We start from the raw sequence: 135,113 nt of genomic DNA on the forward strand, positions 1-135,113 counted from the left end.
GGTTTTGAATGCAGGAGGTGCTCAGGGCCGTTCACTCACATCCATGATCTAACAGCTGCTGACATTTAGCAGCGAACATCACAGCTTACAGCGTTCGCACAGATGTAAACACACTCAAGCAAGCATTCACACGTAGACAAACACTCAAATCTCACACAGCCGAGTTCTTTCAACCACATCACACGCTGAGCCCACGATAGAACCACAGCGAGACTGTGGCGGAGCAACACACACTCACGCTACGCTTCTCTGAGGTTTGGACGAGAACCTGAGCTCCAGCCTAACCCAGTCAGCCGGTTCTGACCGCGCTGCAGCAGCAGCAGATGGGAAACAGCAGCGCTCTGCTGTTTGGGCTCCAAGGTGAGACTGAAACCCTGGGAAGGCTGATGAAAGGTATTCCTGTTTGTTGCAGCTCCAACATGTAACTTTTCCAAATCAATCACTGATTTTGAATGTACCCCTGTAGAAAGTCCCCTTTCTAGAAGCTCTATTCAACTATTATTTGCCTCTGGCCTAATGAGACCTTTGCAGTCATCATATTTGCCCTGATGTGACGCCAAAGGGGCCACTGAGTGACTGCTCAAATACCAGTGAGTGACAGTGAGTCATGCTGCACTTTACTAAACCTTATGTGTTTATTTATGTTTCACTGTGTTAGAAAGAGCTCACGGGGAAAAAGCTGATTATGAGCATTAGTACGAGCATGAGTCGAGACTGCAGCTGGACCTCATAGGTCAAACGATGATGAACAGATAGAAACAGGTTTAGTTATTGTGCGGCACTACGTCTCACTTTCTGTTGAGGAGTCGGACAAACACAACACACAGCTGTTTTAACTCCCTTTCTGACTTATCAGCATACATGCTTTCACACCACATACAACAATCAGAATGGTACAGAGACCCACAATACCAGGCCGTCCAAATGTTTGGTCGATCAACAGCTTTTGCACAAGCTGCACAAAACAGGCAAACACAGCAGAGTCCAGGTTAGGAGTTAAAGCACACTTAGCCTGAAACCTGCAACATATGGATTGCAGGATGTAAACTCTGTCAGATTCCCAGTTTTTGTATCTTCCCTGTTACTTTTTTGTATAATGATGTCACATTTCCTGTTTTTCATACCAAAATATATTTGGTTAAACAAATTAGAAAGGATTGCAGCACAACAGCCTTTGTAGTTTTCCCAGGTGCTTGTTTTTAGGCATGTTAGTATCATGGCTCGATGTCAAGCTCCGCCAGTCGGTTAGTTTACCACTGACTTTTCCTCTAGCACCACCTTGAGGATCATATTTGTGGCTTACTGTGTTTTAAAAACTTTGGCTTAAAATAAAAAGGAGTAAATTAATGACACCAGCCTCAGCTGTAGTTTGTGTTTAGTGCTAATTAGCAAATTTCTGCATAATAATAATAATAATAATAATTATGACCAAACTAAGATGGTAAACATTTTACCTGCGAAACATTTGCATGTTTGCATTGTCATCATGAGCCTGTTGGCCTGCTGACATTAGCGTTTAGCTCAGATATACAGCCTCACAAAGCAGCTGGCGTAGCTGTGGACTTTTCATTTCGTTTTGGCCTCTGTCCCAGACAGACTCTGTGAACACCACTGGACTTAACAGTGATGAATTGTGACATTTTGCTGCATACTGTTCACCGTGGCCGTGGCCTGTGTGTGAAAGTCAGATCAGTGACGGAAACACAACAAGAATGAGACTGAACATGCAAACAAAACCTGTTCAAAATCTTAATGAACATCAGAATTTTCTTTTTTTTCTTATTCATTTTTTGCAGATTGCCTGAGTTTTCCATCTGTTTTCAAGTGCTAGTTGACTCAGCCGCATGTTAGATGACAGCTCGTCAAGCTGAGTGACAGGCGTGGGGGTGCTTTAACATGTGGACACATGCACAGGATGCATAAACACGCTAAACACACATTCTCTCTCTCACACACGCACACACACATGCACACTTGTATGCTCCTCACCTCTATTACTCCTCACCTTCTGGTCCCTGCAGGACAGCTGGACGTGAGCCTTCATCTTCATCTAGTAAACATACACTCTCACTGTCAGGATAACATGCTTTCCAAAATCCATGCTGAGCCTGAACGAATACACACGGCCTCACAAACAAACACCCCACAGACAGCCATACAAGTGCACACACATGCGACCCCCACAGAGGAAGTGAGATTAGCTTTTTGCTGCTACTGTAATTCAGTTATCCCCCGCTGCCGGAGGCCAAATGGCGGGCAGGGAGTGGGATGCTGCTGTGTCCGTACTTTGTGTGGCTGGCGGTTTGCTTATCCCTCCCATACACAGGTGAATGCCTTTTTTGCCTGCCTGTCTACTCTACACCTCATCCCCCCATTGTCTTCACACAACCTCAGGACACCACGGGTGCCCCCTCACTGCTAAGCTGCCATCTTAAATCCACCATTGTGAGGGGTAATTTGTGACATGGTTTCCCCTCAGGAATTTCACCATCGGCGTGGTGTGTTCGCTCATGCCACCTCTTCTTACAAACAAGCATCACAAATGCCAAAGCATAAGTACATTGGCAGCGGGGAGCCTTTTTGAACCAAGATGGTGGCGGCGATGCTGCGACAAAGCCCACCAACGGCTCACAATAAAGTAGTGGATCCAGCGAGTGCTTGACGTGCCAGAGCCCACGTCATTAAGCAGCAAACTCGCATGTAAATGTTCACATACCATCCACGTAGTGAGTCATGAACACACATATGCGTTCGTGCACACAGTGGGAGGCAGCTTTCTGGCGCAGGTTAGCCACAATCCAGGGCTTTTCCTCCCTCCATCGCAGACCCCTTGCCAGGCCAGGCTTGGAAAGAGGTCACATTCTCCAAGGTGTGTCTAAACAGAGATGACATGTGGATGTGCTGGCACGAGATGCTGCTCTCGGCTCCCTACCACCGCATCTCACCGCCGTGCCAGAAAAGCAGCAGCGGTTGTTTTCTTTCCCTTCTTTTTTTTCTTCTATTTTTCTTCTCTTTCCACGTCGAACCCCAGCCCTCTGCCAGAGAAAACAGAATCATTGTTTGTTTTAATGGTTGTTCCATTCCTCAGGTTTACCCTGACTTAAAAATACCAATACAGTAGAGAACGGGTTTGACAACTGGAATGATGCTTGTGTTAATTTGGGTGCGCTATTGCTTCTATCGCCTGAGGAGTTCTCTCTGTCATTTTTCATTAAACACTTTTTCGACTGACTGACATGTTTGTGGAAATTTATCCCCATGACTTATTCCCTTCATAACATGACAGCGTAGTATTTACAGTATATAATGTATCATCAGATCTTTCTCAGGGAAAACAGCTAATTACACACTGACGGACAGTTATAATAACAAACGCGTAAATTCATAAACTGCGTCAAGGAAACACACAAACTGCTGTGGTTTCCTTTAAAAAAAAAACAACAACAACAACAAAGATTTATAAATTAACTGTATGGGTGGATGCTGATACTGGCCAGATTCCTGATTCCTGCAGGCTGTATGATTTACCAGTGACACGTTCATGTGAAACAAGATGTCTCCATTTAGACTGACTCACAACACAGGATGAGCAGCACACATTAAAGATCCCCTCAAGACATGTTTTAAGACGTATAAATATACTCCGCTTTCAATAATAATTTTCCTGGTTTTTCCCGGTTTTGGTATGTGCGTGTGTACATGCACATACCAGTGTTGTTACATTTCCAAACTATGTTGATATAAGTTACATACTGGATCGCAACTGGCTTCCAAACAAGTTTCCAAACGTTACTGTTTAGCAGGTGAATGCGAAAACAGTCTTCTTCTGTCAAACATCCAGTGAAGTAAGAAAAAGCAAAACATCTTTTAAAGACGTTTTTTTTTTATTTTCTGATTGAAGCTGATGGATTTTATAGCTTCATTAATCCACTTTATTTTTGCCTCTTGTTGCCGTGTGAACAAGCTGTGAACACAACTTCACCTTGAAAGTTGATACCGTGAATATCAAAGAAAACAGCTGCGAATGACTATTGTTTATATATTCAACAGGCAAAAAGCAATATTATACATCTGGAGTTGTGTTTAACACTTAATGTGCTCAATAATCACTAGTTCATCTAGTGATGTGATGTTAAAAGTGGCCATGACTGTTTTCCATTAACAATCTGTGAAATGACAAATGGAAATGACGTGGCAACATCAAAGGGGTCGCTCATAGTGAGAAACCTACAGCACCAAACAGCAGACAGACACGGTTAGTGACGAGCTGATGAACACAGTGGAGCATCAAGCAGCAGCTACAGAGCCAGAACTTTCTCTCAGACATGGGTTGAGACCAAAACTGAGCTAAAAGAGAAGGAACTTAACACTTACATTCACCAGGTGACCAACAAGCCTCCATATAAGTGATAACATTGCTCCAGAACTACTGAATGAATAAATACACAACTGTTATTTAACTGGGTTTACTTTTCACAGCTTTAACGGTGAACAGATCCTCTCCTGCTCTCTAGGTAAATGTAATCCTGCAATTTTTCATGTCATGTTTCATGTAATTTTTTTTACATGAAACATGACAAGGACCTCAACCTGTCCTAAATTTCAGAAGATAAAAGGGTGTAATCCTTAATTTCAGGGAACAAATGACCTGATTTTCTCTTTAGAACTTTAAATGCCATTAAAATGAGTAATATCTTAATTTTTTGTGTCTGGGTCCAGCACTGCTCCTGTGCCTTCCCAGCTGATAAGCTTTTTAAAGCTGACAGCGCAGGATCACAGCTATCTGGTAAATGGAAATGTGATGAAAGCTACCCACACTCAGCGGATTGCTTTGGCTTGCATCACTTTGCATCCTTGGCGGAATTAGTGCTTACTAGGTTGTAATAAAACAACCGTGAGCAGCTACACTGAGTTCAGGGTGAAGACGGCATAGTGCAAATCTCTGAGGACTCTTCAGTCCTAAGCCCACAGGTATGTTTCTCAGGTCCTGGCCAAGGCCTGAGTGGGTGTCGTGTTCGTCGCAGAGCTCCTCAGATCCAGACCTGTCCTGGTTTTAATTTACTGCATCCCTGGAAGAGAGCGAGGAACATCACCTGCATCTGGTTTACTCTGACAAATCAAATCCAGTTGTGGTGGGAGGGAACCGAGTTAACCAAAATAGGGACTTCAACCTTTTTTTTCTTTTTTTTTTTTGGATGGTAGGAGTTTACAGGTTTTAAATATATGTTTATGTGTTCTGGCCCTCAGGTTGTGAGGATAAATCACAGCAGTGATCAGGCTGGGAGAAGGCCACAGATACAGGAAGCAGGCAGAGCCCAACAAGCAGAACAGAGATGAAGTGTGGTCGAGATGAGGTCACTGAGGACAGCAGGGGAGTGGACAGGATCAAGTTTAAGTAAGAGTCACTGGATATGTTTCACAGAACTGCAGTGGGTGCAGGAAGTGAAAGATGAGATGTCATTTGATGACTGTATTGTCAATACTGTGGATGTAGTTTTTATAGACAGTCAATATGGTAACAATGAGTAGTGCAAGATTTTCACTGTAATCAGAACAGCATGGAATAAATAGTGTATTCAAGAGTATTCAGGGATATGAAGACTTTATTTGACAAGCTACAGTGTATGTAAATATCAAAATCAGTAAAATAATTGTTCTTACAGACGAATTGACACTTCCACCTCCAGAGCCATTTGGTGAAACATAAAACTGATCAAGACTATGAAAAGTTCTCTATTTTTTCAGGCTGAGAGTTTAAATAAATTGGATTTTATGTCTTAACTGTTTTAGATTATATTTAGCTTTTAACGACAACTCTGAACACCACAGAAATTGGATTCAGTGTTCTCTTTTTCCTTTGCTGCCAGTTCTCAACACAAAAAGTTTGATTCCCCAGTTTAAAGCTTTGGAGGACGAGTGTAGGTCACACATTTTATCAGTCCAATCAGTCTGTCAGACACTGCTGATCCTCCTCTGCTCTCTGACTAAACTCATTTATCCAGTGACTATTGAAGGTAAGTCCTTATTAGCCTATTTTATTAACTGCTAATTATGCTTCAGACAGCAGCCAGCTGTTTGCACACAGCAGCTCTCCCTCCAGTCAGCATCAGGGTGTGTTTATGTGTGTGTCTGTTTGTTTGTGTGTGTGGGTAGGGGAGGGGTTAAATGAGCTTGTTTGTCACCGGAGGGTGAACTGAGCCATAACAGTCATGTGAATGTACTGTCGAGGGCCCGAGAGTTTTCAGCTTGTCTCCTCATCACTCTTTACGCTCAGAGTGAGCAGGACAGCACACCTCCCAACTGGAGCTGAGCTAAAGAGAAAAGCAGTGTTTTTGTTTCCCCAGCTTTGGGTTTTGGAGAGCACAACAGCGAGAGAGCAAGTCCTGAGGCTGAGTCACTCTCTCCTCTTGGTTACGCCGCTTTGTGTTTTTGTTTGGATCCCTGTGCATCTCAAATTATACACCTGACCCTCCCTCTTTCCCCTGCAAACGCACACCAACGTTTGATGTGAAGCTCATTTATGTTCTGACCGGTGCATGTTTTCTGCATGACACAGGCAACCTCTTCCTGCTTCGCAAATCCAAAAATCCACCTCTGGCTCACTGTTCTAGCAGAAAATAACTTCTACAGTGAACTGGTGAACGGAAAACAACCACAAGCATCTCGTACGTCAGTGCAACTGCGCTGCAATTTTAGTGAACTGCTCCACTTCTCTAAATCCTCCACCACCACGCAGCATGTGGTCTGCAGAGGAGCAGCCAGGTCTGCTCTCATCATCACCCACCTGGTTAGTAGCGCCCTCCCCCACCCCCCAACAAAGCACCCACCAGTCTGCTCTCCACAGCAGGATGCCGGGGCTGGGCCACAGGATGGAGAGGTGGAGGGGAGGATGGATGGAGGAGCAGGAGGAGGGAGGGGAGTGTGTTTGTTGGTGTTGATTAGAGGATCAGAGCCTCTAATGATGCCAGGTGGCAGTGGGAGGGCAGTCTCTTGACTCTGGTCCAGAGGCTTCGATTTGGAGGTGTGGTGCACACTTGGAAGTGCACACAACAGACACACACACACACACACACAGAGCTACACATGGTATGGGAGCTCCGCTGAAAGCCTAATATACTTTAGATTGATTCAGTGATTGGCAGATTCTTCAAGCAGCAGTTACCCTTCTTCAAACTGGATGGAGGGAATAGACTGCTGCTTCAAACTTTCATCCAAATTACAGAGGAAACACTCATTTTAACCAAGATGTAGCAGCTGTGAAGCAAACACAAGATGCTAAAACTGAGAAATTCTAACATGTGTAAACTGTCCAAATACTTATGGCCTGGACTGCGCTTAGTTCTTGAGAGTAGCTACTCACAGGCAGAAGAAGTCAACCCTGGTTGTTAACTGAAAGAATCAGCACTACAACGTATTTGAAATAGTCATTTTAAAGTCCAACATTTGCTGATTCCAGCTTCTCAGATGTCAGGATTTGCAGCTTATTTCTGTTTTATATTAATGCAAACCAAATATCTTTGGGTTTGGACAATTGGTTGGACAAAACAAGCTATGAAGACACCGTTTTCTCTATTTTCTGACATCTTGTAGACTCCATGACTGGTTCATTTCAAAAAAAAAAAAGTTCACTCTTAATTCTTAATCTTACGAAGTAGTTTGACAACACAATCCTAACTCAGTGTCAACCACAAGCTTTGCTTTATGGTCTTCAGTAACTGACGGTTTTTTTTTTTTGGTAATGCTTTATTTTACAAGGCTGTAATTTCCAGACAATTTTCAGAGAAGTTTTAAGGAAAACACTATATGGTATGATTTTAATTACAGGAAAAACAGAGCCACTCTTTCAGTTATTTACTGCCAGAATAACCATGAAGCACAGCAGGTCGACTGAACATGCAAAAATACAGAATTTGCCTAAAGGAGAGCATAAAATTCAACAAGAAGAATAAAGTTTCCAACAATAAATGAATCATGAACAAATATTTACTTTAAAGTCTGACTAATAATAGATTTTTGGGGCCGATGTTAATGCCAATATACATATACATACATAGTTATATATAAGATATATAGGAATATATATAAGAGTTTATTGTTTATTAACTTTCTGGCAATGTATTTCATAAACTAGTTTGAAGACAACGCTTGACTTTGCTCAGCTGTGATGGTTCCTTACTACATGTGCAGCATGTGCTAATACTGGCTGATAAAATCAGCCAGCTGATATTTGGATCAAGCTGTAATTTACTTGGGTTCTTTCAAAGAATGTCTCTTATAATTAGCAACAGTTTATACAGTTCTTTCTAGGAAAATTCCTTGGAAAATAAGGAAATTATCAGGATATTACAGACCCATAAAATAAATCAGGTTTTCTTTCTTTCTTAACTGTTTTTATTTGGGAGTTTCATCCATCAACATTTCAGATGCTGTGCTCTTAAGCCACCTGTTTTCTAAGTATTTCTTTATGAACCTCACAGGTTTTTTTTTTAGTGGCTTTTTGTATTTTCACTGGTGGACACAAAGTTTGAAAACTCCTCAGTTGATCTATTTGTTCAAAGTGATCATGCAAAAATGTTCATACACACTCAGACGGAGCTAGTTTTGACATTTATATGTAGGGGAAAAAAGGCTGTAAGTGGACCTTGAGTTAAGATTATTTTGTCAAAAAACAATCATTAGAAGCAGGCCTACCCTCATTTTATTACCTACTTTTTATCGTTCCATCTAAAAGTCAAAGTGGCTGCAGAGTAAGAAAGTTAATTCCATCATAAACCTGTGGAATGAAGCCTAAACTTCTGCAGAGCTCATACTGTAAGTGTGTGGTCCCCCTTTTTTCTCCAGCTGAGGAGCTTCAGGTGGCAAAGAGCCTCCAGTCAACTTTAAAAGTGACCGTCCAGGTCTAAGATGGACTGCGAACAGGAAAGACACAGCGAGCGAGGGGACCTGAGGCACGTGGCTCCGCTCCACATTATATAAATCCACACCACTTTTACGGGCTCCATCAGGATAGAGATCTAAATCTGGGTTAACAAGCATAGCTTACCACTAAAAGCCCAGGGCACCAGAAAAGAGAGAGAAAAAGTTTTCTTTCTGAAATTCATTTCCCATAAATCATCTCGGCCCAGAGTCTTTGAAGTGGCTTTCTGAGACTTTGGACAGGAAGTGCTGGGCTTAGAGCTTTTTTCCAACCTGTGAGGAGAGGATTCAGGAGAGGAGAGGAGGAGTAAGGAAAGGAGGAAAGAAGAGGAGAAGAACCAGCAGAGGAGAGGATTCAGGAGAGGAGAGGAGAAGAGAAGAGGAGTAAGGAAAGGAGGAAAGAAGAGGAGAGAAACCAGGAGAGGAGAGCAGGGGAAGAAGAGGAGATGAATCAGGAGAAGAAAGGCAAGGAGTCAGGAGAGAAAAGGGGAATAGAGGAGAAGAGAAGAGAGGAGAGGAGGAAAGAAGAGGGGAGGAATCAGGTGAGGAGAGAAGAGGAATCAGGAGAGGAGCAGAGAAAAGAGGAGGAGAGGAATCAGGTGAGGAGAGGAGGGGAGGGGAGGGGAGGAACCCATGGCTCTATTGTGATGCAGAGTGCAAGTGATAATCCACACATAAATAGAAACTCTGAACAAAAACGAAACACAGCACACAGAAGAATGTGTGCTAAGCCTTATTTGGACTCTCATTGTTTGCTGCTTGTCATCTTCTGTGGATTGAGGAGAGGAGGGGAGGAGGAGAGGGGAGGAGTGCCGTTGGGCAGGCATGCCGCCAAATGCAAATATTGTGGAATAAATGGTGCTAAAGCTCAACTGTGCCACTTCGCACCTAAGCCTGTGTTGAATTAACACTGTTATCATAAACAAAACATTATGTTAGTGTGGAAGTGGGCTGAGCGTCAGCAGATGGTTAAGAGCATTAGGGAGATACCTGCCAAAGGGCGCTTTTCACCCCCTGTTTGGGCTATTAGAATTCACAGGCGAGTCGTGGCTGCAAAAGCGACCGTGGCATATGGCCCAGTAAATATTGACTGATATTTTAATTACCCCTTGCATAATCTAATAATTAATCACAAACATTACAGTTTCACCTTTTCCCCCCCTGCGCTGCTACAAAGGTGCAGAGCTTCAGAGCGTCTCTCTGTGGAGGCTCAGGACGAAGAGCTGCCACATACTAATCAGGGAAGTGATCTTTCTGTCCAACTTCCATTTATTTTTAATGGCACAGTAGAAGAAGAATCCAGACAGTTTACTGCAAAAGGTACAATACTACAATAACATACTCCAAGACAAATGAAGGGATGGGTTAGAAGTCATCAGGCAAAATGCCCTTTTTTTTAAGGACTTCTATCATTACATGTATAATTTCATTGTTATTACAAGTTAATGTGGAAACAGGATGCTCATGTTGCACCTGGCTGAGGTTGAACACTTCTTAAGTCACATTACATTTTATTATGTGATTCTTTCTTGGCGCTGAAGGGATCTTTATAAAGTTTAAAAAAAAAAAAAACCCTGTTGATGTCATTACAGTTGTCTCAGCTTCATCATGGAGACTAAACACACAAAACTGAAATCCTGTGTTACAAAGTGGGAGTGACAGTTTAACAGACATGGACAATTAGGGAGGATCAGACAGTGATGGGGTTACTAGGGACTAGGGAAGTCTTGGCTTCTGTTGCATCAATTCCTTTCATTAAAGTACCAGTGTGTAGTATTTAGAAGGATCAATTGGCAGAAGTGGAACATAATAATCATAATAATGATTTATGTTTTATATTTTAGCTTATCATCAACTGAAACTAAGAATTGTTTTGTTTTCTTTAGCTTAGAAAAAGTCCTTCACGTGTTCACATGGAGCAGGTCCTCCAGGAGCCTCTGTGTTTGTGAAATGGACAAACCAAACTCTGGCTGTAGAGGGAGTCTTTTTTTTTTAACGTTACCTAAAAGCACAGTAGGTTCTCCTACATGCTTGTAAAGGGAGGGGTGAGGGGACAGGGATTTGCTTTGTTGCAATCTGCAACTTTATTGCCACTAAATCCTACACACTGATCCTTTAATCAGTGTCGCAATCACGTCCCCCCGACTTTATGGACATGCAACACTAAATCTCTGGAGTACCCCTTTAAAGGTGGAGTTTTTGACTGATCGTAGCACTAGCTACAGCAGCATGATTCACACCTTATCATCAGCTATTCCACTGATCGACAGTTGGTGGCAGTAATGCGCCAACAAGCAAGAACGGCAGTGAGGAAGAAGACTGCTGGCAAGCAAACGTGGACGTAAACAACGAAGGACTTCAAATAATTCAAAAATCTTTACGAAGAAGTAAAAACATTCAACACCTTTGTTCGACCTCAAGGACACAGTGCGTCTTAGTGAGAAACACTAAACATCACAGGCTCCTTTAAGTTATTAATACTTCCTCATATTTTAGAATCTGATGATCACTTCCTGTTATTTTGGATATGATGAACAAAGTAACTAGTGACTGAGAGTCAGTGACCTCTGATATGTTATTTTGGACTTAACTTTCAGAGGCATGTTAGAAAAGCAGCTTGGATCATTAAAACGGAATCAACTTCAAAACACACCTGGTCTGCTGATTACAGTCCAGTCAAAGCATTCAGGTCATCAGATGGTGGTTTTCTAACTGCACCTTGAATAAGATCCAGATCGCCTGAGGGCGGGTTTAATTACTTTGGTCCTGGAACAAAGTGGCTGATAACCTAAACTCTTCCACAACTGTGTCCACAATCAAAAGCAAACTGTAAACTTTTCTGTTTCCTCAGGCTTAAGATCAGTTACGCGGTGTTTATGTCTGTGGGAGCCAGTGGAAGACGAGCTCCTTGTGACTTCTATAGTCTACCGGTTTTATTAAATGTGCTGGTGAGCCCTGAAATTAACTGCAGGAGTGTTTTACTGAGCTTAATATGACACATAAAAGTTTACAAGGGGATTATTTAAATTATTTGAACCAAGTAATGAAAATCCACATCTCACAGGAAATTGATGGCAAAGTGGAAATATTTTTACAGAAGGAAAAGTGCCTTTGAAAACAGTAGCTGCAGATTTTTTTCTTTTTAAATGTACTTTTCAATGCTGCTATAAGACGGTGATACATCACTGTGTGGATTTAAATCCAGTTAAAATACAAGGAATAAGTTTCAGTCAAGCAAATGCAAACAGTTATGTTCTGTTTTTTTTTCCTTTTCATGGCTGACCTCTACCCTCCATTCCATTCTTTCAGTGCTCTCACTACATCTGCTATATATAGGAATATGTGTGTGAACAGATTGTACTGCACAGGTGTGTGTGTGTGTGTGTGATGGTGTTTTGCATTCATGTCTTTGCATCCTGTAAAGGGATTGTATCAAAAGAAAAGCTGGTTGGAGTTCAGCACAGAAACTGGGCTCAGAGTCAAAAACGGGCTAAGAGTGTGCACAGCAGCGTACTGTACATCCCACTGTCTTCCTGGAGACAGAGAGTGGAGGGAGGGAGGGGGGGGGGGGGGGGGGGGGGGTAGTTGGAGCATGTTGCACTGAGTGGGTGTGGAGGAGTGGGTGGGGGCAGATACGCACCGTGTCGCACATCAAACTCCTCGCAGGCCAGAGGAGTTCAGAGGAGGCATGTGTAACAGAATAATCCAGCACAAGCCTCTGCATCCAACAACTTAGCATGCAAGAGAGGGCGAGCAGATGAAAAACAGCGAGAACCACGCAGCTCCTTGCCAATCTTTTTGGAAAAGGCACCAGCTTCTTCTTCTTCTCTCTCTAGCGTTGCTGTTTCGGGGCAGGCTGTCAGTAAGGTTGTTAAAATATTGAGCAACACTCTAGCAACAGTTGGATGGACGGAAACCTGCTGTGTATATTGTTCTACTGTGATTGCATGAAATTCCCCTCTAATTGCTCTTGTTCCTCAACACAGGCCAACGGCTGATATTGAGAACATCTGAGAGCTTTCAGTACAAGTGTGTGTGTGTGTGTGTAAAGTTGGAGGACAGCCTGGAAAATGAGGCCATGCGGTTTAACAGGTTGCATGGTCGATTGTAGCTTTCACCTGTGTGTGTATGCGACTGCACATCGGTAATTGAGCTTTTAACAGAATCCATAAATCTGCCATGTGGGGAGCATGACAGATGTAGGTTGTTACTGCACATCAAAACCCAAAGGGACAAGTGGTGGTGATCACAGCCACTCACAGAGGTGGTAACAAGAGTGTAACGTCAACACACAGGGACTTTTTCATTACAATTAGCAGCTTCAGAACAGGATTCCATGGCCTCATGTGTAAAGTCACAGGGACTTTACACAGCACACAGTGTTTTTAGTGATCAAGCATCTTTGGGTTTGCGAGGGATCAACTGTCTGGACCAGTACTTTCCAAACCTTCTACTCCCCTCCCTGAACATACAGTGTAAACTACTGAACTTATGCCAACTGCTCACAAACCTAGCAACAAAAAGTTATAAAAAGAAGTAGCACAAAAAGGAAATACTCTTAACGTACTCAAGTCAAGTACCTCAACTTTATACTTCATTAAATGCTCTTAGTTACGTCACCTTTTTTTAAATGTTGAATATGGAAGCCATCAGAGCAATTTAGTCTCTTTATTGCTCCTTTTTTTTTTTTTACAGGCAACATTTTAAAGTAGGAAAATCACAGATGTAATTAATAAAATCAGCTGAGTTCCATTTAGCTGCCTCAGTTTCAGGGTCCTGGTAAAGGGCATGTGGGTTCACTGTCACGCCATCATGGTTTACAAGGACACCTGAATAGAACCTGAATAGCTGCTGTTTCCTGCCATTAATCCATCTTTTATTGTGCTCCGTGTTCTTCCTTCCTGATCAGGTGCATGCTGCTTCGACTCTCTGCTCCCTGTAACTAACATCAGCATGACCCCTAAAAAGAGGCAGTTTCTGCTTGTAGCTGCTGTATTTACTGGCTTTAAACAAAGAGGGAGATAAACACATCACTGACTGAGGTAATTACAGAGGTAAAATCACTTTGTATTTCATAAGAAAAAAGCAAAGAAAACGAAGAAAGTCTGAAAAATAATTATGTGCACCACTATTAATCCTCATCAGCAGACAATTCAACAGTGAAAAACAGAATAAAACCTTGTGTCAGTTTGTCTGAAGAATACTGCAAACACAGTGTGTTCAGTGTTACTGACAGAAGACATAAGAGTGATCTCATATGACTTCAATATAACTGACCATGAATGTTACTGATCTGAGTTTCTGCAACAGTCATGTCTTCTGTCCGCAGAAATAAGTCCTATACTGCCCTCTACAGGGTGATTAAAGAAGTATTCACATCACGGACACTGATGGCACGCAGAATTTCATGCTGTGAATTTAAAAAAATAAAATAAAACAAGATATTTTCAGATATTCATCTTTCAGGGTTTATTTCTCTAATAGTTCTTTATATCACAAAGAAAGTCTTCAAAATGCAGACTATGATCTGTATATAAACTGTACACAAAGCAAGGCACTATACACTGTAGGACTTAAAAATCAAATACATTTCATCATCACTCAGTCATCGCTCCTTTATTCTACCTGACACAATGACACTAAACGCATCCAAATAAAGCTGCATCATGTGATCTGTAAATGGCAAACGGTGAACTGTACAGCAAGACAGAGCTTCTGTGATAATCCAGGATTTACCAACATATGACACAAACCTCCTCAACATTCATTCATTTTACAGTTTATTTCATTATTTTAGTTCAGTAAATATTCATGAGGGTTTGAAAAAAAATCCTATTTGATATAAATATAAATTATTTGTAATGCACATACATACAAGAATAGCAGAGAGTCTAATGTGGAGTGAGTCGAACAGGCTGACCGGCCTGCTCCTGCTCTGATGAATGGCTGCATTGCTGACAGTGTAAGGGCACTGACTGTCCTGTGTATTGTACATATGTACAAACATTAATTGTCAATTTAAACAAGCACTATTATTAACGCATTCACTCCGAGGCGCATCTGCCTACGTTTGTCTCCCACTCACACAACCAAACCACCAACACAAAAAGCAGATGAGAAGGAAATCTGCTGCACGAGAAGCTGGCACACCTCTCGCCGGCCGAGTTTCTCTTCCACAACTTTTTTTTAACTCCCCTCGTCCGACCTCGACCCTCCGTTACCAGGTTAACTCAGGAGAGGCTGCCCCTGAGCCTCCGTTGTGTCCGGGTGTAAACAAAAGAGGTGACAAAGCAACATCTTGGTGGCTTTTATTTCATGTCTTTAGTTCTGTTTTGACTGTTAAAAAAGTCCTTTGGCTTTCTTCAAGTTCACCTGTTTCCAGACGGGCAAACCCCCATAATCCTCTCTGGTCATCTCCAGGGCTTTCTGTGGGACCAGTCACGCACACAATCAGCACGAAGCACAAAAAACTGTACCAGCAGTCACATGGTAGTTTCAAAATCTCAAACCAACAAATCCTGCGGCTGGCATGGTGAGGAATGTGTAACCTCTGCGAACACACTCATGCATCAATGAGATTAAAAACACACGCCGTTTTTCTATTTCGGTAAAATCTGGTCTGTTTCAAGGCTGATGTACACCTCCAGTATTTCCAGGATTCAGTGCAGCGTCCACACCAACTTGTAGTTTGTGAGTGAACAACATGCTGAACAAATGCGAGAGCTTAGATGTTTAATCAGAGAGGAAAATGGATTATGAGAGATAGAGCAGAATAAGTGAGAATGCTGCGCAACGAGACCCGGTCATCCATGCTCAACACAGACTCAACTCACCTTTCTATAAGCACCTACACCCTGGAGGGTGGAATGAATAAAACACATGAGTTCACAAAGAGACAAGAGGATGGAGCAAAGCCGACAGGGCATGATGAAGGACAAATGCAGACGATTGGAGACGCAAAAGAAAAAGAGAAGAATGAACGAAGCCAGAAATCTGAACCGACTGAATGATCAACAAACAGCCACAGAAAAGTCGAACATGTACCAAAAAAACGTAATATCTGTCTGTTAAAAACACATCAGTGAGCCACACAGTCACACTGTGTGACATGTTCCTTCATTACACATGAACACACACACACACTGTAGTTTATATTGACTCAGTCTCACAAACATATACTGTCCTGATGCTGGAAATACTCATTCGAATATCATGTTTATTGTTGATTACTCTGCTGCTTAAAAAAAGTGATTATTTAGAATTTTGAAAATGACATTTTATTTTCAAGAACCATTTTTCAAGATTTACACCTCTAGTAAGAACCAATGAGCTTGCAGCTGAGAGCCACAGACGGTGTTGGAAGACCAGAAAGTGTTGAGACACGAACTAACACGTTTTTGGTTTTTGCCTTTTCATGGGATTTGGCTAGAAGTATATTTATCATTTTTTTATGTTGAGTGATCTGATGCATCTTTGGTCAAAATCTTTCCAACTTATACCAACATGGTTCCTTTAGGTTCTGTGGAGCCAGAAACTGGAATAAGCTACTGATGCACATCATTAAAACAATGAGAAACAATTAAAATCAAAGTAATTTTAAAAAACCCCCAAAAACCTCAGATCAAGGGGAAAGGGAAATCTAGACGTTGGAACCATACAAGTTAAAATTTTCTGTAATTTTAAATTGATTTATTTAAATGAATTTATTTTGGATGTTTTTTTGGTTGTGAGTGATCTGACCACGGTCTGTGGTCTACGTGTTCGTACCTCAAAGTCCTCATCAGACAGGTAGACCTCCAGACGAAGAGGGTCGACTCCCTCGGGCAGCGGCCGGGCCAGAAGGTCTGACAGGGGATACGTGGTTTTACAGAGCCTGGCCAACACATCCTCCACCAGGATAATCTGGTTACACACCTCTGCCTCCTGAGAGCGCACACAAAATAGTGTATGCATAATTTCAATGCACAATGAACCCAGAGAGTCAGATATTAAATAACAAATTTAATTAGGAAAATCAATAAGGCTTACACATGGACTCAGCTGTGTTTTTTTTTTTAACAGTAAGTACACTGATGGCTACACTGTGAGCTGGACCGTCTCATATCAGATAATGTAGCTGGGAGTAATCAAATCAACTGATTTGATCCACTCACCCTCTCAGTGATCTCAGCGATGTCCTCTCGGTGCTCCCAGCTGGGGAACATGTTGGTGAAGGTGAGCGGCTCCAGACCAGCGTGGATCAGATAAGCTTTGGGAGGCTTCTTCTCATTCTTTTCTGGGGAAATAAATTAAGAACAGGTCAAACAGGTCTCAGACTGGTGTGGCTGCTGCTGAGCTCGGTGCTTCCATTAAAGACCTAACATGAACTGGTTGTAGAGGGAACGGATAAACAAAGCCTGTGACTTGTATCTGTCTAGAACTAATAAGTATGAAGTGGAATACCTTTACAGTACTGCAGCACAGTCTCCATGGCACACTTCCTGTCAGAGTCCCAGCGGATTCGGGCTGAACCGGTACTTTCGCTGTCCTGGGGCCACCAGCCCTGCCACAGGTAAACCTCATGGTGGTTGTCCACCAGGAACAGGGCTGAACACAGGAGTTATGGTGTGAGATAATGCTACAGCTAAAACCTTTTTCACTTTCATAAGTTATAGTTCTCATGTTAGTCACCTCATCTTGTCTCACTCAATAAATAAATATATACAAGATGTATAGATACATACAAATGAATATATTTTACATTAAGGTCCATTATTTATCCTTTAAAGGATAAACTGGCCCATTTATCAAAACGCTGGGACTTGTATTCCATGTATGTGTGTGTATGTGTGTGTACCTGGCTGGGAAGCTGCATAAAGGTCCTCCTGTAGGAAGGGCATAGAGTTGACCTGCTTGGGGTCTCTGGCTGGGTAGAGGAACTCCACAGCTGCAAAATCCCCTGAACTGCTGCTCAACTGGTAGAGACGAGGTGTGAAATTAAACCTGCCTGGGTCTGAGAGTCAAAGGCCCGAAGATATGACACACAAACAAGGACATCAGTAAATACCACCATTCACAGCCTGCATGTGTTTACCTTAAAAAAAGGTAAGAGTGAGGTTTTATGCTCTCACCTTGCAGCATGCAGTCGTACGCTTTCCTGTCCCTCCTCCCGAGGGCTTCCCAGAATCCCGTGGGCTCTGCTCCCTCATCACATTCCCGGATGGTCACCTTGCTGCTGCTGTGGAGGCCTGTTTCCAGAGGACAACTGCACAAAGACAAAGGTGTCACAGTGACTGATGATAATGTGAATAAAAAGCAAATCAGAATTATAGAAGTTTTCAAAGTTGCTCAACAGACAATGGTTCAGACCTCAAGATTTCCTTTCTGTGATCTGTTGGGAGTTTAAATCAAGTTAAGTTTCCACTCACTGTTCTTTGATCTTGTTGGCGGCGGTGCATGCCACGTCCCGTGTGTGTGCCTGAGACTTGCAGCCGTGCCACAGGTAGATGAGGGCCTGGCTGACGCTCAGCAGCACCATGGAGACTCTGGAGCGCAGGCTGCTGCAGTGACAGGCCACCTCCAGCAAGTGGCCCTCCACCTCCACCTCTCCCCGCACACAATACAGACGCCAGTCGTCTGGGGAAAAACAGGAGCAATGTGTGGAGGGGACGGAGATGGACACAGTAGTTAAAGAATATGTTTTACATTTTAGGCATCTAGCTGAAGCTTTGTTGTGTTCACAGTAACTATAAGAGAAGAAAACTTCAGACAAAAGCGGAACAACATCTGCTCAGTTATTTGGAGGTGTGGGGAAATACAGAGCACCTGAAAGTCTCAGTGTGGGTGCTTATCCCTCTGGATGTTTTCTATTCCTGACATCCAGTTCTTCTCTAAGCTACGATTGTTGTTCTCAGATATTACATGACTGTTACACAGGCAACATCGCTATGAACATAAGTCTAAGAAGCCATTGTGAGTCTCCTTTATTTAGACCTGTCAGAGATTTAGTATCTGAGTATAATTCAGAAAATAAAGATCAGTAAGCACAGTGTTTATTGCTCTGCATGCAGAATAATGATGAAAAAGCAGCAGAGACCAAATGGTGTGTTTGTTTTTCTGGAGTACTGACAGCGCTGAAGTGATAATCTGGTCTTACTCTGTGAGCTTTCCTCCTCCTCTTCTCTCTTCCCTGAGTGGACAACCATCCCTCCTTTGAAGCACTGCAGGAAACATGGAGGTTCTTTACCCTGCTGGACTAGAACCTGGAGGAAGACGAGGTGAAGCAGGAAGAGTCAGGTTATCTGCCCACAACGGGCTAAACGCAAGGAAACACACAGACGCACAAAGAAAACAGACTTTGTGAACAGTACCTGTGCTCCTCGTTCTTCGTCCAGCTCCACCGTCATCAGTGCCGACGTTCCTTTCTCGCTGACGGTGGAGTTGCGGCCCTGCCAGAAGAAGTAGCAGCACTTCTCCTTCCCAGCCCCCGTCGTCTTCAGCTGCTCGGGATTCTGTCTCTTCCCAACTGATGGTAAGGTAAGGTTGTTAGAAACATATGTAGTAAGTCCAATATCCCTTGGTTAGAATAATGATTAGACTTTGGCCTGTAGTGCCACATTAAAACTATTCTAATCCTATCATAACTAGTCTGCTCAATTTCTGGTAAAAAAGCTTGAACCACATCTGTCGACATCTGGCTGGAGGAGGACTGGTTACTCGGACATTCTTGGATGTATTCAGAGTGAGTCAGAGGTGTTTCAGAGGGATGTCATGTGCAGTTGGACTGAATTAGATCTACAGTAAAACACACACCCAGTCTAGGATCATCTAGTGCTGTTGTTACTGTAAATGATCTTATTATTAGTGGTGTAGTGGCTTGTTCTACTAGTTTTACTGCGTCTAGTCTACACCGAGTAACATTTTCAAACTGAAGACTAATCTCTAGGTTTGAGATCTCCAAAGAATTTAAAACGCTGCCTGACTGAACAACCGGTGAGTCGAGCCGAGTTTAAAAGGTTGAAAGTGAGAGAAAATATCCCAATAATACAGTAGAGAGTCAATACTAACCAGCAGTGCTGACCATGTACTTCCATTTTACCACGTAGGTGTCACCTTCGTGGAACTGGCCGATGCTCTGGCGCGGCAGGCGGCTGTAGTCGAACTCCAGGATGTGCCAAACCTCCACCGCTAGAGTGCTGATCTCGTAGCTCCGCCACTCCTCTGCCTCCACCAGGCCGTAGCCCCGCCCCACATTAAACCCATCCAGTTTGGTGCAGACAGGCGTCTGATGGACAGGCAGCATCAGGGCAGCATCGTATGCACGAGGCTGATCTGAGGTGTACTGCTCCTGGGGTGAAGATAGGAGGGTTGAAGATATTCTGACGCTGTGTCCAATCCTCTATGTGACATTTAAGACAGGATTAGGACTTTTATGCGAAGTACTTTTGAATACCTTCTGATCAGCGATGTGGTCGTTGGTGTTTTTTGTGGGACTGGGTGTTTTCCTGGAGTCACTCCAGTCCAGGAACTTCTCTTTGAACAGAGTGGTTTCATTGTGTTGAGTCAGTCTGCCGAACACTGCCCAGTCAGGTCGGCCCTGGCCTTTCCTGCGTCAATCACACAAACCAGTGTCACCAACAGCAGTAGCACAGCAGCCTACTTGTTATGTGATATTTCAACACTAGATATAAATACACAGACTAAACACTGAGTGCGTGCTTCCATACTTGGGTATGAGTGGATTGCACTCTCCCGGGTCGAGCGGGTTGATGTCACAGTTTGTGTAGTCGAAGGTGCCGTTCCACAGGTGCTTGGCCAGCTGGAAGGCCACCTTCCTCTGTGCCAGCGTCACTTCCTTCCCGTGCCATATGTACATCTCACTGCCAAAGTCAAACACCAAAACCTGCACAGGAAACAGACAGATGTTTTATACAAGATAGCAGCAGCAGCATCTGTCGCCGTCTGCCTCTGTGTCTGTTTGCTTCCACATTTTATGTTGTCTAACCTCCTTGGGGTTGAGCAAAGAACAGCGAGGCATCTTGGCCCAAAAATCATCATCGGGGACGAGTTTGTCATCCATCAGGCGGTAAATACAGTTTGTCTCCACAATGGCACCTTCATACAACTCGTCTTCATCTGGCGTTCCTGCAGCTACAAGGAACAAGAAAAGGCCGTCACTGCATTTCAGCGCCTCAGAGACGGTTTGTTTTCTCCAGATTCAATCCATGTCAGGTACAAGTCCTTACACTGATAACTTGACTGCCCGCCCAGAATCTTCCAGAACTCCTTGGAACTGTGGCTGTTTGTGTTGACGCCCTCCTCGATGACCTGGACGTAGTTAGCACGACAACCCAGATCCTTTTTGCTCTGGATGAAGTTGGCCAACTCCGAAGCCTGAAAGAACAAAAGTGGAAAACTGTTTATTACATATTGTGGATGACTTCCTGTTTCACGAAACTCCCAAAAAATAAAAACCACAGGAGTTCTGTTCTTTTTAATAAATTAGAGAAATGGTTAAAATACTCTTTATACTTGGCAAAAAAACAAAAGGAACAGGATCTAAGTGATTTTTAAACTCAAACACAAAGAAAATTCTGTTTAAACTTTGCCATTTTGTCAGCCTGAAGATTGAGGTCAGCCCAATCAAAGGTCACCAGTCAAGTCTGGGCTTTGAACAATAAGCCTTGTTTGTGTCAGCTTCCGACAACAACCCCACCGACACACACAGACACACACAGACTGTCCTCACACACTCCTTCCTTTGCTGTGCCACTGCAGCTTCCTCCCTCGGCTGTGTTTACATCCTGCACGTGAAGCCTGCCCCACACAACAACAACATCCTCACTCCACCTGTGCTGTTATGACTGAAACTAAAAGTGCTGCCAAACAAGCTCGTTCTCTGAGGTTTCGTGTTATTTTGTGTCACTCAGACTCACCTTGTTCCTCTCAATGACGTTGGCAAACTCTCCAGTCCAGATGAAGCAGTGGTGCGGCGTGAGGAGCAGGAAACAGTCGCCGCTGTTCAGGGAGGACGCTCTGGGCTCCACCAGCCTGGTCTGGACGTGCCTCCGGCCTGGTTTAACGCACACACACAGACAGGTGGCACATCAGCGACAGCTCTGATTATCCCTTAGGGCTGTAAGGGCAACTATGTGCCAGCCATCACTATTTGACCCTGTACATGTATGTACATGCATCTGCTTTGTCAAGTACACACCTATCCCACCCTGATATACACACCTATCTGTATTAAAATCCTCAATTTACAACTAACACATGTAGCCAAGACAACAAAACAACAGTATAAATACAAATGCGGGGTTGTCGGGGGGGCCTTGGTGGTTCAGGATCACTCAGGCTCATTAGAAACGACTGGGAGCGACTCCGTCAAGCTGGAACAGTTGACCTCCTAATAAAGTGGTACCCCCCCCCGTGTAGTGGATTTGCTCTGGATTACCCACAGTGGGGTTTGGAGGAGAGGATCAGCCCAGGATAGCCTGAGGTGACCCGAGGGGGGAATGATTTAGAGCCACAGCTGTCGCCAACAGACTTGTGGAGGAGGTGCAAAGACACCGAAATAGACCAACTCTCGTCTCCCATTTTAGATATCCTCTGGAAAGGACACCCTTGAAGCAGCATCCTCCACAAGCCCCGAGTAAAACTGTAGCTATCTGTTTTTCCATATTCTTGAGCAACTGAATGGAAACTCTGGTTGACACTGGCTGAATTTTTTTTTGTATCTCCATAAAACAAGCAATACTCCACTTTTTTGCTTGGTTTGTTTGGCTATGCAGTAAAACAGCTGAATCCTTAGGCCTGACTACGTGAAGACAGCATGTTAGTGTCTGTATTGCCTGTTGACATCTGGCTGGAGTCCCTGCTGTAAACCAGTGGTTCCCAACCAGTGGGTTGCGGTCTGTAAGCCGATTGTGGTACATTCTAAATTTCACCTTCTTCTTGAAATGCCTCGTATTCTTTTGAGTTTTAAACCAGGGTTACACTTTGTTTTAGTGTAACCCTGACACAGATGGTAAAGACATCTCGTTGTGAGAGCAGGTGCACCTGTTTGTGTAAGCCAGTCCATTCAACTGACCTTTGACCTGCAGGAGCATGAGCTTCTTGTAAGGCACAGCGCTGTTGTTGGACATCTGTTCGGAGATGCTGACACTGCGCAGGTTGACGTTGCTGAAGTTCTCCTTGCTGGCAAGACCAGCCAGAGCCACCTCAGAGAAACCAGAGTTCTTATTCACTGCATTAGACAGAACAGAAGACAAAGGGGAGTACATGAGACAGAGACAGAGAGAAAGGCCACGACACAAAGCATTAAATCATTATATTTAAAGCTTCTACAGCAGCCAGACACACATGCTCTTTCAGGCATGACAGTGAAGGTCTCTGTGACGGCAGCAAACACTCAGAGACAGTTCAAGTGTTTTTACTGCTGTCAGAGGAGGCGAAGGAGGAAGTTACATGAGTCACTCAAACCACGAGCAGCTCAAAAACAACTCTAAGATTCTGAGGACTGCACAATGACAGGAAACGGACTCCAGTCCCAGATTTGATGTCAGATGTGGGTCAGTTAAAGACCCAAAGGAGCCTGAGTGGGTTAATTCACAGCATGGAGAGGCTATTTATAGGTTGCATCAAATCAGTCACACATAGTTTTGTATCCGAGGTTGAGATGAAGTGGGACTCTTTTTGTTTGGGTGTCAATAGCTTCATACATATTTTCTACCAATGTTATAAAGACAAGACAAAAGCAGGCATTTATTGCAGCAGGTGATTACAGGATGACAACTCATCACGAGAAGCCAGAGATGTTTGTCGCTGAATTTCTGCAGGGTCTTGTGCTTTTCACATGAAACCATTGATACAGTGTCATCAGGAACTGTTACTTGGAGCTTAACTGTGAAATTTAGAACTAATTTTGACAGAGAAACCTGTCACATGTTGCATCCCTGAGCATTTACATCCCATGTGTTCTGCAGCTCCTCATCCATTCTCACTCACTCTTCTCAGCCTTCATCCTCTTGCTCTCCAGCAGGCCCACATTGAGCCTCTGCTCTGTGTACTCATGTCTGATGTCCTCCCTGGCGGCAAGCATCTTCAGAGGGTTCCTGGATGACTGGACGTTACGCGCCGGGCGCACCGCCCGCTTGTGCTGCACCATCTCCGAGGTCAACCTGGGAAGGGGTCAGAGGTGAAGGGTCACTATTAACAGGAAAGAGCATCATACTGATGCCTTTGTCGGGGTTATTACTTAAAATTGACCTCTGGCTGTGAGAGCTTACTTTGGCACCTGGGGGCCGAAGATGGCATCAAAGTCGTCACCTATCTCCACCTTGTTGGTGATGGAGGGGAGCTCCTCCACTTGGCGATAGAACTTAGAGAAAGTTTCATCTTCGAGGGTCATCACCTCCTTCACCTTCTTCTCTGTCACTGTGATGGTGGCTTCTGGCAGCCCAGACACTGGGAAGGGACAAGACATTGTTAGAATTTGCATAACAAGGTGCGCGAAAGCGGCTCAATTAAAATGTGCTTCCTGTAATCACGGGCTGTGCCAGATCAACCAGGACTCTTATGGATTATGACTTAAAGAAAAAAAAATGAATTCAAAATCCTAAATTAAAATCAACAGTACGGTGATAATGTGGCACCATTTTCCTGTTATCCGAACACTGTGATAGGCCTTAGTCCACACACAGTGACCAAGTATGGTGACAAGCAGAGGCACGATGGTCCTGTAGACATCACGCTGGACAACACTGACCTTTACTGTTGAGCCTGCCTAGGAATGACTCCAGATTATCCAGCTTCTTGTCTGACTCCAGGTTCAGATCTGGTATGGCCTTGATCTCTGCACATCCACACACACACACACACACAGACACACACACACACACACACACAGCTGTTAGAGCCATAAATTTACATTGTGTTTCACTTTAGCACAGATCTCTGAACAGGCAGGCACACTGAGGTTCTGTGGCTTTGCCACTTGTCATTGATGCTTTCGTTGTTGTTTCATTAATGACATGATGAACAGCTGCATACATTCACAATGAAGTCAATGTGAACAAAGTCACGAGCGTTTCACAGTTAACAGCCGATGAATCCGACTCCTTCTCCAGTTCAGACTCATGCATATTCATCAGAGTAAACACAGCCCCATGGTTTAAATTCTATTAGGCTTTGTAACCTAATAGAAGTGACACAGCAACATCAGCCACGTTAGTGTTGATGATATTGGTGGTTTTGGTGATAATGATGAACTGTGCATACAGAGCAACACAAAACAAAGTAGGAATACACCTTCAGTATCAGATATGTCCTCCACGTCTTTTGAAAGAGAAGCAGAGGCAGTCAGTTACACAGTGTCCGAATCCTCTCTGACCAAAAACAAATTCAGATCTCTACATTTAACACCAGCGGACAAACTATCAGCTCAGTGGCCCAGAATCAGAAATCATTTAACGCAGGAATCCAACTCAAGTTCAAGACAAGATTTCAGTTAATTGAACCGTAGAATGTGTTTTGGAAAATGTGTGTCTGGTGACAGCTGAGGACGTAACAGAGTCATGTCATTAAGTCTGAATCAGATTGGAGCAGCAGCTGAACTCTCCAGTCTTCAATAAACCAGCTAATTGAACTCAACGACTCTGCCTAATAGCAATGTGACATAACAGGTAACCAGAGGAAACAAGAGCGTAGTGAAAGGCAGAAAACAACAGCAAACAAACAATGTAACGTAGCACAGATGAGTCAGACAGCAGGAAACTGACCTTCTTGTGGTTTGGAGATGGCGAGGCTGCTGTTCTTAGGTTTGGATGGCACTGGAGACTGGAGGGCAGAGGGGGAGGCCAACCCTGGTGAAGGAACACAGACAGGCGTAAGTGTCCAATGACCCAAACAACACGACATGGTTACACTGGTTCTCCTTTTTCTACTGATGAAAAGGATAATGGGATAGTTCTGTTTACACCAACTCCTGAGGAAAATATCTGTCTCTTTTCTTTTGTTACATGCTCAACTATGTTCACCAGCTTTTTTTAGGCAGAACTCGCTGCCTGCTGCAGCCACAAGAGACTGACGCTTGATTAAAACAGCAATGTTGTGAGCTGAGACACAATAAAACGCTCCACAGAGCTGAGGAGCACTAAAAAATGGAGTCATAACTCTCTGTGGGTTTGTCACGATGAGTGAACCCTTACACATTACAGTAATTTGAACTCTTGTTAATAATAAAAACTCGATTAGAGCAGCTTTTCAACACCACACAAATGAGTAATGATATGAGTAATGGTATTCTTCATATACAGCACCACTGTAAATGAAGTTGTATAAGACCAGTGTTTGTAATGTGGATCCATCCCATAGAATTCTCCATTAGCCATAATCTGGCCAAACCCACTGATTTACCCAAAACACAAATTAAACCTTCCATCTACTGCCCCGCCCTCTGGCCGAGCCCAGAGCTAACAGCGAAGAACTCCGACCATTAAATCTTTTTCTGCCTGAGCAGAGGCCTCAGAGCTGCTGCTCCGGCCTGGTGTGTCTCGGCCTGATGGAGGAGAAAAAGAGAATCATTTTCCCCCAAAGGTGCTAATTGAGAAAAGGGCTTTAGAGGATTCGCAGCAGGAAGCTGAGACTGAACTGTGGACATACCTCTGCGTGGTGTAAAGACTGAATGCATTTCAGTGTGTGTCCATATCCCTCTGAGAGACAGAGAGAGAGAGAGAGAGAGAGAGAGAGAGAGAGAGAGAGAGAGAGAGAGAGAGAGAGAGAGAGAGAGAATTGCAGACAAAGTTTGTGTGTTCAGTTTGTCCTCTAACCTTTCTTCACCATGCGTGCGGCCACAGTGAACTGGGTGGAGTCATTGGCGGCTCCGTGGCCTTTGGTCTTCCAGGCCTCCTCCTGGGCCACTATCAGCTGTTTCCTCTCCTGGATGGACATGTGAGCCTCAATCCCCTGGCACTCGATCTCAGCCTCAGCTATTCTCTAAGAAAAGAGGAGAGAAGTTACTGTCAGTCACAGTGAAACCTTTGGACAGGTTGAAAGTTAAAAGAATAATCCACCCTAGGTTCATTTTCACTGTAAAATAGCCTCAAACTGTGATGTTCAATGCATTCAGTGATCGTGTATATATACGTATGTATGTCCACAGATGACTGGATACTTATTGGAATCATTTGGGCTCTTGAATGTTGAGTTAGATGCAAAATATTAAAGCTGATGTTTCAGATCAATATCTGTAAATATGTAAGTTATCAGGCTCCATTATAGTTGAACTAACAAACAGTTCATCTTACAAAACCACTGGCTGTTTTTAACACAGTGTTAATATGTGGGATTCTCCTTTAACAGCAGGTCACACTCACAAACAGACACCGTAGCCAAGCAAAACATGGATAATAATAATAAAAAACATGAAGCACATATCATTGCCTCACAGTGGAAACAAGTTTTTTACCAGCATCTGAAGCAAAATGATTGATTTGTATTCTCTTCTGCTGGATGCACATGACTGTCAGTGATCAACCTTTAAAAAGAGTCTCGTGAAGTTAAAAGGAACAACATGTTAGTTAATACAGCAAAGACGAAGGATGACAGCAGACAGTTTCCTTTAGTAACCAACTACACTGCGAATCATAGAGGAAAAGGCTGCCCATACACTGAGGGGGTGGGAGTGGGGGTATTATTTTGCGAGGGCACTGTACACAGTATTGACAGGGCTGGGTGAGTCACCTTCCGTCTCCAGGGGTGTCTCTCATCCACCTGCATGGGTCTGGGAGATCTGGTGGCCTTCACAACCAGAGGAGGGGATGAGGAAGGTAAGAAAGGAGAAGTATAACGAGATAAGGATGAAAAAAAATAAAGATAGCAGCTCTGTATATGGTAGAAAAATTAAGCTCTCCACACGCTAGAAGCTGCAGGGGAAGCCATGCTGCCGTCACAGGCGACGTAACGATGCTTTGGGACAGGGATGAATGGGGACAGGGATTTGGTGGCATAAAACAGAGGCAGGGCAGCTGTGAAGGACTGTAGAGCACTACTAATGTCAATGTGCTCTTGCCAAAGTTGCTTTGCCAACACATCTGCAACTTAAGAAGCGGAAAGAATCAACGATCGTGCAGCATTTGTGGTGAAACTCTGCCAATTAACCACAGAGGAATGGCTGAATTTTAAAAAAGTCTTGCTCTGTTGCTCTGGTATTTTACAGATTCTCTCTCAAGGAGTGAGTTAAAATTAAATAATGGGGGTCTGTGATCTGTGTGTGGAGCTCAGATCTTAGTGAAGTAGGCAGGGAGGCAGGGAGGCAAGCTACACAAGCAGAAAGGTCTGGTGTAACTTCGTACCTGGCTGGCTGACTCATCAGGGGAAGAGGTATGGAAAGGAGGCTCAGGAGCAGGAGAGAAAGTAGAGGCAAAGACTGGCTCCTATAGAGGCCACAGATAGAGGAAATACACACAGGACATCATCAGGAGTACAGCGGCTGTAGAGCTGTAGCCAGGTTTTTAGAAATACTGAGGTCATGGATAAAAAAAAAAAATGACCACAGAGGAAACTCAGCCAAGTAAAGAGCTAAAGCTTTCTTAAAGGGTCACTGCACTGATTTTAAGCAGGAAACTCAGTTTACTTGTAATGTTTAATGTTCTATTTAAATATCTATTTCACAAATTCCCCAACTTTATGGAAACACAACACAAAGCACTGACTGAAATACTAGTTGTTTAGTTTTATTTTGCCTAAAAAGTCTAATTTTTAGAAGTTTATAATCAGCTTTTTAAAAAAAATCCAACATGTGTAAAATTTGTATTATTAGAATGCAAACTCTTGTTGAGTTTACATGATCTAAGTAGTAACTACAGCCCTGAGCAGGGGGAGTTTAATTAGATCAATTAGTTAATAATTAATCAGACAAACGCACACCATAATTACAACACCATCACCGTGAATGAGAAGGGAAACATCCACACAAAGCACAACCACCAAGACCATCACATGTACACACACACACACACACGGACACACAAACAACAGTGGTGTATTTATCAAGACAGCGTGTTAGCAGCCAGGAAATTCAGCTAAGGATATAAAGTTTAGATCACTAATCCAATTTAATCCAATTGAAATGCATTTGATAAACACCACCACAGCGTGTGTGTGTTGTGTGTGTGTGCGATTCCGGCCTTGCACGCTGGCCTTACCCATAGTTGGTCGGACACAGCAAACTCATCGATCATCATCAGTGCTTCATCGTCCTACAGACAAGCAACCGCAGGTGAGAAGGGACACGTTTTCTGAAGGTTGCGATTTGTCCGGAAAATAATCACATGATTACAAGTCCCTAAAAATCCTTGGCAAAGATTTTTGATGCACCTTTTGGACTTTCTGAAATGATCCTTTCATTTTCAGACCCTTTAACTTACGCACTTACTTGTGTGGAAGATATCGAGACTCCTGAGGAACTGCTCTCCCGTTTAAACCATGTGGTCGGTCGAAACAATGTGAGTCTTTATTTGCTCTGCTGCTGACTTTTGTTTGATTCTGCTCAGTTCGGTATCTGCCTCATCTCCAGTGTGGCACGTCTTTGATCTACAACAGGAACCTGACTGAATTGTGTCCACTGACTCTGATGAATGGGAGGACGAAAACATGATGAACAACATCAGCTGTCCTTACCCTTGACCTCTACTTAGACGTCTGAACTTGATCAAAGAGACTTTATTTTTCCTGACTTGACTAAAACAACATGTTTTGGAGGAAAAAAAAAAAAAGCAAAGCTCTTCCTGAACTTAAATGAACTGAAAACCTGAAATCAACACATGTACCGACGGAGCTGTCGGGCCGAGCTGAACAAACCCTGATAAGCAGCTGGAAACAAAAACAGTTGTGGAAGGTAGCTGTTGTGAATATGTCTAAACAGAGAGGCACATGTACCGTCCCGCCCCGCCCCTCCCTTCGAAAACACACCGAGGAGGTCAACACAGAAACACACCCAGCATGCAGAGGATGAAATGACGTTTATTATTATTATTATTATTTTTAAAGGTGAAGGACATGCAAGCAGAGACAAAGGCAAACAGAAAAATGAAAGGTTACATGTAACATGCAGTTTGCTGGAAAGAAAGGTTGAAGCCAGGCATGACAAAACACAGAGGGGGCTGATTTACACTGGTCAGTTAGTCAAACAGTGTTTTTAAAGAGTGCAAAGTAAGCAACCTTACTCTAATTTTTCCAGTATTGGTGTAATTTAGGCAAAATTAGGATTTGAAATTCAGATTAATTTAATCATGATCATCTCTACCTGCCCATGGAAAACTGAAGCTGCCACTAATAGAATAAAATAACTCAATCAAATTTAAGCAAAACAGTTATTTGTGTTTGTTGATTCTCATTTGAAGTCTGGCAGTAATTATGCATTTTCAACTGCAATCGTAATTTATTTAGCTTTTTAAAATTTACTATTATTTATTTTTTCTAATGTTAATGTTTTGGTGCTATATGTGAACAAAAAAATGACTGAATTATTTCATTAAATGTTGGCAGCCATTCATTTCTATATCTATGGAATTAAAAACATTATGCACTATGAGACAACGTATAAATGATCCAGATTCTACAGTGTATGTTCTGTTGTCATGACTGTAGTAAATGCAGATGAAGTCTTGAGACAGTTCAAGCACAGAAGCATGAGACAGAAGAGAAGAAAGAGACAAAGATCAAGACACAAACATGGACAATACACAACCTCTCTGTTTAGAGATATCCTAAACTCTTACCACGTGTCTCCGCAGGTTTATTCTGCACAACTGATTATTTAACGGCTGTGAGACTCCTGACCTCTCTTTGACTTCAGAGTTACATGTCAGCAAAAGAAGATCAAAAACAACAAAAACTCTTTAATGAGGAATCCGACTTCAGAGGCTGACACTTGCTGTCGTAATGTGACACTGTGGATCAAATCAAATTACTAAAACTTCACTGACATTTTGCTGCCACTTTATTCGTGCTGCATTCAAGTGTCGTGGGTACGAAGTGCTCCCTGGAGGTGTTTATGTGCCTCAACTTGTGTGATGATGCCATTGTGGGAATTTGAAGCACAGTCTGATTCCTTCTAATGCTCTCTTCCATCCTTTTAACATGCCATGAATGGAAAACACAGCAACACACATGACAGACATAACAGCCTGTCTCAGGCTTGTTTGCTGTGTTCGCTCAGGAGTGAGTGTGCAGGTCAGGTGGTTACCTTCTTCTTGAAGCTCTGCTCCACCTCCCAGAGATGAGCATGATGCTCGCCCGCGGCGGCCTTCACCACCTCCTGCTTCTTATTGATCCTATTCCTCCAGTCCTCCTCACCACTCTTCTTCAACAAGGCAACTCTGCAGGGAGAGGGGACAGAAAATTGACAGAAAAGTTCATTGAAAATTCATTAAAAGGATCTAAAGAAAAAAACAGCTCACGTATTCAGTAGCTTAAGTGTGTGAGACGGACTTCTTTGCAGAGACACTGGACTTGACTCAAAACCTGATTCACATGACTCAAAACCAAAAAAAAAGTGGGTAAAGGCTACCAAAGAGAACTTTATTGATCAAAATATAATTTTTGCGAAACCATTTTAGAAAAGATCAAATTTAAAAGTCTGGGTTTCGTTGGTAAACATTTTAAGCAGAGGTGCTGTTCATCTCTTGATTTGGTATCAGCTACTTAGAGCAGAATATAGGACCTCTACAAACAGACCAGGACAGAGAGATGTTGGTCGGTGTAACTGGAGCTGGGAGAGTTAAAGCAAAAAGAAAATGTTCTGGGTTTCATTCTAGCAAAAGTAAATTTAGGTAGAACAGAGAGGAAAGTGGGCTACGTGGCAAACAGTGATATAAACTCACTATTTGGACTTTTCAATGAGGAGTAGAGGGAAAACTGGGATTACATATAATGCACATGGACGAGAACAAACTGAAGAATACTACAGTGCGACAAGAACACAGGTTCAATTATGTGGCTCTCGTCTCTAAACAGGGAGCAGACGATACCCATCAGGGAGAGGTCAGGGTGCTGGCACTGCTTTCTGTCCCTCTTACAACCACCCCTCTGTGACCCAGTGAGGGGATGTCCTGTTCTGCCCCAGGGGCTTCTCCACAATGGCGAACACAGTATGAAAGTAAGACTGGACAGATGTCAACAGCTGCAACTGGGATACAGATTCTGCCTCCAGTAAAATGCTTTGAAATTGGAAAAGACTCAGGGACAGCCAGACGAAGAAAAGTGAGCGAGATGGGACAGAAGCAGACTGGAGCAGATAGTACCCAACCTTTGACGTCAGTTTATATGTGATTCCATTATGTCATCAATCAATTTAGAGTGTGGTCGCTGCACAGTGTGTTTACCGGTCAAACCAGACGGCTGCGCCTGCTAACACAACGCGACGTAACTGGACTTATGTAATTGTTTCCTTTGTTGGGGAATCAGATACTGAGCTCCAGTGAAAAGTTGTACATGATAATTGTAGATCATATCATAAAAGAATGGTGTGTCACTACCATGAACACACTGTGTGTGTGTCCTGTTACCATAAAAACCTGCTAGAGCACCAAATGTAGATTAATCTGCAGCTGGAAATCCCCAGCTAATACACTATTTCCTCCTGTTTGATTGAGTCTGGCTGTTCTGGGAAAATGAATTAGCCTTTCTTCAAAGAAAAATAAAATAAATATTCATGATTAGATTTTTTTTTTTTTTTTTTTTAATTTACAACTTCAGTAGAAACCATTGTGCCTGGTGCTGGAAGCCACAGACTGGTTAGGGAAGCGAATGAGAAGACAAACCAACACATTGTTGATTTGGGTCTTTCATGGGATTTTTGGACAATAACAAAAACACTGAACATCACCAGCCTTAGCATTCAATCAGCTACAGTACTGACAGACTGATCTGTTGACCTGCAGTGGCAACCTACAATGGGGCGCTTGATTTGTGATATTAAGAAGCGCTTCATCATTGTTATGAGAAGCTCGTGTGGGCATACAGGACTGCCTGCAAATTTCTCATCAAGAAGATCTCAACTTATTTCATTGAATTAGCTTTTATAGCCTCATGCACTAAAGCTGAGCAGCATTCAAGAGCTTCAGTGTGAATGTAAATGTCTGTTCTATCTGTTCCATATCCTGCAAACTGCTGCTGTTTCAGTCCACTCCTCATTTTGGAGAGTGCAGCAGCACCAGTGGCTGGGAAAAAAAAAACACAAAAAAAACTCTAATAACCCACTAACTCACTGTCTTGTCCTCATGATCTCATTTTCTGTCCCCATCTAACCCACATCTGAGCACAGAATGAAAGGGAATCTTCTCCTTCTTCAGTCTCTTTTTATTTTTGGTTGTATTTATTCACCAAATTATCCAAAAGAAGTATGTTCTAAGCCAATATGACCTAAATGGAATTCAGATTAAATGCAAGTTCTGAACCGAATTTGCATTTGCTCTTTCAGTGTCTAACCACTCTAAGCCTGGAATTAATAAACAGCTGACCAGACTCACCTCTCTTTGATGGACATGTGTCTGGCCATCATCATGTCGCTCAGTTCGTCTCCTTGCTCAGGCTGAACCAGGCCGGCTATGTGTCCGCTGCCGTCTGCGAGCGTATCCGCTACTGGAGGCTGACACGCAGTCCTGGGCGAACCAGATGTTGCTCTGGATGTTACCACGGCGGAGTCCAGCAGCTCTGTGAGCACGAGCAGACAAGCGCACACAAAGGAGTGTGAGTGGAATCAATAACTCGACAGCAACTACACAGATGAAGAAGAAAAAAAGAATTTAAACTAGATTCTGGATATTGATTCATTTATCAAACCCTCTAAGGTACACCCCTTTAATTAACACATTACTCAAAAAATTCCATGACTGCAGAGGTTTGTATAAAAGTGCAGTCATTGCTCTCACAGTGCAAACTCAGCAGCACAACCAGCGTGAGAGCGAACATCTTTCACGCTTACCAAGAGGCTTTCATCGGCCGGTGAGAGGCAGCGCAGACACTTTTCACACACCTTTAAACGTCCCTGTCACAGCTGTAATCACATAACCCACGCAGTTTTCTACAAACAGCGGAGCTCTCCTGTCGATGTGCTACTGCCTGATCTTTTGTTTGTGCGTCCATACTGCTCTATCACTCTGTCCCCACTCCACACACAGACAGACAGACAGATCTGTTCATGAAACTGATTTCCGCTCTTTCTGCGAAGTTGTACTCTGAAACTGAGACAATCAGCGCATCTGGTTCAAAGTCACTGCAGCTCAGACAAAAAGGAAGCTTCAAAACCACAAACTGAATATGAAATTTTCACAAAGGAAACACGGTTGAGTGAGAAATGGTTGTTGACTGAATTGGGCTGATTTAGACTCACAATTTGCCCTTTAAATATTCAAAAATCTCTTTACTCCGCTATAAAACATTTTTACCTTTTGTTCTGTTAAACACAGAGCCACCTACCAAAAACCTCCCTGTACACTTGTAAACAAGATTTTTGCAAACTTCTCCTTTTGCACATAGAGCAAAAGTACAGCATTAATGTGAAAGGTATATACACATTACAAACAAATGTAGGATTGCAATGACTTTTGTCAATGACTACATCTGTAGAGAGAAATAAAAAAACAGACTGGTGTTATTTTCTCTGGTGTTAAAAGCCTTGTTTTGCAAAGCATAATTTTGTATAAACTATAGAAAAGTATTGAAATAACATAATATGTAATTTCTCCAAAAGAAAATCAAAGTTTACATTCTGTAAACGAGAGAAAAACAAAGGGAAAAAGAGACAAACCTCAAAAACAACAAAGGAGCAGTTCTGTGATAAAAAGGAAGCAGAATAAAAAGTTCAGTACAGTTTCCTCTCTGCTGCTCTTACCTCCACTGATGCCTCTGCTCCTCTGGCAGTCAGGGGAGTGCCCTTCCTCCCTCAGATACCCCTGCTCCTGCCTCTCCACAACCATGTGGCTCTCTGAGCTCTGTATGGCTTCGTCTCGCCTCCCTCTGGACAGCTGCTGCTGCTCCACCTCCTCCTCCTCCTCCCCTCTCCACTCTCTTCCAGTCTGGGGCTGGGACGGAGCGGCCTGCCTGACCGCTCCCTCAGGAGAGGGCAGCCTCCTTTTGCCTCCTCCCAGATCACCCCCGTCTTCTCCCTGGGGCAAGATTCGGTACGTCTGGTGGTCCACGGAGTCCTGGAACCTCGAGGCCAGGCCATCAGGGTGGCAAGGGGGCAGAGACCTGTCAGAGCTGGGAGGGAGGTTTTCAACCCGGGCTGGTGCTCTGGTTATGTGGATGTCTCCAGCGTGGTCAGTGGATACGGTGGCTCCGGCTCTCAGTGCAGAGGAGGAGGATGAAGAGGGGAGGTGTCCGAACCGAGAGCCGGTACCATTCTGAAGCTGTGTAACAGGGAGGTAGAAAGACACACAGACAAAGAAAGAAGTGGGTCAGTTTGGCACAGAGGCTGAGAAACAGGTCAGGCAAAGTGCACACGCACACAAAACAGAGAGAATCATGCTGACTAATCACTGCCGGCCCGACTCACTGCACTTCCTGAGCATCAAAGGACAGCCTATCTCGCCGGTCAGTTGCAGCCCACATCACAAAAGCCATGCCAGCAACACCTCCCCCCCACGCACAATGCAACCAGCTGTAGCCAAAAGACACACACTCTCTTATACCCATCACTTCACATCACGTACGTGTGAAGTATTAACATGTGGAAAAACAAACCTTATATTTTTGCAGTGAGAAACAACAGTAAACATCCATGGAAGGAGCAAAAATGTTGAGAAATAAATAATGTAAATGCTTCGTCCTCGTGCTTCAGTTTTCTCTCTCACGTCTCATCTGTCGTCGGATTCGAATGAGTTGAGGACAAACAGCTGCTTTCAGTCCAAGTGGTGAACAAGACTTGAACTACTTTTGTTCTCCTCTCCTGCATCACAGAGGCGTCTTTCAAGCCCTCGGCCTTGCTGACATATGGCCGGCAGCGTCATCCATCCACACATCGCAGCCTCTTTATTGACACAGTGGGATGATGAAGAGCTGAGTCAGAGCTTTATCAGAAGCCAGGCCATGCACTGAACATTCGGAATGAAACCACACAACACAGAGGTGGGGCCCGAAAATCAGACGCCACACAGCACGTGATGTTCGCAGAAATGCACGGCCATTTCTGAGATGAGAGCTCCAGCTGCGTCAGCCTCCAGTGTCGCAGGCAAACGGGTGCTGATTGTTCAGAGGAACCTTACTTGTAGGTGCTCTACTGGGCTGTCACACAGCTCCTGTTCATCCCCGGAGTCTATGTCTGAGGACTCCTGGAGCAGAAACACGCACATGCTACAATTCACGGCTCATGGATTTTCTGTTTTGAGAAATGGAATCAGTTACACTCTAACTGCCTCAAATCATTCGGCTTTTTCTGCTTTTTGTTTTTCCTCCATGTTGTTTTCTGACGACTTCTACAAATAAAACAGCAGTAACCTTTTCACTTCACGTATATATATTGCCAAATTAAACTTCCTGACTGTCTCACATGCTCTCGGCTGTTCACGTCTTGGCTATTTCAACTCCCTTTATGCGGGAGTCAGTCAGTCATCACTGCCTCGCCTGAACCTAGATCAAAATGCAACATCAAAGCTCCTCATTGGTGCCAGGAAGGGAGATCAAATCTCCCTTGCACTGGCCTCCCTGCACTGGTTACCAGTAAAATAAAGATGTGGTACCAGCTTACATCTCCAGCCTCTGCAGACTATAAACACAGAACAGCTCCCTCAGATCCTCCGATCACTTACTTCCCACAATTTTATGTCCACACTTAAAAGTTCAAAGGTGTATTTATGACTCCTATTGCATGTCTGTCCATCCTGGAAAGAGGAGACCTCTTCTGTACCTCTTGTCGAGGGTTCTCGTTTTGCCTCTTCCTCTTGTTTTTCTCTTTGACTTTGTTTTGTTTTGAGTTCTTCCTGATCTTTATTTAGGGTCTAAGGATAGGGGATGCTGGAAGTTATCACTGTATGTAAAGGTTTCTGAATTTTAGTTTTTGAGCTACATAAATTTAACTCGACTTTGATTCTGAACATTGTACCTGTGTTTTCTTTAAAAAAAAAGATAAATAAGAAAAACAGAAAAGGTTTTAAATTTAATTTAAGCATGGATAAACTGCACATGCTCCTCCCCTACCTGCTCCATGTCTCCCAGTGTGATGGGCTGGGTCTGGTAGCGAGCGTTGGCCCTGCGCTGGCGTGTGTCCCCTCTGGTGCGGGTAACCCTGGTTGGAGGCTGAGCCAGTCGGTTGAACAGCGCCATCTTCTCTGCCAGGCTGAGCGTACAGAGGTCAGGCTCCTCCTGACCCTGTCCCTGGTCTTTTCCCTCCACTGTGGACACCGTCTTAGAGCCCTGGGCCTCGTGTGTGTCCTGCATCGGACGGACCTCCCGTACCTGCTCCTTGGCGGCAGCGCTCTGATGTGACGATGCCTGCAGGCTGAGGGGAGGATGACACCCAAGAGACAAAGAGGTAGGAGAATGGGAAACTTCTGGTAAGCTTGGAAGGAGCTTAAGCAAGCTAGCAAGAGGCATGCTACATGGCTGACAGCACCGTGGAGCTGTGTGATACCAACTATACGTTTTAAACAAAGAGCAAATAAGGGTTACACAGGCAGAGTGAGTCATGCCCACTACAAACGAAACCATGACATAAGTAAAATCTTTCTAGTCTTCTGAATTATTTAGTCATTCAGTCATGTAGTTTCCTCCCATCACACAGGAGGGCACCAAAACACAAAAAAAACACTGTGCAACAGAATTTTACATTAGTGAGAACTTAGATCCATTTCCATCCTCTGAGCTAAAACATTCTGCGAGAATCTCACTCTGAAAATGAAACTGCGCCGAGGTGAGTGAGGAACAACCAGTAAACATGTTAGTCACACACTGTAGGTTGGTGTGAGCATTCATTCCCGTGCACACGCGTGTGCCGTGTACCTGTACGGTGGGATAGTGCTGCAAACTAGGGTGGGGCTAGGGATGCGTGCTACAGCAGTGTGAACAGTCACCGTTTGTGGCACATGAGTGGGGACGCTACCGCGGTCAAGGAGAGAGATAAAGCCCCACACACACACACACACACACACACACACACACACACACACACACACACACACACACACACACACACACACACACACACACACACACACACACACAGGTGGCAGAAGAAAACACACGTAACAGAGATGAACCACATGATGAAGAAAAAGAATAATACAAGCTAATGGAGAGGAGTATACAGAACATTGAAGGGTAGACAGTGAATACATCTGTGCTCAGACAGGTGGCTGGAGACTCAAACCAAAATTTCATTTCAGAATTCATGAAGAATTTTGCACACAAATGAAATTTTGAATCATGTCCAGAGCAGAAAATTTGACAGACAGACAAAAAAAAAGAAAATGTTACAAATATTAAAAATCATAGTCTCACATCCCTGGTAGTGTGTAGAGATTTCTGCTTCCACCACAGTAAAGTACAGGTGATTGTGGTACTCACTTTGAAAAATTACATTTAAAAAAATTCTACAGCAACTTCTCTTTACAGAATCAGTGCTCTCGATTATTGGACAACTATCTAGACAACAGCATACCAATCAGACAAGCGAGAAAATATGTTTTTTGTAATTTGGGTGAACTGACCCTTTAAAACAAATTGAGTGTGCTTGATTCAAAGGAATCGTTTTGGAAAATAATCTCATTTTCCTTTTTGGCTTCTTGAGACTTAAATGAGAAGCAGCATCAAACAAAGTAAGTTTCAGAGACTTACGTGGCGGCTATGACTACTTCCTCAGTGGTGACTGGCTGAGTTCTGGATCGGTCTTGTGTCCGCCTTAGTCTCCTGTCCACCGCTGCATTCCTGGATCGGGGCTTAGGAGCTCCACAATCGATGCTCTTCTCTAGTTCCTGGAGGGAAACATCCAGGTAAACACGGGAAATCATTATAAGTCGATGGAATATTTCCCCTCACCTTAACCTTGGTGGGATAATCCAGGAGCTTGTTGTGTTAGAGTTGGGTTAAAGGTGAATAACTGAGGAAACATGGACTTCACTGACTTAAACAACAGAATATTTGCATTGAAAGTGTCAGTGACTGAATTGTCTACATGAGTAGATTAGCATAACAGTGACTTAACACAGATGAATGGGCACATAAAGATCTTATCAAAGCTCCCTGACAAATCAAGTATCTGTTGACTTGAGCTTAAGCAACCAAGACTACAAGGCACATTTGGGGCCAAGTTCACAGATGTGGAGTGAAATGTTCTCCATTAAAATGCTCTGTCTGGACTGATCCCCGGCCTGAGATGAAACCAAATCATGAGTATTTACAAGTTTTCAGCTCTAAATCCTCACAGTGCTGAGAGGACAGAAGAGAAAATTGGTGTTAAATTGTGCCTTTGATTGGAAGCATATTTATGTTTGGTTTCTAGAACCAGCAAAGAGTCTGCAGAGATGAGAGGACAGACAGGCGACAGCTGAAGCTCACCCTGAACAGAGAGCGCTTGGCCGCGACGCTCAGCTTGGCCCGTTCATCCAGCTTCTCTTCATCAGCTGCAGAGGGAGACGAGGAGAGAAGAGAAACTTTGGATGGACATTAGAAACTTTGGATGTTTTCTCTGTAAAAAATGATGGTCAGAATGATCTTAAAAGCCCTCTGTTGATTTTACACATAAAGATGAGTTTATTTGTCACAAAGAGGACTATTTAAGGCCTGTGAAACAGTTATATAACGTTGTCTTTAGCTCAAGTATGAGAAAATAAGCCTGATGATTATCTGGGCTTATGAAACTTGATCTTTTTATCAGAAAGCCTGTGTTACAAATCAGAGGAAAGGAAATTTAAGGATGTGGACAATTAAAATGTGGAAATGTAGGATCCAGTGATTCTGGTCCTCGACCCATACTGGGGATTAAATTGATTCTGATCATTCTTTTTTTTTTTTTTTAAATCTGTCCCCCACAAGTCTCCAGCTTTATAGACCCCCTTTAAAAATACAATTAAAAGGTCGATATTTGTTTTCTTAGAGTATAACTTTTACTTTGACCCTTTTCCGGGGAACAAATTTTAAAACAAGACAGTGGAAAACTTAAAAAATTCAGTTGGAAACTCAATCGGTTTTCAAGCAACTCGTGGAGCTAGTGTTAGATTTATTAGCTGACCAGCTACAGGTGATAAAACCTACAAGCAGGAGTCATTTCAGCGAAGTGAAATCAGCAGTCATTGGGTAGAAATGAAAAGCATACTTTAGTTTTTGTCTGTCTGAAATCCAAGACCCTTGATTTACTGACACATGACACTGTACAAGAACCTAAATCTTGACAGGGGTTCACCACCATTGTGTTTACCTTCATTACTACCTCCACCAGCCCCATCTGCCCCATCACCGGGAGCAAAGATAAACCACTGAACCTATGACGGGCGTCACTGGATAGACTAGACAGGTGTGAGAGACACTACTGCACGCGCACAAACACACACACACACACTCTCTCTCTCTCTCTCTCTGCAAGACATATGATATGACATCACCAAACAGCTATTCCCTTTGACTGACGCCGCCGTGCTGAGCTCTGCTCCCTCTCATTCTCGTCAGTACAAAAAGCGTCCCGGCTGAGTGTGTGCTTATAAGAAACAGATGAGCTGGTCCTGCCCTCGGTGGAGCTGCTGTGCTGTTATGCTACTGTGAGCACCAGTAATGACTCTATAAACTCTGCTTCAAAATGTTGAGCTTTCCACTTAAAAAAAAACAAAAAAAAAATAGATCTTTAAAAGCAGATTTTAGTCATTTGGCCTCAATCTTCACGTCTATTCCTGGAGCTTTGATATAAAGCCACTGCAAAGTCACATTTTTAATCATTTGTGGTTGGCTATAATTGTGAGGCTCCAGATAATCACGGCAATTGTGTTGTTTTCATTTAGCAAATGTATGCATCGTGAACTAGTTATTGTTTAATATCATTAAAGTATATACCACTAAATGGCTGAAAATAGTATCTGTGTAACACTGAAACATTCAGCTTCACTGGGCGTTTTTCACATCACCATGATCTCATCAGCTCAGCCCATCCCGGGACAAAAGACTGAGGAAATTCAATTTACTCAGAGTGCTGTGCTGGTTATCTATGAATTAAGGCTCAGTCAAGCAGCATTATCGTCCCTTAAAGAGCCCAAATACAGCATTAATGTTTGTTTTTGGTCGTTATAAGTCATGAGCTACAATGACGGCATGAAACTAAAACTGTAATGCCCCTGTGCGGTCACTAGCTGCTAACAAAACTACCTTACTTTTAGTCTTGTAAATACTTCATTCAGCATTATGTAACTGAAGTGTTAGCCAGGTCCCAGTCAAACACATACTAATAATTAATTCCAACACTTGAGCACAGAAGCTACAGTAGTTTATGAGCTTTATTTTAATTGACGTACAGTATAGTAGATGTGTTTGTAGAACACGTCACCATACACCTCAACAAATATGATTCAATTCTACTGTTTTCTATGTAATACTATACTACACTATACACTATATTATGAAAACCAAGCTCTACCCTCTAACATTCAAATCTCTGCCAAGAAAAGTTGTGGAAAGGAAAAAACTACTCACCCTCAGTGGAAGCAAAATCTGAACTCACACAGGACCTTTAAAAGTGCAGAAAGAAAAAGACGGTCAGCAAAATCTCCTAATATCCATGCAGCAATGCATAACACAGGAAGATCAGAGGGTGGTGAGTAATCAGGGGCAGGAACGAGAGAAATCTAGGCACATAGGAGGTGAAGAGATGCAGTGAAAATCAGTCAGTTTCTGGTATGCTGGAAATGTGACAGCGAGTGTTAGGAGAAGAAATGAAAAAGGGAAACGGACAAGTAAAGCAGACTAAGTTTGAGAATTAGACGGCATTACAGAAGTCTGTTCAGCTCCATGGTCTCAGGAAGCGATTAACAACAAAGGCCAATTCATGCTTCCTTGGTATGGTCACATGTGATGACCACTGCCAAGGCCCAATCAGAGGGACCTTTGGCCTTTAAGCTTCCCTGTTTGCTAATGTTGTTAGAGTGAGGGGTGAAATCAAGGAGAAAGTGAGCGTATGCATGTCTGTGTGTGTGTGTGAGTGTGTGTGTGTGTGTGTGTGTGTGTGTGTGTGTGTGTGTGTGTGTGTGTCACGCCCATTGGACTGTGGTAAACTATGATCCAGCTCATGGTATTAATGTGCTTAAGGAGTTGCTACATACTACAGAACTATTTATTGTTCACTAAACAGCATATACTCTATGATTAATCAGTCACCTAGTGCATCAAAACCTGATTAGCATCAACATTTATGTGAATCAGATACGACAAAAATCAACATTTCGTTATGATTTCTTTGGCATGCATGATCACATGGACATCTTCCAGCATTCTCCACTCCCAGCCATGCATTCTCGAGTCCAGAGCAGTACCTATCAGTCTCCTGGCGCTCAGAAGAAGTGATGGGCTGCGTCCTAAACCTCTCTGAGGTCTTTCTACTCTCCCCGGGATAGATATACTGACGGGGCCTGCGCCCCCTGTCCCTTTCCCCTCTCCAAGGGGCCTCGTAGCCCGCGAGTGCCCTGTCCCCTTCAACCTCACTGGAGGGGCCAACCAAGGAGAGGGACCAATAGACAAGAGTACCCAAAAGAAAGAGAAAATACAGCAGAGTAAGGGAGAGATAGAGAGGGACGGGTAGCAAAAATGGAACTGTTTCAAAGCAGAGGTGCAGGTTTGACTATTCAGTCACACCCTCGGTTCTTAAATCAAAGAATGTGAGCAAGGCCATGCAGATCTATTAACGGTTAAAGCATGCACTCGTTAATTGGCCCCAGGTAGTAACTGAACAAGTCACAGTGCCAACAAAGTAGAAAAACAACAAACACTGTGCTGCAGGAGGCTTAGTGTTAGGCGATTAATGCATGAATGCCTTTTCTACAGATTAGAAACACTGCAATAGAATCATTGTGCTTTGATGTTAACCTCACATCAAACTTGTTAGTCATTCAGCAGCCAGCCGATGTTAGGTAACAAGCATCAGTGTGAGTTCCACAGCAGCTAGCCAGTGAGTAGCGGCGGTGGAGTCGTTTTACTTTGCCACCTACAGCTCATTCCTGCGTCTGGTTGGAGGGGTGGTGGTGCTCTCCATGTAGGAATGTCTGAGCTGGGCCACAGACACCCGGGTGTCATGGTGACCATTACTGAAACCTTCACCCTGCTTGACCTCCCAGGGGTCGTGGGCGTGGTGCTGCAGGTTCCTCTGAGTGGGCTCTTGTGGATCCACAGCATCTGACACCGAGTGACTCAGGGCTGTGCTGGAGGTGGAGCCTCCTGGGCCTACATGTGCCGCTCTGGGCTGGATGTGGGTCGAGGGCACCCCTTTGTGGATATGAAAGGCATTTTCCCACTCTCTGGACCTGCTCTCTACTGCTTGCAGACGGGAGGAGCGCTCTGTTTCATCCCGCCTGGCTCTGCCTCTGTGTCTTTCTCTTGTAAAATCCTCTGCCTCGGCCTCCCTTGTCTGGCTGAAACTTTGCACCCTGGACATCCCCAGGTCTTCTTCCCCTCTTCCTCTCCGTGGGTCCTCAGTGCTCCTCTCCCTACGGCGGATCTCTGAGGGCAGCACTGCTTTTCTACTCTTCAGGAGGCCCTCTGTCTTCACATCCTCTGTCTCCTCAGGCTCTTCGTCCCTGGGCGGCTGCTGCGGCTGCTGCTCCCGCGGCTGCTGCTGCTCCCGCGGCTGCTGCTGCTCCCGCGGCTGCTCCCGCGGCTGCTGCTGCTCCCGCGGCTGCTGCTGCTCCCGCGGCTGCTGCTGCTCCCGCGGCTGCTCCCGCGGCTGCTGCTGCTGCTGCTGCTGCTGTTGCCCGCCTCTGGATGCGGGACCAGAGGTCATGGAGAGGTAACTCGGGTAACCAATAACTTCCTGTCCTCCTGCTTGCCCAGGTCGGGTGAGCGGAGCCTGGGTATAATGGTGGGGATGGGCACTGGCCTGCTGGGGGCCCGGTGGGTCTGTGTGGTAGCGTGATGAAGTCTGGGACTGGTGCTGAAATTGTCTACGGTACACTGGGGCTTCTGTAACATGTCCCAGCTCTGGGCTCCTCTGGCGACCCTCCTCCCTCGCAAGCCTCTCCCTAACTCTGATTCTTCAAAGAAACAAAGGGCTGGTTAACATTTGAACTGCAAAAACAGATACAGCCTGTGTCTGCTAAACTCACAAATCTGATTATTTAATAACACAGACAAACACAGCACTCAACTCCTTCTCCGATCTAGATGAATGTGTGTGTGTGCACCTTTCAACACGAAGGGGGGAGCTGATTCTTTCTCCTGTTTGATATTAGGCCTGGGAACTGATCTTGAAAACCTTTTTGAAAAATAACTGGTACTATTTTTTTTATTGAAGATAACTATTTGGGGTCCTAAAACATTAAACGCTGATACACTAAGAAGTCTAGCTTTTCCACTGGTAGCACTGATGCTACCAACTCTCTCAGTTGCATCAGTCCCTGCAGGTTTTGCACATCTTACTGTTGTTGTGCAACTTTGACGTTTCAAGCTTAAACAGTGTTGACCCTGCGACAAGTTTAGAGTTGCCTGCAGCGGATGGGCCACACTGCCATTGTACCTCAACCTCGGGGCCTGTGTTAGCTTTTGTGGCTGAAAGTAGAAGTTTTCCTTCTTCACTGGCTCAAGCGTCTTTTTTCTGTGACTCCTAAGAACATTTGTGGATGTTCGTCTGTGATCGACACCAGAGATATTGACATAAGTAACACGAAATCTAACAATAAGCATCACAACTGTACTTGATATGAGGAGTTTCAGCATTGCTAACAAAACTCATATTTCACAAGAGAACTGAAGGAAAACTGGAAGATGCCAACTATAAACACAGGCCCCAAACCTAGAGTCACTGATGTGAGGACAGAATTGCTCTTGGAGTAGAAGAAATACTGCAGCATCATTACCCAATGTTTTTATCCTTAATTAGTATGTTAAATTTAATACGCTCCTTTGAGCATTTGTTTTCACATGGGGATTAAACTGAACACAGCAACATGTGCAATGGGAAATGAGGTTATGGTCCAAAACAAAGGCAAAAGGAGCCTGTGACAATGAGGAGGATGATGGATGATGCGATGTCAGCTGACTCCCAAAGCTCACAAGCAGAGATTCTTAAACATTTATATCTTCTAATCATCCCAGGACCCAAACTGAGCAGATGCAGTTTCAACCCAAAAGATGAGATTTTTCAAAAAGGGAAAGTATTTTGGTTTTGAAGGAAACAGTATTTGGTCCCGTCTTGACCCCCAGTTTAAGAAGCACTGCTCATAAGAGCTGATGGGCTTTGGTAATTCCAGCTGAATGGGAACATGGGCAGGTGATGTTGCGGGGGGAGACACAACCAGCCTGGGTGTACCTCGATGGCCAGTTGATGAGGGAGTGGGTGTCGCCCTCAGCATCAGTCTGGAGGAACCAATCAGTGCTGAGTACCGCCCTTGTACTGTACCAACGGAAATGCAGCAGGAGACATGAGAGTAAATGACTGAGTTGGGGGGTGGTTCTAATCTAGATCCAGTGTTCAGTTCTGTTCTCGGAGCAAACACAGGAACACCGCTACATTACACACACCACTGACTTTACATTGAGCTTGACCAGAGTGAGAATGGGCTTGGCCACCAGCAGGATCCTGCTAACAACAAAGGTTCAGCTCCTTTCAACTCCCATTTCTTTGTTATCATGGTTTTGGGACAAATATCACACAAAAAAAACGTAAAACAATATGAACAATAAAGGTCTTGTTAAATGAACATGGAAAACTGTATCTAGTAAGAAGGTTCTCCATAGTCAGGCCTGTCTTACTGAGGTATTATTTACTACAGCAGTTATTCAGAGGAAATGCCATCTCACTCCACTGGAGCCAAAAGGCAGATGAGTCATTCTGGCTCTGTGATGCTGAGCAAAGACAAACAGCCTGAACTGTTTCATTAAGCACAGTCAGAGTTCAACAAAATCAAGGAGAAGGTCCCTCAGTCAGAAATACAGAAAGAGAGGACTTGAGAGGGAAACTTCAGGAGGAGGGAAAGCATTTTCTAAATCAACCTGGACCTGGATTTAAGACCAAATCTGAGACCACAGCAAGACAAGAGGTTGTACCTGATGGGAACGTAAACACCTCCAAAATTATATTCAGTCTAATCAGGTCATGTAGACTTTCTGGTCTGTGATTTGACATATTACCTCCACGTCTTATCATCTGATAATTGTTTGGTCTGATGACATCTTGGACTGGGTCTAATTATCCTCAGGTCTATTTGGGTTGGGTCTGGCTGTACTCGGGGCCCCCTTCAGACTGGCTCTCTCTTTCTTTAAATTTTATTTATGCACATTGGGGTAAGGTAGAATTTCCATGGGTCTGTTTAAGATCAGGTCAAACCTCTACAGACCTCTCCTGTGCGCTCTCACTGCAGCAGAGCCAGCTTGCTTTTTGGTTGCCTTTAAAATTCATGGCAACAACCAACCATAGAATGAGCTGCTGTCTAAACAAAGACACCTTTTATAAAAAAAAAATACTGTCATAAGGATATTTTTCAGCACTACATGTAATCAAGGAAACATCTTTGCGGGGAGAGCTATGTTTTCTCCTTCAGGCAAAACTTCAGGGAAAATGAAAATGATTTATCAGAAAGGGAAGGTTGTTTTTTTTTTAATTTAATGGGACAGATAAGCTTGTTCTATGGAAAATATTTTTCATGCTGAAAAGAATAAATTGCCCCAAATAACTTAATCAAAATCTGTAAGTATTCTGAATATGTACATATATCACCAGGACCATGTTTAAAAACCATTAAGTGATGATGAGGGGTCCACAGATTCCCTGAGAAGAAGTAAAGCAGACACTCTCCTATTTGATTCTTTACTCTCAGGCCACACTGGTCTTGATCAAGGCCAGCTGTGGGTCAGAGATCTGACTGTGGAGTCACACTGAGCCACCCAGTAATACAACACCCTCCATGCACCACAGACAGACACACACACACACACACACACACAGTGGTCAAGTTTTAAAACCTGAGAGAGGGGGGGCTGAGGAATAGAGAGCGGGGCCGATGCAGACAGATACAGAACCAATGACCTGGTCGGATGTAGAATCATCTTCCTCTGGTCTTTAGCAACAGAAGACTCAAGGCCATAGCCGGGTCAAAACCTGGGCTGGGCCGGCAGGTTGTCACATCAGAAATAAGAGAAGAGATATAAAGAAGTGGATGTGCTGATACGATCAGTGCTGTCAGGAGCTGAGCCAGAACACTCCTTATCCTCTGCAGCAACAATAAGTGTATCTGCTTCAGATAAAAGCACTAACACTTTTAAGGAGAAGCACTTGAGGACAATAAACATTTGCCGTCTGCTGAGTTTTTCAAAATCAGATGATAAAAATGCAAAATTCTACTTTTTGCAGCAAAGCCTTTTGGTCACAGTGGCCTTTGACTGCCTTATTTGACAGTGTTCTGTTGGGAAAAGCCCACTTTAACAATAAATCATCATTCATTTAGCAAGTAATGGAACTGCTACTCAGTGCTGGCTGAACCAATTAAAGGTTTTTTTTGTTTTTTTTTTAACAATTTGGGTCTTATTGGTGTAACTCTGTCCAGGTAACATTACACAAACCAAAGGAACAGCTGAGATCTGGGACTTGGATAACATCGCTACAACAAAGTAGAGCTAATAAAAGGTGTGTGTGTGTTCCAGGGCTGAATTAACACAATAGGGAGCCACTTAATTTGTGAATATGCACTTTGCAAACATAACAACCACTAAAATATTAAAAACACTATAACAGGATTTTAGGGCACTAACCATTTCAGATTTTATTGTGTTCTACTGGTGTGTATTACCAAAAAAATGTGCAAGTAATCAAATTACCACACAGACAGTCTTTAAAAGCCCCTAATGGTCCGGGGCCGTCGGCAGTTGCCCACTTATCCTACTATGTAAATCTGACGTCGGCACATACGCAACTATGGCAAGTACAGGACAGTAAGTTAAAGCTGAACCAGGACGTTTGTCTTCAAACTGTGATGGATGTAAACAACAGACTGTCTGGGTAATAAGCACATGGGATGATAATAACCTGGTGAGTACATGGTTGTAAATACTGCTACGGTACTAAGTTGTAATAAAATATATATGTGTGCATGAAGTGCGTCTGTTAGGGATGAACTTCTTGCTCTGGTCAGGAGTGGTGAACTGCTCGAATAGGAGCAATTTTCTTTGAGAATGTGGGATCAGCTACAGAGCTGGTGGTTTACTTTTTCCAAACAGCCTTGGAAACACATCTTCCAAACAAAACAAAAAAACAACTTGGCCAGTAAGATTTCCTTAGGGAATTTCAAAAGTACAGCAATTTGCTATTCTCAGCAGATCCACCTGAAACCTCTGGAACAACACACACATTTTGTATTAATCTGCCTGTGTGTTTTGCGATCCCAGCTGTAGGACTCGATCTGCCCTCAAAGATCGCTCCGGAACAAGCTCAGGTTGCCTGACCTGCTATGAGACCACGGTCCTGCCAAAAGGACGACCATGGACGTGTGTGGATGAGAAGAGGGACGGAGCAGGGATGGAGGGAGCGAGGGAGGGAGGGAGCGAGGGAGGGAGGGAGGGAGGGAGGGAGGGAGGGAGGGAGGGAGGGAGAGTCGGTCTGATGGATAACGCTGTGACAGCGAATCCATCTATAAAACACAATGATACAGCAGTGTTCTGGCCCACATGGAAACCATGTTCAAACCCTGTGTATATGGATATAAAAGGGAAGCTGGGGTCTGGGCCCTGGAGGGGAATGATCTGCTAATGAGACATCAAATACAGACTGACCATTTTCATGAAACAACTCAAATCTACACTAATTTTTAGATCACTAGAGAGGGGGAAACTTTGTGGAAGGATAAATAAGGATAAAAAAAAGTCATGAAACCCACTCACCCCTGTCTGCTGAGGATGTTGTGGGCCTGCTGCTCGATGAAGAGGTCTCCGGGAGACGCACCTTGTTTAGGTGAGGAGAGGGAAGGGTGCCTGCTCAGCTTGGGTGAACTGGGTGGCATCCCTGTGACTGAATAGTCCCTGGCGGGCACCCTGGCCGCCGTAGACACTGATGTCACATCCATGTATGCTGAGGAGGATGGCGGCTCAGGAGGCGCGGCCCTGCGTTGATTCTCCAGGTTCATCAGCCTCTCCCTCTCTGAGAATGAATCCACCCTGGTTCGGGCCGTCTCGTAACCCGGGTCGGTGTGGCTGTAGTGTGGTGCTGTGCGTCCCGGCTTTGGGCTAGTGGCAGAGGTGCTGGTGTAGGAAGTCAGGGTGATGTCTCTCCCTTCTTCCCCCACAGACTCCCCTCTGATCCGCTTCTCTGAGCCTTCCGACTCCTTCCTGGTGCGAGTGTAGCGGGAGGGATAGTCCAAGTCCGGCTCCTGATCCAAGGAGATACCGTAGCGTTCAGCCAGCTGCCGACGCCGTTCCGCTTTGTAGCGGGCGATTCGTTCGGCCTTGGACTCCAGCTCCAGGCCACTGGTGGTGGAGCCTGAACTGTAGACTGGCTCTGTGTGGATGGAGAACTGAGGGTCAGGCCTGGATCGAGCTCTGGACTGTCGCTCCGGAGCCGTCAGCTGCATTTCTGGGCTTTCGATTCCCTCTGAGCCATATCGCTGCACTGTCACTACAAAACAGAGAGTCAGTTATAAACATACAAGCACACAAAAGAGACAAAAACGATCTGGCTCTGTGCACATCTCACCACCGCAGGGTTCACAGGGGTCAGAGGCCCTGGTGTATCTCGGCGTATCCTCCTCTAGAAGCCGGTTGGCCACCAAGCTAGGCAGCAGAGACGGATGCACCTCACCCTCTATTCCCTCCAACCGCCGAGCAATACGTTCCTTTCTACACACACACAAACAGGAAGGAAGAGGGAGTCAAACTTTGATTATTATCTTCATCAACGTTGTCATAATAAAAAAAAATGCTTTTCAAACACGCATCTTTGCCCTCTTACCTGTTCATTTCCCAGTCACTTGCGCTTGTCGTAATGCTTTCAAATCGTTTCCTCAATTCAGAGACTGAGGGAGGAATAAACAAATACTCTTTAAGTTTAATAAGTATCAAAATCTCTTTATCTCTTTTTGAATATTTTGCCAATAACACAGGGCAATCCCAGAACACAGGTCAGAACAGAGCATGTATATGACACACTGAAAAAAACAGGTAGATGACTTGGTGAAAATAGTGCAGGTCCTGATTCAGAACTATGAGCCTGATGAGTTTAAGCTATTGCTCTCACATGCATCAACATTTAACTGAGAGATTCTGACTCGTCAAGTCGACGTGACGTAATCAGCTATATTCTTTCAGTCGAGATGACTCATCAGTATGTCGGTGTTACTGGGCTTCAAAAGCACAAACTACATACAGTCTGTGTTACACTTACACCATAAATAATGTTAATTAGCTACAGGTGATAGAATTTGTCACATTAATCTCAATCAGTGAATTAAAAACCAGAAGCCTGCTAACATTACCTGAATGTTTTGTACATTGGTCTTTGCGAATAAAAAATAGAATTTAAAGAGATTTAAAAAATTGTTTTATAGCCAGCTATTGTTAGATTAAATTATCTTCAGACATTTATTTTTCAACATCCAAACTTTTTTTTTTATGTATATCACAAGAGGTGAACCTGCACAAGATGTAACAGTCTTTTCATCTGAGCTTATTGCCCAGAAAATCCTGCCATGCAATGATCAATTTTACTTTCCAGTTTATCCATACTGTCTTCTCTTACTGCACAAGTCATAACTTGTACAAAGCCGATCAAAAGTGGCCTTCAACAGCTCATCAAACTATTAAACAGCATTCCAGACTTACAAACCTCCACAGGACCATATCTCTTTATAGGTTCTATACTTTTAATGGACCCTGTCGAGAAAACAGAAATTGCAGAGGTTTGTATTTTACTGGTGTGTATGTGAGGCCTGTGCTTGAAAAACTGGTTTTAGACAAATGTTGACATGAGTCCACTTGGCAAAGAGCTGCTGTTGCACAACAGTGACTTTCAAAAACCTGGGAAAGCTGACATTGTGAGGGCCATCTGCAAGCAAGGCAGAAAAAAAAAACCCTTACTCACCTTTGGGGAGATTGGGCAAAAGACTAACATCTATATCCTTGGTGCTTTTGGCTGGGTCGTCTTTTTCTTCGAACGAGAATTCTTTCTGGAAGCTGAGGAGTGCAAGAAAAATACCAACTGTTATTGAAACAAGGCTGAGCTGTGGGAAACTGGATTTGTTTATAGGCCGACAGCGTAGGCAGTCGTAAGGGGCTCACTGAATGAATCTGAACACGATCAAACAGTCCTCCACATCATTAAAAAATGTTGTGGGAACAGATCGGTTTGAATGATGTTCAAGAGTCCGGTAAATCAACCAGCGGATTATGGATGAGGCAGCACAAACAAGCGATGAATCATCCAAACAATACATCTGGATTTCAACCTGTACATTTCATCATGTTTTCAATCCCCTTATATTTATCTAGAAATTGTGAGAAGGTTTTAAACCCCATCACACCGTCTGCCTCACACAGACACACAGTGAATTTCTCTCTCAGAAACATGCTGAAGTCATTTATGGAGCTGATTCATAACCGCGAAGTTGCAACACAGCTATAAAAGCACTGGCAGCTTATTATTGATATGAAGAAATCATAAGAATTGGGAAAACATGACTTTGTGGTTTTGTCCGTTCCAGCAACCACAGATTTGTGAACACACTGACATACAAAGACATAGTAGATCCCTTTCTATCATAACAGCCTGTGTTTTCGTGAGGAAATGTCTTCCAGCACGTGATTCCTACATGCTGTGGGTTTCCAAGTCACAGCCACACCCACACGGTTTGTCACCATCTTGGAGTCATAGCACTCGATGTCCTCACCGCTGTAAAGGAAACTTTCTAAATGGAGACTAAGGTGAAGGCATGATGGAGTATTTGACACCCAGCCAACAACATGATATGGAGAAATCCTGCTAATGTTGCAGCGGAGAGGTTTTACACTGCTGAGGAGCACGATGATCTTTTTAAGCTTGGGCACTGGCCCTGTCTGAAATACACAAGCTTCATCTGATATCCTACGATCTGTTTGTTTCCACAATCACAGTGCTACACTAAGGACGTGTGTAACGGATAGTTTTGTTCCAGGACAGGACTTAACCCCTGTCTAGGAGGTCAGCCTTAAAGCGAGGCCGCAGCTTTTGAAGAAGAAACGAATTTTCTAAGAAATGAAAAACTTATTTTCAACATCAGTTATGAGTCAAATTAAATATGTGGTCATTTGTGATTACTTGTGATAGTTTAGTATAATCATGTAAACAGATAATAACTAGTATGGTTACCTGTTTTCTCTTTAATTTTACTGAAGAGGATAAACATGTGTTTGTTTTACGCATTTCACTACCTGCCTCTGCATGATTCTCTGAAACTTTTAAGGAGCCAGTATAATCCACTGCTTTCCAATGATCCAAACCACTTCACACTGTTATTAACCACAGGTGCACGTGTGCAACTGAGTTCAATTATAAAAGCACTTTAATCAAATGTAGGGAAAGGTGATCATGGTGGTAAATGGATTCCACGTTCAGCATTATATAACTTTAACAAGCTACTGGGACTTGAAAATGATGTGTGGAAACACATTGCTCGTGAAATCAACCACTTCACTGTGCAGCAGCAATGGAAGCGTCTTTATTATTATTAACTGTCCAAATAGAGTATGTGAGCTACATGCTCAAGTAAACACGCCTGTCAGCTTCAAGCTTGTGAGAGGGAAGAGAAAGTTACCGCCACACAACACCAACTTTTCAAGGTGATGATCTCATTTGTTTATGGTACTTTCATTAAAATCTGAAAATTAAAGCCCCCGTGTGCAGAATTTATTCTGTTTGTAGCATCTTCGAAATTATTCTGATAGCAGAATTTTTTTGTTTGTAGACAAATAAGAAAATTTTACTGGAAACAGGTGAAATCTATATATTTCTTTCTGCTTTATCTGTGCTCTGTGGTCGAACAGTCTCTTTTCCAATGCAACCACTAGGAGTCAGACATTTTCAAATGCTTCACATTTCAATGTGGCTTTAATCTGATAGAAAAATCTTACACATGGCATCATTCATATTTAAATGATCTCTTATAAGGATCCAGGTTTTTATTCACCAGGTCTTTAACAAAGTGACCTAAGACAAGAGAAATGAAAAGCTGATAAAAAGTGTTAACACACAGCATATATTACCTTAAAGCTCTCTTCTGCAGCAATCTGGGATTGCTTAGTTTTATAGGGGTCTCACTCCCGAGTCCTGTGGGCAGAAGAAAAGAGTAACATTCAGTCATGTCACACTGTTCACGCATTAATTCCAGTTTGAACAGCAGAGCCTTCGGTTTTAGATTTTAATGAACAGACAAACGTTGCAGCTAAGCATCTTAAGGTGAACCCGCTGGCCTGTCTGCAGGTCCTTGGCACGGACCCACATTAATTAAGTGGACTTCCACAGTGAAAACAAATGATGTGGAAAACAATAATCTGCCTGCCTGACTGAATCACATCAAACAATAAGTGATCTGTGTAGTTAAAAGGCTTGCAGCCCTCCAACCTCCCCTCCCCGCCCCACCCCCACAAACAGCAACAGGCACACAAATCATCACTGCGCTTACAGACACGGACTGTCTCCATCATAAGTATCACTCTATGAGCTGTGCATGAGATCATAGCTTGTTTGATAGAGGGGTGACCGTGTGTCACTGCCTGGAGACAGGCACTGTAAAGTCTGATCAATCACATGTCAAGGTTGAAGTGCAGCGAGGCTGGGATGGTGCCAGGAGGAGCCCGAGCACATCGCCTGTCGCTGGGCAGCATTTCTGTACCCGCCATCAATGCAGATAGGGGACAGCATGAAGAGACAGAGAAACCATACTTCCCAATCCCCAAAACCTCACCAACACACTGATATGAAGCTATGTGAGAAAAGTCATTTAGACACACAAGAGTTAACAGTCTAAACTAATAAAGTCTGGTATCTATTACGAAAACGGCCAAAGTCAGTAAACAAGAGCAAAACATGACATAAACACCTGCCTACAGAGAAATACAGCCTCATTACCACGAAAAAGGGCATTAGTGGGTATTAAGCATCATCAACGGTCTTGCGAGGAATTTGAGTTCTGTGGCGCATCCCTTCGAGGAATGTCTACGCCTGCTTTGCTTATTGACTCCAAAACCTCAAACGTGCGGTTTTGGCTGCCCTCGGACCTCAGAGTGGTCAGAGCCGTGCAATTTCAGGACAAACATGTGGTCCCACTTCCAGCCCCTCCGAGTTCACCTCAGGGCCGCGCGAGGCCCTCCGACTCCTCCGCGGCTCCACCCAAACCCCTAACCTCTCCCTTGAGGCCACCCACCCCTAACCCCCCGCCCCCCGCCCCACTGGTTTCCAGATCTGTTAGTCCTTATTAAGGATGTTTGGGTTGATGCTTTAAATCCCCCCCCTACTAAAGCAAAACATCATTTGAGAAGAAAGAAGGCTTATTTGGAGAGGGCAGTGTGCTTGGATGTGTTTGGGGATAGTCGTGTATTGTTTCAGCTGGGTGGAATACGGCTGGTGAAAACATGGCTCATTCCTCACGAGCCTTGAATGATGATCCTGGTTATCCGGACTAACTGTGTTTTCTTTTGACAATGACTCAAAGATTAGGCTGACACCATTCTGATAGATGGTTCGAAGACCACTGTCGGATAATGAGACAATAACATATTATGCAGCAAATGTCAAACACTTTCCCAATGTGCTCATGGCATCTTAGAATCTCATCTTGTCGAGGACTCATGTCTCTAAGAATCAAAAGAAATGAGCTAATTTTGTCCCTAGCACTGTATATGGCTGCAACTAGAAAACTGGTTTTCAATGAGCTTCATTACAGAGCTCAGCACAGAAATGATCATGTCAGTTTCACACGAACCCTCTGAGCTATTCAGAAATCCCATCAATCCTGCATAAAACATACATTTTTAATTTGAAATGGTTTGAAAAACTCCTGAAATGAATCTATCTTTTCTATTATTTCCAAGCAGATTTATCTTAGATTGAGATCTTAGACACTTTCACTCGGAAGACTAAGTCTGTTTACTTCAGCAATTTGCGTATGACTCTCAGATTTTCGGAAATTCTGACTTCCCCAATCGACACGTCTTCACTAGAGTCCATGTTTCCCAAATTCCTCTAACGCCGGTGGCTAGTAAAATGTTATCATGACCATTAGTCATAAAGATCAAAATTATGAGAATAACGCCCAAGTTGATATTTACCAGAGTTTACCTGTAAGTACAAGTGTGAAACAAAACCAGATGCCAATGTAAAGGTTAATTAGCTGCTAGCGTGAAATAATAAAAGCATCTGTCCCCCGGGGACAGCTGTCTGAGGCTATTGTCAGGTCTAGCGTATTGGGTTCTCAGACCTGTACTCTTTTCACACCTCATACAGCCTATATGTAGTGGCATGTGGGCCATCGGGGGCGACCTAAGTGCCTCAGTGCATTCGTCATTCCAGACACAGGCATAAAAACCTCCACAATGATCACAGATGTCACGCAGCCTTTGATGCTGGCTGTAATCTACAGAAACACTATGGCTGCTATGGCCGCGAGGGAATGCGCCGGGAATTCCTCAGCACCGTGCCCCGTGTGTGTTGATGAGGCTGTAAAAAAAAAAGTGGCTTGACACTGATAAAACATGGGGATAAAATGATTTCATGATTCAGTGGAGTGTCATTCAGGCTCTGAAGTGACGAAAGCCTTTTATGTGAAGGAATCAAAGGTGTGAAGCACAAAGACTGTAGAACACTGTCTGTACACAAACAAACTAAACTGTCTTTGGGAATGCTCTGCTCTGATAAACCCAACCTTTAACCTCACCGCTCTAACACATTATAAATCAACCGAGGCTCATTCATAAGAAACCTAGAGTAGGTGTCAATCAGTTGGCAATGCTTACATCATGTCTTAACATACAAAAACACCCGGTGTGGTAACCGAAGAGGCATCAGGCACTGAGCATATGTCCAAGTTGAGGATACAGGATTAACTTCAATTCCTGGGATTACAGCGAGCCCAAAAGGAAGCGTGTCACTCTTTAAATGTTCATACAGACACATAAGCATGTGTATGCCTGCATGTGTAAGTCTTCACATCCCCCCCAGCCCAAATACTCTGCCTTCACTCTGCCTGCAGGGAGACTCAGAATGTAACTAAAGCCTTGCTGAGAGAGGCTTAAGAGGTAAAGCATTAAAAAAAAACAGATGGGGAATCAGAAATTAGGCGAGACCAAGACCAGAAAGAGCTGACTTCACAAAGGGATGTGACAATAAGCCAATTATGTCTTTAACAGTAATAACAATGAGTATACAAGCGGCTCAGCCTCAAATTCAAATCCGGGGAGGAAACAGAGAGCAAAGGACAATCACATTATCACATCTAACGCCTCAAACAAGCTTCAATACACACCTCTTTCCCCTAATACCAGACTCCACGCTCGCATAAAAGCCTGAAACTGAGGGCCACCTGTTGTGGATTCCCAGCCAGTTAAGCATGGAGAAGCCAGATCTCAGCACTCAGCTCTCACTCAGAAACTATTACAGAGGAGGGTGGGAAAGAGAGGCGCTCAGAGAGGAGCAGACATGGGCCTGGTGCATAATCATCAATCTCAAAGGTTGTACATTCAACCAAGGAACAATAAATTTAACCATTAATAGGTTTTATTACATTAATGCACAATATCTCCTTTCTCACGCTGACTCACTTCCGCTATGTTTAGTCGGAGTAATTACACCAGAAAGTGACACAGCAAAATTAGCTCATGCGTCTTGGTGAAATGTGCGGTTCCTGTAGCTTGATGATGTGACGACCACTCAAAGGGCGAGCTCGTCAACTCATGTAACTGGCCGTCTTACTGGTAATCCGGAATACGTTAGCACTCATCGTTCACAACAGTTCGCCAAGCTTTTTTCTGTTTCCTCTGTACTCAGATGCACCGCCAAGATGGCTTGCAAATGGTCAATGGTGTGAACTGGCGTGTTAAAGTTCACTCAAGATAAACTTGCCGCCCATCTACTCCGCCTTTACCGCCCTCCAAGAAAAAACGGTGCAGATTGCTGATGGTGGCAAACTTCATTTAATTTAATGGATTTCATGAATGTTTCAATGAATGTGTCATTAGACTTTGGGCAGACTGACGGGTTCACACACACACACACACACACCAATGAAAGCAACATACATCAATACATGCAACTACACTTAACTAAGTCTGAGTCCAAGTAGCTGTGGAGCACAGAAATAGCGGCCTCCCTAAAACAGCCCCCTGCACTGTTAAGAGTCCCTTATCTCTGCTGCGTAGTGTCCTTGGAGGCTACAGCTGCAGTGCAAGGACAGCTGGCTGGAAAGCAGGACAGTGAGCAGAGAGGAAGGGAGTCTGCAGTTTGCTGCTTGCCAACTTTCAAGAGCTCAGATTCCCATATCCACAGCCAGAATAACCTGTCCCCCAAGCCTCCAGTCTGAGCTTCAAATCCCAGCGCTGCCCTGAGCCAAAGAGCCCAAAGTCGCTCTCTTACCTTGGCTGCAAAACTTGACATGAGTCAGGTAATTCGAGATCCACGGGTTCCGGTACATTTTGGCAACAAAGTCAGGGGAAAGGGTAAGAAAGGAAAGAAGTGAAAGAGGTAGAAAGACAGGGTAGAAAGCTGCAGCTGCCTAAAAGATGATGCAGCTACAAAAACAGCCTGTCAGTGCTCCGGGACAGACAGAGAGAGGGAGAGAGAAGGGAGTCAGGTAGTATTAGAGAGAGGCAGAGGAGGGAGGGAGGGGAGAGAGTAAGAGAGAGAGACGTCCCAGCCGCAGTGCCGGTACAAGCAGAGGTGATCGTGGTAGGCAAACAGAGGAGTGGTGAAGCTGTGGCTGCAGCTCTGCCCCTTCTCTGATCCACTCCTCCGCTCTGGTTCCTCTTGCTAACCACTGAGGGCTGACCAGTGCCCACTGCAACAACGACAACCTGCAGGGCTAAAAGCTGCTCAGCATGGGCTAAGCTCATTAGCCAAGGCAAGCAAATCAGGCCCCATCCCTGCTGCAGATTGGAGCAAAGTGTCCTGCATGCTACAGAGCGAGCCTCACAGGCACAGAGCAGAGGAAAAAGAGACAGAGATAGCTAGAAGTGTCCCGGGAGAGTGCTGCCTTCCCTTTGGCTCACACACTCGAGTGGGATGCCAAAGAAACCGTTGCAGAGCGTCAGTAAAGGGGGTGGGGGTGTGTGTACGGGGGGGGTAGAAGTGCACAGGGTGGGTGGATGGGAGTGGAAATACAGTGAGCAGGGAAGAGGAGAAAGTTAAAATCGCCCTCTCGGCCAGATGAGAAATTCCAGTCATCTCACAGCAGGGACAAAATAAAAGGATCAGCATGCAGAGAGAGAGAGAGAGAGAGAGAGAGAGGAGGGAGGGACAAAGAGAAGGTAAGAAAGATAAAGTCAAATAGTCAGATAGAGTCAGATAAAGTCAGGAAGAGAAAGACAGATGGACCATGCAAACAGTAATGAGGGAAAGGGAGAATGTGAACTATGCTACAATTTAAACACACTCATCAAAAGTGTGTGTCCTAAAGCTCACATACTCTGATATTCCCTGTGAGTCATGGTGTGTATAAACCCATATGCTAGTGCGATCATGCTGTAAGTGAATGCCAAGAATGAGACAAAAGCACATCCACACACAAACAGATACACCTCACCTATACATCAATGTGATGATGATGTGCTTATCATTGTACTGAGGGGGCACTGCAGGGAGGCTGGAGCTGAGCCCAACGCTCAGACGCTGCTGGGGAAACGGCGAGCGGTATCTTAGCTCTCTGCAGCATAGCAGAGCGAAATCTGTCACCACCAAACACGCAGGCGTCTACACAAAGCAGGTCTATGGACGGATCACAAATGTTAGTTTCTCCATTCAGTGACTGCAGAGTGGCAGAAAAAAAATCAAATAAAATAAAAAAGAAGCGGTCAGAGAAAAACCTGCCGCCTTTTCCAGAATATGCAGCTCTCAGGGGACTGCCTCTAAACTAAAGCCAGGCTGTTGGACCATTTCAAAGGCACCAACTCAGAACAGGCTTATCACATCATAACATTTGTCAGATCACATAAATCTGTCCTGCCTCAGCGCCGGGGTCCGCACAGGTGTGTCAAGATGCAGCCTCCACTGAAAGACTGGGGGTGTGTAAATGTTAGAGGTGGCACGTTTGGATCCTTCACTGAGATGAGCTCATCTGGTTCAGCATGTGAACTGCACACACACAGAGACACACACACACATGCATACATATATCACAAACCTGCCAATTCACGCTGGGGTTGAGGGGATGGGAAAAGCACAACCTGCACCCAACATTCAACTCGTGTTATTTTCAGCCTTAGGGGTTTAACAGACTTCTGCCAGACTGACAGTCAATGATTCATGATGTATTAAAATGAAAACAATGTACTGATGATTAAACTTGAAATAAAACTTCACCTGCTTTCAGCAACGACACGATTTCAGCCACTTTCCACTTTAACACTTGTGAAAACAGCTGAACTGTTTACAGTACGTTTGCATTTACAGTTTTCAGAACATACGGAGCACAATCAGTGATGATTTTCATGAAACACAAACTCATCATCACCTCTGCACTGTCCACCATCTGGCAGTCTGACATGTGCTGTTTGTAATGTTTGTTTCTTTGACTCATCTGCTACAGGGATGACATCAGACCTACAAAACCACCTGACAGTTACTGCCCTGTTATTAGCAACGATGAGTCTTTACTGCCAAGGACGGGCAAGACCTTACAGGCCGCTGCAGTGATACAACACCACTTTTGTTGTCTAATCTTTGTGGTGGATTGTTGGATTTGCTCCGACAGTATTATAGGCCCCCTCAGAGAAGAAGCATGTGTATAAACAAACAAGCGTGTGCAAAAAGCACAGAGTGCACAAAGAAATGGTATTTATTTAGTGTTCAGGCCTGCGCTCACATACTAAGTGATAATTAACAACTATTCTCCAGCACATATGAGGAATGTGAGACTGTGTAGTGCTACTTTTGCTACACATCACAGTTAAATGGGAGTCAAACGGGAAACCACACTTCAAACAAACGGAGGAAAACCAGCTGAGTGTTTACTCTTCGAGAGCCCTGCCACCGATTATGCAATTAAAACCCTAAAATAGGGCAAGTTTACATTTAATTTGGTTGAGAGTTTTGGCCATGAAGAACTCTTTTCTTCCCAAACTCTTTTTAACTGTTTGTAATCCTTTAGAAGCCATACATCTTATTAGACCGAGACAAACCTTCCCCTAAGGGAACCATCTACTTTGTTTGGAAACTTGGGAACTGATTTAAGCTTCCTTCTGTAAATGCTTACAGGAATCACAGCACAGAGACCTAAGTGTGATGTGAAATGAAAAATGCTGAAAGCTCTGTAAACAGGTTAAAATGCCTCAAGATGTGAACTGTTTGCATTTGAGAGATGGGGCAGTTAAAGTTTGAAAAGTTAGTGTAAATGCCGAAAACAGTTGAAATCAGCTTAAGTGCAAACTCTAAAATCAGTGGATGAACAAAAGGCCGAAAGCAGTTGAAACGCGGTGAGGTGCAACTGCTGAGAACAGCTAAAATCAGATGAAGTGGAATCGCTGAAAGCAGTTGAAATATCAGTTGATGAGCAAGAACTGAAAACAGCTAAAGTGTGAATTGAAATATAAACAATAAAAGCAAGAACTGAAGTTTAAGTTGAAGTGTCGGAGGTATCTGAAATATGTGTGTTTGAAAGTAGTTCAAGTGTCAGTTGGTATTTGAGCGATCACGTCAGTTGAAATGTTAATTTGTTCATTATAATAACAATGTCATCATCAGGCTGACGTATTGTTAGGTTAACATGTAAAACAACTATGAAAAAACTGCTACAGGATCTTGAAGTTAAGCAGCACCAAGAGCGAGGCAGATTGTGTTTAACATCATAATAACAGAGCCACACCTCTCCACTAATCATCCCCCCCAGATGTTCACTCGGCTACACAATCAGAGTGGCTGCTATTTCAGCCTGGACAAGCTCACATGTGCAGCCAGTCAGTGGGTCATTATTAGATAAACACTTCCAGACAGTCCAAGTTTGCACTTAAAATGACCTCTAGTGCGCAGAGGCATCCCCACATATCGGCGAGGAGAGACGTCCGTTAATGGCTGCATCACCTTCACGGTCGAAAAAATCTTTGAGAAGAGAGAGAGAGACTGAGAAAGAGGAAGAGAAATAAGAATTAGCAAGACTCGTCTCCTGCTCTGAGACCTTTCACAGCACTCTTAGAAATAAAGTCCAGATTTATGGCATCCCCTAGGAAAGATATCCATCTTGTCTGGCGAGAGAGCGGCGCAGGGATCCAGCGCGAGCGGCCACGCCGTCTCTGCAGACACATAACAGAGCCTGAGTCTGTGCAGCATGGCTATAAATTCAGACTGCGGTGGGGGGGGGGTAGAGCATGAAAGGTAAAGATATTCATATGCACACATAAAGGGAGTCTGAGGGAGGCTAAAACTCCATTTGCAATGTTGTTTGATGTCTTTTACAAGGCATGATGGGATTTCAGTATGAAGCAAACAGATTCTTCTACGTGCCCTTTGACCTTAAAGGACTTTGTTAAGAAACGAAACGTCCCTTGCGTTTGATCATGATTTGATTCATGATCTGAACATGGAGTTGGCGCTTCGATCTAACCTTGAGTTTTGCCAGTTAATCTGAACACTGAATGTAAATCCAGCAGCACATCCACTTACTGAACAGGTTTTTCCAAATCCACCTATCAAAATTAAGCTTTTGGTAATTTTAAGTAATGACAGTTCAAAGTTAAAATTAACAACCAATACTCAAAATTTGAATTCAGGCGCTTGTACACCTAATCTGCTTCGTACACTTTCAAAACACTTTGCCCTGTAACCTCAGACAGGTGTGAGGGCTGTCACCTGGATCACACAACCACACCAAGACCGTCTGATAAGGTCTTGATCCACTTCCAACAGAATTATGGTCCAGTTTGTTAGTGGTGCAATCACAAAGCTGCAGGATTGTGTGACTCCAGAAGGAAGATGATGATTCAGGATGACAGTGACAAAACTGTCCAGTGAATAAGTTATCTGTCAGTGCATATCAATTTATATTTACACCTCTTGGTTACTCTGTAATAAGTCTGCATAAATACAAAGCAGACGAGAACTTAGAACTTTGTTCTGGTCTAAATCGACCGACCTACAGGTGCGAACGTGACCTTCAAAATCTAAAACTCAGACAAGAGACAAGAGCTTCAAACCTCATTATCGACTTCTTTTCATAACTGCCTCAAGTCTCTGAAACTTTACAGTCGCGCTGAAAATAGATGCAGCAAGACAACAGTGACCTTCTCTGGTCATTGTACAGTGCACAGGTATTAACACTCAGAAACACACACACACACAGAGCTCAGCATGGTTTTCCAAAATAAAACAGATAAGAGGTGTTAAGTAGGGGACTCAGAGACTCCAAGAGGAGTGCCACAAGACGTCCAGCGCCGGGTGCCTCTCGGGCCTATCACAGAGTTTAAATCTGGTCCAAGGCATCAGCTACACCTCAACAGTTTTGGGTTCAATGTCTTGCGGAAGGTCTGAGGTGGCTTTGAAAATTTGAATGAAATGAATTTTCCACAAAGCCTTTTTGAAACCCCCCCCCATGAAAGGATGTGAAGCTGTGGCTTTAATCTCTTGGTTGATGATTAAAATCGTTTAAATGCCCATTATTTAAAAATCAGGTTTCTTTCATTGCATTCTGATCAACCGAGGCAGCTTTTCTTAAACAAAATGGCCTTTCTACCCTTTGATTCTGTTTAAATAATGAATCGTGGTGACAAATAGGAAGAAATCTTGATTTGTGATTCTAAGGTGCTGACACCAAAACCTGACATTCGCTCTTCCCATTTTCTTTCCGCTGTTAAACATCACATTTGCTGAGAACATTCAAAGTCGCAGTGTTGAGTTTAGTCCATGGGAATAAAAAGTAAACCAAACAACAAAACAGACCAAAAAATGCAGGGTCAATTTCCAAAAACCATTTGTCAGACTGATTTTTATGACTTTTCCTTTCCCTGCCCCCGAATTCACATTTAACTAAAACATTAACAGTGAGTGGACTGCACACTTTCCAGAACCATAACTGCAATCATGATTAATCTGTAATTACATAAGCCAATGTTGCACCATCTGTTCCTCCATGATGATTTGACCCTTGAGGCATGTGATGCACCTGAAACACACGTCTACACTATCTGATTCAAACAAAGCCCTGGGGAAAGATCCATACCCAAGTCAGCACACACACACACACACATGCGTAGCCCTCAGCTGTGCGTGCTTCAGTGGTGTTACACGCAGCACATCTGGTCAGGAGAGAAAGCTACAGCACCAGAATTCTTCATCAGTCCTGCTTGCCAGAGAATTCGTTTCCATCCCAAGGCGCCAGACACCTTCCTAAGAACTGTCATCCTGCAGGACGGGAACACTTAAAGGATGGAGAGACACTAGTGGAAAGCTTGTGTCTCTCATTTCCTTCCAAAGTCGACACGGTGCGGGGTGAGCCAGCGGAGTGGAGGCTGCCATTGGTGAACTAAACCAAATGTAGCTGCAATGATCTGTGCCTGGCAGGACGCACCTATTTCCAAAGTAAGAGCTGAGAACTCGGTGAACTGTGAGCTGTGTAGTGCAGGTCTGCTAATCCTGAAGAAACATTATCAATGGCTTTCTGCTAAAATGCCCCTCTGAACAGCAACACCAACCGCTGGACTTCTCCACATGGTGAAGCTGGGCGAATCAGGCTATAATAAGAGAAAAACTCAGCACTTAAAAATGTGGAAGATGGCGTCTCTTTTTCAGTCTTACCAAGCGTGTCCAGCTTATTATCTACAGCTGTAAACCAGAGTTACTTCCAAGCAGCCAAATGAAAAAGCAGGGCTATTTCAGAGAGAAATAACATATTTGTCTCCTACATCAATCATCAAGTTGTGAGGATGCTGACTTTTTTTTCCTGGGACGTGCAGCTTTAACCTTTAGCTTCACACCCATTTGACAAGATTATTGTTTAAAAAGGAGACAACTGAGAAGCCTTAAGTGAGCCGGAAACGGTGTCATCAACAACTCATGAGCTGTGTTAATTAGTTTGATACCCACAGCCAATTAAATCTGCATCAAACAGTTGTCATTTCACTTAGTGAAATCGATGGTCGATGGCCAGAATTGAGAAGTTGCTTATCAAGGATTTCAATGATAAATCCGTCATCCCTGCAAACTGTGTATATGATGCACATGATCATTTGTGACCCTCTTTCTCCTCAAATTTACATATTTTTTCTGGACATCCTTTTCGCTGAGCTGACCCAAACCATGATGATTTCTCCTTTCCACAGTTACATCCAATCCAAGGTTATATTAATTGCTCAAGAGTCTATCTACAAAGAGTTGCTGACAGACTGTCAACACAGAGCTGGCAGTACGGGATCACAGAGTCGCCAGAGGTGGTCTGTTCTCTCTCATTTTCAGTCCCTTTCTTCCAGCTACTTTTCATCTACTGAGCCCAATACTGAAGCTCAGTTCAGCAGAAAAAAAATCCAATAAATCCAGTGTCTGAACAGAAAATGGTCCAGCCAGACTTTATGCAAAATAGAGGCAGATCTAAGGGAACTCAACGTGAGGCACGGCACTTTGCTGTGCTGCTTTTCAAGGCCGCAGCTCAGTTTGGAGAAGATTTTAGTAATGGTACAAAGACAACATCTTTTTCTTTGTATTTTAGGGGCATTTTTAAACTATAACTAAGTGAATGCCAGTGCACAGTCTGCAGCGCATCTCAGTCACAGCAGCTCAAGTCAAAGCTCACGTCTGAGGTCAACGCCAAGGGCAGAGACCCCAGCTCAAAGCCCTACGTGCTATTAATGGCTCATCATAAATCACCACTAATTAGTTTTTAAACTGGGACTAGTGGGTTTAAAATAAAGGAAAAGCCGCCATGAAGGAGTGCACTTAAGACCCACCACGTGAGACCACCAGGACTAAGCCTCCTGCTAGACTATGGGTGATACCATGAAGCCTGGAGCTGATCCATGTGTGGGTCTCTAGCCAGGGACACTTCAGCCTCATGTGATCCTTGGTTCAGACAGACTGTTGGACAAGGCTCCAGATACAGTAGACATGGAAGTCATTATCCTAACTCTTAATACTTTACAGTGACAACAGTGCTGTATGTGTGTGTGTGTATATATATATATATATATATATATATGTGTGCATGACAAATGGGCTTAAATTAATAAGAAAATTTACTTCCAAAGAAAACTGAGTTGGCACACTGTTGATGCCCATCTATGGCGACAGGACGGTAAACAGTCTTAAAACGGTTGAAGCCCCATTTAACTTGTCTGCCTTGTGTTTGTTTCGACCCTGAGTGTTGACAAAAGGACGTCCAGGCTAAAAATAAGGCTTTGAACAGCAACGTGAGACATGCTCAGTCATGGTGCTTCGATCAGTAAGACATTAATCCACATTTAGGCACAACTAATCTCTGTTCCTCTATTCAGTGAAGGCTGCAAACACACACTGCTGTAGGTCTTCCTCACAGTTAATGTGTCATTCGATAGAGCAGCTCCTGATAAACTGAGAAGAGCTAATTATCCATTCTGACAGGTGAATAAGCCATCAGAGGCTGAGCTCACCGCAAACTGAAACACACCGACTGCTGCTCCTCGAATGATTACCTGGCCCCAGACACAACACAGACACATCAATACTCTGACACATGAACACAGTGCACTTCCTCTCAACCCTAGTAAGAGATTAGCTGCTCTGGATCTAAGCCAATCAAATCACAGCGATTCCCCCGCTGCAGTCTGACACCGTGACGAACAGCTGAGAAAAGTGACAGTGACACAACCAGAGCGACAGTTAAACACCGACAATGTGTAACAGAAGACAGTCACAACATCACGGCTCAGCGTCACCTCCTCCCGCGCCAGAAACCAGGCCAGACCTCAGCCAATTAAGTAACTCTGAACTAGGGCTCGCGTATATTTGGAGCAGAGGGTAAAAATAAACCCATCGCTCAGGGCATCATGATTAGAAGATGCAAACAGCATAAATCTTGAGTTATTCCACACACTTTAACAAAAGAATTACATCACTGTAGGAAAAAAAAACTTTTCACACAATAACTGGAGGCTACAGTTTAATTATAGCATGAATTTTAATTCTTGAGTGTTCAAAACAGAGCTAAAACTTAAATGGACATGAGTAATGATCAAAGAGAAGGTTTGTATAAATGGAAAACCATGTGTAAAATGTTTGGTGTGTGCGTGTGTGTGTTGCCCTGTTAGGCAGCACTCTATTTCTGTCTGCGTGTCCTGACAGAGTGAGAGCAGGTGCAGCACAATGAACAACTGTAGTCTTCCCAGCCAGTCGCTCACCACTGAATGAATCACACATGCAGGAGCTCAGCGGCCCCCGAAATCCAAATCTCTCTTAGACCATTCATTTCCTCAACTCGCATACACACAGATAAATACACCTACAAAAGCATGAATGTCCCGTGACTCACTGCCAGTCAGGCGATTGGACCACGCTCCGCATTTTAACATAAATAACTGAACATGTAATCAATTACCGACACGAGGAGAGTTTGCTGTAATTTGTTGATGAGATGCTTTTAGGTAAGAATCCTGAACCTAACCTGGATCTGACAGTCTCATCAGAAATGTTCAAATTAACCAGACTATAATTAAATCCTCCTCCCCGTAAATGAGAATGAATTTTTATCCAAACACATAAGTAGCTCATTTTTGACTTCTTTTCATAAACCTTTAAAGTGTTTAAAACATTAGGAATCCATTAGCATCAATCCTAAACCATCCAACATTCAATCTAAACAAAACAACCACAGTAAAAAAAGGAATTTTAAATCACGTTTCACCTCCAAAGTCATTCAACAACTCTTATAGAAACCTAAACCTGTAGTCTGTCCTCAAATGAAAGCCACATACCTTCTTAATGTGGGTTATCTTCTCAGAGAGCCATTGAGCCTTCCTGTTGAAGAGTTTCAGGTGGGTACAGTAAGAATTTAGTTAAAAGTCTCTGCTGTTTTTTTTTTCTTCAGCCTACTGGTTCTACAGTCCTGTAGAAGGTCAGAGCTCTAGAGGCTCGTGTGACAGGACTACTGAGACATAAAGATAGACTGATAGGTCCACAGGCCCACCACCTCCCACCCACTTTCTATCTACAACCCTCCTTTAGCACATGTGTTGTGGCTAGATCCACAGCAGGCATGAGCCCAAGGGGTGGGCGGGTGGGTAGGTGGGCGACAAATTTAGAACGGTGCTTTCCCACTCCATCAACGCCAGGTCAGATCAATCAAATGACAAAAGTGAGGAGTCAAGAGGCCAGTCAAACCAGGGGCAGTGGGAAGCCAAGATGAAGGAAGGAATTCTGAGTTTATAATAATTAAGGAAAGGTGGAATTACATCTATGAAAAGGCACAGTACAGTAGTGTTTGTGGACTGAACAGTCAGAAAAATGCTTCTGCTTTGACCCACGCACAAGTCTACAGGCAGAGCCACGGCTATTTGACTTACCTCTGTTAATTCACCTGGTACAGTCACACTCATCTTGGATTTGTGCTAAAATGAAGAGTCGATCAATAAATCATTATTCAATTAAAAAAAAAGTAATATATTATCACTTATTTTAGTCTCACAATTATACATTAATCCCTAAAATTTATGCCACAGATCAATGAACTGTAAAATATCTGAGATTTAGTGATTGTGAAAATGTGTTGCAGCCCTACATTACACAAAATACACATTTAAAAATACTATATTATAGCTATATGCTCAAATATCTCTGTTTCATTAAATGTAAAAACCATGTGAACTATTAAATAAGTATTAGTACAACAAAGTCTGGAGACAAGGCACATAAGAAAGAGTGGTAAAAATAAATAAATTAATAAAATAAAGGATATTCTGAGTTCTGACTTTTGGCCTCTTGCATGGACCATGCCTCAAAAAGCTGAATCCTACGTGTCTCAAAATAGAACTAAATGTCATCTTTCATGACACCTTTTCCTAAATAGCTTTACAATGAACAGTTGTAGACTCCAACAAACCCTCATGACATTGCTATGGTTGTTTTCTCAGACTGAAGTTTCTGTTGAGCCACAGGAGACGCTGCATAACTCTCGTCACAAGCTAGTGACAAGTGATGGTGATAGTTTTCCTCATGACAAGCAAACTGTGTCAAATTATCAACTGCATGTTCGTACCTGAGGCTGTGAAATGCAAATTTCTTTTCATGGAAAAGCCCAGTTGGCATTTCCACCATGAATGTTTGTAGAAAATTTCATGGCAGTCGACCTAATAGTTGTTGAGATATTTCATTTTGGACCAAAGCGGAGGACTGAAACACCAACAGACCGACTGATGCTGCCATGACATGCAGGGTACAATCAAACAAGGGCATCAAACCTAACATTTCACCTGCAGTGCCTGGGTTAGGGCTAAGTTTCTAAAATGTGACATGAAAATACTGTAAACAGTTCAACAAGCCTCTTGAGACGAGACAAACCTCTCATTCATTATGCTGATTTAACATTTGAGTTTCAAAAGCAAAGTGAAGGACAACACTGGACAGATGGAGAGGAAGGAAGGGAATCTAACACAGTCACAAAGGCCCAAAGATAAGTGCAGGGCTCCAATTCAGCTGGCCAATGAACAAAGGACACACCAGGCAAAGGAGAGGACGCTGGGACACTGCCAGTCACAAGGAAGAGGGGAGAGGGGGACATGAAGAACGACGCAAATTTTTCAATAAATGCTTTTCCAGTGGAGGGAAACCTATGAAACCTGTGGGCTACAGAGTCATTAAGTAACTGGTGTGTACTCACTGTAATTAGGAACAAACACTCACTTCCACTTTGATTTCAAGCTTCAAGGCAAACAGCACCATCTAGTGTTGAAAATAAGGTACAGCCACAACATTCACTGGCCTTCTGGTGTATGAAGTCTTAAGCCTCAACACCAACCTCATTCTTCAGGATATAAAAACCAACTGATTTGTTAAAAGCTGTGTGAAAAGGTAAACCCTAAAACTGATTCATGCTTTTTTCAGCTGATTGTGAAAGCAGCTCTGGGCATGAGGCCAAGCTCTGGGGCTCTTCAGCGGGGCTTTGTACTTTGACTGAGCACTGAAAACATCGTGATTCAGCCACTCCAGAGCTAATTAGCGGAGGAGAAACATTAGTTCTTTCAAAGCCAGAGAAGAAATGTCGGCGCAAATGTGATTTCAATTTAGCCCCTTGTTGGGCAAGACCCGAAAGTTGATTGCTAACATGTCCCCACTGCACTGAACTGTCAGCAAAACACAGAAAACTGAGGGCAAAAGAACTTGCCTCCTGTTTTTCCATAAACAGTTGCAGATAGACCACAACAATGTCCTGCGATGCAGTAAAACTGGAAATATGTGTACTATTAAACCCTCTCCCCTCCTTCACTGCCTTGCTTTGATGACTCTCACACATGTAGGCAAACTCACACTCAGCAGCTTTGGTTAAAGGAATATTCTGTATACGCAGAGCAGTCACAACAAAAAAGATGGGCATGGATGGAGCCTGCAGACTGCAGCGCAGAGCAGACCAGACTGGGGCCTGCTCAGCCCTGAAATCATCCAGCAGCATGAGACACCATTCACACGGAGCACTGAGCATGAAAACACCAGCGCCAATTAAACTGAGACACAATAGAAGCCTGTTCAGTTTTGTGAAAAGAAATAACAGATGGGAAAAGAGAACGACGACGCAAGAACAGTTGCTTATTTAAAAAAAAAAAAAAAAAAAAAAAAAGAAGTGTGTCATCGTTCCCACTGTGTCTTACTGGACTGATAGCAGCAGTGGACTGAAGAAGAGTCAGGTGCTCAAACACTCAGCCTCAGGTTGCACGTGCTTTAGGACAAAGAAACGTTGATGCTCTTGAAGAAAACAGGGTTGAATCTGTCAGACGTATACAGAGACAAACGTCAGGCACTCCTGCAGAAGAAGGAGCAACGTTTAATCCGTAATGAAAGGCTTACTTTGCACGGCTTGTTCATGAGGCAATTAAAAAGGGGAAAACCTACGAAGGTCTTTATCAGGTTAAGAGCAGCTGAAAATACATTTGTTTGACCTTTTATTCAATCATTCAGCAGAGTTTATCAGCATCACTGAAAAACTGGAGACATTTTCAGGCTAAGGGACATCACACATTCGGAAATTTCCAAAGCAAAAAAGCAGAAAATTGGTGTGCATAAATTCTGTGCACGAACAACACACAAACTTTGCTTTATCCTCATCTAGCGGTGGATTCTCCAAGTTTTAGAACCATTAACGTGTTGTTTTTCATACTTCTTAACAAAAGAAAAATATATTTAAGACTTCACATAATCTTGGCAAAGCCGTGTGTTTGAGGTAGGATTGTTTTTTTTTTGTTCACAGGCCATTAAAATTTCCTGTATATAAGTGAAAAGGCTCCTGATTGTATCGTACAAATGTCTGGCAGCGTTTGCTGTTACTGCTGCGTGAGCCCACGGTGTTAAAGTCTGAGCTGGACTGAGAAACAATGCTGAACTCATGCTACTGCCTCACCTTTGATCTCATACCTTCATTAAATGGACACTGATTTCACTGCTCAGATGCTCATTTCTGACAAAAAAAAACGTTCAATTATTATAAATATTTTTCCATTACATGAATAAAAGACTTTTATCACACTAGCAGTTTGTGAGGGGCACTGAATCATGAATTTCTCTCTATAAAAAGTGAAACAGGAAAGCTTCTTCCATTATCATCTGGCAGCCAAAGCATCAACCAAACAGTTAAAACCTCACCTTGACTTTCCCACTCTTTCGCTCCCATCTGTACTCTCCCAAACTGCTTGCTAAGCATCCAGATGTGCGAGTGGTTTTGATCAAATCGTCTCCCACTTGCTAAACTCCTCTTTGCACCTTTGATGCAGTGCACATCAGGACCACACACACAAGACAAGGCCTCAGGGGAAAGTTTACCCGTGAGCACCTTTTAGTGCTGCGCAAGATTTCAAAGGTATCACTCAGTGGGCCACAAATAGACAGGGCAAGAACAGATAAGAGATTCATAGAGGGCAGATGAAGAGACCAGAGGGTGATTTTAAAAAAAAAGTGGGGAGCAGCAGAAGGTATATGAGAGTGAGAACAGTAAAAGCACAGTACAAGAAAACAAGAATGGAAAAAGAGAAGGGGAAGATCATTAAAGGTGTATTTTCCCCAAACTGAAGCTGCACTTTTATGGCAGGAACCTTATCTTGACAGCAGCCATCGATGACAGCTCCGGCCTCTCTGCTCCCTCCATCCAATCCTGTTTAACCACTACCATCCCACCCTGCCATGACCTACATGTCTACTCAACGCTGTTACACAAACCAGACCCCCTTTTCCACAAAAGCATGCCATCCAAGCTCCCGGCAGATAAATAGGCTTTCAAAGCACATTAATGAGCGGATATGTCCAACAATGAGAGCAATGATACAGCTGAAGTAAGACAAAATGGGAACAGATTGATGAGATTGAGGGATTAGATGATGGATGATGGACCAGAGATGAAACAGAAGATGAACAGTACCTTTCATGTCTCCTAAGATTCCAGTTGTTGTTCGTAAAACAGATTATCTCCAGTAAAAATCAGTATCCACAGTCAGAACCACCGAGAAACAGCAGGAGGGAAGGAAGAGATAGCAAGGACATGGTAGAGAAGGAGATGGACAGAAAGAGACTGCCAGAGGGTAGGACTGGAAGGACAATCGCAGTTATATGATCAGTCTGGAAGCGACTGGCGGCTCACCAGTAACCACGCCCCACAAAACCACAGGGTGGGTTTGGCGGTGACACTAGCATTGGCCTGTTTAGACAGCAACAGGCACAGTTAGAGTCAGCCTGGCATCTGTGAGTGGGTCACCAGGACTGCAGCCAAGAGACGTACACCTGGAGTGTGTCTGACAGCGCTAACGGTCATTATGACAGCAATGAATAGAAATGGGACTCATGTCCTAATGAGCTCCGGAGAGAAATAAGCACGAAGCGGTGGAACACGGTAGGACCGAGTCACCCAGCTGAGATAGGAATGGGAGGAATCCCTTTTTATTTCTTCCAGTGGCCCTGATGAGTCAAACAGAGGGACAGTAAACCAGAAAAAGCAACAGCTCAGAGGCAGAGGGAACCACTTTCCCACGTGGCTGAAGACCAACGGCTGTAACTGACAAACAAAGACACAAACATCGTTCCAGTTCCTGCAGGAGATAAGTGGCTGTGCTACATCACTTCCTCCGACAGTGTGAGAGGAAGTCTCAACCTCCAAGGTCAGAGGTTACGTAGGCTGATTTGGTTCTGTGCTACACCCCTATACTGCCACCAGGGAAGAAACTTTGAAATCCAATGGATTCAAGACATAATTTCTTTAAAAATGTCTGCAAGTCAGTATGAAAATATGAAAAATATAGTTGATGAAAGTTGATGATGGCACATATGTTAAGCCGGTAATCAGTATCTTGAAAGCTGCACCTCTGTACTAAAAATTCCAAGGTTTCAAAGTTTTAGCACCATGGGGCAAAAAAAAGTGCATAAACAACGGGACACTAAAAGTCTCAGCAGAAACCAGGACTAATTAAAGTTTGCAGCTCCTCACCCCAGCACAACCCACTGCAGCTATTTAAAGGCTGGAGAAAAGCTGCCTCCTGTTCAGGAGTAAGTTACTAAAACACATTAAAGCTACGTTTATTGATTTTTGGCCACTTCGACGTGGCAGAGCAAAGTGAAAACACATAATCTGATATATTATCGCCCTATTAAGTGTAAACAAACTTGGCTGTAGGTTTAAGTAAACAAGCTGATATTGCTCACTCTCACTCACTAAATCTGGGTAATAAGTCATGTAATATGTGTAAAATGTTTTACCTTTCAACTGCTTTTAATTGGACATCCTGTAGAATGTTACGTTAAAAATAATAATACATTTTCAATAAAGTAATAAAACTTTTCAGAGTAATTTGATCCATTTACTACTGTATAGACGGTTAGATGTATTTTCTTGGCTGTGCTGTTATAAGCTGCTCCAACAAGGGTGGGGACCAAAATCATGCTGATGACTACATAACAAGCATTCTTCCTACACTGTGCAGATCTCTTGCTGCCTGGATACTTATACATCCAGACTGACTGTTTCATATTTTTACAATTTTATATATGTCATCTCATTACAGTTCAAGAAATTATGGATTGCAACTCTAACAATTCATTCATTCAGCAAACAGCTAGCTGCTAACTGTGTTAGATAGTGGCAGGTAGTGCACAACAAGTTAATCAGACTTTAACAGGGAGGGCCCACAAACTCTAAAACCAATGAATCTTGAGGCAAACAACACACAGCCATTTGATCCAATGTTAATATAAAAATATTGATTAGTGCATTGTTAAGGGTGTCCACAAAAAATAGGCAGTGAAAACATTTCACTCCAAGCTGTAGAAACGCTTTATGCAGCCGTGGTCAGGAAGGAACCTCCAACACAGTGGGAGAGGAGGAGAAGAATAACAGGCTGATATCTGATACTTAAATGACCAACACTGACCACATGCAGCAGCAAACAAACCAAAACGAGTCCAACTGTTTAGAGCATTTCAGACAAGCGTTTAATGTGAAGGAAAACATGCAAACCGAGCAGTTTATGGGCTCAGGCTGACGAAGCCGACCTGTGCTCGACCTGATGAAAACCAGTCTGGAACAGAGTGAGTAAATGTGGCAGATTCAAAAATCAATTCACATTTACATACAATGCTGGGTTTTCTATGGCTAGTTAAGTAATTACTATTGATTCACACAGTCATGTTTATAGGCCTTAACACTGACATGAATCCCTGTGGCAGGAAATGCTTTACATTTATCAGACTAATAATAGATTGGTAAATTGGTATCACTGATGTAATGAGAAGTATTCAGCAGCTCTGTGATCGTGCATCGATGTTATCTCACACAAGTCCTCGCAGAAACATGTGTGCACACCCCACACATGCATTCCTACCATCTTGGGCATCCTGCGCGAATGCTTTCCTATAAAAGGCAAGAAGCAAGCGCCAGCATGGCATCGGACCAGGGACAATGACGAGCAGCACCAGGTGCAGGTGAGTGTTCACATACGTCTGTCACCTCGACACAGTAACGCAGTCAAACTCTGGCACCTTACGATGACTCCTCTTTCAGTCATCACCCATCTCTGATGTGTGCTAACGGGTTAGACATGAGGGGGGATGAACAGCACCTGGAACCACCTGATCACATCCGACATCATGAGCTCACACACTCAGCTACGTCAGGGTGTCTTGTTTCATTTAGACATGGGTCAAACATATTTTTATTGGATGATTAAACCCATGTGAAGTACCAGATGGGAGGGGTGTCCTTCCCCAGCACAGGACTAATAGCATCAGACTGTCAATCAGATATTACGGAGAGAGAACCGAATTTCAAATGTCTGCAGTGAAACAACCGCTGCGACCTATCAGAGGCCTTTATTTGATTGAGCCCTGCTGTTGCTGTGAGTATCCCATTTCAGCATGAGTCATGTACATCTCATTCTTAGAGCAACAAGCTTCATCAGGAGCCAGCTATGAATCTCTGACCAGCACATACAAGGCATGGTGTAGTAAAACTCTGTCCAGCGTTAGACTGATGGGTAAAGGGGAACAGCGTGGGGTTGGAAAGGTTGGAAACTACTGATCTGACTCACTTTATCTGGAAGTAAAACCCAAAGTGAGATCTATAGAAATGTCAGTAATAATCGCTCATTATACAAGAAAACTGTGTGCACACAACTAAGGCAAGTACGGTAGCTGAACACACAAGTCTGCCTTGTGACAGATGCTTGCTACGGACACTGTGGGTGATAATTTTACTGCTCGGCTTTGTTTTTTCTACCACATAAGTTTGATGAACTTGAGGGAAAACACTGTGAAAGAGGTCACTTGTATTAATGAACCTACAGAGAATCATCACCTGTATCAGGCAGCTCCTCTCAGCTTTGTGGAGTTTCATAGCAAGTTTCAGCTCAGCTTGTTTTTACCATTTTGGTTCACCTTAACTGCTCTCATGAGGTCGTTTCCAGCCACAGCAGGCAGCACAATTGTCCAATATGAACATGAACACTTGCATGGTCATCTGACTTAGCTATTATCTTGGAAAGTACAATGTGATTATTACAGGGAGGAATGAAGGAAACTGTCCTTTAAAGGCCCCACACACCCTCACAGGGGTGATTTCAATTATTCTGGCTGAGTAGACCTTTACTCAGGTTAGAGATGAGTGCACCTGCCTGGATGCTGCTTTGCACTGTATTCATTACTAAAAAAAAAAGGCAGCTTCTTGGTTTCAGAAAATCAGTTAGGGAAGCAGGAATAAACATGTTCATTGGCGGATCAAAGTCCATTAGGGTCTCTGCTAAAGCACTCAGCTCTGCCAATCACTCGCTGACACAATTAGGCCACTCATGTACTGTGTGTGTGTGTGTGTACTTGGCAACACCACTACCTATTGTGTCAACACAACAGCTGCTGCGGTCTAATCTTTCTAACATCTCTGAACACATACAACACAAACAGTGGAAAGTTTGTCCTTCACTGCCAGTGAGTGTGTTGAATTATTACTAATATTAATATTAGAAGGTTGGATCATAAGTGTGAAGTGTTCACATTACATTACTGCTTCTGTTTTGGAATTACCCAAAAAAGATAATACATTTAATAACTTACCTACGCTGAACTTTGCACAAACCACATCCACAAAACTAAGCAGCAGGATGAGATATCGCGTAAAATATGTCATCTGACCGATGTGATTTTCACCACCCAGGTATCAGGGTAGACAATGTCTCCCTCTGCAGACATTGTCAGTCTTGCAGAAGGAGGGGTTGGTTGTTTGTGCACAGCACAAAGCAAAGGTGGGGAGAGATGAAACTGACACAGGAGACCCGCCAATGGCCAACAATAAAAAAAAAAAAACAAACGGGCTGCTGGGTCCAGTTCATCCAGGCTGTTCAAAACAGGGGACTTACAGGGAAATGCTGATTTATGACCACAATGATGAGATGTCACTTAATCATAAGGTATAGTTTTATATTTTATGTAACATTTTTTTGATTTCTTGCTGAGAGTTAGATGAGAAAATTAACACAACTCTTGGGAAGCTAGAGCAGGAAAAGCAGAGACTCCGGTCAGGCTGGCTGGCTCTGAAAATTTGCTCCTGCACGGAAACTGCTTTGTTAAAATCGCACAAAGTACAGTTAGGAAAGACGAAGTAAATAAGTGTAAAGTAAAAACTACAAAATAGTAAAAGCAATAGATACATAGCAAGTGAACAGCACATAAAGTTATGTGCGGGGCAGAATCTCCAGGCCTCTTTGACCTTAGCATACAGCAGGTCCAGGGTCCTGTCTCTCTGGTAGTATGGTCCTCAAACTGAGTGGGGACAGTCTTGTCCAGCTGAAGTCCTCAGAGATCATGAGGGAGTCTCACGGTAACAGAGTGAATACTACTTCTATCTCCCCTTCTCCATCAGTCTCTGTTGCAGCCTCTGTGTGTCCTCACAATTTCTGGGAGTGTAGCTGATTGACAGCATTCGAAAAGGAAACTGAATGAAAGAAGAAATTCCACGGCAGAAAAAACAGACCAGGACTCCCTCTTCTAGGATGTTTAGAGAGGACGTAGCTCGAATAAGTAACAAGTAAACATTTAAACAAGTGTGACAAATATAGAAAGCTAAAAAGAGAGAGTAGAGACATTTTGTAAGCATTTGCAAAAGCAGTACTACCAAAACCAAGAAACTCCAGAGAGAGTCCAGAACTACTTTAAAATAATGTAAAATCCGAACCTATAATGTCTGTAGCCACAAAAGACACACATGCACACACACACACAAACCAAACAAGAAGCTGTTACCATGGTGAGGAGTGTAAAGTTTGGCTTTTTATGTACAGCCAGGGTCTGTTGTTGATTCACCTCAACATAGCTACACATGATGTCACTGACAAATGGTTTCCACTGATTGGAGAACCAGCAAAACAGAGAGGGGCCTTCTAAAGGTCAACTCATGTCTGGATGACCCCAGGAAAAGAAGGATGTCCCCCTTTCTACTGCGAGCTATGCTGCTCAGTGATGTACAGTATGTCCTCTTGGCTGCGTGTGATAACTCTTTTTTTTGTCCCATGAAACCTTCAGACACTTTAAGAGAAGAATCTGTTTTTATGAGAGGACCAAATGGACTCAGCTGATGTACTTACAAGACGACTGCAGAGACAGAAGAGTTCAGCTTTCTTCCTCCAGCGTCCGGGCTCCTGAACGCCGCCTGCTCCTGAAAACAAATCATTAACTTTAGTCACCAGAGTGTAGTTGGGAATTTCAATTTATTCTTAAAGCTGTGACAGAGTTGCCAGTTTCCTCTTTAGCCTTGGACTGTGCAAGATATTATTCAGTGCACAAACACAAATCCACACCAGTCACGTGGCACATTTTCTTAAAGGTCGAAATGAACAAAACACGAATAACTTTTGACCCCACGGACAAAAGTGTTGGACAGCGAGCGGCATGCTTCCATATTAATTAACAAAACTGCAAATATCTGGTTAATGCTCACAATATAAACTGCTGGACTAAATGACCCTTCCATTCCAACTAAGTCAACAACTACTACCGATAAGAAAGTACAAATCTGAATGAGTGAACCAAACCTTTACAGAAGCTATTCACATATAAAATGCCTGTCAATTAATGTGCAACACTGCAGCATTGTCTCTGTGACCTACATCAGCCTATACCCAGCCTACACATACAAGATGCCACTGTATGTAAGGTCTGTGAACCCGGTAACCCTACAGCCTTCTCGAATACATTAATGATTAGAATGATTAGAACAAGCATTTTTGATTTTATGCATATACAGTTTCAAATGTTAATTTCAAGTGTTTAAACTTAATTATCATAAGTTTTTGTGTCAGTCGATACCAGAATCCTTTCTTGTGTACTCTCCTTCAATGTGAAAGCCTGTCTTTAGCATTAATTTATTATGACTTACAATTGCTCAGTGAGACACACGGGGTGGGGGAACTGTACTCGAGACTGATAATCATGTTGCAGTTCCGATTAACTGCCAATAGAGGCTGATAAAAGAATAACTGATAACTAAATAACTGAAAACAAAACCCCTGTTCTGCTTTTATGAGCCAGTTCAAAGAAGAAAAACCAGCAAGACTGTGGAGACTTTCTAACAAAAAGCCTGCATCAGATTCAAGTCCAGACTGTTGAATTTACATGGTACACACCTTAGACCACTTACAGATGCTCTTAAACTAGCAGGTTTGTGGATGTTTATGTGTGGAGGAGAAGGGTAATTCAAAGCTTGTTTTCAAAAGCTAGTGATCTGGAACCTAATATGGGTGCAGATCCAAAAGGACACACAGCCACTTAAAAGCGTGCTGTTCCAGCCTAGTGGGTTTTATATCTTTATGGTTTTCCTGTGCTGTTTGTTCTCAAGTTCCAGATCGCAGAAATACCAAAATCCAAAAAAACATCCACTCCTAAATCCTTTGGATATGACATTTAGGGGATTTTACTTCTGGTTTTTCAAACTGCACTGTGTGTAAGTACAAATCAACTCCGACCCACAACTTTTCCTTTTTTTTTTTTTTGAATATTTATGAGATTTTGGGAGATTGATTTACTGGAACAAAAGAGGTGGGGTTGTTTTGAGGATTATAGACCTATAAATCATTCCTGTTTTTCATGTTTTCCCCCTTTGATGTCATGGTAACCAAGCCCACCCAAATCATACTTCCAGCATGTGTCAGCTAATCATTGAACACTGATGGACAAAAAGCACAGAACTCGCACAAAAACTCCACCTATGTTACAGGTGGAGCCTCGTTTCATCACCAGCACTGAGCCATGTCTCCCAACGGGACAGACTCACTGAGCATCTGCTTCCAATAGCTTCTCACCCCCTCATCCACCGAGGGGGTCGGTGGGAGGCAGCAGATTCATTGGACCCATCTGAAGCCTGAGCCCCAGCTCTCCGGCCCGGGGCCCCCAAAACAATGATGTAACACCCAACAGGCTTATGTAACTAACCTCTGCTGGCAGTTTCTCACTCTGAAAGACAGAAGGTGGAGACCCTGGGAACACTCACAACAAATAAATACACTGGACTGTGATTCAGTCCAGTGTACTTGCACACACATACACTGGCACAGTAGAGGGACCATATTTAAGGGTTGGTACACTCTGAGTGAGGCTAAGACTACACATCCCAGCTTCTTCACCAGCTCCCATCTCTCTTGCATAGAGATGGGAAATGAGAAAACTTCCACCACCTTCATACAGACACACTTTAAAATAAGCCACCTCAGGAGAAGACGTCTTATTGGAGACAAGCTTTGTGGGCCAGTAGTGTGCTGGATCGGAAATAATATGAACCCACAGCTTTGCGCCATCACTACTCAGCTAATCACCACAGACAATTACAGAGTCCTGCAACAGCACACAGGTTGGAGGCTTAGTCATCACTCTGATCCCACTCCACTGGGATCATCCACTATTATTTCTCCGACAATGCACTGTGGGGTTTTTTTTCACTAAGAAGACTGTTTTGCAGGCTCAGGCTGCGAGGGTCTTAGGGTCAGGCTGATAAGTCGCCCTTCACCTTATATCTGATGTCATATCAGAATCCAAGTCGAGAAACATGAACAAAGAGGAAAGCTTCCTGTTGACAGCTGTGAGAACATCTGAGTGTTCAGCAGATTATCTTGTACCTGATCCACTATGGGGAGTACCAGAAGATGGCACAAGGAACTGGTTCAGTTAAGAGTTACAGTTTTGAGCTAAAAGGCACAAAATGCAAGTGAATTGGTTCGATGAATCTAAAGTCATACTTCTCTCTGGCCGTTAGGATGATCAAACACAAGCTATTCAAGTGTTGTCACAATCCCACTGGGGTCAGTGACCTCATATCTGGAAGGTTTGGTCAAGGGGAATAGCTGCTAATCAGCCTCTTTATGTACAAGTGTGGAGAAATAACACAGAAGTGGCCTTCCTAATTACACACAGGTTATTTATTTTGGCAGTTTATAAGCACCAGACTACCTGCCAAATAAGAAGGAAAGGAAAACACTTGGACAGTGTATTGTGTGTACATGAGGGTGTGTATTTGTATAAAGTGTGTAATCTTTTAGACTACATATCCATTCACTCAATTGTTCAACATGCAAACTCACAGTGTATTGATATGTCTGCCATAGACTGCTGCAAATCATGGCAATACGCAGTGTGCTTCAAAGACAAAGAAACATTTAATTTTAAAACATAAATCGTGGCAGTGTGTTTGCACTTACCACGCCAAACCTCATATAAAAACTACATTTTAAAGTTGCTTTGTTCATCATCACGGCTACAGAACAAGTTCAAGGCGACTTTAGACTTTTCAGGAGTCATCAGTGTCCTCTGGTCAATTCGGCGGACAGGTAATCCTCTACATAGCACTTCACTGCAGGATATTGTTAATTTTAGCACCGAGCTATCAGCTAATGACAGAATATCCGTGCGTACTTCAGTAGACAATTCACTGTGCAGATAACTTTCGTGCTAGCCATAAAAGTTGAAATTTCGCTTCAATAAACGCTGCATGTTATGTAAGGTATATGCCGAATTCAAGACAAAACCACACTGATATATGCACGAATGTGTTAAACTCTATTTGTTACGGATCTTTGCAGACAACCATGGCAACTTTCAATCATCAGATTTTTCAACGTAGTTTGGCATTGAGTTCTCCTACCGTGAGGACCACGCACCGAGGCAGACCAGTGTCCTCTCCTCACCGCGATGGTGTTGGATGTCATGTACTGTGTAACATAATATATATCTGGCGCCGAGAGATAATAAAATAGTCTATTGTGGCCTTGGGTCTGGGTCTTCGGTTTCACAACTTGTCTAAACGCAGACTCATTACTCCACCTTCCTGGTCGAGCAGATGTAAGCCGGTATGGCCTACTACCTGTCTCCACCTGTCGGAGAATGGACTCACCTGGAGGTACACCGTGACTAAAGCTTCACACGATAAAACAGCACAATATTTCTGAATATTTAGACAAACAACACCTGGACTCTGCGAAGTGACGCCGCAGCCTCGGTTTGTCTCACGCTTTGTTGCACGTTATCGCGTCGACGGACTTCAAACATTTTTAAAACTTCTTTGCACGAAAAAAACAAACAAGCCGACAAAATGTTTTAGGTCCCCCTCACGTCAGAAAACTACAGGAGCCCGAGTTTCCACGCACAAACACTCAGTCAGATTCACTCACCTCTGTTTTGTCCCGGAGGACACAAACTTGTGTCTTACGGCTGTTAAACCACCAAACTCCTGTTCATCTCCCGCAGACGCGCACACGAGCACGACTGTCATTGACACAAACCCGCCGCTGCCTGCAGGGAACTTCTCCGCTCCTGTCAAGTTAATTACAGCAACAAAACCAGCTGCTCAGTGGGACTTTCAAAATAAAAGCCTGGCTGAAGTCACACTAATAAACATCATTACATTACAGTGAATAGCTGTGCGCAAAACTGACCAGTTCTTTCTTTAAACATACATCAAGGTCTGTACAACTGCTTGTAGTTTTGCTCTTGATATTGTTTTATTAGTGTAGTTCTTCACATGTGCCCACATTTGTGGTCAGCAGTCTTTTTGCTCTTATTTTTTAAAACAAATTTTTTTCAAAGCCCATCCTGTTCATATTGGAGTTTTTGATATTTGACTTGAATTTTCCCTTTTTTTTTGTTTCAGATTAGTGTAATTTGACCTATTTAGTGAGTTAAACGCAGTGTATTTGTGCAGTTAATTGTAATTTAGTTTGCGAGTGTGATTCACAGTTCACTGACGCATTCACAGCTGTCCAAACGACTCTACTGATTCCACCTCTGCAGACAACAGGAGGCTCCTCTGACTCATTTTAGGCAGGATAACATCAACATTGATCTTGATATTCTTGTTCAGCCCTGGTCTGGCTTGACTCAGCTCTCTCCTTGTCCAAAACATGGTCTTCATCTGTAGTCGGACAAACAGCTCAGAGTACAGCACATCATCTAAACCTAAATTCATTATGTAATATTCTCTGTTAAAAAAAGTATACTGGTGCAATTTTCTCCTTATCTGGCTATTGCTACGCTCTAGCCTGATAGTCATTGCTGCGACACACACACACACATTCAAAGTGTTTTCGCTGCAGTGACTTATGGGGTCAGTCTGAGTGCAGTGGACGATCAATTCCCAGTCTGCTCTAATGGCAAAGTTAACAGTCCACATATCCTGTCCATTAAAAACAAGCTCAGATAAACATTCAATTTGACCACAGTTCAAGCTGCTCCTATCTCTGTGACTGCAGCACTTAATAGGCCTGTAAAATGCAAAATGCCGGTGGTGAATAGATTACCCTCTCTTGTTGTCGCACTCTTCTGAAAGAGAGGACACATTATTTGGAGGTTTAGGGCTCGGCTTTCCATCAGGTGTGAGCTACTGCGTAGGAAAGGTAACCATGTGACTTTGTTTGACTGACTGGTCACCTCTGCTCTTTGTTCACTTTGCCTCCTTTGAATAGTTTCCACACTGGCGAGTTTCAAGGCATGTTGCTACGGGAAACAGGCCAATGGCAAACAAATGATCCCCAGCTACACTCAGAATGGTTGATGAGCCTGTAGTGAACATGAAACTCACCAGCAGCCATATGGAAAACACAAGGAGGAGATAATTGGAAGGAGGAGGTGGGAGGGGGCCCGTAGGTTGGCAACAAAGCCCACAAGTTTCAGTCCATCCCTTCTCCAGTGTGATGGTATTCTAAGTTATGTGGCATTGTGGTCGCAAATGTATTCCCTATCTTGGTATCTCAATCATGTGTTAACCATGACGGATAAAGGACTCCTTGTTTACAGATGAGAAATCTCATACACAATGTTTTTGTTGCTGCTGAAACTAAATTCCTCTCACAACGGAATGATGCGTTCCATAAATGCCAGTAGCTGAGATGTGAAAGTTGTATATCAGACGCACAGACAGACCAGACCACAGACTGCTGAGTGACCTTCTGCTGCTTCAGCTGTCATCAGATGATTTCTTACTTGTATCAGACTGAAATATAAGACATCAGGCAAAAAAAAAAAAAAAAACAATATCATCACTGGCACCATTGGAAAAAATAAATCTATTGTATGGCTTCTTCTAACAGTGTTTTCTGCTTCTGTCAATTTAAAACTGGTTTCCACAGAACTGATCTCCAGGTGAGTGGTGATTGTGTTTCCCCTGCAGTGGTCTGTCCTTACAACCCTACCTCCTGGAAATCATGTGTGGATGCCACCAATCTGAAGGAGGATTTATTATGTTGTTGTGGGTTTTTTTTTTTTCAACATAATGACAAAACATTATTAATTCATGTATTTTATTTTTTATTTTCTCTGTCATTTTCTCTGTCAACATGTTTACAAACATAATTTCTTGAAAACAGGGTTGATCCCTGAGATGCTGCCAAGAAGGCAAACCTCAACCATGTTTTTCAGCCATGGTTGTATTAGGATGGATGGTTTGGGAGTCTTTAAAAGACAAATCAGCAAATTAAACCTGGAGGAAAAATGGAAGAAATAGTTCGGTTTATAAAGCTCGCAATTCAGTTTACAGTTTACACAATCCAATGATTTCAAACAAATTTTATATATCCAGAATGCATTGTTTGTTATTTTCACCAACTTGTACTGTAAAATGTTTATTTGTAATAGTCTTCATACTCCAACAAAAAGTACAAAGAAGAACCTGCGTCTGCTGAGGTCATCTGACTTCCTGTATCTCATTAGTAGTCTTGACTGAGGGCCGCCGTCTCCTCTGCAGCCACGTACCTCTCCCTTGCATCAGTTACCTCCTGTCAGTGCTTCATCCAGACATTTCTGATCCATGTCTTTCTTATTCACTGTTAAGGGTCTAAATATGTTGTGTAGCTTGTGAAGCTTCCTGAGGTAAATTTGTGATTGTAGCCTACATGAATAAAAACTAACTTGACTTGTCTAAGCAGGTTTACAACAGGCTTCAAAGCAGCTTTTATAAAACATTGCCACAGGAAGTCATGTGAGGTTACTGGAACTTCTCTATTCCCTTTCCCCTTGTGGCATATTACATTTCAAGCCATCAGATATGTGTGTTTTTGTGCATTTGTGCATGCACTGTACTTGCATTACCCCGTGATCAATATTTGGTCAGATACTCTATAATGGGTTCTTGGAGTAAGATGAAGGTCAGTTATGTTAATTTCATTCACTTTCTTGACTGTGGGAATGCACATCATGAGAGAGTCTGCTGTCCTTTCTAAACAGGACCAGGTTCTGCTGCACATCAGGAGTGGTCTGATGGCAATTCCATTTGGCACTTGATGTACAAGAAGCACATCTGGCTCCAGCAGCAGCCCTTGAGGCTGCGACGTCACACACGTGGGTTTGGCCTCTATCGAATAGCGAGGGCAACCGCGAGGTTCTCAAACATCACATAAAACAGACAGTCCGAGTGAAAGCCATCTGAAAAACATCATCACATCATCATGGAAGTGAAGAGTTGGGTCAAAGCAGAAGGATTATGAGTCAGTCTGGGACAGTGATGCCTCCACTGAAGATTTCCATTGCATCCATTCGTCACTTTAACCTTTACTTTTCAGGGTTATCAGCCAAACACTGAATCAAAAACCTAAAACCCTTCTGGTGGCCCCTGCAGGCTGCCGTATTCATTACATCTCAGAATCAGATTCATGGTGGACAGTTTCAACGGCTGCACCGAACAATGATTTTGCTATTGTTTGAGCCTCCCCAGCAGTGGGTCTAAAAATATGATGTCTTTCCTGAGGGTGTCTCTGGAGGAAATACCACAGAGTCATAAAAGTCAAAAGGGTTTGTCAACCTCACAATATGGACGTGCTCAACAAATTTCATGGCAATCTACCAAGGAGATTATGTGACTTCATATTATCAAAATAATACTTGTAAACAACTCGTCAGATTAAACAAGTTGTACACGACTGAGACGCAAACACTCCCCCTGCATGATGTTCACCACCATTGTTCCCTGTCTTGCACATCATTCAGCGATGTTTCATGTCTTTGTTGAACTTACTGATGTTTTAGAGCAATGAGCGAGCTGGGTTTGTGTGGGTCAGTCTCATTGCTGCATGCCAAATGAGTGTGCATTCTTAGGCATGGGGCTGTCGTGTCTGCAAAAGGCATTTAACTGTGCCGCTCAGCCCCTCGTCAACTCTGTGACTAGTATAAGCCTCGGTAATGAGGTCAAACTAGCAGTGTACTCTGGCAGCACGGGCTACACTAACAAGACCTCTTTTATTCCATTGTTCCGTATATCCCTGAACGGACTGGACTGAGCTCTGTTTGTTCCCGCACAGCTGATATGTTAGATGCCTCCCTGCCTTTGCTTTTAATTGCATTTTGCAATATTTTGCATCAGTATTGATTGTGAGTCTTTTGTTTCTGTTGACGACAAGGACGCAGTGCTTGCTCCTCAGTGCTCATACACACCATTTGAGACAGACACTAGAAAAAAAGTTGTGTAAAAACCTTTTTCATCATCCATGTGCTTAATGATGGACTCCATCAGCCTCTGAGCAGGAAATGACCTGTGAGAAAAACTCGCCTGCTGAAAATTGCAGCCTTGTCAACAATGCACCATTTAAGTGCTAGAGACTCCTCACCCACTGCAATCTATATCTTGTGTTTTAATTACAGTGGATGCCAAAGATAGCTAAATGAGACGTTATTCAAGGCCAGCAAGGTACTTTAATGAGTATAATTTTGGACATCAGAAAAGCTTTGACTGCACAGCGCTCCTCTTGGATTTGAACTTTGTCCTCCTCGCTTTGGTGAAGGCCAGCTGAGGTTCTTCATGTTTCAGAAGAAGAAGAAAGCTCCATATTTAGTTTTGCTTCCCACAGCAGTCATGTACCATTCTCTCACCAGGGGTTTGTACACCCCCAAAAGAAGCTATTGGATGTGAGCAGTGCAGCGTGACCCTGAACAAACGCACTTTCTCCTGTGAACTTTACCTTGCTTTGATTCGCACCATGGAAATGAGATCTTTCAAAGCTCCACAGCTCAGCAGCTTAATGTGTTTTAAACCATTGCAGCACATGCTGAAGTTGAAATGTGGAAATCAAAATTGGACCAGCTTGCTCCTTAAAAAGGCGTCTTGCCATTTTCATAGTTAGAACTGAATAATTTAAACCTGAAGACGGTTACATTTAGCCAAAGAAATATCAGATATTTCAGAAATGTTAGCCTGACGGAATCTGTAATATGAGTGTTTATCTGTGTATCTTTGAGTAACGTATGATTCCAGAAGCTCAGTGATATAAAGACAACTCAAAGTGCTCAGCAGCCAGTCACAGTAGCTCCCTCAGCCTCCTTCTGTTGGCATTCTGCTCTTAGCACTGTATACCGTGTGTGTGTGTGTGTGTGTGTGTGTGTGATGACCTATTGCAGAATGGATGTGATCCTGGCTGGTAAACTTTAATTCCAGACTGACCCCATAAATTTCCCCTACATATTAAATCCTTGCTAATTACGAGTGCATGCTTTCAGCAGCCTTGGGTAACAGCTCAGGCTGAGAGTTGGTGCTGCGCTGTAGAAAATGTTCTAGCTGACTGTGTCATTAAGTCCCAGTAAAATGGGATGATTTGACTCGTCTCCATGATAAATCACAACTTTATACAGAACTTTTTTTCCCCAAACTTTTACCTGAAAATAGGTTCAAACTCATTGCTAAAAAAAATTACACGTGCTTTCAATGTAGTTGTGTTTTTACACGTGTAGTTTACAGGTTCATTTCAGTTTCATTTTGAGCCACCGATGTTCCCTGTTGAGTTTCTGCTCATGATGTGACTTAAGAAATATTTGAATTTTCATAACAGTGTCATGCACAACACCATGTGACCTCACGCACATGCCCCTCTCAGGGGGCCATCCTTTAGTGGAAGTCGAAATGAAAACCAGGTGAAAAAATTGTGGGGCTATTGAATTAAGGAAAATATCTGTCAGTTTTTTTTCTCGCTTGTGTTTTTTTTTTTTTTTAAGATCACAGAGACCTGCGATGAGGCCAACCAGTGAGATATTCACATCTGCAAAAGATTATTGTAAAATAACAACAAATTATATGAGACAGTTTGGCCTCAGGCCAGTGAGCATGACATAACTCACAGTCATTTTCTATAAGGTCATGGTTCATGGATAATCATAGACTTTTGTGCAGCGGTTGTGGCAGAAAACATACTCGTGCCTTTCAACGGTTAATATGTTTTAAAAACTATAATTTCGGGGCATATTCACAGATAAATCAGAGTGAATGAACACAACAAACTTTGGCTTTATAAAAGCTACAGGAAAAAATGAGCTGTTTTTGTCTTTGAACAGCATTTTTTAGACTGATGTGCTGCAGCTGGATTTACTTTCAGTCTGATCTAATGTAAATGGGTATATGGCATTAATTAACTGCACTATATCCGCATCATACACAACCTTTTCAGCATTTGTGACCCTGCCATGGTGTATCAATATCTATCTCACCACGCCTCGTGGTCTTCTCCTGCCAAAGCACAGTCACGTGGAAAAATGAACAATATTTGGTAAAGCTTGTGCCTCCGCAGCTCAGAGAAAGACTAATGACAAACATATAAATAATGCAACAGCTCAGCGGGTTGTGTAGATTAGAGAGAGAACAGAAAACAATCTGCTTGTTGCTTACAAGTCAAGCTTGTGTTGATGGAAGTCTTTGCACGCAAGAGACATAGGACAAGAGAAAACATGAAAGAACGGAAGGGATAACAAGATGAGAACAAGAGGGGAGGAAACACAAGTGAGAGATGGCTGCCTGAGCTGATGATCAAAACGTGTGTTTTCTGGCGTTTCTGTGATTGTGAGAACCAAACCTGAGATTACACAAACCATTCAGAGCGAGGCCTTTTCTCTTTTGTCGCCTCTGCAAAGGGTAAAGGTGTGTCTCTTTGTGTCTCAGTTGGTCAGTTTGTGTGAGCTAGTTTCAGTCTCCTCTGCCTGTATGTGCGTGTATGACGGTGTGTGTTGTGTACTTTGTCAAACAGACAGAGGTCCACAGAAATCTAGCCACTCTGGCATCACAGCTGCTCTGTCACTGTCAGATCTTGTCAGCAACACAGCGGCGGCCCAGCCTCTCTGTCACTGTCTCTCAGACTGCTGGGTTGCCAGATCCAGGGTGGTCTGCACACCACACTCATCTCGCCCTGTCCGCCCTTGTTGTCAGGGGGATTAAGTAGATTTAGGAGCGCTACCTCATTCCTTCCCTTCTCCCCCCTCAATTCATCTATCCATCCTCTCCTTGTTCTCCTCCCTGTCTCAACTCATGCCAGTTGTGGAAATGACCTTTTCCACTAATGTGTGAGCAGCTGACTCTTCACAAAGAGATAAAGTTTTCATTCTGTCGGTGATAAATGTCAAACTTTCAGTTTGCATGAGAATTACAAGCCACACTGTGGTGATACGTCTCACGGAAAGGTTTTATAGACTCTCTAACAACATCTCGTTTGTGGTTCGTGCTGCAGTGAAATAATGGAAGATTTAAAGCAACATTATGCAACAATTTTACCTTAAAATAGCAGTTTCAGAATCATTTTGATGGCACACTGACTGGTAAAGCTGTTGCTGCTGCTCAGCAAACGTCAGACAGCGTTGCTGTTAAAATATGTAAATGAAGAAAAATCAAACTAAGAAATAAAGTGAAATACAATACACAAAGGAAAAAACATTTGTTAAAAGGACAGTTACTTTTGTTTTTTACTTTAATGACTGAATCAATTGTTTGCACACTCACATGACAGGGAAATACGTATAAGAATGTGCAGCATATTTCACTTTATTCCTTTGTTTGGTTTGTTTTTATTTAGGCATGTTAAACCTTCCATACAAACAGTGCTACACTCAAAAACAGAGAAAATTATGTTAAGTAAAACAAAGGTTTTATGGTTTTGGGAGGATTACACACTTGTGGCTGGACTGTTTCTCTGGCTAAGAAGATACTGGAGGAGCCCATGGTTGTTATGGTGACTTAATTGTGACTTAATCAACCTTTTATGGCCAGAAACTCTTGCACAAGTTGGAGAGTTAGAAAAATGAAAGTACACAGAAAAAGAAAACAGTGTTCTTGACTTTGGGTGTTCTTACAAACGTTCCAGTTTGCATCTCGTAATCTTTATCTAACTGAAGCCCGTTAAACAGGATCACAGTGGAGGTACAAGCATTGGTGCTTTACGTGAGCAGACAGGAACAGGTCATATGATCAACCTTCAGACGGTTCAGACCATCAACCCAGTTATTGGCCAGTTATGTGGAAAGAAGTCAAGTTCAAGTTTAATGACCACACAGCCACATCTGGAGGAATTTGCTTGTGGTCAGAGCAGTTCTGTCTCCAGTGCACACAACCCACATGAACACATGATACACCAACAGTAGCCTACTGTACATGCTGTACATGCAATGTGGACACTGGCAACAAGAATTCCTTTCTTGAAATTATTCAATGTCCAAGTAGCAGATTGTAGGTTTGAGTGGGCAGTGAGTAGTGGTATCCAGCAGGGGGCAGTCAACTCAAATTCTCTGATGGGAATCAAGCAGCCTGGATAAGATGCATGAACCACAGGCAAATACGGAGACCCAGAGCGTTCAATATGAACTAAATTAAGGCTGGAAAATGAATAATAATTTAAATATATATTGACAGAAATTACGTTACCATGACACTGTGAAGTGATTCAATGCATTTTAAAATACATTTGACAGTGATTTTTTTTTTTAAAGTAGCAAAGTAGCATTAAAAAATGAAGTTTTAAAAACTGTTTTTTTTTTTTTTTACAAAAGCTTAGAATAAAAATGAAAAAAATGACATTTATTAAAAAGCAGCAAAATTAAATGATAAAATAATTTCATACTCATGAGATTTATGAGGTTTGAAGAACTGAGTCGCAGAGTTTATTGAATTATTTCACAATAACATAATTATTTAACATGTCTTGTCTTTTTTTTTGGTCACATTATAATTTATTTATTGTTTTATTTATTTCATTCATATGGAAAATTTTTGGTCTCCAGCTCAAACTGAAAGTGTAGTTTCATGTTCTGCATTTGTCCTAATCTGAACCTTGGTGCCTGCAGATACTTTCAATATTGCAGCAGATTAATTTTAACATATACATGTGTAATTCAAAGTGTTTGATCGTGTGAAGAAAAATTGTCTAAACTTCATGGAATAAAAAACATTTTACAGACATTTAGTGTTATTGTATTATTGCTCCATGTCAACAAATCCTTTTAGGCTATTTGACCAATGCAGAATGTATCAGTGGGGTATAATGATAAACCTGCAGGATGCGAAATGTACTGAAGCAGCACCACATGACAAAAATGCAACAACATGAGAGTTTCCTTTTCCAAACTCGAGTTCTTGTGTGGCTGTGGGAGGATTCAGGTCCTTTGGGAATAAGAAGAATGGTGTACATGAAGTTACAAAGCCATGACTTATAGTGTTGGGAAACCACAGTATTTTCTTCCTGGGAATTTCTTCAGCAGTGAAATAGTCATGCACACAAACCACTGCAGATGTGCAAAAGACCAACAGTAAAAGAGTAAACTCTATTTGAGTTAGTAAAGCTTTGCAGATTATAATTTTGAAACAGAAATCGGAGGTGTTTTGACAGAACAAACCTGAGGGGTCCGTCTCTACAAACAAACTCTGCTGCCACTGAGGTCGCCCCAATTCATCCATAATCCATGGTTACGCCAGCGCTGAATGGCTGGGAGGCCTTGTACTGCCTGTGGCCTGCTGTTAACCAAACTGAATAATTAAAGACAGAGGTTTCCTCTCCTTTGCAGTGCAGTACAGTGTGTTCCTTGGTAATTTGCATATTCAGTGAGGTGGAGATACAAAAGAAAAGGTTCTCAGTAAACAGTATCTGGCTACAGATCATTTAAGATTGTGGCAGCTGGTGTTGGTTCACACTACGCTATATAAAGTCTCTCAGCTGGCCAGGCGTTCGTGTTGCTCATTTGGGTGTACTTTCCCATACTGAGGTAATGTTTTTCAATCCGCTCTCCCAAAACTCTCAAACACTTTTGCAATGTCATTTCAAGCGGGGCTGTTTTGTGAGTTTTCATTCCAGAAAATCACAACAGCTCCGTCCCTCGTTTTCTTTATTGGGCCATGCCAGATGTCGCCCTCGCTCTGCATTTTATCCTCTGCTCAGGCAGTCCAGCCAATTACAAGGGAAAAAGTAAATAAATAAATAAAGTGCTGCTCTCCGAGCTTTCTCTGAGCAACAGGCTCTGTGTTGTGTTGCTTAGCCATGATGGAGACCAAACAAAAACAGCTTTTCTGATTTTTGGCCACATGTGAGAGAAAGGGTGGAGAGGATGAGGATGATGATGTCAGTTACACAGGGGTTGGATAACCTCTTCCTCAGGCCCTTGACCCCTCTCATTGAGACAAGGGGAACATTCTGTCAGAGGCCTCAGTGGTTTAACAACAGCTGGATCTCTGCGGTCAGCTGACACACTGGGGCTCTAATGTTGTGAGACACAGATTGTGTAACACTGAGGAACTAGCTTTAGTGGGCAGTGGTGATTCTGTTACTGCCGAGTGTGCAAAAAAAAACACTGTTCAGAAATAACAGTTTTTCTACAATTTTTGGACTCAATCGGTTTCTTCTTTTACAAACTATTTCCCCAGCCTTGGAAAAAAAACAGTTCAGACGGCACAGATGAGGCTGGGGTGTGTGTGTGTATTTATATGTAACAAATCTATGTCTGATCTATATCTAATGTTTTTTAGAATTATATATCTATATACCTATCTATATACCTATCTATATAACGTTTTATCTATATTTATTTAATATTTATATATTATATATCTATTGCTCTATCGACAATGATTCTCCAAAAATACATTATCAACACTACTAACTCTCAAAACACCTAACAAACGCAACAAACCAACCTACTCTGCAAAGAAAAATTCAAATGACCGCCACTATACAGAGCTATCCTATCTCTGAACACACTCGATCACTCCACGTGATTCACATGACAAACCTAACCAATCAGATGATTCGTATGACGTCCGAAGCACTCACCTGCTTTGAACGTCACTCAAGTGCTTCAAACCACATCTTCAAACCACACCTCGGTACAGTGGTTCAATACAACTGCCTCATGAGCTACCTTGCATATGTCGGAGCCTCGAGCGTGAGAGGACCATCACTAGGGACGACTCCCACACTCTTCCAACCTAACCACCACCCTGAGTCAGGGTGCCGTTTCTACATGCATATACTGGTGGTGCATGCTGGGAGATGGGGACAGCACCAATTGGCCAATTTCCCCACACCGTAATATGATAGATAATAGAAAGCAGTTTACCAGCGCAGATGATTTTCTTTACACGTCCCCCGTGCCACTCCCTTCTGTCACAGTTTTGCTTTATAAACACCACACAATACCCACAGTGCCTGCCGCCACTTCCCTTCTGTCATGGTTTTGCTTTAAACACACCACACAGTACCCACAATGCCCGCCGCAACTCCCTTCTGTCACGATTTTGCTTTGAACACACCAAACACTGTTTTGTTTTGTTTTTTGTTTTTTTTAATGATACTGATACGGCGGGCATTGTGGGTAATTGTGAGAGCTGTGTGTATTGTGTAAAGAAAGACCACGACACAGGGGACGGGCGGCAGGCATTGTGGGTAATTGTGAGAGCTGTGTGTATTGTATAAAGCAAGAGCGCGACACAAGTGACGGGCGGCAGACATTGTGGGTAATTGTGAGAGCTGTGTGTATTGTATAAAGCAAGACCGTGACAGAAGGGATGGGCGGAGGGCATTGTGGGTAATTGTGAGAGCTGTGTGTATTGTATAAAGAAAAGAATTGTATAAAAAAAATGGTTCATTACCCGAGGCTTCAATGACACAGTGCTCGAGTAGGACATCTAATGGTCAATAAAATGAAGTGCAATAAAGACGTGTCATTTATTGGTTCATGGATTGTTTGGGATTTGATTCGGCATGCACATTCTTGTTCGACTACACTTACATGCTTGTATGGTTTCAAGCTGACACAATGAAATACAAATATAAAATATATATATTAAATACATAGGCTATATTATTTGACACATCTGATTGTTGTAGGAAACAGCGATATACTTGGCCTGATATTTTGTGTTATGAATCGTAAGCTATCCTAAAACAAGTCTAAAGAGTCCGTAGCTTAAAAGATGTTGAATACTGGGTGTTCAGTCCCCAGATGGCAAATGTGATGTCATTCCAAACGTCTAATTCATAAGCTAAATAACACGCAGCTCTGATGGGAATCAAACCCACGCTAATAGGAGACCAAGTTTGTGATTTGGCATGGCTGATTGTAACCCTATATAATCTTCACTTATATTTTGTGTTATAAAACACTGAAATGGTGCTAGTACATGCATGAGATGCGGCGGGCATTGTGGGTGATTGTGAGAGCTGTGTGTATTGTATAAAGCAAGACCGCGACACAAGGGACTGGTGGCGGGCATTGTGGGTAATGGTGAGAGCTATGTGTATTGTATAAAGAAAAGAATTGTATAAAAAAATGGTTCACTACCCGAGACTTCAACGACACAGTGCTTGAGTAGGACATCTAGTGGTCAATAAAAAGAAGTGCAATCAAGATGTGTCATTTATTGGTTCATGGATTGTTTGGGATTTGATTCGGCATAAACATTCTTGTTCGACTACACTTACATGTTTGTATGGTTTCAAGCTTACACAATGAAATACAAATATAAAATATATATATTAAAAACATAGCCTATATTATGTGACCCTGGGGGCATGGTGGCGTACTGTATGGCTGTACAGGGCAGCGCCCCGTGACCCTGGGGGCATGGTGGCGTACTGTATGGCTGTACAGGGCAGCGCCCCGTGACCCTGGGGGCATGGTGGCGTACTGTATGGCTGTACAGGGCAGCGCCCCGTGACCCTGGGGGCATGGTGGCGTACTGTATGGCTGTACAGGGCAGCGCCCCGTGACCCTGGGGGCATGGTGGCGTACTGTATGGCTGTACAGGGCAGCGCCCCGTGACCCTGGGGGCATGGTGGCGTACTGTATGGCTGTACAGGGCAGCGCCCCGTGACCCTGGGGGCATGGTGGCGTACTGTATGGCTGTACAGGGCAGCGCCCCGTGACCCTGGGGGCATGGTGGCGTACTGTATGGCTGTACAGGGCAGCGCCCCGTGACCCTGGGGGCATGGTGGCGTACTGTATGGCTGTACAGGGCAGCGCCCCGTGACCCTGGGGGCATGGTGGCGTACTGTATGGCTGTACAGGGCAGCGCCCCGTGACCCTGGGGGCATGGTGGCGTACTGTATGGCTGTACAGGGCAGCGCCCCGTGACCCTGGGGGCATGGTGGCGTACTGTATGGCTGTACAGGGCAGCGCCCCGTGACCCTGGGGGCATGGTGGCGTACTGTATGGCTGTACAGGGCAGCGCCCCGTGACCCTGGGGGCATGGTGGCGTACTGTATGGCTGTACAGGGCAGCGCCCCGTGACCCTGGGGGCATGGTGGCGTACTGTATGGCTGTACAGGGCAGCGCCCCGTGACCCTGGGGGCATGGTGGCGTACTGTATGGCTGTACAGGGCAGCGCCCCGTGACCCTGGGGGCATGGTGGCGTACTGTATGGCTGTACAGGGCAGCGCCCCGTGACCCTGGGGGCATGGTGGCGTACTGTATGGCTGTACAGGGCAGCGCCCCGTGACCCTGGGGGCATGGTGGCGTACTGTATGGCTGTACAGGGCAGCGCCCCGTGACCCTGGGGGCATGGTGGCTTAGTAAAACGAAATGCTATCAAGATGTGTCATTTATTGGTTCATGGATTGTTTGGGATTTGGTTCGGCATGCACATTCTTGTTCGACTACACTTACGTGTTTGTATGGTTTCAAGCTGACACAATGAAATACAAATATAAAAATATATATATTAAATACATAGGCTATATTATTTGACACGTCTGATTGTTGTAGGAAACAGCGATATACTTGGCCTGATATTTTGTGTTATGAATCGTAAGCTATCCTAAAACAAGTCTAAAGAGTCCGTAGCTTAAAAGATGTTGAATACTGGGTGTTCAGTCCCCAGATGGCAAATGTGATGTCATTCCAAATGTCTAATTCATAAGCTAAATACCACGCAGCTCTGATGGGAATCAAACCCACGCTAATAGGAGACCAAGTTTGTGATTTGGCATGGCTGATTGTAACCCTATATAATCTTCACTTATATTTTGTGTTATGAAACACTGAAAGGGTGCTGGTACATGCATGAGATGCGGCGGGCATTGTGGGTAATTGTGAGAGCTGTGTGTATTGTATAAAGCAAGACCGCGACAGAAGGGACGGGCGGCGGGCATTGTGGGTAATGGTGAGAGCTGTGTGTATTGTATAAAGCAAGACCGCGACAGAAGATAGGGGCGGCGGGCTTTGTGGGTAATGGTGAGAGCTGTGTGTATTGTATAAAGCAAGACCGCGATAGAAGGGACGGGCGACGGGCTTTGTGGGTAATGGTGAGAGCTGTGTGTGTCGTATAAAGAAGACAGTTGTATAAAAAAGATAATAGTAAATTACCCGAGGCTTCAATGCCACAGTGCTGGAGTAGGACATCTAATGGTCAATAAAATGAAGTGCAATCAAGATGTGTCATTTATTGGTTCATGGATTGTTTGGGATTTGGTTCGGCATGCACATTCTTGTTCGACTACACTTACATGCTTGTATGGTTTCAAGCTGACACAATGAAATACAAATATAAAAATATATATATTAAATACATAGGCTATATTATTTGACACGTCTGATTGTTGTAGGAAACAGCGATATACTTGGCCTGATATTTTGTGTTATGAATCGTAAGCTATCCTAAAACAAGTCTAAAGAGTCCGTAGCTTAAAAGATGTTGAATACTGGGTGTTCAGTCCCCAGATGGCAAATGTGATGTCATTCCAAATGTCTAATTCATAAGCTAAATACCACGCAGCTCTGATGGGAATCAAACCCACGCTAATAGGAGACCAAGTTTGTGATTTGGCATGGCTGATTGTAACCCTATATAATCTTCACTTATATTTTGTGTTATGAAACACTGAAAGGGTGCTGGTACATGCATGAGATGCGGCGGGCATTGTGGGTAATTGTGAGAGCTGTGTGTATTGTATAAAGCAAGACCGCGACAGAAGGTACGGGTGGCAGGCATTGTGGGTAATGGTGAGAGCTATGTGTATTGTATAAAGAAAAGAATTGTATAAAAAAATGGCTCACTATCTGAGACTTCAACGACACAGTGCTAGAGTAGTCAATAAAAGGAAGTGCAATAAAGATGTGTCATTTATTGGTTCATGGATTGTTTGGGATTTAGATTCGGCATGCACATTCTTGTTCGACTACACTTACATGTTTGTATGGTTTCAAGCTTACACAATGAAATACAAATATAAAATATATATATTAAAAACATAGCCTATATTATGTGACCCTGGGGGCATGGTGGCGTACTGTATGGCTGTACAGGGCAGCGCCCCGTGACCCTGGGGGCATGGTGGCGTACTGTATGGCTGTACAGGGCAGCGCCCCGTGACCCTGGGGGCATGGTGGCGTACTGTATGGCTGTACAGGGCAGCGCCCCGTGACCCTGGGGGCATGGTGGCGTACTGTATGGCTGTACAGGGCAGCGCCCCGTGACCCTGGGGGCATGGTGGCGTACTGTATGGCTGTACAGGGCAGCGCCCCGTGACCCTGGGGGCATGGTGGCGTACTGTATGGCTGTACAGGGCAGCGCCCCGTGACCCTGGGGGCATGGTGGCGTACTGTATGGCTGTACAGGGCAGCGCCCCGTGACCCTGGGGGCATGGTGGCGTACTGTATGGCTGTACAGGGCAGCGCCCCGTGACCCTGGGGGCATGGTGGCGTACTGTATGGCTGTACAGGGCAGCGCCCCGTGACCCTGGGGGCATGGTGGCGTACTGTATGGCTGTACAGGGCAGCGCCCCGTGACCCTGGGGGCATGGTGGCGTACTGTATGGCTGTACAGGGCAGCGCCCCGTGACCCTGGGGGCATGGTGGCGTACTGTATGGCTGTACAGGGCAGCGCCCCGTGACCCTGGGGGCATGGTGGCGTACTGTATGGCTGTACAGGGCAGCGCCCCGTGACCCTGGGGGCATGGTGGCGTACTGTATGGCTGTACAGGGCAGCGCCCCGTGACCCTGGGGGCATGGTGGCGTACTGTATGGCTGTACAGGGCAGCGCCCCGTGACCCTGGGGGCATGGTGGCGTACTGTATGGCTGTACAGGGCAGCGCCCCGTGACCCTGGGGGCATGGTGGCGTACTGTATGGCTGTACAGGGCAGCGCCCCGTGACCCTGGGGGCATGGTGGCGTACTGTATGGCTGTACAGGGCAGCGCCCCGTGACCCTGGGGGCATGGTGGCGTACTGTATGGCTGTACAGGGCAGCGCCCCGTGACCCTGGGGGCATGGTGGCGTACTGTATGGCTGTACAGGGCAGCGCCCCGTGACCCTGGGGGCATGGTGGCGTACTGTATGGCTGTACAGGGCAGCGCCCCGTGACCCTGGGGGCATGGTGGCGTACTGTATGGCTGTACAGGGCAGCGCCCCGTGACCCTGGGGGCATGGTGGCGTACTGTATGGCTGTACAGGGCAGCGCCCCGTGACCCTGGGGGCATGGTGGCGTACTGTATGGCTGTACAGGGCAGCGCCCCGTGACCCTGGGGGCATGGTGGCGTACTGTATGGCTGTACAGGGCAGCGCCCCGTGACCCTGGGGGCATGGTGGCTTAGTAAAACGAAATGCTATCAAGATGTGTCATTTATTGGTTCATGGATTGTTTGGGATTTGGTTCGGCATGCACATTCTTGTTCGACTACACTTACGTGTTTGTATGGTTTCAAGCTGACACAATGAAATACAAATATAAAAATATATATATTAAATACATAGGCTATATTATTTGACACGTCTGATTGTTGTAGGAAACAGCGATATACTTGGCCTGATATTTTGTGTTATGAATCGTAAGCTATCCTAAAACAAGTCTAAAGAGTCCGTAGCTTAAAAGATGTTGAATACTGGGTGTTCAGTCCCCAGATGGCAAATGTGATGTCATTCCAAATGTCTAATTCATAAGCTAAATACCACGCAGCTCTGATGGGAATCAAACCCACGCTAATAGGAGACCAAGTTTGTGATTTGGCATGGCTGATTGTAACCCTATATAATCTTCACTTATATTTTGTGTTATGAAACACTGAAAGGGTGCTGGTACATGCATGAGATGCGGCGGGCATTGTGGGTAATTGTGAGAGCTGTGTGTATTGTATAAAGCAAGACCGCGACAGAAGGGATGGGCGGCGGGCATTGTGGGTAATGGTGAGAGCTGTGTGTATTGTATAAAGCAAGACCGCGACAGAAGGTAGGGGCGGCGGGCTTTGTGGGTAATGGTGAGAGCTGTGTGTATTGTATAAAGCAAGACCCCGATAGAAGGGACGGGCGACGGGCTTTGTGGGTAATGGTGAGAGCTGTGTGTGTTGTATAAAGAAGACAGTTGTATAAAAAAAGATAATAGTAAATTACCCGAGGCTTCAATGCCACAGTGCTGGAGTAGGACATCTAATGGTCAATAAAATGAAGTGCAATCAAGATGTGTCATTTATTGGTTCATGGATTGTTTGGGATTTGGTTCGGCATGCACATTCTTGTTCGACTACACTTACATACTTGTATGGTTTCAAGCTGACACAATGAAATATAAATATAAAAATATATATATTAAATACATAGGCTATATTATTTGACACGTCTGATTGTTGTAGGAAACAGCGATATACTTGGCCTGATATTTTGTGTTATGAATCGTAAGCTATCCTAAAACAAGTCTAAAGAGTCCGTAGCTTAAAAGATGTTGAATACTGGGTGTTCAGTCCCCAGATGGCAAATGTGATGTCATTCCAAATGTCTAATTCATAAGCTAAATACCACGCAGCTCTGATGGGAATCAAACCCACGCTAATAGGAGACCAAGTTTGTGATTTGGCATGGCTGATTGTAACCCTATATAATCTTCACTTATATTTTGTGTTATGAAACACTGAAAGGGTGCTGGTACATGCATGAGATGCGGCGGGCATTGTGGGTAATTGTGAGAGCTGTGTGTATTGTATAAAGCAAGACCGCGACAGAAGGTACGGGTGGCAAGCATTGTGGGTAATGGTGAGAGCTATGTGTATTGTATAAAGAAAAGAATTGTATAAAAAAATGGCTCACTATCTGAGACTTCAACGACCCAGTGCTAGAGTAATCAATAAAAGGAAGTGCAATAAAGATGTGTCATTTATTGGTTCATGGATTGTTTGGGATTTAGATTCGGCATGCACATTCTTGTTCGACTACACTTACATGTTTGTATGGTTTCAAGCTTACACAATGAAATACAAATATAAAATATATATATTAAAAACATAGCCTATATTATGTGACCCTGGGGGCATGGTGGCGTACTGTATGGCTGTACAGGGCAGCGCCCCGTGACCCTGGGGGCATGGTGGCGTACTGTATGGCTGTACAGGGCAGCGCCCCGTGACCCTGGGGGCATGGTGGCGTACTGTATGGCTGTACAGGGCAGCGCCCCGTGACCCTGGGGGCATGGTGGCGTACTGTATGGCTGTACAGGGCAGCGCCCCGTGACCCTGGGGGCATGGTGGCGTACTGTATGGCTGTACAGGGCAGCGCCCCGTGACCCTGGGGGCATGGTGGCGTACTGTATGGCTGTACAGGGCAGCGCCCCGTGACCCTGGGGGCATGGTGGCGTACTGTATGGCTGTACAGGGCAGCGCCCCGTGACCCTGGGGGCATGGTGGCGTACTGTATGGCTGTACAGGGCAGCGCCCCGTGACCCTGGGGGCATGGTGGCGTACTGTATGGCTGTACAGGGCAGCGCCCCGTGACCCTGGGGGCATGGTGGCGTACTGTATGGCTGTACAGGGCAGCGCCCCGTGACCCTGGGGGCATGGTGGCGTACTGTATGGCTGTACAGGGCAGCGCCCCGTGACCCTGGGGGCATGGTGGCGTACTGTATGGCTGTACAGGGCAGCGCCCCGTGACCCTGGGGGCATGGTGGCGTACTGTATGGCTGTACAGGGCAGCGCCCCGTGACCCTGGGGGCATGGTGGCGTACTGTATGGCTGTACAGGGCAGCGCCCCGTGACCCTGGGGGCATGGTGGCGTACTGTATGGCTGTACAGGGCAGCGCCCCGTGACCCTGGGGGCATGGTGGCGTACTGTATGGCTGTACAGGGCAGCGCCCCGTGACCCTGGGGGCATGGTGGCGTACTGTATGGCTGTACAGGGCAGCGCCCCGTGACCCTGGGGGCATGGTGGCGTACTGTATGGCTGTACAGGGCAGCGCCCCGTGACCCTGGGGGCATGGTGGCGTACTGTATGGCTGTACAGGGCAGCGCCCCGTGACCCTGGGGGCATGGTGGCGTACTGTATGGCTGTACAGGGCAGCGCCCCGTGACCCTGGGGGCATGGTGGCGTACTGTATGGCTGTACAGGGCAGCGCCCCGTGACCCTGGGGGCATGGTGGCGTACTGTATGGCTGTACAGGGCAGCGCCCCGTGACCCTGGGGGCATGGTGGCGTACTGTATGGCTGTACAGGGCAGCGCCCCGTGACCCTGGGGGCATGGTGGCGTACTGTATGGCTGTACAGGGCAGCGCCCCGTGACCCTGGGGGCATGGTGGCGTACTGTATGGCTGTACAGGGCAGCGCCCCGTGACCCTGGGGGCATGGTGGCTTAGTAAAACGAAATGCTATCAAGATGTGTCATTTATTGGTTCATGGATTGTTTGGGATTTGGTTCGGCATGCACATTCTTGTTCGACTACACTTACGTGTTTGTATGGTTTCAAGCTGACACAATGAAATACAAATATAAAAATATATATATTAAATACATAGGCTATATTATTTGACACGTCTGATTGTTGTAGGAAACAGCGATATACTTGGCCTGATATTTTGTGTTATGAATTGTAAGCTATCCTAAAACAAGTCTAAAGAGTCCGTAGCTTAAAAGATGTTGAATACTGGGTGTTCAGTCCCCAGATGGCAAATGTGATGTCATTCCAAATGTCTAATTCATAAGCTAAATACCACGCAGCTCTGATGGGAATCAAACCCACGCTAATAGGAGACCAAGTTTGTGATTTGGCATGGCTGATTGTAACCCTATATAATCTTCACTTATATTTTGTGTTATGAAACACTGAAAGGGTGCTGGTACATGCATGAGATGCGGCGGGCATTGTGGGTAATTGTGAGAGCTGTGTGTATTGTATAAAGCAAGACCGCGACAGAAGGGACGGGCGGCGGGCATTGTGGGTAATGGTGAGAGCTGTGTGTATTGTATAAAGCAAGACCCTGATAGAAGGGACGGGCGACGGGCTTTGTGGGTAATGGTGAGAGCTGTGTGTGTTGTATAAAGAAGACAGTTGTATAAAAAAGATAATAGTAAATTACCCGAGGCTTCAATGCCACAGTGCTGGAGTAGGACATCTAATGGTCAATAAAATGAAGTGCAATCAAGATGTGTCATTTATTGGTTCATGGATTGTTTGGGATTTGGTTCGGCATGCACATTCTTGTTCGACTACACTTACATGCTTGTATGGTTTCAAGCTGACACAATGAAATACAAATATAAAAATATATATATTAAATACATAGGCTATATTATTTGACACGTCTGATTGTTGTAGGAAACAGCGATATACTTGGCCTGATATTTTGTGTTATGAATCGTAAGCTATCCTAAAACAAGTCTAAAGAGTCCGTAGCTTAAAAGATGTTGAATACTGGGTGTTCAGTCCCCAGATGGCAAATGTGATGTCATTCCAAATGTCTAATTCATAAGCTAAATACCACGCAGCTCTGATGGGAATCAAACCCACGCTAATAGGAGACCAAGTTTGTGATTTGGCATGGCTGATTGTAACCCTATATAATCTTCACTTATATTTTGTGTTATGAAACACTGAAAGGGTGCTGGTACATGCATGAGATGCGGCGGGCATTGTGGGTAATTGTGAGAGCTGTGTGTATTGTATAAAGCAAGACCGCGACAGAAGGTACGGGTGGCAAGCATTGTGGGTAATGGTGAGAGCTATGTGTATTGTATAAAGAAAAGAATTGTATAAAAAAATGGCTCACTATCTGAGACTTCAACGACAGTGCTAGAGTAGTCAATAAAAGGAAGTGCAATAAAGATGTGTCATTTATTGGTTCATGGATTGTTTGGGATTTAGATTCGGCATGCACATTCTTATTCGACTACACTTACATGTTTGTATGGTTTCAAGCTTACACAATGAAATACAAATATAAAATATATATATTAAAAACATAGCCTATATTATGTGACCCTGGGGGCATGGTGGCGTACTGTATGGCTGTACAGGGCAGCGCCCCGTGACTGTATGGCTGTACAGGGCAGCGCCCCGTGACCCTGGGGGCATGGTGGCGTACTGTATGGCTGTACAGGGCAGCGCCCCGTGACCCTGGGGGCATGGTGCCGTACTGTATGGCTGTACAGGGCAGCGCCCCGTGACCCTGGGGGCATGGTGCCGTACTGTATGGCTGTACAGGGCAGCGCCCCGTGACCCTGGGGGCATGGTGCCGTACTGTATGGCTGTACAGGGCAGCGCCCCGTGACCCTGGGGGCATGGTGCCGTACTGTATGGCTGTACAGGGCAGCGCCCCGTGACCCTGGGGGCATGGTGCCGTACTGTATGGCTGTACAGGGCAGCGCCCCGTGACCCTGGGGGCATGGTGCCGTACTGTATGGCTGTACAGGGCAGCGCCCCGTGACCCTGGGGGCATGGTGCCGTACTGTATGGCTGTACAGGGCAGCGCCCCGTGACCCTGGGGGCATGGTGCCGTACTGTATGGCTGTACAGGGCAGCGCCCCGTGACCCTGGGGGCATGGTGCCGTACTGTATGGCTGTACAGGGCAGCGCCCCGTGACCCTGGGGGCATGGTGGCTTAGTAAAACGAAATGCTATCAAGATGTGTCATTTATTGGTTCATGGATTGTTTGGGATTTGGTTCGGCATGCACATTCTTGTTCGACTACACTTACGTGTTTGTATGGTTTCAAGCTGACACAATGAAATACAAATATAAAATATATATATTAAATACATAGGCTATATTATTTGACACGTCTGATTGTTGTAGGAAACAGCGATATACTTGGCCTGATATTTTGTGTTATGAATCGTAAGCTATCCTAAAACAAGTCTAAAGAGTCCGTAGCTTAAAAGATGTTGAATACTGGGTGTTCAGTCCCCAGATGGCAAATGTGATGTCATTCCAAATGTCTAATTCATAAGCTAAATACCACGCAGCTCTGATGGGAATCAAACCCACGCTAATAGGAGACCAAGTTTGTGATTTGGCATGGCTGATTGTAACCCTATATAATCTTCACTTATATTTTGTGTTATGAAACACTGAAAGGGTGCTGGTACATGCATGAGATGCGGCGGGCATTGTGGGTAATTGTGAGAGCTGTGTGTATTGTATAAAGCAAGACCGCGACAGAAGGGACGGGCGGCGGGCATTGTGGGTAATGGTGAGAGCTGTGTGTATTGTATAAAGCAAGACCGCGACAGAAGGTAGGGGCGGCGGGCTTTGTGGGTAATGGTGAGAGCTGTGTGTATTGTATAAAGCAAGACCGCGATAGAAGGGATGGGCGACGGGCTTTGTGGGTAATGGTGAGAGCTGTGTGTGTTGTATAAAGAAGACAGTTGTATAAAAAAGATAATAGTAAATTACCCGAGGCTTCAATGCCACAGTGCTGGAGTAGGACATCTAATGGTCAATAAAATGAAGTGCAATCAAGATGTGTCATTTATTGGTTCATGGATTGTTTGGGATTTGGTTCGGCATGCACATTCTTGTTCGACTACACTTACATGCTTGTATGGTTTCAAGCTGACACAATGAAATACAAATATAAAAATATATATATTAAATACATAGGCTATATTATTTGACACGTCTGATTGTTGTAGGAAACAGCGATATACTTGGCCTGATATTTTGTGTTATGAATCGTAAGCTATCCTAAAACAAGTCTAAAGAGTCCGTAGCTTAAAAGATGTTGAATACTGGGTGTTCAGTCCCCAGATGGCAAATGTGATGTCATTCCAAATGTCTAATTCATAAGCTAAATACCACGCAGCTCTGATGGGAATCAAACCCACGCTAATAGGAGACCAAGTTTGTGATTTGGCATGGCTGATTGTAACCCTATATAATCTTCACTTATATTTTGTGTTATGAAACACTGAAAGGGTGCTGGTACATGCATGAGATGCGGCGGGCATTGTGGGTAATTGTGAGAGCTGTGTGTATTGTATAAAGCAAGACCGCGACAGAAGGTACGGGTGGCAGGCATTGTGGGTAATGGTGAGAGCTATGTGTATTGTATAAAGAAAAGAATTGTATAAAAAAATGGCTCACTATCTGAGACTTCAACGACACAGTGCTAGAGTAGTCAATAAAAAGAAATGCAATAAAGATGTGTCATTTATTGGTTCATGGATTGTTTGGGATTTAGATTCGGCATGCACATTCTTGTTCGACTACACTTACATGTTTGTATGGTTTCAAGCTTACACAATGAAATACAAATATAAAATATATATATTAAAAACATAGCCTATATTATGTGACCCTGGGGGCATGGTGGCGTACTGTATGGCTGTACAGGGCAGCGCCCCGTGACCCTGGGGGCATGGTGGCGTACTGTATGGCTGTACAGGGCAGCGCCCCGTGACCCTGGGGGCATGGTGGCGTACTGTATGGCTGTACAGGGCAGCGCCCCGTGACCCTGGGGGCATGGTGGCGTACTGTATGGCTGTACAGGGCAGCGCCCCGTGACCCTGGGGGCATGGTGGCGTACTGTATGGCTGTACAGGGCAGCGCCCCGTGACCCTGGGGGCATGGTGGCGTACTGTATGGCTGTACAGGGCAGCGCCCCGTGACCCTGGGGGCATGGTGGCGTACTGTATGGCTGTACAGGGCAGCGCCCCGTGACCCTGGGGGCATGGTGGCGTACTGTATGGCTGTACAGGGCAGCGCCCCGTGACCCTGGGGGCATGGTGGCGTACTGTATGGCTGTACAGGGCAGCGCCCCGTGACCCTGGGGGCATGGTGGCGTACTGTATGGCTGTACAGGGCAGCGCCCCGTGACCCTGGGGGCATGGTGGCGTACTGTATGGCTGTACAGGGCAGCGCCCCGTGACCCTGGGGGCATGGTGGCGTACTGTATGGCTGTACAGGGCAGCGCCCCGTGACCCTGGGGGCATGGTGGCGTACTGTATGGCTGTACAGGGCAGCGCCCCGTGACCCTGGGGGCATGGTGGCGTACTGTATGGCTGTACAGGGCAGCGCCCCGTGACCCTGGGGGCATGGTGGCGTACTGTATGGCTGTACAGGGCAGCGCCCCGTGACCCTGGGGGCATGGTGGCGTACTGTATGGCTGTACAGGGCAGCGCCCCGTGACCCTGGGGGCATGGTGGCGTACTGTATGGCTGTACAGGGCAGCGCCCCGTGACCCTGGGGGCATGGTGGCGTACTGTATGGCTGTACAGGGCAGCGCCCCGTGACCCTGGGGGCATGGTGGCGTACTGTATGGCTGTACAGGGCAGCGCCCCGTGACCCTGGGGGCATGGTGGCGTACTGTATGGCTGTACAGGGCAGCGCCCCGTGACCCTGGGGGCATGGTGGCGTACTGTATGGCTGTACAGGGCAGCGCCCCGTGACCCTGGGGGCATGGTGGCGTACTGTATGGCTGTACAGGGCAGCGCCCCGTGACCCTGGGGGCATGGTGGCGTACTGTATGGCTGTACAGGGCAGCGCCCCGTGACCCTGGGGGCATGGTGGCGTACTGTATGGCTGTACAGGGCAGCGCCCCGTGACCCTGGGGGCATGGTGGCGTACTGTATGGCTGTACAGGGCAGCGCCCCGTGACCCTGGGGGCATGGTGGCTTAGTAAAACGAAATGCTATCAAGATGTGTCATTTATTGGTTCATGGATTGTTTGGGATTTGGTTCGGCATGCACATTCTTGTTCGACTACACTTACGTGTTTGTATGGTTTCAAGCTTACACAATGAAATACAAATATAAAAATATATATATTAAATACATAGGCTATATTATTTGACACGTCTGATTGTTGTAGGAAACAGCGATATACTTGGCCTGATATTTTGTGTTATGAATAGTAAGCTATCCTAAAACAAGTCTAAAGAGTCCGTAGCTTAAAAGATGTTGAATACTGGGTGTTCAGTCCCCAGATGGCAAATGTGATGTCATTCCAAATGTCTAATTCATAAGCTAAATACCACGCAGCTCTGATGGGAATCAAACCCACGCTAATAGGAGACCAAGTTTGTGATTTGGCATGGCTGATTGTAACCCTATATAATCTTCACTTATATTTTGTGTTATGAAACACTGAAAGGGTGCTGGTACATGCATGAGATGCGGCGGGCATTGTGGGTAATTGTGAGAGCTGTGTGTATTGTATAAAGCAAGACCGCGACAGAAGGGACGGGCGGCGGGCATTGTGGGTAATGGTGAGAGCTGTGTGTATTGTATAAAGCAAGACCCTGATAGAAGGGACGGGCGACGGGCTTTGTGGGTAATGGTGAGAGCTGTGTGTGTTGTATAAAGAAGACAGTTGTATAAAAAAGATAATAGTAAATTACCCGAGGCTTCAATGCCACAGTGCTGGAGTAGGACATCTAATGGTCAATAAAATGAAGTGCAATCAAGATGTGTCATTTATTGGTTCATGGATTGTTTGGGATTTGGTTCGGCATGCACATTCTTGTTCGACTACACTTACATGCTTGTATGGTTTCAAGCTGACACAATGAAATACAAATATAAAAATATATATATTAAATACATAGGCTATATTATTTGACACGTCTGATTGTTGTAGGAAACAGCGATATACTTGGCCTGATATTTTGTGTTATGAATCGTAAGCTATCCTAAAACAAGTCTAAAGAGTCCGTAGCTTAAAAGATGTTGAATACTGGGTGTTCAGTCCCCAGATGGCAAATGTGATGTCATTCCAAATGTCTAATTCATAAGCTAAATACCACGCAGCTCTGATGGGAATCAAACCCACGCTAATAGGAGACCAAGTTTGTGATTTGGCATGGCTGATTGTAACCCTATATAATCTTCACTTATATTTTGTGTTATGAAACACTGAAAGGGTGCTGGTACATGCATGAGATGCGGCGGGCATTGTGGGTAATTGTGAGAGCTGTGTGTATTGTATAAAGCAAGACCGCGACAGAAGGTACGGGTGGCAAGCATTGTGGGTAATGGTGAGAGCTATGTGTATTGTATAAAGAAAAGAATTGTATAAAAAAATGGCTCACTATCTGAGACTTCAACGACAGTGCTAGAGTAGTCAATAAAAGGAAGTGCAATAAAGATGTGTCATTTATTGGTTCATGGATTGTTTGGGATTTAGATTCGGCATGCACATTCTTATTCGACTACACTTACATGTTTGTATGGTTTCAAGCTTACACAATGAAATACAAATATAAAATATATATATTAAAAACATAGCCTATATTATGTGACCCTGGGGGCATGGTGGCGTACTGTATGGCTGTACAGGGCAGCGCCCCGTGACTGTATGGCTGTACAGGGCAGCGCCCCGTGACTGTATGGCTGTACAGGGCAGCGCCCCGTGACCCTGGGGGCATGGTGGCGTACTGTATGGCTGTACAGGGCAGCGCCCCGTGACCCTGGGGGCATGGTGGCGTACTGTATGGCTGTACAGGGCAGCGCCCCGTGACCCTGGGGGCATGGTGGCGTACTGTATGGCTGTACAGGGCAGCGCCCCGTGACCCTGGGGGCATGGTGGCGTACTGTATGGCTGTACAGGGCAGCGCCCCGTGACCCTGGGGGCATGGTGGCGTACTGTATGGCTGTACAGGGCAGCGCCCCGTGACCCTGGGGGCATGGTGGCGTACTGTATGGCTGTACAGGGCAGCGCCCCGTGACCCTGGGGGCATGGTGGCGTACTGTATGGCTGTACAGGGCAGCGCCCCGTGACCCTGGGGGCATGGTGGCGTACTGTATGGCTGTACAGGGCAGCGCCCCGTGACCCTGGGGGCATGGTGGCGTACTGTATGGCTGTACAGGGCAGCGCCCCGTGACCCTGGGGGCATGGTGGCGTACTGTATGGCTGTACAGGGCAGCGCCCCGTGACCCTGGGGGCATGGTGGCGTACTGTATGGCTGTACAGGGCAGCGCCCCGTGACCCTGGGGGCATGGTGGCGTACTGTATGGCTGTACAGGGCAGCGCCCCGTGACCCTGGGGGCATGGTGGCGTACTGTATGGCTGTACAGGGCAGCGCCCCGTGACCCTGGGGGCATGGTGGCGTACTGTATGGCTGTACAGGGCAGCGCCCCGTGACCCTGGGGGCATGGTGGCGTACTGTATGGCTGTACAGGGCAGCGCCCCGTGACCCTGGGGGCATGGTGGCGTACTGTATGGCTGTACAGGGCAGCGCCCCGTGACCCTGGGGGCATGGTGGCGTACTGTATGGCTGTACAGGGCAGCGCCCCGTGACCCTGGGGGCATGGTGGCGTACTGTATGGCTGTACAGGGCAGCGCCCCGTGACCCTGGGGGCATGGTGGCGTAGTAAAACGAAATGCTATCAAGATGTGTCATTTATTGGTTCATGGATTGTTTGGGATTTGGTTCGGCATGCACATTCTTGTTCGACTACACTTACGTGTTTGTATGGTTTCAAGCTGACACAATGAAATACAAATATAAAATATATATATTAAATACATAGGCTATATTATTTGACACGTCTGATTGTTGTAGGAAACAGCGATATACTTGGCCTGATATTTTGTGTTATGAATCGTAAGCTATCCTAAAACAAGTCTAAAGAGTCCGTAGCTTAAAAGATGTTGAATACTGGGTGTTCAGTCCCCAGATGGCAAATGTGATGTCATTCCAAATGTCTAATTCATAAGCTAAATACCACGCAGCTCTGATGGGAATCAAACCCACGCTAATAGGAGACCAAGTTTGTGATTTGGCATGGCTGATTGTAACCCTATATAATCTTCACTTATATTTTGTGTTATGAAACACTGAAAGGGTGCTGGTACATGCATGAGATGCGGCGGGCATTGTGGGTAATTGTGAGAGCTGTGTGTATTGTATAAAGCAAGACCGCGACAGAAGGTACGGGTGGCAAGCATTGTGGGTAATGGTGAGAGCTATGTGTATTGTATAAAGAAAAGAATTGTATAAAAAAATGGCTCACTATCTGAGACTTCAACGACAGTGCTAGAGTAGTCAATAAAAGGAAGTGCAATAAAGATGTGTCATTTATTGGTTCACGGATTGTTTGGGATTTAGATTCGGCATGCACATTCTTATTCGACTACACTTACATGTTTGTATGGTTTCAAGCTTACACAATGAAATACAAATATAAAATATATATATTAAAAACATAGCCTATATTATGTGACCCTGGGGGCATGGTGGCGTACTGTATGGCTGTACAGGGCAGCGCCCCGTGACTGTATGGCTGTACAGGGCAGCGCCCCGTGACCCTGGGGGCATGGTGGCGTACTGTATGGCTGTACAGGGCAGCGCCCCGTGACCCTGGGGGCATGGTGGCGTACTGTATGGCTGTACAGGGCAGCGCCCCGTGACCCTGGGGGCATGGTGGCGTACTGTATGGCTGTACAGGGCAGCGCCCCGTGACCCTGGGGGCATGGTGGCGTACTGTATGGCTGTACAGGGCAGCGCCCCGTGACCCTGGGGGCATGGTGGCGTACTGTATGGCTGTACAGGGCAGCGCCCCGTGACCCTGGGGGCATGGTGGCGTACTGTATGGCTGTACAGGGCAGCGCCCCGTGACCCTGGGGGCATGGTGGCGTACTGTATGGCTGTACAGGGCAGCGCCCCGTGACCCTGGGGGCATGGTGGCGTACTGTATGGCTGTACAGGGCAGCGCCCCGTGACCCTGGGGGCATGGTGGCGTACTGTATGGCTGTACAGGGCAGCGCCCCGTGACCCTGGGGGCATGGTGGCGTACTGTATGGCTGTACAGGGCAGCGCCCCGTGACCCTGGGGGCATGGTGGCGTACTGTATGGCTGTACAGGGCAGCGCCCCGTGACCCTGGGGGCATGGTGGCGTACTGTATGGCTGTACAGGGCAGCGCCCCGTGACCCTGGGGGCATGGTGGCGTACTGTATGGCTGTACAGGGCAGCGCCCCGTGACCCTGGGGGCATGGTGGCGTACTGTATGGCTGTACAGGGCAGCGCCCCGTGACCCTGGGGGCATGGTGGCGTACTGTATGGCTGTACAGGGCAGCGCCCCGTGACCCTGGGGGCATGGTGGCGTACTGTATGGCTGTACAGGGCAGCGCCCCGTGACCCTGGGGGCATGGTGGCGTACTGTATGGCTGTACAGGGCAGCGCCCCGTGACCCTGGGGGCATGGTGGCGTACTGTATGGCTGTACAGGGCAGCGCCCCGTGACCCTGGGGGCATGGTGGCGTACTGTATGGCTGTACAGGGCAGCGCCCCGTGACCCTGGGGGCATGGTGGCGTAGTAAAACGAAATGCTATCAAGATGTGTCATTTATTGGTTCATGGATTGTTTGGGATTTGGTTCGGCATGCACATTCTTGTTCGACTACACTTACGTGTTTGTATGGTTTCAAGCTGACACAATGAAATACAAATATAAAATATATATATTAAATACATAGGCTATATTATTTGACACGTCTGATTGTTGTAGGAAACAGCGATATACTTGGCCTGATATTTTGTGTTATGAATCGTAAGCTATCCTAAAACAAGTCTAAAGAGTCCGTAGCTTAAAAGATGTTGAATACTGGGTGTTCAGTCCCCAGATGGCAAATGTGATGTCATTCCAAATGTCTAATTCATAAGCTAAATACCACGCAGCTCTGATGGGAATCAAACCCACGCTAATAGGAGACCAAGTTTGTGATTTGGCATGGCTGATTGTAACCCTATATAATCTTCACTTATATTTTGTGTTATGAAACACTGAAAGGGTGCTGGTACATGCATGAGATGCGGCGGGCATTGTGGGTAATTGTGAGAGCTGTGTGTATTGTATAAAGCAAGACCGCGACAGAAGGAACGGGCGGCGGGCATTGTGGGTAATGGTGAGAGCTGTGTGTATTGTATAAAGCAAGACCGCGACAGAAGGTAGGGGCGGCGGGCTTTGTGGGTAATGGTGAGAGCTGTGTGTATTGTATAAAGCAAGACCGCGATAGAAGGGACGGGCGACGGGCTTTGTGGGTCATGGTGAGAGCTGTGTGTGTTGTATAAAAAAGACAGTTGTATAAAAAAGATAATAGTAAATTACCCGAGGCTTCAATGCCACAGTGCTGGAGTAGGACATCTAATGGTCAATAAAATGAAGTGCAATCAAGATGTGTCATTTATTGGTTCATGGATTGTTTGGGATTTGGTTCGGCATGCACATTCTTGTTCGACTACACTTACATGCTTGTATGGTTTCAAGCTGACACAATGAAATACAAATATAAAAATATATATATTAAATACATAGGCTATATTATTTGACACGTCTGATTGTTGTAGGAAACAGCGATATACTTGGCCTGATATTTTGTGTTATGAATCGTAAGCTATCCTAAAACAAGTCCAAAGAGTCCGTAGCTTAAAAGATGTTGAATACTGGATGTTCAGTCCCCAGATGGCAAATGTGATGTCATTCCAAATGTCTAATTCATAAGCTAAATACCACGCAGCTCTGATGGGAATCAAACCCACGCTAATAGGAGACCAAGTTTGTGATTTGGCATGGCTGATTGTAACCCTATATAATCTTCACTTATATTTTGTGTTATGAAACACTGAAAGGGTGCTGGTACATGCATGAGATGCGGCGGGCATTGTGGGTAATTGTGAGAGCTGTGTGTATTGTATAAAGCAAGACCGCGACAGAAGGTACGGGTGGCAGGCATTGTGGGTAATGGTGAGAGCTATGTGTATTGTATAAAGAAAAGAATTGTATAAAAAAATGGCTCACTATCTGAGACTTCAACGACAGTGCTAGAGTAGTCAATAAAAGGAAGTGCAATAAAGATGTGTCATTTTTTGGTTCATGGGTTGTTTGGGATTTAGATTCGGCATGCACATTCTTGTTCGACTACACTTACATGTTTGTATGGTTTCAAGCTTACACAATGAAATACAAATATAAAATATATATATTAAAAACATAGCCTATATTATGTGACCCTGGGGGCATGGTGGCGTACTGTATGGCTGTACAGGGCAGCGCCCCGTGACCCTGGGGGCATGGTGGCGTACTGTATGGCTGTACAGGGCAGCGCCCCGTGACCCTGGGGGCATGGTGGCGTACTGTATGGCTGTACAGGGCAGCGCCCCGTGACCCTGGGGGCATGGTGGCGTACTGTATGGCTGTACAGGGCAGCGCCCCGTGACCCTGGGGGCATGGTGGCGTACTGTATGGCTGTACAGGGCAGCGCCCCGTGACCCTGGGGGCATGGTGGCGTACTGTATGGCTGTACAGGGCAGCGCCCCGTGACCCTGGGGGCATGGTGGCGTACTGTATGGCTGTACAGGGCAGCGCCCCGTGACCCTGGGGGCATGGTGGCGTACTGTATGGCTGTACAGGGCAGCGCCCCGTGACCCTGGGGGCATGGTGGCGTACTGTATGGCTGTACAGGGCAGCGCCCCGTGACCCTGGGGGCATGGTGGCGTACTGTATGGCTGTACAGGGCAGCGCCCCGTGACCCTGGGGGCATGGTGGCGTACTGTATGGCTGTACAGGGCAGCGCCCCGTGACCCTGGGGGCATGGTGGCGTACTGTATGGCTGTACAGGGCAGCGCCCCGTGACCCTGGGGGCATGGTGGCGTACTGTATGGCTGTACAGGGCAGCGCCCCGTGACCCTGGGGGCATGGTGGCGTACTGTATGGCTGTACAGGGCAGCGCCCCGTGACCCTGGGGGCATGGTGGCGTACTGTATGGCTGTACAGGGCAGCGCCCCGTGACCCTGGGGGCATGGTGGCGTACTGTATGGCTGTACAGGGCAGCGCCCCGTGACCCTGGGGGCATGGTGGCGTACTGTATGGCTGTACAGGGCAGCGCCCCGTGACCCTGGGGGCATGGTGGCGTACTGTATGGCTGTACAGGGCAGCGCCCCGTGACCCTGGGGGCATGGTGGCGTACTGTATGGCTGTACAGGGCAGCGCCCCGTGACCCTGGGGGCATGGTGGCGTACTGTATGGCTGTACAGGGCAGCGCCCCGTGACCCTGGGGGCATGGTGGCGTACTGTATGGCTGTACAGGGCAGCGCCCCGTGACCCTGGGGGCATGGTGGCGTACTGTATGGCTGTACAGGGCAGCGCCCCGTGACCCTGGGGGCATGGTGGCGTACTGTATGGCTGTACAGGGCAGCGCCCCGTGACCCTGGGGGCATGGTGGCGTAGTAAAACGAAATGCTATCAAGATGTGTCATTTATTGGTTCATGGATTGTTTGGGATTTGGTTCGGCATGCACATTCTTGTTCGACTACACTTACGTGTTTGTATGGTTTCAAGCTGACACAATGAAATACAAATATAAAATATATATATTAAATACATAGGCTATATTATTTGACACGTCTGATTGTTGTAGGAAACAGCGATATACTTGGCCTGATATTTTGTGTTATGAATCGTAAGCTATCCTAAAACAAGTCTAAAGAGTCCGTAGCTTAAAAGATGTTGAATACTGGGTGTTCAGTCCCCAGATGGCAAATGTGATGTCATTCCAAATGTCTAATTCATAAGCTAAATACCACGCAGCTCTGATGGGAATCAAACCCACGCTAATAGGAGACCAAGTTTGTGATTTGGCATGGCTGATTGTAACCCTATATAATCTTCACTTATATTTTGTGTTATGAAACACTGAAAGGGTGCTGGTACATGCATGAGATGCGGCGGGCATTGTGGGTAATTGTGAGAGCTGTGTGTATTGTATAAAGCAAGACCGCGACAGAAGGGACGGGCGGCGGGCATTGTGGGTAATGGTGAGAGCTGTGTGTATTGTATAAAGCAAGACCGTGACAGAAGGTAGGGGCGGCGGGCTTTGTGGGTAATGGTGAGAGCTGTGTGTATTGTATAAAGCAAGACCGCGATAGAAGGGACGGGCGACGGGCTTTGTGGGTCATGGTGAGAGCTGTGTGTGTTGTATAAAAAAGACAGTTGTATAAAAAAGATAATAGTAAATTACCCGAGGCTTCAATGCCACAGTGCTGGAGTAGGACATCTAATGGTCAATAAAATGAAGTGCAATCAAGATGTGTCATTTATTGGTTCATGGATTGTTTGGGATTTGGTTCGGCATGCACATTCTTGTTCGACTACACTTACATGCTTGTATGGTTTCAAGCTGACACAATGAAATACAAATATAAAAATATATATATTAAATACATAGGCTATATTATTTGACACGTCTGATTGTTGTAGGAAACAGCGATATACTTGGCCTGATATTTTGTGTTATGAATCGTAAGCTATCCTAAAACAAGTCCAAAGAGTCCGTAGCTTAAAAGATGTTGAATACTGGATGTTCAGTCCCCAGATGGCAAATGTGATGTCATTCCAAATGTCTAATTCATAAGCTAAATACCACGCAGCTCTGATGGGAATCAAACCCACGCTAATAGGAGACCAAGTTTGTGATTTGGCATGGCTGATTGTAACCCTATATAATCTTCACTTATATTTTGTGTTATGAAACACTGAAAGGGTGCTGGTACATGCATGAGATGCGGCGGGCATTGTGGGTAATTGTGAGAGCTGTGTGTATTGTATAAAGCAAGACCGCGACAGAAGGTACGGGTGGCAGGCATTGTGGGTAATGGTGAGAGCTATGTGTATTGTATAAAGAAAAGAATTGTATAAAAAAATGGCTTACTATCTGAGACTTCAACGACAGTGCTAGAGTAGGCAATAAAAGGAAGTGCAATAAAGATGTGTCATTTTTTGGTTCATGGGTTGTTTGGGATTTAGATTCGGCATGCACATTCTTGTTCGACTACACTTACATGTTTGTATGGTTTCAAGCTTACACAATGAAATACAAATATAAAATATATATATTAAAAACATAGCCTATATTATGTGACCCTGGGGGCATGGTGGCGTACTGTATGGCTGTACAGGGCAGCGCCCCGTGACCCTGGGGGCATGGTGGCGTACTGTATGGCTGTACAGGGCAGCGCCCCGTGACCCTGGGGGCATGGTGGCGTACTGTATGGCTGTACAGGGCAGCGCCCCGTGACCCTGGGGGCATGGTGGCGTACTGTATGGCTGTACAGGGCAGCGCCCCGTGACCCTGGGGGCATGGTGGCGTACTGTATGGCTGTACAGGGCAGCGCCCCGTGACCCTGGGGGCATGGTGGCGTACTGTATGGCTGTACAGGGCAGCGCCCCGTGACCCTGGGGGCATGGTGGCGTACTGTATGGCTGTACAGGGCAGCGCCCCGTGACCCTGGGGGCATGGTGGCGTACTGTATGGCTGTACAGGGCAGCGCCCCGTGACCCTGGGGGCATGGTGGCGTACTGTATGGCTGTACAGGGCAGCGCCCCGTGACCCTGGGGGCATGGTGGCGTACTGTATGGCTGTACAGGGCAGCGCCCCGTGACCCTGGGGGCATGGTGGCGTACTGTATGGCTGTACAGGGCAGCGCCCCGTGACCCTGGGGGCATGGTGGCGTACTGTATGGCTGTACAGGGCAGCGCCCCGTGACCCTGGGGGCATGGTGGCGTACTGTATGGCTGTACAGGGCAGCGCCCCGTGACCCTGGGGGCATGGTGGCGTACTGTATGGCTGTACAGGGCAGCGCCCCGTGACCCTGGGGGCATGGTGGCGTACTGTATGGCTGTACAGGGCAGCGCCCCGTGACCCTGGGGGCATGGTGGCGTACTGTATGGCTGTACAGGGCAGCGCCCCGTGACCCTGGGGGCATGGTGGCGTACTGTATGGCTGTACAGGGCAGCGCCCCGTGACCCTGGGGGCATGGTGGCGTACTGTATGGCTGTACAGGGCAGCGCCCCGTGACCCTGGGGGCATGGTGGCGTACTGTATGGCTGTACAGGGCAGCGCCCCGTGACCCTGGGGGCATGGTGGCGTACTGTATGGCTGTACAGGGCAGCGCCCCGTGACCCTGGGGGCATGGTGGCGTACTGTATGGCTGTACAGGGCAGCGCCCCGTGACCCTGGGGGCATGGTGGCGTACTGTATGGCTGTACAGGGCAGCGCCCCGTGACCCTGGGGGCATGGTGGCTTAGTAAAACGAAATGCTATCAAGATGTGTCATTTATTGGTTCATGGATTGTTTGGGATTTGGTTCGGCATGCACATTCTTGTTCGACTACACTTACGTGTTTGTATGGTTTCAAGCTGACACAATGAAATACAAATATAAAATATATATATTAAATACATAGGCTATATTATTTGACACGTCTGATTGTTGTAGGAAACAGCGATATACTTGGCCTGATATTTTGTGTTATGAATCGTAAGCTATCCTAAAACAAGTCTAAAGAGTCCGTAGCTTAAAAGATGTTGAATACTGGGTGTTCAGTCCCCAGATGGCAAATGTGATGTCATTCCAAATGTCTAATTCATAAGCTAAATACCACGCAGCTCTGATGGGAATCAAACCCACGCTAATAGGAGACCAAGTTTGTGATTTGGCATGGCTGATTGTAACCCTATATAATCTTCACTTATATTTTGTGTTATGAAACACTGAAAGGGTGCTGGTACATGCATGAGATGCGGCGGGCATTGTGGGTAATTGTGAGAGCTGTGTGTATTGTATAAAGCAAGACCGCGACAGAAGGGACGGGCGGCGGGCATTGTGGGTAATGGTGAGAGCTGTGTGTATTGTATAAAGCAAGACCGCGACAGAAGGTAGGGGCGGCGGGCTTTGTGGGTAATGGTGAGAGCTGTGTGTATTGTATAAAGCAAGACCGCGATAGAAGGGACGGGCGACGGGCTTTGTGGGTCATGGTGAGAGCTGTGTGTGTTGTATAAAAAAGACAGTTGTATAAAAAAGATAATAGTAAATTACCCGAGGCTTCAATGCCACAGTGCTGGAGTAGGACATCTAATGGTCAATAAAATGAAGTGCAATCAAGATGTGTCATTTATTGGTTCATGGATTGTTTGGGATTTGGTTCGGCATGCACATTCTTGTTCGACTACACTTACATGCTTGTATGGTTTCAAGCTGACACAATGAAATACAAATATAAAAATATATATATTAAATACATAGGCTATATTATTTGACACGTCTGATTGTTGTAGGAAACAGCGATATACTTGGCCTGATATTTTGTGTTATGAATCGTAAGCTATCCTAAAACAAGTCCAAAGAGTCCGTAGCTTAAAAGATGTTGAATACTGGATGTTCAGTCCCCAGATGGCAAATGTGATGTCATTCCAAATGTCTAATTCATAAGCTAAATACCACGCAGCTCTGATGGGAATCAAACCCACGCTAATAGGAGACCAAGTTTGTGATTTGGCATGGCTGATTGTAACCCTATATAATCTTCACTTATATTTTGTGTTATGAAACACTGAAAGGGTGCTGGTACATGCATGAGATGCGGCAGGCATTGTGGGTAATTGTGAGAGCTGTGTGTATTGTATAAAGCAAGACCGCGACAGAAGGTACGGGTGGCAGGCATTGTGGGTAATGGTGAGAGCTATGTGTATTGTATAAAGAAAAGAATTGTATAAAAAAATGGCTCACTATCTGAGACTTCAACGACAGTGCTAGAGTAGTCAATAAAAGGAAGTGCAATAAAGATGTGTCATTTTTTGGTTCATGGGTTGTTTGGGATTTAGATTCGGCATGCACATTCTTGTTCGACTACACTTACATGTTTGTATGGTTTCAAGCTTACACAATGAAATACAAATATAAAATATATATATTAAAAACATAGCCTATATTATGTGACCCTGGGGGCATGGTGGCGTACTGTATGGCTGTACAGGGCAGCGCCCCGTGACCCTGGGGGCATGGTGGCGTACTGTATGGCTGTACAGGGCAGCGCCCCGTGACCCTGGGGGCATGGTGGCGTACTGTATGGCTGTACAGGGCAGCGCCCCGTGACCCTGGGGGCATGGTGGCGTACTGTATGGCTGTACAGGGCAGCGCCCCGTGACCCTGGGGGCATGGTGGCGTACTGTATGGCTGTACAGGGCAGCGCCCCGTGACCCTGGGGGCATGGTGGCGTACTGTATGGCTGTACAGGGCAGCGCCCCGTGACCCTGGGGGCATGGTGGCGTACTGTATGGCTGTACAGGGCAGCGCCCCGTGACCCTGGGGGCATGGTGGCGTACTGTATGGCTGTACAGGGCAGCGCCCCGTGACCCTGGGGGCATGGTGGCGTACTGTATGGCTGTACAGGGCAGCGCCCCGTGACCCTGGGGGCATGGTGGCGTACTGTATGGCTGTACAGGGCAGCGCCCCGTGACCCTGGGGGCATGGTGGCGTACTGTATGGCTGTACAGGGCAGCGCCCCGTGACCCTGGGGGCATGGTGGCGTACTGTATGGCTGTACAGGGCAGCGCCCCGTGACCCTGGGGGCATGGTGGCGTACTGTATGGCTGTACAGGGCAGCGCCCCGTGACCCTGGGGGCATGGTGGCGTACTGTATGGCTGTACAGGGCAGCGCCCCGTGACCCTGGGGGCATGGTGGCGTACTGTATGGCTGTACAGGGCAGCGCCCCGTGACCCTGGGGGCATGGTGGCGTACTGTATGGCTGTACAGGGCAGCGCCCCGTGACCCTGGGGGCATGGTGGCGTACTGTATGGCTGTACAGGGCAGCGCCCCGTGACCCTGGGGGCATGGTGGCGTACTGTATGGCTGTACAGGGCAGCGCCCCGTGACCCTGGGGGCATGGTGGCGTACTGTATGGCTGTACAGGGCAGCGCCCCGTGACCCTGGGGGCATGGTGGCGTACTGTATGGCTGTACAGGGCAGCGCCCCGTGACCCTGGGGGCATGGTGGCGTACTGTATGGCTGTACAGGGCAGCGCCCCGTGACCCTGGGGGCATGGTGGCGTACTGTATGGCTGTACAGGGCAGCGCCCCGTGACCCTGGGGGCATGGTGGCGTACTGTATGGCTGTACAGGGCAGCGCCCCGTGACCCTGGGGGCATGGTGGCGTACTGTATGGCTGTACAGGGCAGCGCCCCGTGACCCTGGGGGCATGGTGGCGTACTGTATGGCTGTACAGGGCAGCGCCCCGTGACCCTGGGGGCATGGTGGCGTACTGTATGGCTGTACAGGGCAGCGCCCCGTGACCCTGGGGGCATGGTGGCGTACTGTATGGCTGTACAGGGCAGCGCCCCGTGACCCTGGGGGCATGGTGGCGTACTGTATGGCTGTACAGGGCAGCGCCCCGTGACCCTGGGGGCATGGTGGCGTACTGTATGGCTGTACAGGGCAGCGCCCCGTGACCCTGGGGGCATGGTGGCGTACTGTATGGCTGTACAGGGCAGCGCCCCGTGACCCTGGGGGCATGGTGGCGTACTGTATGGCTGTACAGGGCAGCGCCCCGTGACCCTGGGGGCATGGTGGCGTACTGTATGGCTGTACAGGGCAGCGCCCCGTGACCCTGGGGGCATGGTGGCGTACTGTATGGCTGTACAGGGCAGCGCCCCGTGACCCTGGGGGCATGGTGGCGTACTGTATGGCTGTACAGGGCAGCGCCCCGTGACCCTGGGGGCATGGTGGCGTACTGTATGGCTGTACAGGGCAGCGCCCCGTGACCCTGGGGGCATGGTGGCTTAGTAAAACGAAATGCTATCAAGATGTGTCATTTATTGGTTCATGGATTGTTTGGGATTTGGTTCGGCATGCACATTCTTGTTCGACTACACTTACGTGTTTGTATGGTTTCAAGCTGACACAATGAAATACAAATATAAAAATATATATATTAAATACATAGGCTATATTATTTGACACGTCTGATTGTTGTAGGAAACAGCGATATACTTGGCCTGATATTTTGTGTTATGAATCGTAAGCTATCCTAAAACAAGTCTAAAGAGTCCGTAGCTTAAAAGATGTTGAATACTGGGTGTTCAGTCCCCAGATGGCAAATGTGATGTCATTCCAAATGTCTAATTCATAAGCTAAATACCACGCAGCTCTGATGGGAATCAAACCCACGCTAATAGGAGACCAAGTTTGTGATTTGGCATGGCTGATTGTAACCCTATATAATCTTCACTTATATTTTGTGTTATGAAACACTGAAAGGGTGCTGGTACATGCATGAGATGCGGCGGGCATTGTGGGTAATTGTGAGAGCTGTGTGTATTGTATAAAGCAAGACCGCGACAGAAGGGACGGGCGGCGGGCATTGTGGGTAATGGTGAGAGCTGTGTGTATTGTATAAAGGAAGACCCCGATAGAAGGGACGGGCGACGGGCTTTGTGGGTAATGGTGAGAGCTGTGTGTGTTGTATAAAGAAGACAGTTGTATAAAAAAGATAATAGTAAATTACCCGAGGCTTCAATGCCACAGTGCTGGAGTAGGACATCTAATGGTCAATAAAATGAAGTGCAATCAAGATGTGTCATTTATTGGTTCATGGATTGTTTGGGATTTGGTTCGGCATGCACATTCTTGTTCGACTACACTTACATACTTGTATGGTTTCAAGCTGACACAATGAAATACAAATATAAAAATATATATATTAAATACATAGGCTATATTATTTGACACGTCTGATTGTTGTAGGAAACAGCGATATACTTGGCCTGATATTTTGTGTTATGAATCGTAAGCTATCCTAAAACAAGTCTAAAGAGTCCGTAGCTTAAAAGATGTTGAATACTGGGTGTTCAGTCCCCAGATGGCAAATGTGATGTCATTCCAAATGTCTAATTCATAAGCTAAATACCACGCAGCTCTGATGGGAATCAAACCCACGCTAATAGGAGACCAAGTTTGTGATTTGGCATGGCTGATTGTAACCCTATATAATCTTCACTTATATTTTGTGTTATGAAACACTGAAAGGGTGCTGGTACATGCATGAGATGCGGCGGGCATTGTGGGTAATTGTGAGAGCTGTGTGTATTGTATAAAGCAAGACCGCGACAGAAGGTACGGGTGGCAAGCATTGTGGGTAATGGTGAGAGCTATGTGTATTGTATAAAGAAAAGAATTGTATAAAAAAATGGCTCACTATCTGAGACTTCAACGACAGTGCTAGAGTAGTCAATAAAAGGAAGTGCAATAAAGATGTGTCATTTATTGGTTCATGGATTGTTTGGGATTTAGATTCGGCATGCACATTCTTATTCGACTACACTTACATGTTTGTATGGTTTCAAGCTTACACAATGAAATACAAATATAAAATATATATATTAAAAACATAGCCTATATTATGTGACCCTGGGGGCATGGTGGCGTACTGTATGGCTGTACAGGGCAGCGCCCCGTGACCCTGGGGGCATGGTGGCGTACTGTATGGCTGTACAGGGCAGCGCCCCGTGGCCCTGGGGGCATGGTGGCGTACTGTATGGCTGTACAGGGCAGCGCCCCGTGGCCCTGGGGGCATGGTGGCGTACTGTATGGCTGTACAGGGCAGCGCCCCGTGGCCCTGGGGGCATGGTGGCGTACTGTATGGCTGTACAGGGCAGCGCCCCGTGGCCCTGGGGGCATGGTGGCGTACTGTATGGCTGTACAGGGCAGCGCCCCGTGGCCCTGGGGGCATGGTGGCGTACTGTATGGCTGTACAGGGCAGCGCCCCGTGGCCCTGGGGGCATGGTGGCGTACTGTATGGCTGTACAGGGCAGCGCCCCGTGGCCCTGGGGGCATGGTGGCGTACTGTATGGCTGTACAGGGCAGCGCCCCGTGACCCTGGGGGCATGGTGGCGTACTGTATGGCTGTACAGGGCAGCGCCCCGTGACCCTGGGGGCATGGTGGCTTAGTAAAACGAAATGCTATCAAGATGTGTCATTTATTGGTTCATGGATTGTTTGGGATTTGGTTCGGCATGCACATTCTTGTTCGACTACACTTACGTGTTTGTATGGTTTCAAGCTGACACAATGAAATACAAATATAAAATATATATATTAAATACATAGGCTATATTATTTGACACGTCTGATTGTTGTAGGAAACAGCGATATACTTGGCCTGATATTTTGTGTTATGAATCGTAAGCTATCCTAAAACAAGTCTAAAGAGTCCGTAGCTTAAAAGATGTTGAATACTGGATGTTCAGTCCCCAGATGGCAAATGTGATGTCATTCCAAATGTCTAATTCATAAGCTAAATACCACGCAGCTCTGATGGGAATCAAACCCACGCTAATAGGAGACCAAGTTTGTGATTTGGCATGGCTGATTGTAACCCTATATAATCTTCACTTATATTTTGTGTTATGAAACACTGAAAGGGTGCTGGTACATGCATGAGATGCGGCGGGCATTGTGGGTAATTGTGAGAGCTGTGTGTATTGTATAAAGCAAGACCGCGACAGAAGGGACGGGCGGCGGGCATTGTGGGTAATGGTGAGAGCTGTGTGTATTGTATAAAGCAAGACCGCGACAGAAGGTAGGGGCGGCGGGCTTTGTGGGTAATGGTGAGAGCTGTGTGTATTGTATAAAGCAAGACCGCGATAGAAGGGACGGGCGATGGGCTTTGTGGGTAATGGTGAGAGCTGTGTGTGTTGTATAAAGAAGACAGTTGTATAAAAAAGATAATAGTAAATTACCCGAGGCTTCAATGCCACAGTGCTGGAGTAGGACATCTAATGGTCAATAAAATGAAGTGCAATCAAGATGTGTCATTTATTGGTTCATGGATTGTTTGGGATTTGGTTCGGCATGCACGTTCTTGTTCGACTACACTTACATGCTTGTATGGTTTCAAGCTGACACAATGAAATACAAATATAAAATATATATATTAAAAACATAGCCTATATTATGTGACCTTGGGGGCATGGTGGCGTACTGTATGGCTGTACAGGGCAGCGCCCCGTGACCCTGGGGGCATGGTGGCGTACTGTATGGCTGTACAGGGCAGCGCCCCGTGACCCTGGGGGCATGGTGGCGTACTGTATGGCTGTACAGGGCAGCGCCCCGTGACCCTGGGGGCATGGTGGCGTACTGTATGGCTGTACAGGGCAGCGCCCCGTGACCCTGGGGGCATGGTGGCGTACTGTATGGCTGTACAGGGCAGCGCCCCGTGACCCTGGGGGCATGGTGGCGTACTGTATGGCTGTACAGGGCAGCGCCCCGTGACCCTGGGGGCATGGTGGCGTACTGTATGGCTGTACAGGGCAGCGCCCCGTGACCCTGGGGGCATGGTGGCGTACTGTATGGCTGTACAGGGCAGCGCCCCGTGACCCTGGGGGCATGGTGGCGTACTGTATGGCTGTACAGGGCAGCGCCCCGTGACCCTGGGGGCATGGTGGCGTACTGTATGGCTGTACAGGGCAGCGCCCCGTGACCCTGGGGGCATGGTGGCGTACTGTATGGCTGTACAGGGCAGCGCCCCGTGACCCTGGGGGCATGGTGGCGTACTGTATGGCTGTACAGGGCAGCGCCCCGTGACCCTGGGGGCATGGTGGCGTACTGTATGGCTGTACAGGGCAGCGCCCCGTGACCCTGGGGGCATGGTGGCGTACTGTATGGCTGTACAGGGCAGCGCCCCGTGACCCTGGGGGCATGGTGGCGTACTGTATGGCTGTACAGGGCAGCGCCCCGTGACCCTGGGGGCATGGTGGCGTACTGTATGGCTGTACAGGGCAGCGCCCCGTGACCCTGGGGGCATGGTGGCGTACTGTATGGCTGTACAGGGCAGCGCCCCGTGACCCTGGGGGCATGGTGGCGTACTGTATGGCTGTACAGGGCAGCGCCCCGTGACCCTGGGGGCATGGTGGCGTACTGTATGGCTGTACAGGGCAGCGCCCCGTGACCCTGGGGGCATGGTGGCGTACTGTATGGCTGTACAGGGCAGCGCCCCGTGACCCTGGGGGCATGGTGGCGTACTGTATGGCTGTACAGGGCAGCGCCCCGTGACCCTGGGGGCATGGTGGCGTACTGTATGGCTGTACAGGGCAGCGCCCCGTGACCCTGGGGGCATGGTGGCGTACTGTATGGCTGTACAGGGCAGCGCCCCGTGACCCTGGGGGCATGGTGGCTTAGTAAAACGAAATGCTATCAAGATGTGTCATTTATTGGTTCATGGATTGTTTGGGATTTGGTTCGGCATGCACATTCTTGTTCGACTACACTTACGTGTTTGTATGGTTTCAAGCTGACACAATGAAATACAAATATAAAATATATATATTAAATACATAGGCTATATTATTTGACACGTCTGATTGTTGTAGGAAACAGCGATATACTTGGCCTGATATTTTGTGTTATGAATCGTAAGCTATCCTAAAACAAGTCTAAAGAGTCCGTAGCTTAAAAGATGTTGAATACTGGGTGTTCAGTCCCCAGATGGCAAATGTGATGTCATTCCAAATGTCTAATTCATAAGCTAAATACCACGCAGCTCTGATGGGAATCAAACCCACGCTAATAGGAGACCAAGTTTGTGATTTGGCATGGCTGATTGTAACCCTATATAATCTTCACTTATATTTTGTGTTATGAAACACTGAAAGGGTGCTGGTACATGCATGAGATGCGGCGGGCATTGTGGGTAATTGTGAGAGCTGTGTGTATTGTATAAAGCAAGACCGCGACAGAAGGGACGGGCGGCGGGCATTGTGGGTAATGGTGAGAGCTGTGTGTATTGTATAAAGCAAGACCGCGACAGAAGGTAGGGGCGGCGGGCTTTGTGGGTAATGGTGAGAGCTGTGTGTATTGTATAAAGCAAGACCGCGATAGAAGGGATGGGCGACGGGCTTTGTGGGTAATGGTGAGAGCTGTGTGTGTTGTATAAAGAAGACAGTTGTATAAAAAAGATAATAGTAAATTACCCGAGGCTTCAATGCCACAGTGCTGGAGTAGGACATCTAATGGTCAATAAAATGAAGTGCAATCAAGATGTGTCATTTATTGGTTCATGGATTGTTTGGGATTTGGTTCGGCATGCACATTCTTGTTCGACTACACTTACATGCTTGTATGGTTTCAAGCTGACACAATGAAATACAAATATAAAAATATATATATTAAATACATAGGCTATATTATTTGACACGTCTGATTGTTGTAGGAAACAGCGATATACTTGGCCTGATATTTTGTGTTATGAATCGTAAGCTATCCTAAAACAAGTCTAAAGAGTCCGTAGCTTAAAAGATGTTGAATACTGGGTGTTCAGTCCCCAGATGGCAAATGTGATGTCATTCCAAATGTCTAATTCATAAGCTAAATACCACGCAGCTCTGATGGGAATCAAACCCACGCTAATAGGAGACCAAGTTTGTGATTTGGCATGGCTGATTGTAACCCTATATAATCTTCACTTATATTTTGTGTTATGAAACACTGAAAGGGTGCTGGTACATGCATGAGATGCGGCGGGCATTGTGGGTAATTGTGAGAGCTGTGTGTATTGTATAAAGCAAGACCGCGACAGAAGGTACGGGTGGCAGGCATTGTGGGTAATGGTGAGAGCTATGTGTATTGTATAAAGAAAAGAATTGTATAAAAAAATGGCTCACTATCTGAGACTTCAACGACACAGTGCTAGAGTAGTCAATAAAAAGAAATGCAATAAAGATGTGTCATTTATTGGTTCATGGATTGTTTGGGATTTAGATTCGGCATGCACATTCTTGTTCGACTACACTTACATGTTTGTATGGTTTCAAGCTTACACAATGAAATACAAATATAAAATATATATATTAAAAACATAGCCTATATTATGTGACCCTGGGGGCATGGTGGCGTACTGTATGGCTGTACAGGGCAGCGCCCCGTGACCCTGGGGGCATGGTGGCGTACTGTATGGCTGTACAGGGCAGCGCCCCGTGACCCTGGGGGCATGGTGGCGTACTGTATGGCTGTACAGGGCAGCGCCCCGTGACCCTGGGGGCATGGTGGCGTACTGTATGGCTGTACAGGGCAGCGCCCCGTGACCCTGGGGGCATGGTGGCGTACTGTATGGCTGTACAGGGCAGCGCCCCGTGACCCTGGGGGCATGGTGGCGTACTGTATGGCTGTACAGGGCAGCGCCCCGTGACCCTGGGGGCATGGTGGCGTACTGTATGGCTGTACAGGGCAGCGCCCCGTGACCCTGGGGGCATGGTGGCGTACTGTATGGCTGTACAGGGCAGCGCCCCGTGACCCTGGGGGCATGGTGGCGTACTGTATGGCTGTACAGGGCAGCGCCCCGTGACCCTGGGGGCATGGTGGCGTACTGTATGGCTGTACAGGGCAGCGCCCCGTGACCCTGGGGGCATGGTGGCGTACTGTATGGCTGTACAGGGCAGCGCCCCGTGACCCTGGGGGCATGGTGGCGTACTGTATGGCTGTACAGGGCAGCGCCCCGTGACCCTGGGGGCATGGTGGCGTACTGTATGGCTGTACAGGGCAGCGCCCCGTGACCCTGGGGGCATGGTGGCGTACTGTATGGCTGTACAGGGCAGCGCCCCGTGACCCTGGGGGCATGGTGGCGTACTGTATGGCTGTACAGGGCAGCGCCCCGTGACCCTGGGGGCATGGTGGCGTACTGTATGGCTGTACAGGGCAGCGCCCCGTGACCCTGGGGGCATGGTGGCGTACTGTATGGCTGTACAGGGCAGCGCCCCGTGACCCTGGGGGCATGGTGGCGTACTGTATGGCTGTACAGGGCAGCGCCCCGTGACCCTGGGGGCATGGTGGCGTACTGTATGGCTGTACAGGGCAGCGCCCCGTGACCCTGGGGGCATGGTGGCGTACTGTATGGCTGTACAGGGCAGCGCCCCGTGACCCTGGGGGCATGGTGGCGTACTGTATGGCTGTACAGGGCAGCGCCCCGTGACCCTGGGGGCATGGTGGCGTACTGTATGGCTGTACAGGGCAGCGCCCCGTGACCCTGGGGGCATGGTGGCGTACTGTATGGCTGTACAGGGCAGCGCCCCGTGACCCTGGGGGCATGGTGGCGTACTGTATGGCTGTACAGGGCAGCGCCCCGTGACCCTGGGGGCATGGTGGCGTACTGTATGGCTGTACAGGGCAGCGCCCCGTGACCCTGGGGGCATGGTGGCGTACTGTATGGCTGTACAGGGCAGCGCCCCGTGACCCTGGGGGCATGGTGGCTTAGTAAAACGAAATGCTATCAAGATGTGTCATTTATTGGTTCATGGATTGTTTGGGATTTGGTTCGGCATGCACATTCTTGTTCGACTACACTTACGTGTTTGTATGGTTTCAAGCTGACACAATGAAATACAAATATAAAAATATATATATTAAATACATAGGCTATATTATTTGACACGTCTGATTGTTGTAGGAAACAGCGATATACTTGGCCTGATATTTTGTGTTATGAATCGTAAGCTATCCTAAAACAAGTCTAAAGAGTCCGTAGCTTAAAAGATGTTGAATACTGGGTGTTCAGTCCCCAGATGGCAAATGTGATGTCATTCCAAATGTCTAATTCATAAGCTAAATACCACGCAGCTCTGATGGGAATCAAACCCACGCTAATAGGAGACCAAGTTTGTGATTTGGCATGGCTGATTGTAACCCTATATAATCTTCACTTATATTTTGTGTTATGAAACACTGAAAGGGTGCTGGTACATGCATGAGATGCGGCGGGCATTGTGGGTAATTGTGAGAGCTGTGTGTATTGTATAAAGCAAGACCGCGACAGAAGGGACGGGCGGCGGGCATTGTGGGTAATGGTGAGAGCTGTGTGTATTGTATAAAGCAAGACCCCGATAGAAGGGACGGGCGACGGGCTTTGTGGGTAATGGTGAGAGCTGTGTGTGTTGTATAAAGAAGACAGTTGTATAAAAAAGATAATAGTAAATTACCCGAGGCTTCAATGCCACAGTGCTGGAGTAGGACATCTAATGGTCAATAAAATGAAGTGCAATCAAGATGTGTCATTTATTGGTTCATGGATTGTTTGGGATTTGGTTCGGCATGCACATTCTTGTTCGACTACACTTACATACTTGTATGGTTTCAAGCTGACACAATGAAATACAAATATAAAAATATATATATTAAATACATAGGCTATATTATTTGACACGTCTGATTGTTGTAGGAAACAGCGATATACTTGGCCTGATATTTTGTGTTATGAATCGTAAGCTATCCTAAAACAAGTCTAAAGAGTCCGTAGCTTAAAAGATGTTGAATACTGGGTGTTCAGTCCCCAGATGGCAAATGTGATGTCATTCCAAATGTCTAATTCATAAGCTAAATACCACGCAGCTCTGATGGGAATCAAACCCACGCTAATAGGAGACCAAGTTTGTGATTTGGCATGGCTGATTGTAACCCTATATAATCTTCACTTATATTTTGTGTTATGAAACACTGAAAGGGTGCTGGTACATGCATGAGATGCGGCGGGCATTGTGGGTAATTGTGAGAGCTGTGTGTATTGTATAAAGCAAGACCGCGACAGAAGGTACGGGTGGCAAGCATTGTGGGTAATGGTGAGAGCTATGTGTATTGTATAAAGAAAAGAATTGTATAAAAAAATGGCTCACTATCTGAGACTTCAACGACAGTGCTAGAGTAGTCAATAAAAGGAAGTGCAATAAAGATGTGTCATTTATTGGTTCATGGATTGTTTGGGATTTAGATTCGGCATGCACATTCTTATTCGACTACACTTACATGTTTGTATGGTTTCAAGCTTACACAATGAAATACAAATATAAAATATATATATTAAAAACATAGCCTATATTATGTGACCCTGGGGGCATGGTGGCGTACTGTATGGCTGTACAGGGCAGCGCCCCGTGACCCTGGGGGCATGGTGGCGTACTGTATGGCTGTACAGGGCAGCGCCCCGTGACCCTGGGGGCATGGTGGCGTACTGTATGGCTGTACAGGGCAGCGCCCCGTGACCCTGGGGGCATGGTGGCGTACTGTATGGCTGTACAGGGCAGCGCCCCGTGACCCTGGGGGCATGGTGGCGTACTGTATGGCTGTACAGGGCAGCGCCCCGTGACCCTGGGGGCATGGTGGCGTACTGTATGGCTGTACAGGGCAGCGCCCCGTGACCCTGGGGGCATGGTGGCGTACTGTATGGCTGTACAGGGCAGCGCCCCGTGACCCTGGGGGCATGGTGGCGTACTGTATGGCTGTACAGGGCAGCGCCCCGTGACCCTGGGGGCATGGTGGCGTACTGTATGGCTGTACAGGGCAGCGCCCCGTGACCCTGGGGGCATGGTGGCGTACTGTATGGCTGTACAGGGCAGCGCCCCGTGACCCTGGGGGCATGGTGGCGTACTGTATGGCTGTACAGGGCAGCGCCCCGTGACCCTGGGGGCATGGTGGCGTACTGTATGGCTGTACAGGGCAGCGCCCCGTGACCCTGGGGGCATGGTGGCGTACTGTATGGCTGTACAGGGCAGCGCCCCGTGACCCTGGGGGCATGGTGGCGTACTGTATGGCTGTACAGGGCAGCGCCCCGTGACCCTGGGGGCATGGTGGCGTACTGTATGGCTGTACAGGGCAGCGCCCCGTGACCCTGGGGGCATGGTGGCGTACTGTATGGCTGTACAGGGCAGCGCCCCGTGACCCTGGGGGCATGGTGGCGTACTGTATGGCTGTACAGGGCAGCGCCCCGTGACCCTGGGGGCATGGTGGCGTACTGTATGGCTGTACAGGGCAGCGCCCCGTGACCCTGGGGGCATGGTGGCGTACTGTATGGCTGTACAGGGCAGCGCCCCGTGACCCTGGGGGCATGGTGGCGTACTGTATGGCTGTACAGGGCAGCGCCCCGTGACCCTGGGGGCATGGTGGCGTACTGTATGGCTGTACAGGGCAGCGCCCCGTGACCCTGGGGGCATGGTGGCGTACTGTATGGCTGTACAGGGCAGCGCCCCGTGACCCTGGGGGCATGGTGGCGTACTGTATGGCTGTACAGGGCAGCGCCCCGTGACCCTGGGGGCATGGTGGCGTACTGTATGGCTGTACAGGGCAGCGCCCCGTGACCCTGGGGGCATGGTGGCGTACTGTATGGCTGTACAGGGCAGCGCCCCGTGACCCTGGGGGCATGGTGGCGTACTGTATGGCTGTACAGGGCAGCGCCCCGTGACCCTGGGGGCATGGTGGCGTACTGTATGGCTGTACAGGGCAGCGCCCCGTGACCCTGGGGGCATGGTGGCTTAGTAAAACGAAATGCTATCAAGATGTGTCATTTATTGGTTCATGGATTGTTTGGGATTTGGTTCGGCATGCACATTCTTGTTCGACTACACTTACGTGTTTGTATGGTTTCAAGCTGACACAATGAAATACAAATATAAAATATATATATTAAATACATAGGCTATATTATTTGACACGTCTGATTGTTGTAGGAAACAGCGATATACTTGGCCTGATATTTTGTGTTATGAATCGTAAGCTATCCTAAAACAAGTCTAAAGAGTCCGTAGCTTAAAAGATGTTGAATACTGGATGTTCAGTCCCCAGATGGCAAATGTGATGTCATTCCAAATGTCTAATTCATAAGCTAAATACCACGCAGCTCTGATGGGAATCAAACCCACGCTAATAGGAGACCAAGTTTGTGATTTGGCATGGCTGATTGTAACCCTATATAATCTTCACTTATATTTTGTGTTATGAAACACTGAAAGGGTGCTGGTACATGCATGAGATGCGGCGGGCATTGTGGGTAATTGTGAGAGCTGTGTGTATTGTATAAAGCAAGACCGCGACAGAAGGGACGGGCGGCGGGCATTGTGGGTAATGGTGAGAGCTGTGTGTATTGTATAAAGCAAGACCGCGACAGAAGGTAGGGGCGGCGGGCTTTGTGGGTAATGGTGAGAGCTGTGTGTATTGTATAAAGCAAGACCGCGATAGAAGGGACGGGCGACGGGCTTTGTGGGTAATGGTGAGAGCTGTGTGTGTTGTATAAAGAAGACAGTTGTATAAAAAAGATAATAGTAAATTACCCGAGGCTTCAATGCCACAGTGCTGGAGTAGGACATCTAATGGTCAATAAAATGAAGTGCAACCAAGATGTGTCATTTATTGGTTCATGGATTGTTTGGGATTTGGTTCGGCATGCACGTTCTTGTTCGACTACACTTACATGCTTGTATGGTTTCAAGCTGACACAATGAAATACAAATATAAAAATATATATATTAAATACATAGGCTATATTATTTGACACGTCTGATTGTTGTAGGAAACAGCGATATACTTGGCCTGATATTTTGTGTTATGAATCGTAAGCTATCCTAAAACAAGTCTAAAGAGTCCGTAGCTTAAAAGATGTTGAACACTGGGTGTTCAGTCCCCAGATGGCAAATGTGATGTCATTCCAAATGTCTAATTCATAAGCTAAATACCACGCAGCTCTGATGGGAATCAAACCCACGCTAATAGGAGACCAAGTTTGTGATTTGGCATGGGCGATTGTAACCCTATATAATCTTCACTTATATTTTGTGTTATGAAACACTGAAAGGGTGCTGGTACATGCATGAGATGCGGCGGGCATTGTGGGTAATTGTGAGAGCTGTGTGTATTGTATAAAGCAAGACCGCGACAGAAGGTACGGGTGGCAGGCATTGTGGGTAATGGTGAGAGCTATGTGTATTGTATAAAGAAAAGAATTGTATAAAAAAATGGCTCACTATCTGAGACTTCAACGACACAGTGCTAGAGTAGTCAATAAAAAGAAGTGCAATAAAGATGTGTCATTTATTGGTTCATGGATTGTTTGGGATTTAGATTCGGCATGCACATTCTTGTTCGACTACACTTACATGTTTGTATGGTTTCAAGCTTACACAATGAAATACAAATATAAAATATATATATTAAAAACATAGCCTATATTATGTGACCCTGGGGGCATGGTGGCGTACTGTATGGCTGTACAGGGCAGCGCCCCGTGACCCTGGGGGCATGGTGGCGTACTGTATGGCTGTACAGGGCAGCGCCCCGTGACCCTGGGGGCATGGTGGCGTACTGTATGGCTGTACAGGGCAGCGCCCCGTGACCCTGGGGGCATGGTGGCGTACTGTATGGCTGTACAGGGCAGCGCCCCGTGACCCTGGGGGCATGGTGGCGTACTGTATGGCTGTACAGGGCAGCGCCCCGTGACCCTGGGGGCATGGTGGCGTACTGTATGGCTGTACAGGGCAGCGCCCCGTGACCCTGGGGGCATGGTGGCGTACTGTATGGCTGTACAGGGCAGCGCCCCGTGACCCTGGGGGCATGGTGGCGTACTGTATGGCTGTACAGGGCAGCGCCCCGTGACCCTGGGGGCATGGTGGCGTACTGTATGGCTGTACAGGGCAGCGCCCCGTGACCCTGGGGGCATGGTGGCGTACTGTATGGCTGTACAGGGCAGCGCCCCGTGACCCTGGGGGCATGGTGGCGTACTGTATGGCTGTACAGGGCAGCGCCCCGTGACCCTGGGGGCATGGTGGCGTACTGTATGGCTGTACAGGGCAGCGCCCCGTGACCCTGGGGGCATGGTGGCGTACTGTATGGCTGTACAGGGCAGCGCCCCGTGACCCTGGGGGCATGGTGGCGTACTGTATGGCTGTACAGGGCAGCGCCCCGTGACCCTGGGGGCATGGTGGCGTACTGTATGGCTGTACAGGGCAGCGCCCCGTGACCCTGGGGGCATGGTGGCGTACTGTATGGCTGTACAGGGCAGCGCCCCGTGACCCTGGGGGCATGGTGGCGTACTGTATGGCTGTACAGGGCAGCGCCCCGTGACCCTGGGGGCATGGTGGCGTACTGTATGGCTGTACAGGGCAGCGCCCCGTGACCCTGGGGGCATGGTGGCGTACTGTATGGCTGTACAGGGCAGCGCCCCGTGACCCTGGGGGCATGGTGGCGTACTGTATGGCTGTACAGGGCAGCGCCCCGTGACCCTGGGGGCATGGTGGCGTACTGTATGGCTGTACAGGGCAGCGCCCCGTGACCCTGGGGGCATGGTGGCGTACTGTATGGCTGTACAGGGCAGCGCCCCGTGACCCTGGGGGCATGGTGGCGTACTGTATGGCTGTACAGGGCAGCGCCCCGTGACCCTGGGGGCATGGTGGCTTAGTAAAACGAAATGCTATCAAGATGTGTCATTTATTGGTTCATGGATTGTTTGGGATTTGGTTCGGCATGCACATTCTTGTTCGACTACACTTACGTGTTTGTATGGTTTCAAGCTGACACAATGAAATACAAATATAAAAATATATATATTAAATACATAGGCTATATTATTTGACACGTCTGATTGTTGTAGGAAACAGCGATATACTTGGCCTGATATTTTGTGTTATGAATCGTAAGCTATCCTAAAACAAGTCTAAAGAGTCCGTAGCTTAAAAGATGTTGAATACTGGGTGTTCAGTCCCCAGATGGCAAATGTGATGTCATTCCAAATGTCTAATTCATAAGCTAAATACCACGCAGCTCTGATGGGAATCAAACCCACGCTAATAGGAGACCAAGTTTGTGATTTGGCATGGCTGATTGTAACCCTATATAATCTTCACTTATATTTTGTGTTATGAAACACTGAAAGGGTGCTGGTACATGCATGAGATGCGGCGGGCATTGTGGGTAATTGTGAGAGCTGTGTGTATTGTATAAAGCAAGACCGCGACAGAAGGGACGGGCGGCGGGCATTGTGGGTAATGGTGAGAGCTGTGTGTATTGTATAAAGGAAGACCCCGATAGAAGGGACGGGCGACGGGCTTTGTGGGTAATGGTGAGAGCTGTGTGTGTTGTATAAAGAAGACAGTTGTATAAAAAAGATAATAGTAAATTACCCGAGGCTTCAATGCCACAGTGCTGGAGTAGGACATCTAATGGTCAATAAAATGAAGTGCAATCAAGATGTGTCATTTATTGGTTCATGGATTGTTTGGGATTTGGTTCGGCATGCACATTCTTGTTCGACTACACTTACATACTTGTATGGTTTCAAGCTGACACAATGAAATACAAATATAAAAATATATATATTAAATACATAGGCTATATTATTTGACACGTCTGATTGTTGTAGGAAACAGCGATATACTTGGCCTGATATTTTGTGTTATGAATCGTAAGCTATCCTAAAACAAGTCTAAAGAGTCCGTAGCTTAAAAGATGTTGAATACTGGGTGTTCAGTCCCCAGATGGCAAATGTGATGTCATTCCAAATGTCTAATTCATAAGCTAAATACCACGCAGCTCTGATGGGAATCAAACCCACGCTAATAGGAGACCAAGTTTGTGATTTGGCATGGCTGATTGTAACCCTATATAATCTTCACTTATATTTTGTGTTATGAAACACTGAAAGGGTGCTGGTACATGCATGAGATG

At 45.5% G+C, this 135,113-nt stretch overlaps 1 protein-coding gene across 6 annotated transcripts; it reads right to left on the reverse strand.

The window, feature by feature from the left end:
• Positions 1-14,376: 14,376 nt before the first annotated feature.
• On the reverse strand, positions 14,377-81,682 carry svila (supervillin a). 6 transcript variants are annotated; one of them, XM_041065463.1, is made up of 44 exons: positions 81,580-81,682; positions 77,509-77,579; positions 53,299-53,362; positions 51,143-51,234; positions 50,015-50,078; positions 49,760-49,902; positions 48,952-49,681; positions 43,077-44,114; positions 42,405-42,572; positions 41,569-41,603; positions 39,451-39,515; positions 38,731-38,867; positions 37,897-37,992; positions 37,096-37,396; positions 36,165-36,230; positions 34,793-35,309; positions 33,429-33,612; positions 31,145-31,277; positions 29,103-29,156; positions 28,251-28,331; positions 27,640-27,696; positions 26,727-26,892; positions 25,677-25,760; positions 25,207-25,233; positions 24,665-24,751; positions 24,186-24,363; positions 23,905-24,077; positions 22,988-23,143; positions 21,831-21,967; positions 21,141-21,288; positions 20,900-21,045; positions 20,622-20,797; positions 20,348-20,501; positions 19,963-20,242; positions 19,266-19,420; positions 19,052-19,157; positions 18,324-18,531; positions 18,027-18,160; positions 17,753-17,908; positions 17,359-17,502; positions 17,070-17,191; positions 16,684-16,839; positions 15,750-15,770; positions 14,377-15,342 (listed from the first exon to the last, which is right to left on the reverse strand). In XM_041065463.1, exons 5-44 carry the CDS (start codon positions 50,020-50,022, stop codon positions 15,256-15,258), a joined length of 7,014 nt encoding a protein of 2,337 aa, XP_040921397.1. In that variant the 5' UTR covers positions 50,023-50,078; positions 51,143-51,234; positions 53,299-53,362; positions 77,509-77,579; positions 81,580-81,682; the 3' UTR covers positions 14,377-15,255. The 6 variants fall into 6 exon arrangements, with proteins under 6 accessions (XP_040921397.1, XP_040921398.1, XP_040921394.1 ...); XM_041065464.1 differs by lacking the exon at positions 81,580-81,682 and adding an exon at positions 81,070-81,179; XM_041065460.1 differs by lacking the exons at positions 77,509-77,579; positions 81,580-81,682 and adding an exon at positions 57,662-57,766.
• Positions 81,683-135,113: the final 53,431 nt, after the last annotated feature.

This window comes from Toxotes jaculatrix, chromosome 20 (genome assembly GCF_017976425.1).
Source record: "Toxotes jaculatrix isolate fToxJac2 chromosome 20, fToxJac2.pri, whole genome shotgun sequence".
Taxonomy (NCBI): domain Eukaryota; kingdom Metazoa; phylum Chordata; class Actinopteri; family Toxotidae; genus Toxotes; species Toxotes jaculatrix.

Bases quoted from the DNA above. Each gene is read 5' to 3' on its own strand.
- svila (XM_041065460.1), bottom strand. From the start codon at position 57,719: ATGTACCGGAACCCGTGGATCTCGAATTACCTGACTCATGTCAAGTTT. The intron at 37,397-37,896 runs GTACACGGCACA...TCCTCCCCTCAG, and splicing joins AGCACTATCCCACCGTACAG to CCTGCAGGCATCGTCACATC. The intron at 24,078-24,185 runs GTAAGCTCTCAC...ACCCCTTCCCAG, and splicing joins TTCGGCCCCCAGGTGCCAAA to GTTGACCTCGGAGATGGTGC.